This window comes from Pavona decussata, unplaced genomic scaffold (genome assembly GCF_977016875.1).
Source record: "Pavona decussata unplaced genomic scaffold, jaPavDecu1.1 SCAFFOLD_4, whole genome shotgun sequence".
NCBI classification, from domain to species: domain Eukaryota; kingdom Metazoa; phylum Cnidaria; class Anthozoa; order Scleractinia; family Agariciidae; genus Pavona; species Pavona decussata.
Window position 1 is genome coordinate 1 of NW_028145428.1, and position 117,405 is coordinate 117,405.

At 37.0% G+C, this 117,405-nt stretch overlaps 6 protein-coding genes across 8 annotated transcripts; 2 read left to right on the forward strand and 4 right to left on the reverse strand.

Annotated features, from left to right (window-relative positions):
- Positions 1–6: 6 nt before the first annotated feature.
- On the reverse strand, positions 7–15,586 carry LOC146489594 (oxysterol-binding protein 1-like; the record flags this gene model as incomplete). Its single annotated transcript, XM_085103335.1, has 7 exons — positions 14,898–15,586; positions 12,558–12,612; positions 5,685–5,760; positions 4,541–4,622; positions 3,803–3,851; positions 2,449–2,524; positions 7–48 (listed from the first exon to the last, which is right to left on the reverse strand). Coding segments are annotated over exons 1-7 (422 nt in total), but the record flags the coding sequence as incomplete, so codon positions are not given.
- A 366-nt stretch (positions 15,587–15,952) lies between these two features.
- Positions 15,953–17,111, forward strand: LOC146489595 (uncharacterized). The gene has a single exon (XM_085103346.1). It carries the CDS (start codon positions 16,058–16,060, stop codon positions 16,973–16,975), a length of 918 nt encoding a protein of 305 aa, XP_084959472.1. The 5' UTR covers positions 15,953–16,057; the 3' UTR covers positions 16,976–17,111.
- Positions 17,112–25,161: 8,050 nt separating this feature from the next.
- Positions 25,162–33,125, reverse strand: LOC146489596 (DBH-like monooxygenase protein 2). Its single transcript, XM_085103358.1, has 3 exons — positions 32,735–33,125; positions 27,152–27,301; positions 25,162–25,751 (listed from the first exon to the last, which is right to left on the reverse strand). Exons 1-3 carry the CDS (start codon positions 33,122–33,124, stop codon positions 25,512–25,514), a joined length of 780 nt encoding a protein of 259 aa, XP_084959484.1. The 5' UTR covers position 33,125; the 3' UTR covers positions 25,162–25,511.
- Positions 33,126–36,519: 3,394 nt separating this feature from the next.
- Positions 36,520–70,360, reverse strand: LOC146489597 (polyamine-transporting ATPase 13A3-like). Of its 2 annotated transcripts, none has more exons than XM_085103370.1 (37): positions 70,113–70,360; positions 68,660–68,692; positions 67,155–67,289; positions 66,079–66,137; positions 65,452–65,512; positions 63,528–63,563; positions 62,459–62,538; positions 62,024–62,101; positions 60,912–60,981; positions 59,362–59,496; positions 57,701–57,767; positions 57,470–57,601; positions 56,722–56,910; positions 55,688–55,798; positions 54,084–54,130; positions 52,957–53,102; positions 52,668–52,710; positions 51,382–51,443; positions 50,813–50,960; positions 50,268–50,378; positions 49,197–49,350; positions 48,412–48,532; positions 47,522–47,646; positions 46,908–46,972; positions 45,982–46,089; positions 45,552–45,647; positions 44,874–44,953; positions 44,080–44,122; positions 43,696–43,770; positions 43,326–43,360; positions 43,103–43,199; positions 42,887–42,959; positions 42,130–42,280; positions 40,634–40,785; positions 39,748–39,836; positions 37,521–37,604; positions 36,520–36,884 (listed from the first exon to the last, which is right to left on the reverse strand). In XM_085103370.1, exons 1-37 carry the CDS (start codon positions 70,152–70,154, stop codon positions 36,750–36,752), a joined length of 3,468 nt encoding a protein of 1,155 aa, XP_084959496.1. In that variant the 5' UTR covers positions 70,155–70,360; the 3' UTR covers positions 36,520–36,749. The 2 variants fall into 2 exon arrangements, with proteins under 2 accessions (XP_084959496.1, XP_084959503.1); XM_085103377.1 differs by having other exon boundaries at positions 70,014–70,131.
- A 13,218-nt stretch (positions 70,361–83,578) lies between these two features.
- LOC146489598 (transmembrane and coiled-coil domain-containing protein 4-like) lies at positions 83,579–103,483 on the reverse strand. 2 transcript variants are annotated; one of them, XM_085103389.1, is made up of 15 exons: positions 103,337–103,483; positions 102,115–102,173; positions 98,094–98,233; positions 96,814–96,841; positions 95,469–95,601; positions 95,142–95,239; positions 93,485–93,628; positions 92,567–92,686; positions 89,972–90,050; positions 89,146–89,243; positions 88,403–88,539; positions 87,673–87,754; positions 87,237–87,354; positions 86,859–86,976; positions 83,579–85,405 (listed from the first exon to the last, which is right to left on the reverse strand). In XM_085103389.1, the coding sequence occupies exons 1-15, from the start codon at positions 103,459–103,461 to the stop codon at positions 85,142–85,144; spliced, it is 1,743 nt and encodes a 580-aa protein (XP_084959515.1). In that variant the 5' UTR covers positions 103,462–103,483; the 3' UTR covers positions 83,579–85,141. The 2 variants fall into 2 exon arrangements, with proteins under 2 accessions (XP_084959515.1, XP_084959523.1); XM_085103397.1 differs by lacking the exon at positions 102,115–102,173 and having other exon boundaries at positions 103,337–103,478.
- A 5,528-nt stretch (positions 103,484–109,011) lies between these two features.
- Positions 109,012–113,744, forward strand: LOC146489599 (pyroglutamylated RF-amide peptide receptor-like). Its single transcript, XM_085103411.1, has 4 exons — positions 109,012–109,213; positions 109,828–109,930; positions 111,781–112,013; positions 112,879–113,744. The coding sequence occupies exons 2-4, from the start codon at positions 109,855–109,857 to the stop codon at positions 113,695–113,697; spliced, it is 1,128 nt and encodes a 375-aa protein (XP_084959537.1). The 5' UTR covers positions 109,012–109,213; positions 109,828–109,854; the 3' UTR covers positions 113,698–113,744.
- The last annotated feature ends 3,661 nt before the right edge of the window (positions 113,745–117,405 follow it).

Genomic DNA, 117,405 nt, shown 5'->3' on the forward strand with positions numbered 1-117,405 from the left:
ATAAACTCAAAGGTTTCACCTAAAAGTGGGTTGAAGGGTTTCCAGAACCTATAACACAATCAGAATGAATCAATTTGAATGTGCTCTGGTTTTATCAAAGTCAATCATAATAAAAAAAAATTATCAGAAGTGTAAACAGGGAATTGACCAGATTCACTAAAGTATGAAATTGCGCACTGATGGCTAGTTCCTATGGTGTAGGGCACAGCAAAGTCAAAGAAATGTTTCAGTTCTAAAATCTGATGTAAAAATATTATCCTTTAAAGGCTAGAGCATTTTGAGCAACTATTGTGATGTCCATTGTGTCACAAATTTTCACAACAAGTTTGATGACATTTTGGTTCTAGATGATGTTCCCCAAGGCTATTGAAATTAGAAGTTGCTGTCTTTGAAGCCGGGCCTTTATAGCTTGGAAAATATTCAGTAAGCTTAGAAATTGACAGGCCTGATATTTGTACACTTCTTTGGTGATTTTTTTCCTGGCAATTTAAAGATTTTTTAAAGGGGACGCTTTATGTCACATCCATTTGTTACAAAACGAGGTGAAATCACTTCAGAACAAATAAAAGCAAATATATGCACAGTTTTAGGCCTTTCAGGAAAACGTAAATTTACGATATGGTCAGTGGCCCGATTCCATCAAATCAGTTAATAGTGCTGCTTGTGCAAAAAGCAAAACAAAAATAAAAACATTGAAATAAAATAACAATAAAATGACGAACACTAGATCAAACAGTGACCAGACTCATACATAGTAAAATTATTAGCTTTGATGTGCGTGCATTTTTTGATGTTATATTTCTCAAACTCATAAATAATTCATGAAGAGAAAACAAAGCAAATCACTACTGTGAAGGGGGTTTGGAAATGTGATCTTAATAAAATTTTGTGAACTTTTGCTTCGAATTTCTCCAAGAATTATCTATAGTTTGAGAAGCTATATCAAACACTCGAAAGAGTGTTACGTCCTATTTCCAAACACCTCGAAGTTGGTTAAAAAAACTCGGCTGCGCCTCGTTTTTCCAACCTACTTCTCGGTGTTTGGAAATCGGAGGAAACACTCTTCCTCATGTTTGATCTGTTACATCAAACACAAGACACAGTGTTTCATCACATATCAAACACTGAGAAGAGAGTTGAAAATATGAGGTGTAGCGGAGTATTTTTGATGAACTTCGAGGCTTTTGATATTGTGATGAAACACTGTGACAAGTGTTTGATATAACTTCTCAAACAAACTGATTTTCAAGGGAAATCAAGGATGCAAAAACAAGGAGTTTTTCATCAGATATCCAAACATGTCACGCTGCATGATTTCCTTTGTCTGGCTTTTGAGTTATTAACGAGTTTGAGAAGTTTATGTCAAACACACAGACTCGGGTGTGCATTTTTAACAGGAGTGTGTTATATGCATTGTTTGGTTCACTTACTTTGATTTCTGACCTGGGGCCCGTTTCTCGAAAGTCCCGGTAACTTACCGAGCCCAATAAGTTTCTTTGATGGTAAATGTTTCTTAACAGAAGTCAATTTTTGTTAGCTTTGAACACTAAATTTTAAAATCTTATAATAATTATAAGAAAGCATTGGCCAAGCACCATGTCATTATAATTCTATGAAAGCATTGGCCAAGCACCATGTCTGTATTATCACTGTGTAATTGGCGAAAAACATTTAAAAATATTAAATACTTATCGGGCCCGATAAGTTACTGGGACTTTCGAGAAACAGGTCCCTGCATTGTACATGTGGCATGGCATGCACGCACTGCAGATTTTGTGTGTTAAATGTGGATCCACATCATATTGCTCAGACCTGATCACATTAAACTGCCACTACATTAAAGCATATTTATTTTATATATATATATATATATTTATTTTATATATATATATATATATATATATATATATATATATATATATATATATATATATATATATATATAATATTTGATTTATATTTATTTGATTAACTGCCTACCTTCGAATAAGCGCCCCACCCTGAAAGCCCAAAAACTAAATAAGCGCACACCCCACCCCCTGCCCCCCAAACAATTCTTTCTGTACTTGCCCAGCATTCTTTCTGTACTTGCCCAGCGTGACGTAAGAGGAGTAAGTTGTGTTTCAAAATTGGTTTTAGATACGGTAGTCAATGAACTTTTAATTATTAAATAATATTTTCATGGTTTGTTTATGTTAATTAGCTTTTGCACTTTGTTTTGTCTTGTTGAAGCAAAATAAACTTGAATTGCAGTTATTCCTTGTTTTGTTATTCTCTAAAAATGAGGGAAAACAATAAGCGCCCACCCTCATGGGCCCAAAAATAAGTGCCCAGGGCGGTTATAATTGAATAAACACAGTATTTATAATAAAAACAACAACAACAACAAACAAAAAGCAAAACCAGCTCAGTGTACATTAAAAGCCAGAGATTGTTAACTGGACGTACCTCCCCAGCACAGTTGAATACGTTGAACTAGCAAAGGCTGCCACATGAGCAAGTCGCACCAATGAGTTCTTACAGACTGCACATAGAAATAACAGGCAATAAAATGGTTATTATTAAAATTACATGACTTATAATTTACAAACATTGGGTTATTCCAGAAACAATCCACACACCCCCGACAGATGGGGTAGTTTTTTAACCCCCCTCTCACCTGGATTGCCTGATGTACAAGAACCCCCCTCCTGTCTGGATTTCCAAGAGAAAAGACCCCCCCCACCCCCCCTCCCCCCTGAATTTCCGGAAAAAATATATTAGGTTTAAATTTAATTTATTTTTAATAGAAAATACGCACAATCGCGTCTAGAAGATGTTCTTTTTTAATTTCTATATTGAAAGCTTGGGCACTCGAATTTGACGTTCCTCCTTTTAGGACTAAGAGGGGAATCTGGCTGAAGTTTTAAAAAGCCAACAAATAGGCAGACTAGGCTGATAATTGTAGACCTAGATGAAAAAAAAAAAACCTAAAAAATACAAAGTGCAAAGATGTGAAAGTAAATCAGTTGTTTTTCTTTTCTTTATTATTATCATTACCCCAAACAACCACGATTTCAACGGAGCTAATGTGAAATTACACAACAGTGGCATGCTGGGTCTGGGTACAATAGAAATGTGTCAGGCGTTTCAAACTCTTCCTTGCGACAACGTGGCAACGGCGTATCTTGTTGTTTGCGCTATAAAAGGACCTGGGAAGGAACTTAGATTATCATTTATGGCAGGTGAGAAATATGTGAACAAAATATTTGAAATATGTACTATTTTCAGGGTCTGAGAGCACTGAAGTGTCACTGAACTAAACGTTCGAATTGTGTGAACTATTGGTTGAAATGACCCCTGCAGAAGACTTTTTTAAGTTCAAGCCAAATCCCGCCTGGATTTCCAGAGTCTTTGACCCCCCTCCTGCGAGAATTTCCAGAATCCCATCAGTCGGAGGGGGTGGGGGGGGGGGTAGATTTTTTTGGAACAACCCATTCATGTAAAAAAGTTTTGAAAAAAACTACATATAACACTGGTATGGTATTTGCTTGGTATTATTTGGTATTTTCTACTGCAGTAAAGTGTGTATTTGCCAAGCTTAAATTATTTAAGCCCCTTTTCAGCTTGCTGGTAATTGGATCATTTATGACATCAGCTGAAAGGCTGCCCTCAAAATTTCACAGTTGACCTCAAAAGAAAGTGTAATTTGTCAGACAATCTTTCAGTCTCTGGGATTCAACCTTATGCTATGATATAACAGCTAGCGCTGCCTGAATTAGGGATTTATTTATTATAATAAGAATTTGGTAACTTCACTTACATGCAGCTCTGTTAAGAATATCAGCATACTCTAAATCCTCAGCTAGTCTCTGTATGAATTCAAAATACAGAAGTATTTATTCGTCTCAGTCCACATAAAAACGAAAAAAAAAAAAAAAAACGAGGCCAATATCCAGCCGTCTTGAAATAAATGTATTAACTAATTAAAAGTGACTTAATCCAGTGAGTAAATAATAAATCAAAATGAACGCATAGTGCCATACAGAGAAAGAGAAAAAATTCCATGATAAGGACAAGATTTTTTTCTTACAAAATGGATGAAAAATTTATTACAAACTCTAAAAAATTAATTTGAAGTCTACATTAGATTCATATGCAGTACAATGAAACTTAACTCGGTCTCCAAAAATATCCCAGTAATAAATTTGCCATACTGCTGGTAACAAAATGCCAAAAATTCAGAGCTGTTTTTTCACAAAATAATTATTAAATGCATCATCAGCGCTAGCAGTTCAGTTGTCACAGAGTTCTCTTTTTGACAATGTGTTTAAATTTAAGATGCAATAATTTGTACTACATGTATTAAAAAGACTGTACACATAATTTTGAAAATTTGGCATGTGCTGTACTGATGGTAAACATTGTTGCTATAATTATCTCAGGAATTCCATAGTTAGAGAAGTTAAGCAAGCCAAGCCCATTTTAACTATCAGGAGCTCAGCTGGGTATGAAAGTCCTTAATTAAGCTCCGATCCTTATTAAATACCTACAGAATTACCTGCAGAAAAGACACTGGCTCATTAAAATGAACTGGCATGGTCACCCTTGTTAAATCCTTTCCAACAACTGATTTCATAAAACTGTAAACATAGAATCAAGAATCAACTGATGAACAGATGAAGAAACAAACACTGGTAATAATTAAAATGAATTTCATGAAACTGAACCTGCAGCAATAAATATTAATCGTGGACAAACAATTAATCAAACCTACCATTCAATTATAAGTCTGCAAACTCAGTGGCTTACTTATTTCCTTGTATCCACATCATTATAAACTTAATAGTAAACGCTAAAATACATCTTCAGGACCAGAAGCCATTATGCATGTAAATGAATAAATATTTGTTTAAAAAAAGCTTTGAAATATTCAAAACTCATCAGCTGGCATGGATTGATAAGCTCAACTCCAAGCATAAACATATTACACGTGCCATATTGAAGGAGCTGCAGGCATTGACTATATTTTAGTCTAAAATAAGTTGTATACAGCATGAAATTTAAAATTGCTTATAACTACAAATTATATGGCTGCCCTTTCGATTCTAGAAAGATCTTAAATCCACCCTCATGTGCCTTATTATCACTGCTACTGTATAAATAAATAAATAAATAAATAAATAAATAAATAAATAAATAAATAAACTAATTAATTAGTTAATTAATTAATTAAATAAAAATATCACCAATTGACTGGTCCATGCCAAAATGCTACCAGGGCTTTGTCTTCTAACTTCGAGAAAGAATAATAATGGTTAAAGCTCAAGTCCATCCTTAATCATGCTTGATGTAATATTCAAATTATATGTTAATTACCACTAACTATAATACAGTATTATTATCATTGTCAAATAAATTATATAACTTAAATTTGGATCCAAATGCGCATATAATTTACAGAATAAAAGGACTTAGCCATGTTATTTTCTAGGTTCAGCCATATTGCCAACAACAACAGCTATGGCTTACCCAAGACATAGGCTCATGACAGGTGGTCCACATGAAAAAAATATAAATAAATAAATAAAAACAAATTTCGACGATTTTGGCTGAAATGATTTAATAAAGGCTAAAATATGTACTTAATATTTCTAGTAAGTACTTTTATTAAAAAAATTTAAGCAGTTATACCCTTCACTTACTTTATAAGGCTTCTTATTGAACTTCTTTCCCTAGTCACAGGAAGTTTCTGTCTTATTGACCTTTTCTTGGTAAACACTAAAAGGACATTGTAATTAGTGTCCTACAAAGTCAGTTACCTATAATGATGGTAAAATTAAACATTAAACGAAGGACCATTGTAGTTATGAAAATATGTACTATGCATAACTTAAAATTATAGTTACTAGCAAATTTAACAAAGACTGAATTTTTCAGGCTTTCTTTTTGCTTGCAACTGCTTAAAGGGACACAGTCACCTAGTTTGTGACCGTGCTGACCTGGACACTAGTTTAATGTCAATTTTGAAAAACGTCCACTTCAACCCGAAATCAAAGTATGCGTCGAATACATCTAGAAATCCGCTTCAATCTTCCCAGTGTTTTATTGGATTTTCAATCTTTTACTGGAAACCTGTTTCTGAGTTTGCTTTTGCTCATCCTATGGTATTATTTTATCATATAATTTTGGTTAAAAACCGTATGGATCGCATCTCCAACGGAACATGAAAAGAAGAGGTGGGAAATGTGAAGGCGCTGGGTGGAAGAAATCGCCTGAGTTGACCAATACGAGAGAAATCAATCAAAAACACTGGAGAACAAATCTCCATTATATATATTTGGAAAATCGCATTTTCTCAACCTGGCGAAAGCTTCGTCCGGAGGGAATCTTCGTAAACGATTCGAACTTCGCGTCATAGCTGCTTGGTTTGGAGCTCAGACGAAGGCAAGCTTCGGTATAATCGTGGACAAATTAAACGGTTAAGAAAACGTACCCTTCCAAGCGTTTTGACAAGTAAACAATCGAACGACCATATTTTCCCCGCCCCCCTCCCCCCAACTCAATGTTGTTTGGTGGGTCACGAACAGTTTCACGGCAATCAGCATTTCCCAAATCAACATTGTATAGGGGGAGGGGGGGAGGGAGAAGGAACTTATAGAAATTCGAGGGGAGGAATAGGAAATAATTGTTTTTGGTAGGCCGCGTTCAGATTTCTTAACAAGAATTGTCCACGATTGTAAAACAGACAAATTGTTTAAAAACAGAGATCTAACCCTGCACAGAAATCCGGTCGGGTGATATGTAATTGGACATTGGGTACTAATTAACGTCCAGGAATATTGCCGTTAATTGGTTCTAATTCGCGGAGATAATGGTTGTAATTAATTTGTAACGCAAAGAGATGCATTATCTCATCACCTCGCCAGTTATACAATGGTTTTTACGGGCGCCATTGACTCGCAAAGAAAGGCGTATATTGCATATTTGGCGCGGCAGAAGATATTACCAGCCGTAGAGATACTGAAACAATGCAACATTTCACTTGCATCGGTATACAGAATTCGAGACGAGTTCATATCTGTGAAACAGACCGGTCCCGTTTATACGCGCAGGAGGACCTCCGAGCAAGTTGTGCGCGCGTGACCAGAGAAAAATTATTCGCTGTTTGCGAGCGCTACGAAAAGAGGAAGGACATTTTTCTTCCAGTAGGATTAAGGAGCGGGCTGGTCTAAAGCCTAATGAAGTAAGCAGCAGGATCGTTTGGCGTTTTCTGCACAAGGAAGGCTACCACTACCTGCAGGCGCGTAAAAAAGGCTTGATGTCCGAGGATGACATGCCTCAACGTGTTCACTTTGCAAAGAACATAAAAAATAACCACTCTCGGGATATTTGGTGCAATACGGTTGCTTTCTATTTGGATGGTGTCAGTTTCTATTATAAAAGAAATCTGGCGGATCAAGCTAGAACGCCACAAGGGAGAGTATGGAGGAGAGCGTGCGAAGGGCTTATTCAGGGATGCACAGCTAAAGGATGCAAAGAGGGGAGTGGAGGTCGCGTTTTAAGATTAATGGTGGCCATTAGTTACGGCAAAGGAGTAATTGAGTGTCATGCATATGATAATCTGGACAGCCGTTCATTTGCCTCTTTTGTTAATGGAAAATTTGATTCTATGTTTGCAAGAGCAGACAAAAATGGTTCTCGCATGTTTGTACAACTCAACGCACCGAACCAGAATTCTGCTCTTGTTAGAAGAGTACTTAAAATAAAAAGGCAAAACAATTATGTATTCCGCCTCGCAGCCGTGACATAGATGCTATCGAGAATTTCTTTAATCTTGTTTAAAAAAAGCTGAGAAAACAGGCTGTAGAATTAAACATTACGCGTGAGACATTCAATGAATTTTCATCACGTGTAATTAGAACAATGTACAACTTTCCATCAGAGGTAATCGACAAGATTATAGACACTATGGGTGGCCGTATGGATGCCATTATTACTGGAAAAGGACAACGCACTAAGTATTAATACTTGTATTCAATATACATTTATTATTCTTGCAACTCAGGACACGAAAGCAGTCTTTTCTGACCAAGTAATAATCAGAAGATTACGTCACGCTAGTATTTTATTGTGTTACATAGTACAGCGTGCGTGACAGGCATGTCACAAACGTCAACAAATACATTCTACAAGAGAAAATGTGTCCATTTCTTGCCGTAACATCTACCTTTCTTCTGTTTGTTTACATATAACTCTTAATAACGCAAAATACTTTAATTGCATACGATTAACAAGAAGACATTTAGCACTTTCAACGATTAACAACGATTAACAGCAGTTTTGTATTAAAAGAAATGACTATCTATTCTTTTCAAGAGCATTCGGTGTTAACCGTTGAAAACCTGTGTTAATCGTTGTTTTATTTCACCATTGCCTTGAAACTGTCAAGTTAATCGTTACATGCCGAATTCTAGGTCTGGCTCGCCACAAATAAGCCGGCTTACAAAACATCGTGCACATGGCGGGATTTCTCTTTGCTGCTCCCGCGGGATTTGAAAATTGAAATAAAAAATTCTCCAACGCACATTCATCATTTCTGTTTCACGTTCATCTACTAAGCCATTTTAAATATACATGAGCGGACGCTTTCCTGTGCAGAAGATTGGAGTATCAGCAGTCAGGGAAATATCCTTTGCAACATGACTTTTTGGTGCGCGCTGAAATAGTTGTGATGCTTGTTGGAAAAGTGAACTGAAATCCCAAATTCCTTCAATAAAAATTCCTTCGCCGATAACCAGCGTTCATTACCATCCAGTTTCAGCGCGAGATGATAATGTCCACCACCGTTCTTATGTTTCTCCCGACAGCAACACCACTGAACAACTCTCCCTTTGCCTTGCAATTGACAAAATGCGTACACAACTGCTGAGGCGAAATTTTCCCGGGGTTGGAAATTTAGTAATATCTGCCTGGCTATATGTCACCAAATAAACACTGCGTAGGTCACTTCTAAGGAGAGAATCTTCGGATAACGATTTACCCGGCTCCTCTGAACTAGATTCATCACTTTCATAGCTTTTCAAAAGATCCATAGTGTTGGTGGTTACTAATTTCACTGAACAATGGCAAAACAAGTGGCCAGAACGACACGCGAGTTGTTTATATCACGACCGGCATGACCTATTTTTGGCTTGTTACATCTCTGCTAAATAAAACACTGACGTTAACGTACGCGTAACTTAGAGAACACCGACCGGGGTGTCTATCCACGGCTCCCGGGAAGTTCAAACTTTTTGAGTTCTGAGGAAATGGAAAAAAATTGGCTGACACAATCGTGGACAAAACGGTTAAGAAAACGTACCTTTCCAAGCGTTTTGACAAGTAAACAATCGAACGACCATATTTTCCCCGCCCCCCTCCCCCCAACTCAATGTTGTTTGGTGGGTCACGAACAGTTTCACAGCAATCAGCATTTCCCAAATCAACATTGTATAGGGGGAGGGAGAAGGAACTTATAGAAATTCGAGGGGAGGAATAGGAAATAATTGTTTTTGGTAGGCCGCGTTCAGATTTCTTAACGAGAATTGTCCACGATTGCTGTTTCTGAGTATGCTTTTGCTCATCCTATGGTATTATTTTATCATATAATTTTGGTTAAAAACCGTATGGATCGCATCTCCAACGGAACATGAAAAGAAGAGGTGGGAAATGTGAAGGCGCTGGGTGGAAGAAATCGCCTGAGTTGACCAATACAACGAGAGAAATCAATCAAAAACACTGGAGAACAAATCTCCATTGTATATATTTGGAAAATCGCATTTTCTCAACCTGGCGAAAGCTTCGTCCGGAGGGAATCTTCGTAAACGATTCGAACTTCACGTCATAGCTGCTTGGTTTGGAGCTCAGACGAAGACACTTGCTTCGGTACACAGTCGATTGTCTCCTCGACAAGGAAAACCTCTATTAGAACCTTGTTTTCTACGTGTTAATGAGCAAGCGTTCTTGTAATGACATGGGTTTAGTTCCTAATTTTAGTTAACGGAGAAGTTGTAGAAACGAAATTATAATAAACGCAAAATATATGATTGAAAGCAGAAATGAAGCTTACCGGTAATTTCGCTACAAAGTTGTTTCGCTACACTGCAGTTCAGGCGATTCGCTAATATTTGAACTCAATTTGCTTCTTATGCAAACACTGTGAAACGTAGAAACAGCTAAGATAATTTTTCACACGACCGGATACCGAAATAAACAATTAAATGATTCTTCGACTTCAGAGGTATTCGTTGATGTTTGGCTTTCCCTGGACAAGTCCATCAGTAAATTTTCCATGGTAGCGAGAAAATGAGTGTTCTAATATGACATTAGGTCTATAATCACTATAATAATTTTGACTGGCAAACACTTCGACTCGACAAGGTTTGTTTAGATTTTTCAAAGGATGCGCTTCTCAGCGCGAGCGAATGAAGTGTGATATGCAAATCAGCTAAGAAATGGTATCTAATGCGCATGTGCAACAGGTGACTGTGTCCCTTTAAAAAGCTGGCTGGCAATGGTTTCCAACACTTTCCAGAGCTTACATGTATACTTATACAACAAAATGGGTTACTACAGCAACAGTATAACCTGTTTTAAATACACTCTTAATTTTGGCTTTAAGTAGTTATCATTCAAATACGAGCTCAGTGACCCCCATTTTTTACCTCATGGATGATACAACCTATGAAGTTTTGTAGTGGGGTTCAATTTGCTTGGTTGGTCACTGGGCTGTTAACTTTGAGATCATCTACTGACCAAAGCATTGCAAGCTACACTGACTCCTTAATTTGAGCCAAACCAGATATTGTGGCTTTTTGGATTGATTTATTTTGTTCACAAGTCCTCAATCAAAGAAGAAGTTTGTAACTAAAGGAATGCTTGACTGCATAAACAGTGGAAATCTAAATTTATAAAGTTAATTTTCCGTTCAGAACTGTTTGAGCACTTCTGAGAATCCACCTCACAAAGAAATTACAGGACTGGTTTGATTGTGAATTTGTACTGTGCAATACTATTTCCAGTGACTGAATCTTTAATCTTTATTTCTGACAGTTTTCACAACTATTTTTGAAAAATGTGCTTAGTCTGGGTCTAAAAATTTGCTTCAATGTGTGTTGTTCGATCTCCTGGAAGTGAAAATTATATGCCTTTGTGTCTTAAGGCTTATCTGAATAAATTTTTCATTTTTTCGTTTTGTCTGTTTTTCTATGCATAATTTTCATTCAAGAAATGTTGCAACTATGAAATCTTATGCAAGCAAACCCAAATCCCTGGGAGTGGCTGACATTTGCCAATGTGACACTGGGATCAAATTTATGTGCAAGTTTTCAACATATTTTGTACTAACCAGAGTGCTCATCAAATTTCAATTATTATTAGAAATTCTACATATAATTTATGAAAAAAAAGGAGGTACCACCATATATATACCCCTGATGGAAGTCATTTTAAATTTTAGCACCCTAAGGGGTACCAAACCAAGATTTAGCAGTGTTTGTTGGTGGGTTTTATTCCACTTCATTTGTCGGATATGGAACAATTATATATTAATATTATTATTATAATTAGCGAACTCAGCACTTCATGCCTTAATTTGCGTATCTCTCATCTCATGTCCTACATGTACTTGTGAAATTATATTATTCAACACATTGTAACACTACCAAAATATGGTCACAGTGAACTGAAAATTCATATTCTGTAGTCATCAGATATCCTGCATTATAATCCATCAAATATTTTCGCTCGTGCGCGATTGGTCAAAACGCCTCACATGACCGAATATACCCCAGCTAAAACTGGGGAATATCCGATGATATTGCCCAAGTGATATTCCCCAATTTCAAAAACTTCAAGGCGCGACATGTTTACCATTAAAACTAAATTGTCAAGATGGGGGAACGGTTTGCTTTTGTGACAGAAGGAGAGATAAACCTGCTGGTCGAGTAAGCAGTATTACTGAAAACAACACATGGTCTAGACATTTTTGACGGTAAACTGTTCTTAAATGAAATGTTCAAATACTCAAGCTCGTTGCTACTTGTTGCGAAAAATATTTGAAGGATAATAACAAAAATACCCTCCATTTGGCTTTGAAAATATGCTCAGATATTTGTCCTTGGACATTATCTGCTCCTCAAAGCTCACAGTTTTCCTTGAGCTTTGCTCTCGGAAAACTGTTCGCTTCTCAGAACAGATAATGTCCGCAAACAAATATCTGAGCATATTTTCGTGCCAAATGGAGGCTATTGTTTATATATACCTAATTTTGTGTGTTGAGCAGAAAAATGGCAAAATAAAGATCATCTCTGCAGCTTTCCTGTGTTTTTTATTGATGTATTGAATAATAAAACAATCATCCTGCTCGACAAATAACTGGCGGAATGTCCCGATTTTAGCCAACTCGGGCTAAAGTCTTGTCAGCTAAGTTAATCGGGCAATACTCCACGCAATTTTGCAGGATAATAAAAACTACAATTTTATTGCAATCTGGATCAAAATAGTTGGATAAAAGCACTGTTTTAATCAACACCTACCAGAGCTTTCTTTCAAAAGACGAAATTCAACATCAAGATCATCTGCTAGGGGTGCCTTGCAAAAAAAAAAAAAGACACAAAACAAAATAAATTACATGTACAATTATTGGGACCCGGATACAAACAACAAACATTTTGCCTGTTTTCTGGAAAGATACGAATTTAAGACTGGCCAATTTAATCCTTTGACAATTTTAATTAAAGCAAATGGTAGAAGAACATAATCATTTTAAAAGACTGAGCTTTGTCATCACCTGTAAGCACCCAAACCGATGAGAAAATAAACTTTGATCATATGTTGATAAGATGATGTAGTATGAAGGAGATCGAAGTTTATCTTCTATGTTAGATTATTTATAATTTCAAAACTTCCACCCTAAGTCAAGAAAAACTGCTGCGAGCCTCCTTTAACCTGGGACTTTTCTTTTATTCAGTAAAAATATAATTATATTTATTGTCAAAAACCTGACCATTTTCCGTAAAACAGTGGAAACTGGTCTGAATCCGCAGCCCCTCCCCAATTCAGCCACCGTTTGAGCTAATACTCTATAATACCTAATGTACATCTTTTGGATATACTTATTAATTGCCTCCACCGGAATACCGAAACTGTAAGATTCCAAATATGACATAATTTAAAGAAATAGAACACATCTGCCATTGTGAGTCATTGTGTTGTGTTCTTGGGCAAGAGACTTTACTCTCACATGTATTAATTGCCTCTCTCCATCCAGGAGACAGTATAAATGGGCACCAGCAAACTGTCAAGAAAATTTGACATAATGCTCCCAGAAGGAGTAGCAAATATTACTCCTAGTCACTTAATTTATGCTACAGAAATTGGGAAAAGCTCTGGTAGTAGTTAGCCACTTAATAAGACTTGTGAAGGCTAACATTAACTTCCTACACAAAATTTGCTTAATGAATTTTTGTTCTCTATAGATTTTGGGGCTTTGCAGAATTCTGGAGACACAATAAATTTTTATTAATTTAAAAATAAAAAAGGGTGTTCCCAGAAACTACATGTATCCATAGCCTCCCCCATCCCCAATGAAAAGTCAAAAGAATTTATAGGGAGCAGGGGTTCTTAATTTCAAGAAAAGAAATTACGAAGGGAAGAGGGGGGAGTCAAGACCAACCTTGAAGATCCTGTGAGGTTTTTCACCAGGGTTGCATGGAAGGATTATGGATGTATTTTGGAACAATACAAAACAGGCAGAACTGTCAGTTGGTACAATTACAGTACGAATAACCAAAATTAATGTTTCCACAAACAAGGTATAAATATGGGAGAGGAAAAAACTCTCCTTAATACACCTGCAAGAATGGTCACCTCAACACCTGAAGGTCCTATGGGAATCATGTTCATTGTCTGTATATAAGTGCTATTGTAACTCACATTAAAACAAAGAACAGATTTAACGCACATAAAAGAAGAAACCCTTGTGGTTTTTGTTATTACTAATTGATAGCTATCAAACCGGCCAAGGAAACAACTCTTTTATATTTTAGGAAAACGATTTCACATAAACTAAGCATTATAATATATTTTTTCCTCTAGGAACGAAAGTGATTGATGATAAGCTTAAATAATTTTCCATTGTGTTGTTCATCTGACATTCTGTGTAGGCTCATTTAGAAAATACGTTTTACTGCATTTAATCGACAAATGTTGATGGAAAGGAAAAAAAAATACCAGACATGGTACAAGATTCAGATAGCTGAGTTGTAAGCTAATACATGTACGATACCCACTGTAATGTGTGATTTATAGAGCGACAGATTTTCTCATCAAAGACACTCAGCAATGAAAAGAAGACCTTTCTGAAGATCCTACAACAATATCTCACAATATTTCCTTTTTGGTTCAGAAGGAACAATAGGGACTAATTGACAGATAGCTCTTGAAAACACGAAAAATGAACTCCGATTTCCCATTTCACACCGATTTCAGAACCAGGGGAAAGAAACTCTAGTTACTGAAATCCCACGGAAGAAAATTTAACCTTAATTTTTGGGAAAGACCATTACGCAAAGTAATATTCAGTTTTTACTGATGGGCAAGTTTCGCGATATAATTTTTTTGATTAAGATTTATACGTACCAATAACAAATAATACAACTAAATGCCCATCACACCAGTCGTCGAGTAATCAAGCGCGAATACTGGTGTAAACAATCTTAATTCGTTCGATTCAAATCCTCAAATTGTCATGATCTCAAAAAATTGACAAAATACCTCATACCTCGCCTGCTTCATATACTTCCGTGGTTAATACAAACGTTTCGTTTATAAATAGAATAGTCCGGCAACGCAGTCGAATCACGATATAAGCTTACCTTTTCTAACCGTTCCATGGCGTCTATTTGCGTTCGTATCATGTTTGGTTATTGCTGTTCGTCAAATTTTCCTTGCACAGGCTTCATTCTGACAATATATCAACCACGAAAACACTCAACCATATTCGACTCATTTTTTTTCATCGTATTTTTCTTCGGGAAACCGAAACACGACCTCGCTGACTTCTGGGATCGGACAGGTGTTTCAACTCAACAGGATGCATGTATGCTCAACCACTGACATGGCACATGCGATTCTCTTCTCATCAACTCGGTAGTTTCGTTGTTAAGGCAATGCAATGTTAATCTTACCTAGTTGTCTTCCTGTAGAAATGAAAGAAAATAAGAGGATATTAAAGTGAGACGAGAAAAAGAGTCACTGGGCGAGCCCCCCTAACACACTTCCGGTTTGCTTTTTTCCACCAAAATCCTGGCCGAAGGGGAGGGCCAGGGGTTTCGCAAAGCACCAGCAGTAGTCTCCCTCGCAGCCGTTGTTGCGTGACGAGACACAGAACGGCTGCGAGGGAGACTACAGCATCAGCAACACATTAATTAACAAGTCACGCTTTATAGTCTTTATAAGGACGGTATCTGGACGACTTTCCCCCTAATCTCGCATTCAGGGTCCTCAGGCTCTTTGGCCAAGGTACTAAGGAAAATAACCCAGAAAGGTAGAATACGAAACAGGTGGAACGCCAGAATGCTGACAAAAAAAAAAAAAAAAAAAAAAAAAAAAAAAAAAAAAGAACAGTGTGACAAAGTAACGCCGGAATACTTTAGAATGCCAAAACGTAGAAAGGCTGCAGTACTAAAGTCCTGAAATACTAGTATTCTGACATTCCTGGATTTATTATTCCGGAGTCAAGGCTAGCAAGCAAGGGAGACAATTGTCTCCCTTGCTCTCAAGGCTATAAATTTACGCGTATTGACACGATACGGTTGGCGTTGAAATCGCCTTCATTCAAAAAATCCGTAGCTCACTGCAACAAATGTTAATAAATCGAGCCCATTTTCAGCCGCTTACTCAATTTTCTTGGCAAATTGGGCGAAATACGCCCGATTGATCAATTTAGGATGTGTAATTCCAGTTTGTTTAGTATTCTGGCGTTCCACCGTTCCAATTTTCAGATCTCGTTCCTAGTACCACGTGACAAAGACACATGATCAGTTTTGGCGCCACTTTTTGCCGGACGCGCGTCGCTTGTTCGCCCATCTGCTCGTCTGAAAACTTCAATTTCACGAGGAACCATCCAGCAAATATGGCACTAATTGAGGGAGAATGCGAATACGAGAAGCTGATACGCGAAAATATTGCAGAAAATCGGGCTCTGTTAGCTACTCTCTTCCCCGAAGATGAGAAGGATGCCCTGCGTAAAAGTGCGCTTGCGAAGTCCCCGAACACAAGCAAGCGTGTGAAGCGAAGGCGCTCACGCTCACCCTCTTCGACTGAGTCGCTACCAAGAAGAATCCTTCCGAAGCGAAAAGCGAAATCCTCTTCCAGCAAGTTCGAATCATTAAACGACCCCGAGGATGCTGGGGATGCAGAAGACGGCGAAGAAGTTGTTCGTTCACCGAACACTTTGATAGTGAAATTATGGGACTGGCAGTCTTCTAACAACAAACGAGCGAGAAACAGTTCATCATCTGACAGCGACGGTTCCAGCGACTCACCGAAACGCAAGCGGCGTGCACCAAACCGACAGCCCAAGCCAGCCATGGAAATCACCGAAGAAGACTTGATTCTGGTGGCAGACCGGGTCGCTGACAAGAAATATGATGCCGTGAATGGGACAACGTGTCACCAGTGCCGACAGAAAACCGACGATCTCAAAACGGTGTGCAGAAACCCAGATTGTTATGGAGTCAGAGGGCAGTTCTGTGGACCTTGCCTAAGAAATCGGTACGGTGAGGAGGCCAAGGAAGCTTTAATGGATCCCGCATGGCACTGCCCACCCTGCCGAGGGATCTGTAACTGCAGTTTTTGCATGAAGAAGAGAGGTCGCCGATGTACCGGCATTATGATTCATCTAGCCAAGGAGCGTGGATTCAATGATGTGAAGTCTCTCTTGGGTGATTGATTGACATTAATTTTATTGACTTCTTTGTTCACTGAGCCAAACAGGTTTTTCGACACCAGTTGTTTAAGGAGTCATTAGTTCAAAATTATTTCATAAAACTTTATCTGAAAAGATTTCTGCACAGCCCTATCATTAATTATACAATGTACATGCATGAACATGTCATGGTAAGCCCACATTTAGAAGATTTAGAATGAAATACAATTCCAACTAAATTAAAGTAGCCATATAATTATGACTTCAGAGAACCCTTCAAACAGCTTTATTTTTGATAGTTTTTCTCTAGAATACCATCTTATCAGAAAGTCACTGCTATATTTCACACAAGAAGGAGGGAAAAATGGGGAGGAAAAAGGGTTTGGGCTTCCCAAGATCTGCCAGCACTTGACTTTTGCCAATTTAACACACTGTTAGGCAGTGTTTCAGTTATCTTATTGTGGGACATGTTTGTAAGAAGCTTATTTTGCTGTTAAGCAGCAGTTATATTATTGTTGTTATTGTTTTTGTGAAATTAAAGAAATTTGAAGTTCTTAAATTTTTTGTAATAAAAGACACAATACTTTGAAATATAGCAAAACAAAGGTAGTATATTTGTTGATGAAGTGTGTAATTACCCTATCTTGATCAAAGTTTAATAGTGTCATGAAACATGGGAAAACCATTAAACCCTAAACAACATAAACAAAGTAGTGCAACTAGCAAAACTGTGCACTCTTAAAAATTATTCATGGCAAGTTGAATGTGCTGCAACCAGTCAGATGATGCAATATCGTAGTGCTAGGAATGGATAATGTACCAAATACCCCAAATAGCCAACTGGAATCTCAATAATTGCCGGCTTTCACTGTTACGCCATTGCCGTGTGCTTGAAAAAAAAAAATTGAAACCATTCCATGAATGAAGTCAAGAAATTGACATGTTATAGATGATAAGTAAGAAACCTGTCCAAGTCTCAGGTCTGTGCGGTATTCCATACTCGAGTTATTTGACAAAATGTTTCACACAAATTTATAGAGCTTAGTATGGAGACGCCATGTTGGTGTCCCTCTGAGGAACACCAACATGGCAGCTGGAAATAGGAAAAAACATCTGGAGTTCACTTTTGCCAGAAAAGAGGGTTGTTTTCCCTTTTGAATTTCCGAATGTTAAGATAAATATTTCTCCTCAAACTTAAATTGTTTAGAATGCTGAAAATCACTCGAAGAGGCATTTTTAAGATACCGAACAGCCCTGTCACGGCCGTCCTCTTAATGTCACACATGATGAAAACTCGGAAATTGAAACTCCTATTTTCAAAAGGAAGTACAACATCGAGCTAAGAAATCGTGAAGACATATTTTTAGGCAATCTTTCCTTGAATGAAGGTAAAAATTTTGTAGGCCTCCTGGTTTTGAATTCTAGAATTTGGTGATGTCACATGAAAACCAAGAATATGGTTTTATTGAACCACTTACAACAATCAAATCAGCAAATTTCACATGTACATGCAAATGCCTTGAAATTTGACTTAACAGTGCACAGGATGATTTAAGAAACCATAAAGTAACCATGGAAACATTTTATTTTGGATGCTTCGAATCTGTAAATAACTTTGACTCAGATACCATGTTTCGGCCACCTGTGGTGACAGTGGTTGGTATGCTGCATGGGGGTGATTGCGTGACACTTTGGGTCGTAATTTGACAATCTGTATACTGATCTGATTCACAAACTAGCTGTAGCAGACAACCACTTTGTCAGGCTTTGACAGCAGAATAACAGAGGATCATCGTGCTATTATTGGAGAAAATAAACTGATGTAATCCACCGGAATCACCTTAAAATTTAAACCGACTTCCCAAATGTCTTGCAAAATGTAAATTAAGAATTTCTCTTTTTAAATTTGGGTAAAATTGGACAATAATTAGCAGTAACCTATAAATAGGGAAGAAACGTTGACTTTACCACCATGTGCAGTAGAGTTGTACACTGCAAAACAGAGGTTAATGTCCCACCTCCTATGACCGTTAACTCAGCTAGCTATAGAGATCTCAACAGACAAACAATGATGATGTAATGTGATGGGGAAACACTGCTCAGTGATCAGTCGTGACGACTCCCATAAAGCCTCCCCAGCCCTATTCACTGTATTAAAGACCAGCCCTGGATCGGACAAGTTGTAGGTAGATCCAAAACTTAAACAATCTAATAGCCCAACTCTCCATGGCAATACAGGCTAAAACCCTCTGGTCAGGAAAGAGTGTTTTGGCATTTTTTCAATCAGCTCAAGTCTGCTGGCAAGTGTTTGATAAAGACAGATAACAAGCATCAAGGTTACAAAGAAAACTTCCAAAGGGTGGGAATTGCAAAATTAGAGATGCTAAAGATAGACCTTACAGTAAGCAATAGAGCAAGCGATACTCTGACTTTTACTAGACCTAAGCCAATAACTAAGCCAATGGCAAGTACAGTACCATTACATGAAAGAGATTCACATAGCACCTGTTGGGACATGAATAGAGGCATTAACCATACAAAACAAAGGATAAAAAATGTAGCATACATTTTGCATTACATAATGCAACAGTAGTTTTATTGACACAGTAACCTTAAATTGGTAGATAAAAAAACCATACAACTTAATTAAGAAACTTGCTTAAAAACTTAAAAGTAGAACTAGCAAGAGACTTCACGAAAGCTTGTGATTTGACCATTATGCGCAATATTTATTTCATCAATGATAAAATTATATTGACATGTAGCTACTATATATTAACAATTTCTAATACTAACCATATAATTATAATGCTTTGCATACTGTAAAACTACCATATTTAATTACTTCACACGAAGTTTTAAACTGTCTTATTGTTTTACATCATCACTCTGAAGCTCCGTCTACTACAAATCCACTAATTTACTTAGGTCTTTGGTTACAGAACCTTCTCACTGATAACCAGTCATTCACACAAGCTGTCCCTGGAAAGAACTACCAGAGTATTTTCTCTTAAATATACAGTATTTGCTTTGTTTGCTAGTGTTACATTTCAATATGACGTGACTGTAATCAAATTATTTGTTTTGAGTTTTGTGTGAGTGATAGCCATATTTGCTAGACTTATTTTCTCTTAAATATGACTCAATTGCAGTCAAATTAAAGGCCGAGGTTTACTGTGAAATTAATAGCTAATTTACTGGTACTTGATTACGGTCAAAATTGTTTGTTTGGGTAAGTGATAATCAATTTAATAACATTTTCTTTTAAATGTGACTTGATTGCAGTCAAGTAAAACGTTTGGTGTCCTGTGAATGACAACCAATGTACCAATATTTTCATTTAAATATTGCTTGATTACAGTCAAATTATTGGGATTCCTGTGAGTGATAGTTCACTCGGTAATTACTACACTTTTATTGATTAACTCCTCTAACACAACTCAGATTTGTGAAGAGTATCTTGGGAGTGCACATGTGGAATGTGGCGTGAAGCATAAAAAGAAATTGGCAATGAAAAGGAGCCTGTGCTTCTGGCAATATTCCACTTTCATCAACAGTCTGCTCAGCTGTGCAGTACAACAAAACTACTCGCTCTTGTAGTTGGTTTGTGACCTAGCAAACTAACAAAGGTTAGCAAATCCCGGAGATTGACTATTACTGGCAAACTTGCAATTTCCTTGGCCATGGAAGGCTACTAGTCTAAGTTTTGATATTGGGCACTTGGAGTGCATGAAGGAAAAAAATTAATGGCCAAACTCACATACCAACCTAACACGAACTTAGAAACCAATTTTATCAAATTTATTTGTTGAATAGATCTGTCACCATGTTATGCTAAAACAATAAGTACTCTTGGTTACTATTGACTGTTGGTTCATGGCTTCACCCCTTGCCACCCACCCACATGTATCAGTTGATACAAACCCTGAATTTGCCTCCTAACAGTTAAATAAAAACCTTCAGCTTTTATCTGCTATTAGTTAAAGTGATAACACTGAATATGTTAGCACTTACATGTATAAGACAACTATAGCAGTGGATAAGGGGGTTAGTTTCTAAGGAAACATTGGTGCTGTGTTGACAGAGAGTGGGAACAAATGTTTGGTTTTAAAGGCAATTTGTCCACAGTAAAGAGATTTGAGTGCTAATTAGAAACTTGTCCTGGGATAAATACAGTCTTTCAATCCCAAGTCAACAGAAAAAGGAGTGTAAGTAAGCTCCCACTCTCACCCTCCATGAAACTCTAATATGCTTACAGCAACTTGTGTAAGCGCAGGGGAAATTGACCCCCACAGTACACATGATTGTATATGTAAATGCTGACAAGTTAAATTAAGAAATAATTTCATGCGCGTGACAAAACGTAAGTGAAATTACACCCTAATTTCACGAGTATACCATTTGATTACCTTTTAATATCATGGGTGACAAATTACACTCACAATCGTGGTCGGTTCAGTCTTGTTTACACATGCAGGCAAAAAACTGCTCGTCAAGTACTTTATCCAACTGCTCAGGATGAACCATCTCAGGGTTTTTCTCAAGGCCATTTTCATCACACCAGTTCTCAAAAACCATCACCCAATGTGCTCTTTCCCACATTTAGGTTTTCGGCAGCATCTTTTGATGCCTTAAAGGGGAAGTATCACGAAAATTTGATTCCATATCAAAACCCAAAAATGTTTGTCTGACAACAGAAACAAAAAAAATAATTGTCTAGTTTTCTTATAAATAATTTATCACCCCAACGAATAAAACTGTCGATTAGTGCCTCTGACCAGAGACAGAGTAGGTCGGAATGGATTGAAACTTGAAAAATGTTAGGCTAACGTTTTTCAAGTTTTCGTATTTTTGTCTCCAAAATAGGCTAGAACATAGTACGAGTTGTTCCTTTCAAGAATTTAGTTGATCTCTCTCTTCTGGTTGTTCTAGGTTTATCTGTAGCAAAGTGAAGGTCTTATTTCACCATTTTTAACAAAAGAGGTCAAAAACGCCATGATACTTCCCCTTTAACTTCTTTCATCCGTAAACGTCTTTAAACCCGGACGCCATCTTGCCACTGATTTATATATATATATTTTTTGTAATTTGTGTATTTTTTTTATACCACAGACACGTTAAAATACTTAAAGAACTTGATTTACTAATTACAGTTTACAGCTTATCAACAACTTCCCAAGAGGAAACAAAAGAAAAGTTACAATTTGCAAAACACTACTCGGAATAAGTTACTAAAAAAACACGAAACAGTACTTACAAACAACTACTTACAATACACTGTTTTCAAACCTATGATAAACAATTAGTGGATAACACATGAAGAAGGAAAAAAAAAAGACCGAAAAAATATTATAAAATAAAAAGCAAAGGAGACCAACTAAATGTAGGATATGACAAGGTTAATTTTCTACTAGGTGTTTAAAGCAGCTACTAACTTTTCCCATTCTTTAAAATGAGTAGCGAGTTTATCCCTCTCCCTCGCAATATGGAGTTCAATATTATAAACACGTCTTATCCTGGCAATGAAGCCTCTCAACAAGGGTAAACTTCCAAGGCATTTCCTTACATAAAATATAATATTTACCTAAAAGCATAACATGATTGATTAGAAAGAAATCTTATGATTCTTCAAAAATCCCTAAAAACAAACCTATCTCATTGAAGGATTCTAAAACAATGTTATTTTCTTTGAGCCAGGACAAGACTTCTTTCCAAAATTCAGAGAGGCCGAAGCGAAATAATTTATCTTTTGTAAAGACAATGTTGTTTAAAATTTTGTATTGAAATTCTCTCAATTGGAGTCAAGTGTAGTACGGCCACTGAGATATAGGAAACGTTGCCATAGCAATTTTGTAATTTCCCACGTGAAATATAGGAGTAATTTGTCACCCATGATATTACTCAACTAAGCTATAACTTTCATAAAAAGATAATTAATTTAGCCTACCTGTAATAAATAATAACCTTCTTGACCCCCGCACATTCTCTTAGACTATGCTGAAATTGTCAATAATATTGTTCTGAATAATTTGTGTTGTCTGTTGCCTAATACTTATAGTCTTTTCTGAAGCATGAAGCAACTAGAATTATTGCTATTCCCCCAGATGGGATGCTAGTCCATGCCAGTACCTATGTATACACCTGGGTGAAGAGAGACAATACGGATCAAAGTCTCTTGTCTAAGGAATAATGCAGCAATACTGAGACCAACCTAGGCTCAAACCAACAACCCTCTGATCTTCGGGTGAAGGTTCCAATGTGCTTATCACTATACCATATTAAAGCTACATAAATTATTACATTATTATTATTATCATTATTATTATTATTATTATTATTATATTATTAATAACAACCCACCCTCATACAAAATAAAAACATAAAATTTTAGAAGTTCTACCAACAACAACAGCAATGAAAAAGGTTTCAGCCCAGCTTGAAAGCTTACTGACTTCAGAATAATAAAGGGCTCAAAAAAACCGACTTGTACCACATGCTGAAAGTCCAAGATTAATGTCTTCTATTCACCTGTTTCTGAACTTTTGTTTCTTGACAAAAAAAGTTGACAGATTATAAAAGTTCTGTTTTTTATCAACTAATACTACGTGACTGAAAAACCATAAGGTATAGGAAATGTGGAGCTCAGGAGCTACAATTTATTGTGTTGTCCTGTGTCTTTGATTTCTGAGTCTTCTTCTACATGTATACTGTTCCCCTAAAATTCTTGAGTGTTTGGAACGTTCACCCAGTAGCACCTATTTTGATTATTTACTCAGTCCCAGCTCTATACTGTCTGCTGTAATCGCCTAAGAAATGCAAGAAACAGTGGATCGACAATGACTGCTAGTAAGTTAAATGTAAAAACATGCAGTCGAGTCAGCTATAATGTACTAATCCTCCCTCATTTTGATTATGCCGACTGTATTTAGGCAGATAAAAACAATCATGAAGTTACTCCAGAGTAAAGTAGCAATGACCATCCTTGACAAACCAAGACATTCATTTACCCTCAAGCCCCAGAAACACTCAAATGAAACACTGATGAGAGGAGGCATACAAAAAATGGGTTTTATTATCAAATTATGCCTCAACAATATTATTGATTTTACCTCTGATTTGATAACGAACAGCAAAATTCACTCTCACAACACCCGCAAGGCTTACAAACTCCACTTAAGTGGCTTGAAGATGAACTGGGGTACAGGAAAAATTGGCTACTGGCTAGTAAGATATTCAACAAGTTGAACCATGATTTTTTTAGCACTTTAATTTGTCACTAAATTTTAAATGCTTGTATAGTCAAACACCACTTCCAAAATTTTACTTCCCAACAACATTCATACCACAGAGGAAACAGCTGTTGGAATACTTTATTTGTGGCATTTAGACATAAATTACTTGTCTAATGAATGTTATTTTTAATATTTTCTCAGCCATTCAAAACATGGTATTTTTCAAAAATCAGTCCTGGAGTCAATTTCCAAGTACTTAATAAGAAAAGCCACGTAGTTGAAGTGTTATTTCAAACTTGTGGATCGGTTCTTCTTTTCTTAAGGACAAATTCTTGACATTCAAAAGGCTTAACTTTGAAATGAATGGTCCATTCATTGAGAAGGAGAAAGATAAGCAAATTATAAAAATAAATCAAAGCTTAATCATAGCTTGGCACAAAAGTATAAAAGTTGACATTTGACAAAATAGCTCTTTTTATACATCTTCTGCAGTCTCCAAAATAATTTGGGCCCTTTGGGGGTACAGTTGGCTTAATTTCTCCATTTCTGGGCTCTACATTTTTGGCCATTTTCATGTCACCTTTCATGTGAAAAGTAACAGATTTTCACCATGGCAATGGACGGGCTTATCTGTTTGATAATTTATGGCACTACCCAGACTTTGTGCAACAAACTTTTTGTCTACTGGATAACTATTGGCTGGATAGCAGTTTTATCTGATGGACAGGCCTACCCACAGGATGATGCTATCCACTAGTGGAACAACTAGGGCCTGGTTTTGGCCTTAGCACATATCTAAAACATTATCAGCACCTGAAGGAAACCAACTACTTAACTTCTAAACTGAGGATAGAACTAGGACTGAAAAAATAACCAAAATGGAGGGGTTAGGGTGAGCTTTTCAAACATTAGGAATCAGAGGGAAACAGGGATATATACACAAAAAGATGTAGAAATCAAACACACAGGACAACCGAATGAAAAGTAAGATGATGTTTTATTGAAGTATTGATAGATCCCAGCTGTTTGCTTGAAACCACTTTCAGTCAGGTTGAGAACCCAAGCTCCATGTTTCCGGAAGATCAATGAAAAAACTGGAGACAAAGTCGGTTAGTCCTGGTTTTTCCTTCCTTTAAATCAAGAAAGATGGCTGCACCATGATCTTAGCTATAAGAATAGAATATTCATAAAATATTTGTAGCATGAAGTGAACTGAAGAAATTTTGAGGAAAACATTCTTATCACCATTGATACTGAATTGTTTAGTCAGTAAGTTGACAAACTCTTTGTTGACAAACCAGTTTAATTCTATGTTTACATAAACTAAACTAGTAAAAGAAAATCACTATAATAATAATTAACAGGAGGTTACCAATGATGGATGCAGTGATCATGGCAGCACCAGTAGTAGGTGACTGGCGAGTGTTATAAAACTCCACCTCAGGTCGAAGCTTTGGCTCCTCCAACAAAGCCATCTCTAGGAATCCACTTTCAGTATGCTTTTGCCAATTACTCTCAATGTCGTCAGAAGTGTTATGGTAAGCCCACACAATTCTTCTACGTCCAGGCTAGGGAAGAGAAAAGCAATGCTATTACAACAAACGCAAACCATGTTATCCTGCATAACAAGTCAAGGTATGTACAAATGAACATCCAATATTAGTTTTTAATTAATAATTTAAAATTAATGCTACTCAGCTCCACATGGTTAATATTCAAAACACATGGTTTGCGCATGCACTGGTATCAATAAAGTTACTACATGTATGGTGAAGATGAAAAACATCCGATATTAAGTTTGATGGGCTTCTTGCAACACAACTTCCTCTTAAATGTAGACCTTACATAATAATAATAATAATGACAATCTTTAATGAGGAAACTTTTTCACTAAAAAGTGGTTTACAAAAAGGACCTCGAAAATTAAAAATTAAAAATTTACAATGAATAAAAATGCTAAAAGATGCTACTAAAAACTAATGTATCTTATGTGTAATACAAAACTTAAAACTTAAATCAATGAATTAAAAATCTGACGCTTCAGAATATTTACATTATCAGAGGCTCGTATAGTTTTGTCCAGCGAGTTAAAATCACTTACAGCATGATAGCCAGTTCTTTGTTTACCCCAGTTTCTTTTAATGGATGGAATTTTGAGGTTTGCTTTATTTCTTGTGTTGTAACTATGCTGTTCTTGCTGAGTGACTAATGTTAATTCGTGATGCGTGAGACCACAGTTACTGAGTGATTTTAGGGAAGAAAACAAAAAAATACTGTCAGCAGTGCTATGTTTCAATGTTTATCCCAGTCCTCAAGCTGACACACATCAACAACCTTTGCCACAGGGTGCCTACAAAAAGCTCTTCAGCCACCTTAACACAACTTAAATTATCTGTCATGGGTTTATTTATCATTGTTACAGTGACCAAAACCCAATAATGTATTGTGAGCTGTGCAGTTTTGTTGCCAGCAATAATTATCTGATTCATGTTTCCAAGGAGTTGTACTTGACGTTTTTTTTTTTTTTCGGGAAATAATCTGATTAACAAATTGACGGCAGCTTTTTATGGTCTATACTCTTATAGACCATAAAATGACGTCAAAAAATGTTCAAAACTCAAGTGGAACAGTTTTGGACATTTTATGGCGTCATTTTATGATCTATAAGAGTATAGACCATAGAAAACTGCTGTCGATTTGTTTTTTACAATAACATGGAAAAAGTACGAGCGGAATTGGCTATTTTTTTTGTTGAGAAAGCGCGCGCATTACATCTGACGTCATTTTTATTGTCTGTACTCTTATAGACAATAGCTACGAGCCAATCAGCGCGCGGGAATTTGGACAGTTATTGTAAAAACAAAGATAATCTTGGTACATGTATATGACTTGACCTTGATTTGATGTATACCGATATAAACGGAATCACAATTTTCTGTTTTCTTTGTAAGCAGATATGAGCACTTACCCCAATTACATTGTCACCTTCTGTGTCAGTAGTATTCTGTTTCCGATTGAATTCCATTATAACCATACCATTGGCTTCAGTCAAATTAGTAACTTTCCAATCCTGCTTTGCATCAGGTGATGGTGGTTTGTACCCATCAGTCAAGCAATCCTAAATGAAGACACAGATGATAAATCCACAACCATAAGTCATGAACACTCTATGTATTAACTTGTGCTGTTCTTTTTTAAGCAGTTTTTCAAGTTGCTGAGTGAACAAATGAGAAACAAAAGCTAATCCCATCAAATACTGAAATTTTTTTTAAGAAGTCAAATTCAAATAACTTGACAACAAAGACAATGGAATTATTAACAACTTTAAGCAAGGTAAGTAACCAGTTAACTTTCTAGTTGCTAAAAAAAATTAAAATCAAACAATAAGAATTTGTTTTATCAGGCAAATATTTGGTCACTGAATGAAACTGGAAAATAATGAAACATGCACACATTGTAAACATTCATCTTTCAGCGAGGTTGCTTACTTATACTAGATTAACCACTCACTGGGGTTCAGATGTTTACTTTAAAACCTGGAAAATTCTAGTTAGAAATAAATTTCATTTGGCCAAATCTAGTGCCTGGTGACAACACTGAAAAAAGGGTTTGTGTAGCCTTCCATTCTCAGTTAATATTTTCTCTTTCTGATGAAGAAATGCTTTGTGAGAAAATTCCAGTTATTTAAATAAAATTAATATATGAACTGTGCTAGGTTTTTTCTCTCTACTCACTCCCTTCGTACTTTATACAATTCTATGATCCTTCCATATTTATATTATTGCAATTTAGCTTGGGCTGGTACCTATAAGTCAAACCTTCAAAGAATTATAACCTTACAGAAACGCGCATTAAGAATAGTAAGCAATTCTACATACATTGCCCATACTGGCCCTATTTTTAAGGAACTTAAACTCTTAAATTTCATGATATCCATTCATTTCAATTAGGTACTTTTATGTTTTCATTCAAGAACTCTACACTCCCTTCCAAATTCAATAACTTTTCTTTACTGAATAGTCAAATCCATAATAATTATGGATTTGACTAATTATTATAATACTAGGAATGCTCAGTCCTTCCGCTTGCCACTGTGCAGAACGAACACCAGGAAGTTTTCAATCTACTTTCAAGGTCCAAACTTTTATAATTCGCTAAATTCTGGCATAACTAGTTCTCCCTCCTCCGCTTCTTTTAAAAGAAAGCTTAAAGAATTTCTTCTCTCTAGGTATTAGCTTCTGTAAGGCTGTAATTTTTAACTAACTTATTTAATGTGTGTGTGGGTACTGTACGTGTGCGCGGTCAAAGTTAATTACCATAAGTCCATATTGTAATTCTAATATATGATTAGTTATTTTAAGTGAGGAAGCCTGACTTGTCATAAGCCTCGTGGTTTCTTTCAGGTTTTCTCGCCATTTATTTTCTTACATCAGTTTTCTTTATTTTTTTTCCATTCCCATCGTACTTATGTAAATGTTGTAAATGGCAAAATAAATATTGTATTGTATTATATTGTATTGTATTGTTGAGAGATTCTTCTATGTTGGTAACCATATTTCTGTGGATTTTTCACAAGCCTCCAATTTCAACTCCTTTGCATGCATTATTTACTCCTTGGTCTGATTTCAAAGAGTGTTCATTGCACCGATCATACACCATCCTCTGAAGGACGACCCCCACGAAAGGGAAGGGACTTGTTCTCAAATGTGCTAATTTCCCCCCTCTTCAACTACCTGGGATATAGAACAATCAAACTTGAGAAATTGCCCCTACTCATCAAAGAAAAAAAATATGAACTTAATACTGCCAGGCCATATGTTGTTGTTGTTTAACACATTGCAAGAAATGTGGTGCAACTGCAGCCTCACATACATCATATTGGACCATTAACATGGATTTGCATGACAATACCTGAGCTGATAGAATCCACCATTGTTGAGCTCTTCAGAGCATGCAGCACAAGATGAGCTCAGAGAACTTCATGTACAGTGGTCTGTTTGCTCTTCATTTACAACAACGCACTTCAACATGGCTTCTTGTTTTACAAGGCCCTTGGCTAGCTATTTTCCCCATAGGGTAAGGCGTGAGAAAACAAACCTCCCTCACTAACCTGCCCCCCCCCCACCCCAGCCTACTGGGCAAATAATTGCACAAATGCCCCAGGATCCCCATCAGAGGATAGTTGATGATAGGTGCACGACAGCATAAATGACCAATCATGCGCAGAATGCCACCAAATCATTTTCCAAAAATGGAATCCTTTCACGTATTCTACATACTGGTGATTCACAACAGATAATATCATTAGTCTTGACAGTACTAGTGGGGGCAGTTGTAGTGTAAACTATTTTTAATAAGAATTATTGGTGCATAATAATTCTGAAAGATGCATGGTTACCCCTTATTGTCTTTCTGGAAATCGATATCCCTTGCTTAAATCTGCTTTACCCTCATAGTGTCATAAACTGTGCAAAACTACCTCTGTATTAGGATGCACCATCCTTGAAGGCCTGTTATACTCTGTAACAGATCTGGTGAAACTGAATGTTTGGTTTTATAAATAGAGTTGATATATGGTAATTTAGCCACCTTATTTTCGAGATTTGAGTGCTGATGTTTCAAGTGTCAGCTGTTCATCAGAGCATATCGAGGAATTGTGGATGAATTTCAGTTCTAAACTCTCTGTGCAACTATGATGTACAGTACTGTGCAAAGTAATGAGAGTGAAATTCAACAAGTTTTGTTGCTTTCAGCACTTTTTGGCAAAATTTGGCGAATATTTGAACAAAATGTATGTTGTTTTGATGAAATGTTGTGACTACTATTATAATGTTCTTACCATTTATTTTTATTCTTATTTTTCAGACTGCGCTACAAAAAGTTGTTCTGCCTGTAGCAAATTTTCAAACTAAGTTTCTGGGAATGACTAGCAAATTATCATTTTAGCTTTGGTAAAGTTTGGACGATATTTTATTAATTGTTTTCCTTGATCAATTTCTCACACCAGAAACCTAAACCTAGAGTATATGAAATTATAAAAACACCACATCACTTACTAAAAGAAAAAAAAGAAGCCTTGGGAAGTATTCCAAAGCACTTTGTATCTTTTGACTGGACTTTGGAACAATATGTCATAGGCAGGGCTTCTGATAGGGTGCGAAAAACATTTAGAAATTTTGCGGCACTTTTAAGTCTCATTATGCGGCAAGAAAGGTCTATTATGCGGCAAATTATGTGATTTCATTTTAGCTTATTTAACCTTGTTTTATTACGTCTAAGAGGAGCGCAATCCATTTTTTGCTGTTCAAGAAGCAATTAGAGCACAGAGAAATGAAGAAACAGCTGAAATAAATCATTTGTTGCCGCATTTCAAATTATTGAAAATCAAATATTGCTAATTTGGTCAAGTCAGCGTTTGTTGCTTCCCACCCGCAGTTTTTGTCCGCGTTTCGCTTGTATGACTCAGCTTCAAGGTCACAATTTTTTTTCTCCTGCGCAATTTTTTTTCTCCTGAGAAGAAGCGCTCGGCGTTTTAACAACAAACTTATCCATAATGAGGATGTTTGTTTCAATTAAAACAAAATAACTACATATTGCAAGCAACCAAGGCAAGCGACTATCGAGCAGTTTTCACTCCAAGTTTGAAGGGATCAAAATGACATCTTCAAAACATATCAATGATTGTGATTGGTGTATTTACATAAAAGGATTGTTTATTCCGTGCCAATTATCACTCGCTTACTATTGAAAACCAGCATCAGGTCCCCAACATGTAAAAAAAGGCATAGAACGCCTGTTTGTTCGCTTTGTCCAATGAACGAATGCTTCAATGTGATTTTTGACACCTTTTGAAAGGAAAAAACTCCTTGAGATAATGTTTAAATTATCGGAGAACTTAACATTAAGCGAGATTTTTGCTCTTTTTTTTTCTTAAATTGTGCGATTTGTACAAATTCTGCGATTTTTCAAGAATTATGCGATTTGTTGCGATTTTAGGTCAATTATGCGAAATCGCAACATCGCATAATATCAGAAGCCCTGCATAGGCACATTATCGGGCATGAAATCTGTTTGTTATAAACATTAAAAACTGCCACATTAAGGCATAAGCTGAATAACAAATGAACTCTCCTCTTTCAAAATTCTGTGATACTTTGTTTCATTTTACATGCAGTTAATTTCAATTGAAATTTCTTTCCTTCTCTAATTTTCATTTAATTTTTCCTTGAGATTACACATCAGCTTGCTAAAAATTTTGAACGAAAATTCACGAGAACAAAGATACTAATGATAACTTCTATATTGAACATTTCAACCTTGAGAATTGCATCATTAGATAATTATTAGACCACTTGAAAATTCCAGAATTTCTCTAAATTTACTTTCCAAAAGAAACTGAAATCAAGACTTATGGAAATAATTTCCACAAGTCTTGATTTCAGTTTCGTTTGAAATTTCTCACAAAAACAATAGGCCTTATCACGGTTTTCGACGCCATTTTGACGAGTAGGCAACAGGCTTGAAATTACAATGTTTGTATGGAAATCCGATGTCAAATAATTTTCATAAAACATTGCTCCTGAAAAATTCATGAATTGGAAACTTTTGGCTCTAGGAAAAGGATTTTAGGGAAAAAAAATGGAGGGATGTAGCTGTGCCAGAAAGCGTCCAGCCATGTTTTGAACTTTCCATACATTTGTCTGTAAAGCGAACCAGCTGTGAACTGCTACTAAAAATAGTTCGCGGGAAAAAAATACAGGGAAATGTAAGGAAAGTTTAAAACACGACTGGACGCTTTCTGGCACAGCTACATCCCTCCAATTTTTTTCTTAAAATCCTTTTCCCAATGCCAAAATTTTCAATTCATGAATTTTTCAGAAGCGATGTTTAATGAAAATTATTTGATATCGGATTTCCAGACAAACACTGTGATTTCAAGCCTGTTTGCCTACTCGTCAAAATGACGTCGAAAACCATGATAAGGCCTGTGGCTATCTTGAGGTCACTCAATGTAATGAATTTAGGAAAGGTCTGAAATGGTCTGAAATCTTATTTACACAAGAAGGATGTTGCTGCAGATTACCGTCAAAGCCATGAGCTATTGGTTTTATCAGCATCTGATTTAAAATTTTAGTCTTGGTTAATCTTTTTTTTACCAACAGTATGTATATTTATGTGTATACATAATTTATATTTAAGGAATAAGGGCCTGTTTTAGGGTTTCCTCAATACACTTAACTTTTCCTTTGTTGTTTTGTAAACCATCACTGGTAAAGTAAAGTAATGTTCAGAATATTCTTTCTCCTCAAAAACCTGCGCCCAAATACCTCGGTATTAAACACGAAGTGCGACGTTTGAACCGAGCGTAATTAAAGCAATCGGCTTCCAAGCGTCTAACATAAAAGACCCCCACGAAAACTTTGCTATAATAAAACCGGGGAATTTCCTCATGGACAAGCAGCTTCAAGTATATCAACAGCCACCAGGGACCGCAACTTTTACCATGCGCATGCCATCCTAAGAGTACTAGTTGAAATCGTTGTAAACAAACCTTATAGTAAGATGACCTATTGTCATAAACTCCCCCGACAATAACATCGTAGTACTGCATTGAGTTAAAATTCCACTCCTGTTCTGGATCAGACGGGTACAACAGCCGCGATACTCCAAATGCGACCCAGCCACTGACGTTCATAACTTCAACCTTGAAGTAAAACATCTCTGTTTCATTGTCGAACTTCCAGTGGGCTTTATACTTTTCACCACGTAAAGACAACGAGTTGGGATATTCAATGCCATGGCACAGAGACACGAAAAGGCAAAGAATTACGAGGATTGAAAAAGACATCGCTTTCTCTTTAGCGATATGAAGGTGCGGCAAACTCAAGTCACGTACTGAAAATTGTGCTCCACGACCTCCCTGCTCAACAACCTTAGGCATGATCCCAAGCATGAGTTAGGCACGATCCCTTATGCTCTCATTCCCAGACCCCGCGCGCATATAAGGCCAGCGGAGGCCACACCCCATTAGGAATGTACTTGATATATAATAATTGTTATGTACCCAACTTTTATTTCGTAATTTCTGTTTGTCGTACATGTCAGAATCGACTGTTTTAAATTTACCATGAGATGAGAGGCAATGTTTGGTTCAAGCTAAACATGCCATAAAAAGTCATGACAATTTAAGACAAAAAGCATCAGTGTGTTTTTTTTCCTTAAAGGTCTTTTAGGCAACTTTCTGTGTAGGGGTGAACTGCAAAAACGTCAACTAGAAACCCTGGGAGACCCCCGTAAGAGTGTACGGAGTTTGACCCCGCAGACAAAAAATCCTAGGTATGGCCCTGAATTAAGGTTAGGCCTCCTTGGCAGAATTAGGAAATATCTCAGCGTAGATACTTGTAAACACCTACACGACACTATTGTGCAACCACTCTATGAATATTGTGATATTATATCGTCAACCGTCAGATAAGACATGCCTTGATAGACTACTGAGATTGCAGAAGAGTGGAACCAGGATAAAAGGCCTTATCACGGTTTTCGACGCCATTTTGACGAGTAGGCAAACAGGCTTGAAATAAAAGTGTTTGTATGGAAATCAGATGTCAAATTACTTTCATAAAACATCGCTTCTGAAAAATTCATGAATTGGAAACTTTTAGCACTAGGAAAAGGATTTTAGGAAAAAAAATTGGAGGGATGTAGCTGTGTCAGAAAGCGTCCAGTCGTGTTTTGAACTTTTCATACATTTGTCTGTAAAGCGAACCAGCCGTGAACTGCTACTAAAAATAGTTCGAGGGAAACAAATACAGGGAAATGTATGGAAAGTTCAAAACACGGCTGGACGCTTTCTGGCACAGCTGCATGTATAACGTAGTAGTTTCTAATATTATAACGTAGTAGTTTCTGATGTTATCCAGTTTATTGTAGAATATCTGCACAGCTTCTGCGTAAATAAATGTTAACTTTTTGAATTCTGTGTTTAATAAAGCATTATTATTATTATTATTATCATTGAAAATCGATTATTATAAACGGATAGGGGTGTAGAAAAAGGGTAGAGATAGATAGATAAGTTTATTAAGAGAGCAGTCATTCAGGGCTTGCTCGTCAATCAATCTGGTCACGCGTATAACTAACTTTTATTATTCCACTATTGTCATTTCACCAAATAAGGTCAAGAGAACGCGCAAAATATGAGACCGTAATACACTGTAGTGTCCCGGTTTGACCGGTTTACAACAGAGCGAATACGGACGGAAAAGGCAGAAAAAAGGAGCAACAATGTCCGGACTGGACGAAGAATAGTTTTTGAAACGATGCAGACTCGAAAACAAGTTTCACTTGTCATTTATCTTTTCATTTTATCTAATCAAATTAAAGACATTTAACTGGCTTTCTGTGTTGTTTACATCATTCGTACGCGCCATATACCAATGGACAGTTGATGCCGGGTGCATTTGAAAACTGTTACCAAAACAGAGAAGCCAAAATAACAAAATCTTTTTGTAGTGGAATAATAAATCTCTTATTCGATGGTTTTACATATAATACTCGCGGACATTTTGCTCATTGCTCGTATTTTTCCTCGCCCCTTCGGGGCTCGGAAAAATACTACGCAACTCGCAAAATATCCGCGCGTATTATATGTAAAACCATCGAATAAGATATATGTATGCGTAATACTGCGCGCGCACTTTGGGCACCCTTGGCAAAACTTCAGCGGTGGCTTTCTTATTTCCCAGAAACTTTAAGTCGTTGATTTTTTTCTGAATACGGTAGGTGAAATATTACCTACATTTATGGCGATAAAATTGATTTTGAAAATCCATCTTGGGCAATTTGTGAGCGTTTTTTGCTTTTTTTTTTTTTTTTGCCACAAATGTTGAGCATGCGCAGTTATGCTATGTGTCATATTCCTGACACGTGATTTTACCAGATGTTCTCTCCCGGACAGTGAGAAGATCTGGGTACGAGATTAAGTTTGTTCATGAATAGGCTATTTTCATGATGAGTCATTTGACTACAACTACCAGAATTCATTTCGTTTTCCTTTTCAAATTCAAATTTTGTAATCCCAGTGGAGAGCAAAGAACAATAGCTCTAATTAGCATGAGAAAACAAAAAAAATGAAGGATTCTGGTAGTTGTAGTCAAATGACGCCATAGTGAAAATGTCCTATTGAAACTTGTACTTTCTCTTGATTACATGTATACAACAGTCAACTTTTCTCGTCAGTTTTGTACGCTAAGAAACAATTAGATTGTTTGTTTGTTTTGCTTACGGGTGTTTTTACCCCAGGGCTGACTGTTTTACGAAGTGCCTCGTTGGTTTTAAGTAAATTTTGCCCTCTATGTTATAAACACGTAATCGCAATGAGTTCTCGTAGAATTAAGGATATTTTTCACTTGTATTTTCAAAGTTTTCCCAAATTGCCCTCGTCGCGGCGGCCTCGTGCGAATACACACTGTATACCAACGCTGACTGCAACATATCTTAATTTCAGAGCATGTTACACGACGCAACTTTTTTGTACAACATGTGTCGCAACGGACAAAGAAATTGCGAGACAAGTGGCCAGAAATATTGCCACGAGAAACAAAAGGTCAACTCTGGGAACAACACCCTGGTTCCTAGCCGTAGGCAGTTATGTTTGGGTCCTCACTCAACAGTCTTTCCTCAAACTTAAAAGCGTTTCGCTACGACGGGATGCGCTGTGCCAGATTATATGTTTGTTGGCTGAGTTAGGTCGGGCCGTAAGGGAAAATATTTGGCTCGAGGGTTAAGCAAAGCGAAGTTCGAGCGCCATGGCCGAGAGTGTTCATTAGTTCATGTCTTCCAGCACGACTCCATCTAGCAATACCTAGGGATAAATCTTGTCTTTGCCCAAGGCTCTATCCTCACTAGTACAGAAATACTTGAAAACGGAGTTGCGTGTCGAAACGTTGAGCATCAAGTTTTCCGTACACTATTGTGTCCATCTCGTTTTTGCCGTATGGTAATTTTTGAAAACGGAAGTTTCTTTTTTGTCAGGCTTACTATGCAGCACAAAGTAAAACAACGGCTATTTTGGTCACCAAACTAAAAAACGGATTCACAACAACAGATGAAGATCACAAGTGTTTTCGAAAACTTCTGCCGGTTTCCTCGTCTACAGTAGACCAGGAAAACGGCTGAAAGCATTTTTTAAAAGTTTCGTTTTAGGCGATCGTAAACGCCGTTTTGGGTTGGACGAAAAACCAAAAAAAGGAAAAAAAGTTTTGTTTTCAAAATTTCACAATGAGCGGGGCTGAAGAGGCCGGAGGATCAATATAAACACTAATATTTCCCATATGTAAGACAACTACGACTACCATTTTATGGACAAAATAAAAATATTCTGTAAATTTCTTTTTCCAAAATTACTGTTTTAGTTCGGGAAATTGACAAATAACGTGCCATCTTCCCTACTTCTCTAAAAATCCTTCTTTATGCACAACATACTCTGATGTGTTAAATAATACTTGAAAATCTAAACAGCCATTCTGACAATGCAATGTTACTAAAAGACTTGTTAATAACTGCTAGCTTGGCGAAGGAGGCCAGTTCGGCTCTTGTTCTAGTTGACGCTGTAATATTCTGAAGTAATTCTTGGGTTGGGACTTGCAGAACACTTTATTGAGTAGTTTCTTCAACCACCGTGAAGGGACTATGCAGATCTGAAAGAACAAGACCACGAATTTATGAATTTTTTTCCCGAAAGACCAGCGTGTTTTTCCATGCCACTCAACATGTGTTCAGTTTTGGTACAACATTGGTCACATGTAGTGAGTAGTGATACATTTCTATCAAACGAATACAAAGATTGCCTTGCTGGTTTACTGATCGAAATACCATGCAGAATACTTCAGTTTTCACTCAATACTTAATATGTAACTTCATCCATTTCTGTCACTTAGCAATCCAAACACCAAGCTATCACTGTAAAAATACCGTTCACGCAAGAAAACATTTCCAAGACTAAAAAGTTGCCCATGTACATTAACGTTTTACCATTACTCTAACAAGGACTTCTTTTGCGTTGGAACGAAAAAATTCAAAACGCAACCTGAGTTCAAACAACTGAAGTGTGATCAGTTATTTAACAAGCGAAAACGAAGCAATAAAGATTTCATCTCTTTTTTGTGTTGTCAGTTGCAACAGCCTTGACCTTAACAAGAAACTGAAATCCTAACAGCTTTAAAAATGACGGACAAGTAAAGAGCAGGACAGAATGCCTCAGGGCAACCTTTTCCGTTTATTGACTGAACATTTTGAATAGCTGAAAATCAGTTTTAATAGCTTTTAATACTAACCTCAATCAACAAGGAAAGGAGAAAATTACAAACAGCAATGCCAACAAGTGTTAGTCTGAAGATTACATCCGGCAATGTTGCTAACTGAAAAAGACACAAGAAACAAGTTAGTCGATGAGACTGTGAAGGGTTTATTACTGATGTGGTTTACGTGAAACGATGAAGGGTTGGTTACAAAAATGTATTTGTGTGTTATGTGTCAACACCCTTGCTTATGATTTGCCTCCCTTCCTTGCTAACATCTTGTCTCCGTTAAGAAGTTCCTCTGACTTAACGGTGACCAACTCAGCTCACTTTAACTTTGTATCCATCATCAGTAGTGAATGGATTCACGACCACAATAACAAAGTGTCGTTCGACATGGAGTCGCTGTTGACCAATGTCGCCATCGAAGGTGCTGTAGGAGCCGCGTTAAGGTGGATTTCCACTGTCGCGTAAATTTTGCGTGCGTACAGACGTGAATTTAGCTGGCTTTACGTACGTAAATAAAATGAGAAGCGATGTATGAGCCGCGTGCGTAAACGTAAAAAGTTGAGCGCTGTTCAACTTTTTACGTTTACGCACGCGGCTCATACATCGCTTCTTACGGTGGATTTCCACTGTCGTGTAAATTTTACGTGCGTACTTCTATTTACGTACGTAAAGCCAGCTAAATTCACGTCTGTACGCACGTAAAATTTACGCGACAATGGAAATCCACCTTTTAGAGAAGTTGAAGGGTGACCGCACCACGCTTACACCCGCTCAAATTGCGGACCTCCTAAATTTCGTATTGAGATCCACATACTTCCGATATAATGGCTCGATCTATGAACAAAAGGAAGGTGTAGCTATGGATAGCCCAGGTTATTGTATTTGAAGAACAGCCAATAGCAACCACACCTACAAGCCTAAGATCTGGAAGTGCTACGTAAATGACACTTTCACCATCCTGGACCAAGGCTGTGTTAACAACTTTTTGCAACATCTAAACAACCAGCAGCCATAAATCCGTATCACCATGGTAACCGAGACAGACAGCAAGATCTCCTTCCTGGACACGTCAGTTTAGCGAGAACCAAACGGCCGCCTCACCACCAGCGTCTACAGAAAACCTGCACACATTGATCAATACTTAGCGTACGATTCACATCACCCTCAATCAGTAAAACGTGGTATTGTCAAGTGCTTGTATGACCGGGCGAAACGTCTTGTGACTCGACCATCAGCTATCTCATTTGACATCTGTTCTTGTTTCAAACAGTTACCTTTTCTCTACCAACGATTAAGAAACACAACAGGAGATCAGAGCAACTGCGGACCGCTGAGAAGACAGTTTCTTCCCGAAGCAGCAAGGATTGAATCCTCCAATCACAGCCGACCTTCGTGAAACAAATACTGAAGCGTGATCAGCCGGCCTCATGGCCTGATGAAGACTAGCAGTAAGCAGTTGAAAAGTCGCGATCTACAGCTTAACCCTCTCACTCCCAAGAGTGCCATATGGCACAAAAAGTCATTACGTGCCCAATATTGGGTCAATTTGTATCAAATTTGGACACCAAACAGATCTTGGAGAGATCTGCACAATGGAAGCATAAAATCTTACCCCCCTCCTACATAAGACATAATTAACCACCCATCTTTGTTTTTTAACTTTTTCCTCTTACACTTTTAAGACCAAGTGACCATTTGACAAGAAACTATATGGTGAGATCTGCAAATTAAGCTATAGTTTAGGGGTATACCCAGTGTATACGAGAAGTGAGATGTATTTTAAGGTTTATATTTTCTCGTTTTAAACACTTTTCATTCACTTCTGTTACTTCCTTTGTCTTAGCTGGTATGATTTATACAATGCCCCAGATAAAACCTTTTAATTGGTGTATTACAGTTGGTGTAGGGGTTCACAGTTGCCGTTTTACAAAAATACGACATTTCCCATGGGAGTGAAAGGGTTAAGTGACTACATCGTGAGACACAAGAGTATTTTATTTGTTATCACGGTGTTCACGTACGCAAAGATAAGAAAAGATAAGAAACTTTATTAACGTGTCAATGCCTTATAGCCTGGGAAAATCCCATACTAATTTGGGGACACAAAATAAATAGATACTAAAAAAAAAAAGACAAATTGAAAATAAGAAAGGAAAAAAGGATCTAAAGAATTATTATCCGCTAAATGTAGCAAAAATTAACAGAGGTAAACGATTTACGAGAACAGAGAGGAATATTTCATTTGCACCCTTACCTCAAAGAATTTTTGCAGCGTTTGTCCTGGAAGAACCACTAAGAATCCAGTAAATACGGTCAAAAATACTACAACAAGAAGAAAATACACTGCAAAGAAAAGGAAAAGCATCTTAAGCCAGTAACTACCAGTGAAAATTACAGTCAACAACATATTTTTGGTTATATCTACATCACATACAGGTATACATAAAAACAGTAAAATCAGTCAGGATATCATACCAACTGTACGGATGTAAGATTAAAAAAGTACGTAAATAAAAGTATACTATTTAGTTCCCTGCTCCGATTGGGGTCACCACCTTATCGTGGTGGGGCAGTATGCGTGTCTCAGTGACCCCTAGAGCTATGTCGGCGGGAATCTTGCACTCCTGGTAGGGTTACCCATGCCGAGCAGGTCAAAGGGTAGAGACCTGACAGAGAGTGACCCGTGGTCCTCCAGGTTGGGGGTTGGACGTAGGGCTAACAACCCCGCTCCATAAAAAAACTTAATGTTACAGAAACCGGAAGCATTGACAATGATACAACACAATCTGGGGGTGTTGCAGCTGGGGCTGCAATGACGCTCTTGGGCCAAAACCAGTGGGAAGCCCAACAGCCGAAAGGCCCCATAGTAGCCCCCAGCAGCAAACGACCATCGGTTGCTCAAACGTGAGGACTATGGCGGAGGTAACACGGACAGCGCAAGTGGCCAAGGAGATGGCGGAATATGGAACTGAAGTGCTAGGGATAAGTGAAACCAGATGGAAAGGGATGGGATCAACAATACTGATGATTTAGATCTAGCATTTAGAAAAAAAATTGTCGAGTAGGGACTAAAATATCAAATTATTATGAAAAATTCATCAAATTATTCATGAATTTCATGATATGGATCACGTACATACCACTTTTATAAAATGGTTTTCGATAAGGTGCCCCACCAGAGAACACGACAGACAGCTGAATGTACTGAAAGCAAGACAGTGCAAAGAGTACTGCATTTTGATGACATTTGACGTACGTTCCATTCTTATCTGTCACATGGACTGCTTTAAACCTGAAAAAAGATACATCATCAGTTAAAAAAATACTACATCTAACACTAACACAAGAATTATTGAATGCACTTTGCAGCGAACTTATTATATTGTGTTTCAGTTATGACCAAAACAAAGTTCGAAAAAACAAAGTTTTTTGTATGTAGCATCCGTGTTGACAAGCTATCCGTCAAAGCCATTTAAAACATTTTTGGTCCAACAAATTCTTTGAAGGTATGCAGTGCGTCTTGTTACTTGACCTTACTTGATGTGTTCCATACACATTCAATACTACATTTGTGGCCGACGATCATTTTTGATGCATGTAAACTACTGTATGGGCGTCTCTTGATTGGAAATGTTACGCTACATGACCTTTTAGCTTTCAAAGGATGGAGAAAACCTACAACTTAGTTTCCACTTGTAAATTAGGCCAAAGAGGATCACAAACGAGACAATAAGAAGCACTTGCATTTCTCAGGATCACTGTGGTTTCGAACAGCATGAAAGTCTGGCCCCAGTTGTTCAAAGGGCGGATAATTCTATCCACTGGATAGTTCGCTATCCGGCAGATAAAATGTGTGCAAGATTTTCCCGATAGTCCTATAATTTGTGAATAGAGTAGAAGCATATGTCAAATTTAAGAATGGGATTGTGTGGAAAACTTGCCAGAAGCATTGGCTGGAGTCCATTTGCTACTCTGGATAGCGACTTATCCAGTGGATAAAGTTATCCGCTCTTTGAACAACTGGGGCCTGGACATTAAAAAGAGCATATGGGTCACAAACTGAGATATTATCCTGGGCCCAGTTGTTCAAAGCCCGATTTAGCTAATCCTGGGTTAACGTGAACTTTGATTCGAGTTTAATTGTTAAGGAATAACGTTTTGCCAAAAGATTTTTGTTCCTCAGTTTTGACGAAAACTTTTTTTATCATTAGCTTACAATTAGCTTTTGAGAACCTTCTTAGCGAGCGTGCTAAAAACCTCGATTAACTTTTAGTCGTGGATTAGCGTTAATCGGCTTTCGAACAACTGGGCCCTGAGCTCAATTGGGCCGATTAACCCATTCTAGGATTAACAAACACGGTTTTCATTTCTTAAACCCCTAGTTATTTTTACCAAGAATTTAATGATTTTTTAAAGGTCAAAAAAATATTTATAGGAGTCTACAGTGCAAAGGTGTTCAACTGACAGAAATCCCCGATTTGCTTAATGGAGCTGTGGGCAGGGGCTAAAAATACAAAAGCCACACAAAACATTCTGCAACAAACGATGTGTGGTAAACAGAAAAAGAAACAGAAAACAGAAAAGCTAATGAATTGAGGCCTAATTGACAAATTTTATATACCATTCCTCCGCTTACCAGGTCTGTGACTGAACATAATAAAATCCGGCAACTTGTACCATGGTTTGGACAATAATTTGTGAAATGAGACAGAAAAGAACAACTGGAGACATGAGACTTCCGCCCGGTCTTTTAGCCACTAGTAACGGATAAGCCTCTGTTTGACCCACTGAAAAATAACAAACATATTTTAAAAACTCATATAAGCTTGTTCAAAGTCACAAATGTCATCACGTAACCAACCCAAAAACGACCGCATTTACACATAAAAATATTTTGGATTTGATGTTTTCACGTGAAATTCCATAAGGTTACTACGGTTGGCGATTTTATTTTAGGAAATTTCTGCGACTTTAATCTTGCGCTTTTCTGAAACCTACCAGAGAAAGACCGAGCTTAGCCAGCATTTCTAATGGGTAGAACTGAACGTAAAATAACTGTCTTCCTGGGAGGTGTTAAAAATGACACTGAAAGGTTCCTCTTCTTACGGGACACTATTGCCGGGTAATACAACTGCAATCGCGGCACCGTCCACTCCTTTCTCGATAGTTAGGCGGCCGTCACAAGTCGTTGTATAGTTTAGGAGCTGTTTTAACCACTGGGTATGAGGAGTTTTTAACGCTTCCAGACATCGATCCGCTTCCATAAAATCAGGCTGAGCTGAAAATTAACGGCTACTAAAATGGGGGATCACTAAACCGCAATTTTTGACGAAACTTAGTTCTCGCTAAAAATGATCACGTTCTACCCGAAAAGCGTAAATACCGAAACTTACTGACGAGCGCCAGGCTTGTAATAATGACAAGATCTATGTACAAATACTGCCAGTCACTTAGATTAGAAGATATCTGTAAAAAAAGAACAACGAAAAGTTAAGGATAAAAAAAAAACTGCCACTAAACATTCAGTATTTTAACACATCACCAATCTTCATTTGTTTGCTGTCGCTAGAAGAATCAAGACATAAAGCACAAGGTGTACACAGACTTACAGAGTAAAGTAGCAGCACTGAAACAAACTGTACAATGCTGTAAAGCGCCATGTACTTGAATGTTGCAAAAGAAGTTGCCAGTGCTGCTCTGCCTTCCCTGAAGGTTAAAAAACAGTTAGTGAACTACATTAACCGGTTGGTAAAGGTTAACTATTGGTGCCAGTCAAATAATAAATGACATACAGATTATAATGAAAATTAAAATGACGTGATAAAATCTCACCTTATTACAGTAGGCACACATTCAATGTTGGGAATCTACAAAAGAAAAAAAAACCCAAATGATTCGATTATTATACAATTTTTAGAGGCACATACAAGGTAACCTAGTGATGAAAAGACCACTGTTCTTCTAAATTGGCACCTTCCATAATAGACAGCCCTAGCCTCACAGAGAGGACAACATGCATCCAGCATGTCAAGCTTTGCGGTCGCTTACATGAGGTGGTTACTTTAAAAATAACGTGGAGTTGATACATCAGAGTTGTGTGTTTTGATAATAATGCAACATATCAACTTAAACTATAAAAAAGAACAAACAACTTTTCGCACATAAATGCAAAAATAAATATAATTTAATATATCATTTTAACCTTAGAAGTAAATGGAGATGCAACAGAAGCTTCAGCTTCTGATAACGAGATTCCTGCGTGTGCAATCTTGAGCGCCTGAAAAGGAAAAAAAAAAAAAAAAAACTTTGTCACTGACGACTGATGTTCGATGGTTCATTTAGAAAAGTAACCATTCACTCATTACACTTTGAAAGAAGCAAATGTCTGAGAAGAAGCGTAAAACTTCTCATTAGCAAGGCACGCTGGAATGTTGTTATTAGTAACTGTATGCAAAGGCTTTCTCCCTTTGATAACTGGGTTTCTTTGTAACAGACGGCAAGGCCATTTAGTTAACATTTCATTTTGAAGGAAAAATGAAAGGATAGCATCGATATAAAACAACAAAAACAAAATCGGTTTCCTTACTCCGCAGTCATTGGCTCCATCTCCACACATCCCTACACAGTAACTGGTGTGAGAGAGAAGAAAATATAGGTAAAAGGGGTTATTATGTTCCAATTACACACAGCTTCTCGAATGTCGAAAGTGGTTCAAAATTCACAGGGAGGCAAATATTTAACAATACCGTTTTACCGTGTTTTCACCAGATACAGAGGGCAGCAGCTTAGAGTGATTACAATTCACCTGTAGATTAGGTTACTTAGTAATGCAAATAATTTCATTTGTTTTCCTCTGCCAACCAGTTTGGATATCACACCCACTAGTAACAGCTCGTTCATAAGTGAAGGAAAATTAATTGTGAAGAGCATTATTTCATTTGCACGTTATCTGGTAAAGGGAAAGTCAGAAAGAACCACAGGCGGACCTGTGGTGAGAGTTTGTGTGTCAGCACTTGACAACAGGCGTTTTTATTAAAATACCAGATTAAATCGAAAACCTCCTTCTGTACAGATCTGACTTAAACTCGAGGAAATATAAACTTTTGGCGAGCGAGCAAACGGAAGCCACGTGCCATGCAGTTTCTTGTAAAATTCCTGAATTCCAAACTTCTATATTTCCAAGAGTTTCAAACAGATTTCTAAGAAAATAAACTAAAACATTGTTACGGCGAAACTTGGTGAGCTCGATTTCTCATTTAATTCAGCCTTTAGAAATGTCACTCTGGCCACGAATTGTCTATTCAAAATGTCTTGGACCTATTTTGACATGACGCTGTTACGTAAAATTATCCATTATATGTTTTGATCGCATGGACTTACTTTAAATTCTGCAGTCCTTCTATAAGATGGGTTTTTTGCTCGGGTGACATTCGTGCAAATATTGTTCCAGATATGAGTAACTAAAAAACACAAAACAATATGACAGGTATACAACAACAACAACAACAACTCAAGAATGCAAGTAAACATGCTGCAGAAGGGTGACAAGATACGTTAAAAAAATTGCATTCAACTTTTGTGTTTCTTAAGAATTTAGTAAATTCTCATTTTTTCTCATTTTATACGAAAACAATCAGACTATAACAAGCACTACAAGAGCCACCTTAAAAATGGTCAGCCAAGGAAGAAGTGTATTAAGCAGCTCATACATAGCAAACTAAAAGGGTGAATCGTGTCCGTTTACGAACGTGGAATTTTGGAGACTTCCAAGCAACAACTCAAGAACACACTCCTAATACAGATTAGACTCGAGATTGTATGGGACAACGTTGATTGAATGAATGGATCTTGAGACGCGTATCTGGCATCCCCCACAGATTTTGCAGGCGCTGATGACATGGCAAAGGAGAGAGAGCCTGGGATCAAGATCATCGAACGCACTCCCTAATCTTTGATTATTACTAGATACCTTTTCCTGTTTAATCCCACAGTTGTTGAATAACAAGAGAAGATACGTTCTGAGCCTAATAAGGCACTGGAAGCTCGGAGAAGTCATACCTTCTTAAATAGTTCTGGGTTGTAACTCCGGATTAAAGCAAATGTTTTCCCCGCCAAAGCAAAATGATAACAGCCTCCTCTAGATCTTCTTTCACCCTGAAAGGCATTATACACAAAGCAAAGGCTGACATTATAAGTTGATCATTGCACTATAATAGAAGTAAATGATATAAAATTCGTATATTTAAACTGCGGATGAAATAATAAATGAGAAACAATCGCAGTTATGTATGTACTTGAGAAGCTGCGAAAAGAAAGCCTGAAAAAAAAAAAGCTTGACGGGATTCGAACCCATGACCTCTGAGATGCCGGTGCAGTGCTCTACCAACTGAGCTATCAAGTTCGTAATATACCCATATTAGCATATTAGTTAAGAGATTTAAGCGAAATAAATAAAATTCCAATCCCACTCCGATCACGGTGTGTATACTTCACATGCAGTATCCTTTGTTCCATTGATTCCTCCAACAACATTCCATGTAATCTGCAGACGAAACTGAGCCTGATTCTCACTGGGTTTGGCAGTTACTTCAATAACCTAGAGAAAAATGAAGATACTTTTTGGTTAAGCACCCTTACGCCGGCGACACACCTAGCATTTTTCTACGCCGATTGCGGCGAATTTGATCGCCAGCGAAAATCGCTTCGCCCCCCGATTAATGCGGACACACTTGGCGATTTTTTTCGCCGATCGCGGCGATGTGGCAGTTTCGAAAAGTCGTGATAAAATTGCCCAACCTGATGGGTTGACTTTACTGGAGATTCGCAGTGACGAGCGTAGAAAATCGCAGGAACGGACAAACTTGGCGAATGCCGGTGAATTTAATTGTCGATATCTGACATGCCAGATATCGGCGATTTTAAACGTCAATCGCAGCGATCGGCATATAAAATCGCCAAGTGTGTCACTGGCTTAAAATGTGCTAGAAATCTTCCCCTCTTCATTTACCATCTGTGAGGGGGCTGAGTAGCTAGACTACTAGCTCCTTCATTCTACAGAAACTGGGACAGGATGATGCTCCGGTTGTGTGGACCATTTATGGATCGAGTGCGACCCTTTTAACTAATTGTATACAGCTGTTTCGACAAAGGTTGTCCAAAAAAAGGGTAAAAGCGTACGCGACAATGCCGAAAGGTAGTCTGGGAGACTCAATAAATTTGAATAAAAGCTCCGAATCCATATTGCCCACCATCTCAAGTCTTCGCTGTACGGTCGAGGCATTATGGATTCTGAGCTTTTATTGAAATTTATTGAGTATTTCCCAGACTACCTTTCGGCATTGTCGCGTACGCTTTTCACTTTTCTTGGACAACCTTTGTCGAAATAGCTGTAAATGATAAGATCAGATGACCTACCGTATGAGAAGGTCCCACCATACCACAGTCTCTAGCAACACTCACCGCCGTCAACATGTTATCACCTAACAATAAACAATTTGTGTTCATATTAATAAATCGTATTGGCTTATCTCCTTAACACAAACTCAGTACAGTCGTAAGCCACTAAAAGAAAGCACAACTATATCTTCTGTTGCCCATCGTAGCGACCACGCGATTGAGTACTACCCAACGAAAAAAAAGCGTTTTTCGCGAACAAGCAATAAGAGCTATTTTTTTTTACAAAAAAGAAAGCTGTTGTTCCAAATGATCTCATTTAGGACCTCTTGAGATGAACTTGGCTTTTTCACGTTTAAATCCGTATTTATGTTCTTTTGGGAGTAGGTATTCTGTTTTCGGAATAGTAACAGAAATAGCATGTAGTATATTTATATAATAACAGAATAGCATTTCATCCATTCTATCGCTGAAAGCAGAATGAACAGAATACAGTTTACTCAGAATAAGAGGGATTGCTTTCTTTTTGCAACTGATATTCTGTGCTTTCTGTTATTCCTTAACGGGAATGAGAATGGTCATTATTGTCCAAAAAGAACGCTTTCCAAGCTATGCCCTCCAGTATGAGTACTCACCAGTCACCATAACAGTCCTGATAGCAGCATTGTGAAGCTCCCGTATGACATGCGCACTCTGTGGTTTAAGAGCATTTTGAAGAATCAACAGTCCAAGAAATGTCAGACCTGTCTCCACATGATCCCTATCAAACAGTCAAATGCTTCCCATGAAAATTTAGGAATAAAAAATCCTAAGCAGTATGCTATTGCAAGGATGCTTGTCTCATGGACCTAGTTTAATTTCCTAGCTCCCACAAGTCTCCTGTAGCTCAGTGGTAGAGCATCTGAACTAGTAATCGGAAGGTCTTAGGTTCGACTCCTGTTGAGAGAACTCGGATTCTCTTTGTCCAAGTACGCCTGTGTCACTCACTGAAAAAAATGCATTTATCAAAATCTACAAGGTAGAAACTAGGGGCAAATACAGTGAGATGAATTTCAAACGGTGGACTGAGACAATTGACGGAAAGAATGTTGTGTTACTTGTGGCTAAAAACCTACTCAAGCAAAAAGAAATGAAGAGAAGTCTTCAGAGCATTGCTATGCTGTAAATTAACCATAACCACATAAATGTGTTTTGACACAAAATTATAAACAAAGAAATCAAGTTTGTTACGTTCTCAGAAACTAGTCGTTGGCAATAAATTTGATTAATTTTTACTTTTTAAAGTAAAATATCCATGCCAAAAACATCGCTTTCATTAATCAATACACCCTTTCAATTACTGACTCCTTCAGACAAAAATATTTAATCTTATAATTCACCAAATCATCTTCAGTGCTTGCAAATTCATCGCGTGATGCATTATTCCGAGGAAATATTTGGTGGCACTCCCAGTTTTGTAAGTGGCACCCCAGCCTCAACATTCTATAGTGTGATATAGAAGTGGGTGCAACGAATGGCACATTACCGAGTAACTCTTTGTAGCTGATGCCATGACAACTTTGGGTCTAAAGGTTTCCAAGCCAAACCCAAAACCCTATAGCCATGCATGGTATAATGCTGAAGAACATCATGAAAATCTGTAGGAACTAAAAATACCAAAAATCAATCAATTAATAATGTACGCATCGCTGGCTCACATTTGGATTTACATTTTGCTTTCAATGTGTGATAAAAAAGTCAAGACTACGAATATAACGTAATGCTTTAAGCTGATCAAAAGGCTCCTCTCATGCATGAGCTAACTCAAGAATGAAAAGGGTTATTAAAGCACAAGTTTAGTTTAATCAATACAGAAAAATGCATACGACAATGAGTCTTTGAAATCCATATTCCCGCATTACACCCAAATATTGAAATAGACAACTCTAGTTAGATAAATAAGGTAATTATCACGGGAGGAAATACGATAATCTATGTAAGGAAATTTGTATTGGTGCACATTTCATCGCGAGGAGTTTTAATTCAAATTGTTCTCGCTAGATTTCAAATTTTAAACAAAACAGCTATGAAACTATAAGTTTTTATACTGGAAATAGTAGAAATTGTTTCAAACTCGACTTCTTACAACCTTTATTCAGAAAGTTAGCAAAGTGTCATTTGAAACAAAAATACCTTTACTACAACAAAAATTACATGTGCCATTGATTTTCCCAAACCCACTCCAAAAACTTGAGAATTCGTTCACGATTTACATGGAGGATATTCAACCGTACATTTTTATGCCAACTGAAACAAGTACCAAATGTTAACCTGTTTGTGGTTGACAAAGATTTGCGATGGTCTCTGGGGCTCCCTTTGCATACACATCCATATTAGGAGCTCCCAAGGTACGGGTCACAACACACATGCGCTGTATATCAGATGAAAATGGAAACTGACGGATAATGGCTATCTCATATGGAGTCTAGAAAAACAAAAAAACAAAGCAAAAACATCAATACAAGCCCATGGTGTGTGCACCTCTGACGTGCTGATTTCCAGGTTTGAAAGTGTCCCTCAATCGCATAAGAAAGTTTACACCGCAGCAAGGCTGAAGTGTGTGTACGTAAAATTGTGTGACCAGTGTGACATCTAAATATTCAGGATTCGTGATTGTACCTTGCTGATTTCTCATTATTTTCACGAGGACGACATAAGTTTAAACTGAAAATGGTGTTACAATGAAATTTTGCTGTCCTCCTTTCTAATCCGTACTGTTGTATAAGTTCGTTATCAACTGATTGTATTAGGTACAGTGTATGATGGGCTATAATCCAACCACGGTGAGTCGACTGTACAAAGGTACAAAGCTCTCAGCAAAACAAAATAGACTGAGTGCAGTCAAGACACAGCTTATGAAAGGATACTGAGAACAACACCACAAACTAAAAGACCTTGTATGAGATGAAGAAATTACAAAAAGGTGAGGCTTATAAAACCAGAGAGCTGATGGAAGGGGATCCAATACACAAGTCGGCATGACTTACTAGAACCTCAGAATCCATTTTTGTACAAAACTGAAAATTTTGAGATGTTTTTAAACAAGACGAGAACAGCTTTGTTCAGTCTCGTTGCTTTTGCTTTCATGTTTTTCGATTCTTGTGGGCGTCATAGCCATTGGGCAGACACTACTTGGAAAATGTTAAGGAAAAAGTACATTTTTAAGCAAGAAACTGTTGGTAATTCTGGCTCGATTTATCCGATCGTGCACGTTATGCAAGATTTGCGAGATCTTGTTCCACTGTATCTTTAATACTCATGACGTCAAAAATGGTACAAGAAGCCTGATAGTTTATGGGTATATAGGAGTGGGCAGCACGGAGTGAATGGGTTAATGCTTACATTTCCCTCCAAAGCAGACTCCACAATAAATTGCTCAGCAGTTTTGGGCTTAACAACAGTAGGAGCTATGTTGTCAAATTTTGTGCTATCTTCTCCAGGTTCTTCAAGAATCTAGAAACACCAACAGGTAAAGTTATAAAAAGTATATGATATGTAGCTAAAAATAACAATCATCAGATCACGATTAACACACTGATTCAAAATAATCCTTTACCAATTGTTTTGTCTGGCCAGATTCAATGAAAATATATCTGCAGCCTATCCATTCTATTCAATATACTTTAAAGCAGGCCACACACACTTTCTACTATAGCATACAATGAATTTTAAAAATCCGTCTCAACCAGTCGAAAGAGTGTTTCGTCCGGTTTCCAAACGCATCAAAGTTGGTTAGAAAAAAAAAAGACAAATAAAAAATTTCGGCTGCAACTTCTCAGAATTTGGGAATCGGATGAAGCACTCTTCCTCGTGTATAATAATTATATTACTTTAAACATGTTCAGACAGGAAACATGACTTGGTCAATGTTTTGGACAAAACGTTACCCAGTCAGTAGCCTCAAACATCTTGAGGTCCAAGGGATCACCAGTCAGTTCACCATCAATGACTGTCAGTGAATGACAAGTAGCCATTGTAACTAACGTTGGGCTGTGAGCGGGTATGCTGCTAGCATCAGATACCAACGAACTAAACCTGAGAAGTCCACAAGATTGTAGATATTTACAAATTAGAATATAGAAACATTCTCGACTGTAACAACGCTCAAATTTTTAACGCATGAAATTAATGACCTCACCTACGTTGAATTCCGAGTTCGAAGCTGACACCCTGTCTTTGTATAAATTATTATTTTGAATAAAAATAGGTTTTTTGCATTTGAATGGATTAACATCCTAGGCTTAATTGTTAAAGTAAATTCAGTCCCCAAAATACTTTCAAAACGGAGGAAGGGAAAATCTTCCTTAGCATTTAAACCTGAATCAGAGTTCATCAGTTTTCTTACTTTTTTGAAAGCCGCACTGATCCTTCGAGTTGTGAACAAAAAGGAAAGGCAAGCCACCTTTATCTATAACGAATCTGGCAAACAAATATAACCAGAAATAGTAAACCATACCGTGCTGATTCCACAGGTACAACACCAAGAAGGTCCAGTCCATCTTCTGTTAAGGTTCCAGTCTACAATAATAATTATAAGAAAATGTCACATTGTACTTCAGGTATGTTGTGCTTGGCTTCCAGGTAAAAGTGTTAAGGTCATACAATAGGCAAGTTATATTTAACACTTAGTTCAAGGTTCAAGGCTCTATATTAGCTTTGCCAAGAATAACTGTAAGAGAAAAAAAAGCTAGTGTAATCATCGTATCCAAGTTCTGTGGGGGAGGGGACAGACAGAGTGTTGATGGTGCCTTTTCTGGGGAGAGGGGTCAAAACTATTGCATTTTTTTATAATTTTGATTTACTCTATAACTTGAGATAGAGGGTCGAGCCATTATTTTGGAAATTTATCAATTTCTCGAGCAGTTTGAGCAGCTTTGTCTGAGCTATCAAGCCAACTGGGAGCTGGTCATTATGTGAGTTTCTAGAGGCAAAGAGATGTAAGCCATATATATATAAAATTTACAAATTCACAATATGACCAGTTCCCAGCTGGCTTGAAAGCTCAGTTGCTAGAGCACTGCACCAGTATCAAAGAGGTCATGGGTTCAAATCCCATTCAAGCCTGTGAATTTTTTCCAGGCATTCTTCTCACAGCTGCTTAAGTTCCGTAAATAAATGCAACAGTCTGTCATTTATTAATTTTTTCCTCCACAGTTCAAATATATGAATTTCAAATATTGTCCTTCTAAGATTATGACAGGTAGGTTTTTTCAAATTTTGATTTTTAATTGTTTTTCTTTAATTTATAAAAATTAAGCTTATTGTATTAATTTTTTACATTTTTATGCCATTTAAGTGATTCTTTGTTGCTTCAAGTTTGATTCTGAGTTCATTCTGGATGGTTTTCAAAGGATTTAGAGAAATGGAGAAATCAAGGATAGTGGATCCAGCATGGGACTATTCAGAACTAATGATGTTATTCACACAAAATAATTTATAATGTCATTGTTCCATTTTTAGACCTCAAATTTAAAGGGCATTTTTAAACATAATTTAATAGCTTTAATGCTGTCGAAGTTACAAGGGGAGCAGATTCTGCCCCCATCCCATCCCCAGGAACTCATATAATAACTTAGGAGCACAGGGAAACATACCAAGGGTTCAGAGACTTTGCAAGTTAGATTATCTTCATTACTCAAGAATGTGCCAAGAACTAGCAGCATGATTTTATGTTTGTTGTTTCTGCTTACAAAGTGCAAATTAGAGTCTTATTCATAACATGGTACAATATATGTTAACAACCTTGTCAAAGCAGAACAGCTTGAGTTTTCCACAAACATTGATTCTAAATTAAAACATGTACAAAGACCAGGTTAGTATCATTATGAATATATGGGTAGCAGTTTTATCACAAATGACACAAAATAGTTCCTATAACTGGTACATTTAACTGACAAAAATTAATGTATTAATAATTAATACATTATTATTATTAATAATTATTATTATAAATAATAAACTTAGTTTTAAGATTCAAAGACAGACAAACTGTAGTCACATTACAAGTTACAAAAAATTTGACTTTGTGTACCTCGATGGATTTATACAGTAAATCTGTTGTTTTTTTAGCCTCTGAAGAGCGTAGACAGTACCCACTGACATTGCAGCAGGGAGAGCAGGAGGAACTGCTACAGTGATAATATCTAAGGCTTTCAACATGATATGACCAACAGACATCTAAGATAAAGGACACCAACTACTATTAATAAGACAGATATTTCAGTGCCACACATTATTATTATCGGGCAATTTTGCACAGATCTAAATTGTGATGGAGTGAGAAGTATCAGACTTGTCCACCGACTTAGCAACTTCAAGTAACACACTGCAGGTCTAGTTTATTATTTGTCTTGGTCTTGCCATACAAACTATCATGCAGTGCTTCCAAAATGACAAAAATGGCCACTATAATGGTATTAAAACCCTCAAGCTCACAAGCCACATTGCAAACATGTAAGTCGGAAAATCAGAAAATGAATCAGCTACTAACTAGAGGCTATAGTTTTTGAAAAGGAGAAGAAAGAAATGCATGTATTTTAGAGCCAGCTTTTTACAAATAACTCTTCTGTAAAACTTTATTTATTGCATTGCACCTAGTACATGTTAACATGCAAGTAAATGCGTAGGGAGTGCAGTGTATTTAACAGATTGGAAAGGTTTCAAAGACGTTTGCTTCGGTGCAAAATATCACATTATGATACTACTCTTTCAAACCCAGTAAAAAGTGACCCAAAAGGTTAACAATTCTAATGCTCCGGAAGCTGTAGATCATGTCTCTTAATTGATTTTGTTTGCTATGACCAAATGTGACAAACAGATTTTTCCCTAGCAACAGCTTCAAAAGATTGGTAAATGGACCTTAACAGGGTATCAAATCCAAGCCGTTTTACCATGCCTGAGAAACAGCGACCATTAAACTGTCTTCTAATAATCATTGTTCTAGCAAAGCGAAATCAGCAAAATCTAGCAACATGCTTGTTGGATATGAGATGATTATAGATTACAGGCTTTCTATCATCTTATATCCAATGCACACTCATGTCCAGAATGATTGTTAAATAGACCACAGAATTACTGCCGTCAATTTGTTGAATACATTTCTAGACAGACACATGTTAAATTCCATTTAATGTATCACTTTAAAGAAAAGCATCTTACCCCTTGCTTAACAAACGTGTACACACTATATGAAAACCCAGCCAATGCTGAAAAAAATGAATTATAATATTATTAAGTACAAAATATGAAGAAAAAATAAGTGCTGTTTTTGATACTCTGACTTTAATTTTCATTGTTTTCATATTATCTACAACTATTAAACATTATCACATGCCATTACTTGTATCTTTTAAAAAGGCTCTACTTAGCAAGCTACTAAGCAGAGAGCTCATGTTAGCATATATACATGCATGCCATTATAACAGCAAAAATTAATGAATGGATATAAAACACATCTGCTAGATTATGAAGGATTCACAGTGACTTAATTAAGCATTGAAAAGAGTTAAGAATGCACACATTTGTACACAATATTCTCTAAGAATCATAAATGGCCTATAATAGCAAAATAAATGTTTTAATCTGTTACATGTACAGTCACACCTGTATATAACGGCCCTGTATTAAGCGGCCACCCTCTATTAAGCGGCCAGTGTTTAAAGTCCCGATTTTTCACGCATACAAACGCTGTATTTGGTACCTGTATTAGGCAGCCACCTCTATTAAGCGGCCGCGGCCACCCTGTAGCAGTCCCATGTTTGTCTTTCTTTGTTATTTTTTCCTGTATTAAGCGGCCACCCTTGAATGGAAAAGCCATATGCACAGTACCATGGATAACAGGAATTGTCGCTGGGAGTGCCGACAGTCAACGACTTGCTCTACAAACAAAAGTTTCGAATCCCAAGGTGCCAAACGCACGTGTCCCACTTGTTTAAGTCGCTGTAATTCTTACCCTATTCCTATTTTAATTGGAAGAATTTTGGTTATATACTGTGTTACTTTTAACTAGCAACATTACCGTTATAACTCCACTTCGATCGTAACAACTATGAAATGGCGGAATGAGATATTTTGATGTGAACTGCAAGTCACATAAGTAAGTGAGTTAGAAATACAGTACTGTACACCGTACAAGAGTAGAGGAAAATTTATTGCACAGTGCTTTTACACAGTGTTACGTATATTATACCATTAAGTTACAAGTTGGCACTGAACTTTGTTTAAAGTATTGATCTCTTGAAAGAGTGTTGATTGTCCTGTTGTTTCCTTGCATGAAATGTTTTTGTATGATACACCATTAAAATTGACATTAGACAACGCCCAGTGAGTATTTTTAGTGATCCTGTATTAAGCGGCCAGTTCCTCAAGTCCCGAGGGTGGCCGTTATATACAGGTTCGACTGTACTTCATTAAAATATATATTTACAAAATTCAACAATTTTGAGACTCCACACAAAAGTTATTGGAAATGCAAAATGCTGCTAACGTTCACGTTTAACACATAACAAAGAAAGTACAAAGTCTGATTGATGCTTGTTTCAAGGGTTGCCTTCGTTATCTCAACACTACCTTATTAAGTCACATTTCCTACAACATCATCTTATAAGTATTAAACAATTTTAATTTTCACTTGACTGTGACACTAGTGACACTGGCAAAACATTCATTTGGTATTTAAACTAAACAATAAGATTGCCTAAGCGGAGTGAGAGAAACATTTTCTATTAACACGTACATTTACAGATGTATTAGGAATATCTTACCAATTATTGACATGAAGCCAATAAAACGCATGGAGTCTCTGAAGAACTTAAAGCCCACAGGTTTAGGATTCAAAATAGAGCGAATTAAGCCACCTTTGGTTGTAGAAAACCCTACAGAAACAACATTCAAAGAGATATGAAGGAAAATAATAAAGATTGAGAACTCCCTCCAGATTATTATTATTATTATAAATTATAAATTATTATCATTATTATTATCATCATCATTTTATGCTTTTAATCGCTTTTAAAAAACTTTCCCATGTTTCAAAATTTTACCTAATATATGTTAATTTTCTATTGCATTCTTAGAACTTGAAAATGACCTCAGAGGGGTTGAAATGTCGTTCCTTTTTATCGCTAGTTTTTATCATTAAATGCTTCTGATCATTATAATTCTTACAAGTAAACTGGCCAACAGCAATATACAGTATATATTTTAATTTTCATAACATCAATGTACTGGTTGCTAATAATTAAATAAATTTAAAAAAACCCAATATTACCATGGGCAATAGGAAACGTGGGTTTCGACTAAATAAATATTACATTTATCTCAAATATAGTTGAATTACTCACAATAAAGTAGTCTTCAGGCTTTTCTGGTCGTTTCTCCCCATTTATTTCTTGTAGAACAGACCTAACATTCTTTATCGCCAGCAAAAGCTTTCGTTAAGTCTTGGTAACCGTGCCGTGTTTATTGAAACCCTAGGCGCGGCCGCTAAGCGCGTGAGCGTTAACACTAAAAAGTGACTGGGGGGGGATTATGAGTTAACGCTCGCGAGCTCAGTGGCCGCGCCTGGGATTTCAATAGGACGAACGGTTACCAAGACCGAACGAATGCTGAATTTGTTTTGAGTCAAACGGTGCGTTGTTACTTGCTAATCAGGGCTATTTTACAAGAAATAAATTGGGAGAAACGACCAGAAAAGACTAAAGACTACTTTATTGTGAGTAATTCAACTATATTTGAGATAAATGTAACATTTATTTAGTCGAAACCCATGTTTCCTATTGCCCATGATATTACTTACCAGTCCTAACAACCACTGCAAGGACTCTAGCATTGCCATAATAACGGGTTTGAATGACTTTTGTACCGCTAAACAGAGTGTGTTTCTTGTGTCTTTCAGGGTTATACGGTTTTTCTCTTTCTTCTGCAGGACAACTTGATGACCTCTTGGAATGTGGTAAAGGAGTCTTGGTTATTGGGACACTTTCACCTGCAATATCGTATTAGTTCCTGCCTTATTAGGGTGCATATATGAAGCAGTGAGACACTTGTACTAACGTCTTGTACGTCATCTCCATCAAATACAGCTGATTCGTCTTCCAGCATAAATTGATGTTCTAATATTATATATTTATTGTATTTCTCAGAACAAATCAAATTTCATGTCATTCATGGCTAGGTTATTGATTATCATTATTACACTGTCAACTGCGTTGCCATCAGTGAGTAACGGGCAAATTAATTGGATGTCCTGACATAGCCCTGACTCAGTCTAATGTTTATTAGGATATGGGAGGAAAGAGTTAAAACTTTAATTTATAATATAACTTTGACGACGTAACTTGAGGTCAAAAGACCAATAAAACCACTCACTGAATAACCATCCAGAGTGTCATCATGCCCTATTCACTGAGGCACTGGAAGAATATAGTTTGGTTTGTGGATATATGTTAGCAAGGAAAATGTTGAAGTCATGACGTCACTAGAAACATGACATGAATATTTCACAGGACAGGACATGTATGTAAACTTCATACTATAACACCGACCTGTTAACATACTCTCATTGACAATACAGTTGCCACTAATAAGTACAGCATCACATTGAATCATGGCTCCTTTAGGAGGAATGACCAGCACATCTCCAGGAACAAGATCTTCAGATGATATATCCACTTGAACTGCAATATATTATTATTATTATTAAGAGAAATTAATTTTATTAAGTGAAAACCCACTAATTAAAAGCATAGGTAACATGGTAGACAGGATCAACTCACCTGCATTATGCCACAGTACAGTTACTCTTTCTGACACTGCCACCATGTTCCTTAACGTCAAAAGGTGCTGTCAAGGAAAATACAATAAAAATCCACATTATGATCATAACACATCTATATGATTGTGAAAGTACCCTTAAAGACTATTTTTACACTTGTCATGCACCAAAGAACAAAATGTTGTCAGTAATAATTAAATACAATGAAAAGGAAAAAGAAAATGACAATGTGTAACTTACACTAGAAAAAAAGCTTGTCTCTGTGAAAGGGTCATGAAGGTCACACATCCCAAGTAAGAATCAAATTAGGGAGGAACTTAAAGGGGAAGTATCACGCAAATTTGCTGTCATTTCAAAACCCCAAAATGTTTGTCTGTCAGCAGATACAACAATGAAAATAATTGTCAAGTTTGTTATAAATTATCACCCCAGTGCAATAAAACTGTCAATTAGTGCCTCTGGCCAGAGACAGAGTAGGCCAGTATGGATTGAAACTTGAAAAATGTTAGGCTAATGTTTTTCAAGTTGTCACATTTTTGTTTCCAAAATACGCTAGAACACTCTATCACAAGTTGTTCCTTTCAAGAATTCAGTTGATTTCTATCCTCTCGTCATTCTAAAATTATTTGGTAGCTGATTGAAGGTCTTATTTCAGCATTTTTAACAAAAGATATCAAAAACCCCCATGATACTTCCCTTTTAAAATATAAGCATGCCAGCCACTCAGGTAATTAGTCCCAGGGGGGGGGGGGGGGGGGGGTAACTCGGGTATAAACGTGACGGGGGGGTCTGACGGAGCCTAATACTTTGCACCCAAAAAAATACATGGACGTTATATTGTGCACCCAAAAACATACAAGACTGGAAATTTTAGAAATTTTACAATTTTAGACCCAAAAAAATACGTCGGACCCTCCCCTCCCCCCCCCCCCCGTCACGTTTATACCCGAGTATCCCCCCTGGGTAATTAGTCCCATGCAGCTAATAATAAAGTGATCTTTTCTATTTAAAATGTAGCGACAACCAGTCAGACTGTACAAGGTACTTGCAATTTAAGATTAAGCATTTCTTTTTTCAAGCATTTGGAGTAGGTCTTAAATACTTGTAACAAAAGTTAATACAAGAGACAAGAGTCTTAATATTATTGTCTCTACTTAGTAAATGGGACGACATTGGCAAAAAGCATGATTGTGCAACAGAGTTCTAACTGATTGCAGTAAGCTGAAATTGCAATTCATACTAAAAGCAATCCATCTCCTCTTAATCATTGCTGTTTCAAACAGTAAAGAACAATCAATTTTGTCTTGCCAAAGATAACATTTCACAAGTACAGTGTATGTAAAATTTCATATGATAGCAGCTGGAGTCCACTCAAAATTATAAAGTCAACCATATTTGTCACTGGTTAGGATTTTCAGCTTCTTGAACGAGAACAGAAAGATGCACACACTTAAAATTAATTTAGTCTGTGATGAAAATGTTGTGGTCCAATTTTATCCTAATCCTTGTTGTGTGTGTGTTTACATTTTATTTTCCATTGTTTCAAACTCATTATCATTCATTACCATGATACCCATGAACAGTTCACAAATGTAAAATTTAAAGCAAAGATAAACTTGAATGAACAACAGCAAATACTTTCATTTTGACATGTATACTCACCATTCTTGTTTGATATACAGTGATGATGATAGAAACCAAAGAGACGATTAAAATGGCCACGGCATAATAATAATACTCATCAAATGACCACAAGATGATGCTACAAAACTGGAACACATAAAATGGATCTGCCACCTGGAAAGGAAAAAGCAATTGAATACAGATTATTATTGAATCATGCAGTCTTTTGTACACCTCACTGACTCAGGTATGTTTAAAGGGTCATGGTAACTACCTTCTTTGAATTTCCACTAAATTTTGTTGTTCAGTGTGACAGTGCCTGGAAAGTGGTTGCTGCTCACATCGATCATTGCTATGTATATCATTCGCGTTCAGCTGGTTGACATGCACATAGGACCCACCTGACCCTCATGCACTCTCCCCCTACACTCATCAAGATACTTGGCCCTGAATGACTTCTTTTGATTACTGTAGTGCTAACGAGGTCTTTTGTTACATTTGACACAGAAAGAACACCCTCCTAATAATAATAGACCCTTGTTACTCCGCAGCTCAGCCATGTTGAGTTTCAAGTGAATAAAATGTTTCATTTTTGCACGGCAAGTCTCGCACTGAATTCGCATCTGCATGGGCAAGGCTTGCCGTGCAAAAACAAAGCATTAATTTTGTTTACCTGAGACTCAATATAAACATGGCACCTTGTGACAAAGGTCTATTGTGTGTGGAGTCCAGATTGTATGGGAAAATGAATGGATCTTGGGATGCCTATCTGGCATTTCTCGCATATTTCGCAGGGGCAGGTGACATCATCACCAACTTGGCAAAGGAGAGAGAGCCTAGGATTGACATCATCCAATGCACTCCCTGATCTTTGATTATTGCTAGTTGATTGTGACTAACATGAGGGAACGTTACATTGTCTTGTATGATGGAGTGAAACACAGCTTGACATAAAAGAACTGCAGCAATAGGCCATTTTACAGTTGTGTGCTTAGTGACCTTGCCTTGGATTGGAAGAGAGGCTGGGGCAACCTTGTTTTGATACAAACCTCACTGCTTTACATATGTAAATGAAAACTAGTTAACATAACAAGAGCATGATCTACATATGAAAAGCAGTGCTCAAGGTGTGTATCAAGACAAGGTCACCCCAGCCTCGCTAACAATCCAAGGCCAGGTCACTTAGCACACAACTGTAAAACGGGCTGTTATTATAAGTGATTAATGATTATTAGCACTATGATGGTATTTTTAATATGTAGATTGATCAAATTTGAAGTCACAGGTAAACATTTTATAATAAAATAAGTGATTCACCATAAAACTCTCTGGTTGGCCATATATTTATAAATAATAAAATAACATTGATTAAAATAATATTGAACAAAATCTATATTTATTAAATATGTTACTGTCCCATAGGTACATAATATATGCTGCTGTTCTACTACTGGACTACTACTATATTGAAATGATCACCAGTGTAGCAGTATAATTAAACTACCTCCTTTTCTTGCAAGACCTTGTAGCTTAACCCTCTACTGCACTGCACAGTATTCTATTAAGTTACTAGTATGTAATTTTGTTACCTCTTCAAGGAAAAGTCTCCCGTATGACTTGACGTCAACATCAATAACATTTGGACCATACTGCTTCTGTCTTTAAACAAGAAACATTGTTTTGGTTCAACTGCTGATCAGTTAAGAAAGTGGCAGAAAGTTTCTTTAATCAATGATGGAATACAATAAAGCAAAACCCTAGAGTAAATGGAAAATTACATTGATTTGACACTCAACCGAAAACAGCTCTACACCATAATTTTAGTTTTCACACATACAGCAAAACATAACACAGGTCTTGTCAAAAAATTAAAAGTCAAAATTTTAGAAGCAATATATGAAGCTAAACTGGAAATTCCTGGGGGGAGGGAGGGTGCAAAACAAAACACCTTCCGTGGGGGGAGTATGGAGATTTTCTGGAACTGCATGTAATTAAAGGAGCACTGTCCCAGCGATTTTGCTGTATAATTTTAATCAAAGCTACTCAAATATTTAACATCATAGAACCTTTTCTCTAACATGAAATTGTTCAAAGAGCACCGGGTGGAAAATATAAACTGACTTCTCCAATGAAGACCAAGCTATAAACAAGTTTTTAACAATTTCTCCAAAATACACAGGAAGAACTTGAAAAAATTGATGTAATCCATTTCCATCCAAGCGATCCGCAGCAAAAGATAATAAAATACTGCTTAGTATGTATACTTGTAGGCTCGTTGTTGACATAACTGAATCATTATTTTAACATTTCCATTGATACAAATGTTTTTCGCTGTTCAAAGGCACGCTAAAGATCAGTGACACTGCCTCTTTAACAGTTTACAATGAACTCATAAAACTTTCAAGGACCACATTTCCACATGCATTTAATTAGTGATTACTTACACTAAATAATTAAATTAACATAAGAACAATATACCATATTAATTAGAGTTGATGTTCTTGGACATAAAAAATGTTTTTGGTCCGACTCAGGCTCATTTTACTGCGAGGGCTAAAATGAGTTCTGAGAAGGGCCAAAAACATATTTACGTCCAAGAACATCAACTCTATTACTACAATTACTATTTTAAAGGGCATTCAGAAAAGGAGTGCTAAAAATACTTTAGAATTAGTGCCAGCACTACTTCAGACATAAATACCTGTTTTGTACGTCCTCCAACTGCAAACCAGATGAGCCATGATAAAAACTCATGGGAAACATACCAACATCAAGGCCCCTAATCACAAAAACACAAAGCTACATGCTTCAAAGGAAACTACAGCTACTCTCTATTTAGTTTCAAAGTTACTAAATTAAATTCTAATAAGCAGGTTTAAGTTTGGGGGCAAAAAAGCTTGCTTCATTTTAATCACTTCTAACATACTCTGAAAACTTTTATACAAAAACATCAAATTGCAGAATTTATACTGAGAAACACCCAAGAAGGGGATGTCATGGGGTAGGCATTATCCTACACTTTTATTGTGAGGACAATTTTGACTTTCATTAATAGTAATTAATATCACATGCTTAATTTAGATAACCAAGACTTTTCAAACATTTATTAAGTTTTCAATTTGAAAGAGATACGAACCTCATTAATTCAAATTTCTGTTGCTCTTCATTCCACACATATCTAAGGTGTCTGTGGCAAAAGTATTTACATTGTGAAACCTGTGTGGGACAAGTGACATAAAAATAAAAATCATGATACTAAAATGTTAAAGATAGAGTTTGGTTGAAGCACCAAGCCTCCATTGTACTGTTTTGAATAGTATTTTGAAGACTGATTTCCTCAATAATGCAATTATTATTATTTCAACCACAACTAACAGCATCTAATATTCACATGTTAATTACTTTCACTAAAAAATGACAATGCGTGATCATGAAAGCAAACATCTAATCGCAACATATTTCAGTCAACCACAGCCACACCACCATGCTAAATTTTCTTGGCTGCTTTCAAAAATATAACTGAGTGAAGAGATGTTTCTGTGAAACTTCAAAACAGAGCAGAAATACATTTCAATTCATTATTTCATGCTTATTTATATATTATACTAAAGTAAATAATATTTTAATAATAACAGAGGGTAGAAAGAAAGGAGTCTAAAAAAGAATACGATACATACACTGTAATATTTATGTAATTATGTATTTCAATTCATCTTTCTCACCATCCCCTTTGTAATAATTAATCTGACCAATTATTGTTCTGGTTGCCATTTCTGCACCCCCATTCAAAAATAAAGCTAATATCTTGATAAGAAAACAATGGCTGTAGTCACATAAGAGAGTGACCAGTGACATTTATGCACTTCAAATTCTTACATTGCTAGGGTTTGAAATCTACCCTGCAAGCAGAGCATTTTTTACCAAGTTTTTTGGCATGTACAAAGTTGATCGGGTCTCTGGTTTTTAGCGTAATTGGCTTGTTAAGCATCCGTTTCTCTCGAGGACACAAAACAAGCCAACTACGCAAAATACCAGAGATACAAACAATTTCATACATGCTGAAAAAACTTACAAGAAAGAAATACTCTGCTAGCAGGGTATACTGCATTACCAACAAAACAGTAGAATGTGAGGTAAACACCAATGTTGACTCTCAAATATATGACCACACCCTGTATTCTTCCAAAATAATACTGACCACTTACCCTACAAGTATGTGTATTGGCCACATTGATAAGTCTCTAAAAAATTCAATTCAATATTAATTATTAATCAAATTAAGACAGATCAGAAGCACGATTGTCATCACAATTTATCAATCAACACCAAGGGTTCTCCCTACATGGCTAAGGCCCTAGTTATCCACACTAATATGTTTTCAAAAGTGTCCGTTTTCAACTTGGTTTCATCGTTGTGAACATTTAGTGTGGATAGGTGAAAACAACCTTGGATTGTGCATGTGTTAACAACACGAGACCATCCACCATGGCCGGATAGATTTGGACTGGAACTGATGGCATGTGCCGCTATTTATGTCACCATTTTCGAAAGTCTTTGTTTTCACCTGTTCACGATAAAAACAAAGCGATTACAAAAGTCTCCATTTTTATTCTTGGTGTTTTCAGGCATTTTAGTGTGGACTATATGCAAAAACGCATCAAAAAGTATGCGTTTTCAAACAAAAACGCATTAGTGTGGATGGGGCCTCAAAGTTGATGCATTCATGTGATAAATGTCAGTCAATGTTACTTAACCTTGAAAGTACTTAATAAATAAACCAGCAGCTTTTATCAGTCTAAGAAAATCAAAATAATGTGGGATAGTGCAGTGAACAGGTCTACTGGAATTAGGCCTTTAGCAGTATTCTTATTCCTCTTGTCTGGTGAAAACTCACAAACATAAAAATAATAAGGAAAGAAACTGATGGTAAATTTTTAATTTCAAGCTCAGTAACAAAATGACAAACACATATAAATATTATGTCATCATGTTATAAGAGAAAAAGATGATAACAAGGACTTCAACTTTGTGACACATTTGTCACAATATAAAATACTCTGTTACATTTCATTCAGGTACCACTAATTTTCCATTTATAATAACCTCACAGGACACTTGCTGATCTAGCAGTACACAGGGCAAGTGTTACTAACATGAAACTTGTAAATGGCCTTTGGAATTCTCCAGAAGTCTCCAAGTATCTCAGTGCTGGATTAGAACACCCAGTCAGTGTACAATTAACTTACAATAGAATGAATGTTAAATGGAGGGTTAATTTAATTGGTATCAATTTCAGTCATGTCATTTTTGTCACATTTTTTAAGTGCAACTTTTGTCATGATCAAGTTGTAGTATCAAATCACTTGTATGCTAGAGGCAATTTCAGCATCATATATATATTTGTTGCCAAAACATTGCAGGGGTTGCAAACCTACTCGAAACTTGACGCAAATATCCAGGGTTTCTCAGAAAATGCACAGGGATGTTGCGCTAAAATTGCAGCTGGTTAATGCATGCAATTTGAAGTCATATCCTTGCACGAGGAAAAAATTCAGTTGGGTGTGACAATAGTTGCATCAAAAATTGCATGTGTAAACAGGTAATCATTTTTGCTCAGTTGTTAAATAAACAAAAACTGCAAGATGAATGAAGTGAAGTGAAGTGTGACATCACAAATAATTTGAATAAAACTCATTAAATCATTTGATTAATGATTCTGCTGAGAATGCTGAAAGACTTGATGATTCCTTTGTCGAAATTCAAATGTTTCATTGTTTCAAAGAGCTTTCAAGAACATTTAACTTGTACTCTTAGTACAAACGGAGATTGATAGGTTTAAACACTTCATGCAGTATAAAGCGCATCAGTTGTTGTTAGTAACATTCATTTGGTTATTGCTGTTGCAAGATTAATATTTTACTGTATAATTTGAGTAGAAAACACAAAATAATCATTGATATCATTTGCTATTAATAGTAACTGTTTTCACATCAACATTTGCAAATACATGTAGGCATAACTCCTTTAAAGTAACAAATATTTACGGTAAGTATTTTTGTGAATGCCTAAGTTGCTTAATTAGCTGTGCAAAAATTGGTAACAAATGGGTAACTATGGTAACACACCAACCTCAGTCTCTCCAGTATATTCAGGAGCCTCCTCATCCAAGTCAACAAATACTGATGATCCACTGAGACAAACAAACAAAACACTTTTTTATAGAAGCAGACATCAAAATATTACAGTATTCTCTTGGTGTATTAATATTCAATAATATAAATTAGTGCTACAGTGTAGTTACTGACAGATATTATTACCGGGCAAATAATTATAATGTCAACTCTACAATATTACACTGTACAGGCTGACATCTTGAGAAAGTTCTAAGCTCAGTATAGGGTTGCAAGGCTTGTAACTTGGTCTGAGGGAGGCGGCATGGGCTAATGGTTAGGGCAGCTGACTTGTAATACAGAGGGCCTGGGTTCAAGTCCCACCCTGATCACTTGGATTTGTTTCACGCTAGCGCTGTTTTCAAATTAATCCTAGACCACGCTTTGTAAATATCCAACAGGTTTGCCTCCCACTAGTTGGGATGTTTAACAAATTAATGTTCTGTTCAGTTTGTATTATTATTAAATTTGTAGTTTGGGGTTTTCCTTGTGGATTGACAGCCTTGAATCATTGGTTAAAGAACAATCCAGAAATAATTGGACCATATACAGTGTAATCTTTGTTGTACAGTTCACAGTTATGTACCTTAATTTATCCAAACTAATATGTTCCACCTTTTCTACAGACCAATCCCCATATGAACTCTGCAAATCAAAAATGAAAGACAAACTTTCATTGTATCTTTTTTTTTCGAACAAATACAAATTTACTGTATGGAGAGAGGTCTGAAAAAGACAACCATGAAACTAAAAATGTCCTACAAACCAAGATTACATTAACCTAAATCCTCAGACTAAGAACATTTCAAGGGTTTTATACAACTTTATCACAACTGACTATTTTTGGTATGAAATCTGAATTTTGTTGTTTGATATGGTTTGACCATTCTTTTTCTCCAAAACTTGTCAGTGTCTCATGAATTCTACCCATTCTCTACCGGAAATAGAGAGATTCCATTTTTTCTTCAATTTGGAAGGAAAATGAACAGATGCTAACACAAAAAAATACTACATTAACTGTACCAATAACAAAGTGAAGAATCTGGACTCAATTTGTTGTCAGATGAGTATTAATAATTAGATTTTATGGACAGATCAGTAAAATATTGTTAATGGAACATGACTCGCGTGCATTACTCGTTCTCAGTGAGCCATTCATGGCAGGTTGTTTTCAATAGAGCTACCGTGTAGTCTTGCTTCCAAGGTCAGCAAAATCAATAGTTTCGTTGAGGCTTAGCCCACAACATTATGGCTTTGTTGTCCTTAGCTTATAAGTAATTGTAACATTTCTTTGCATTGGCCGAAAGTATTAAGGCCTCATTCATAACTTGTTAAGTGCATGTGTAAAGCCAAGCTGCTGTATATATAGTACAGCTTAAACTACTGGCTAAGTAAGCAGACACTGTCTAGCTATAAAAGCCCAAGCAAACTGCTCAAGGTTCAATTTGCAGTTCTGTTGCGCAGTGTAATCAGTATTTGCGGTCAATTTGTCAAACGTTTTTTCAAACAGTCTGTGGACAACAACAAGATGTGTTTGACAAAGGGGACAGATGAGTCAAAGATTTTCATGTTTAAATCAACTTCTTCTCTATCCAGACAACTGACGTAGGTTTTGGTGAACCCTGACACTCTGTTTATTTTTTAAGCCTTGTAAATACTCACCTTCAAGAGTATACAGGTAGCCTTATTCAAAGAACAAGGAGAACACTTCATCTTAAGAGCCCAGTCTGGACGCCAGTAAGAGACAAGAAGGAGAAATCCCCCAGTGCAACATGCCAACATGTAATACACAACAGACTGAAACAGATTGAAACATCTAACAATGACATGCCTGATTAACAACTAGATTCCATGTTGCTGTGTGTCTGTAAGTGGCTGTGCCCTCTTCCTTAGTAATTTTTCTTTCTTGAATTTATGTAACACTGTATAATTTCTGGGCACGAATTAAGATTGTTGTTGTTGTTGTGTCTGTTCAGATAGATCACAGATGACGTCAAAATGTGATAAGAACAAAAAAGTGGCACACGAGGTGCACCCGAGTGTGTCACTGATGTTCTTTAACCACATTTTGACATCTGTTACTGAACAAACGCCAGCACCATAGAATCTATTTGTATTATAATAAAGATTGAAGCAAAAGTTATTAATGGTGACGTGATCTATGTGTCTGTCCTCCAATAGATCATAAGAACCAATCAAAATGCATGCAGAATTCAGCTTATTATTTAACTAACTAGTGAATGCATGCTTAATTTTAGAGATTTTTTAACTTTCATCCTATCAGCAACATCCTTACAACAAAACCTGATTTTCTTGTTTGTTTGTTTTTGGGTTTTTTTTTTTTTGTTTTCATTACAGTGGTGTAAATTACAGGGAACTGAATAATTATTCAGCCTAGTGGGCAATTTTTCAGTGATCTGTCGTGAAAGGGACACACTTAAATATTAACATACACTCCCTGGACTACTAACGATCCAGCAATCATAATGATGTTCAAAATTCTAACTCAAAGTTGAGTTTCTTGTAGACTACATCAAGTAATCTTTTAGCTTTCTCAAGGACATTAAATGTATGTACATCAAGCAAAATGTGAACACTCATAAAAATTACTTCACATGATAAGATCCAATGCACAGGGGGCAAGGGATAATAAGAGACTAGAGACAAAAGCCAGGGTATTTCATTTAAATATGCATCACTTTCACAATGCAAAATTCCAATTGACTCTTTCATGGAGCACGTTTGATAATCTGTAAACAACATGCTAGGGCTCTACAGTGTGCTACTTTGCACAACACCAAAGAAGCAAATAAGTTTTCCTTCTTTTCAGTGTTTACATTAATTTAAAACCCAAGTAGGGAAAATTTATAATCACTGACTCTAAGAAGGTAAACATAATACTTTATATTTCTTTAGGTGGGCAAAATTTTAAAATGCTTGTTAAGTATCAGACTACTCATAGCCAATGTCTCCTGATATCACAATGTAATTTTGATCTCTATGACCAAGGAGTTTGCAAATACATAATACATGGACCAGTTGTTTTACTGGCTACATATATCAAATCTACTTTATGAAAAGTTAGAATGGTTCAGCCATGATAGGATTAGAATGACAGTCTTTGTCACGCTACTTACTGTAGATTATATTTCTTAGTCTGGACTTACCTTCCAGAAGTTACAATGATATCCAAAGCAAACCTAAATATCAAAGAAATTAAAAATACAAGAAAGACTGACTGAACATAATAAATAAATTATACAGTCATGTATCTAAAATAATTTGGCATATGTAAAAAACAGACTACAAACTGAAGCTAACCTAGGGATAATATTATCTCAAATAATGTAGTGATACGCTAGTCAGAGCTAGTATGCCTGACATCTTAGGATTACTAGGTACTTTCTGGTATTCAGCATTCTGGTTGTTATATAGAGCTTTGGACCAACATTCACTCAGAAGCCCTTCAGAGCAACCAAAACCATGCTGAGTATATTCTGACACTGGGGTTAGTCACAGCCAAGTTAAATACCTCTCCTGGGTTTCTTCACATCAGCAACAAGATAACCATTCATATGTGGTCATCCAAGCAATTTGAAGATTGAACCATTTTCACATGTCAAAGATTTTAAGGCCCTCGGGTGTTGGTCCAGAAGGGACGTGAACATCTATAGTCATTCCGGCATCCTATCAACTGAGCCTATCAAGTTGCACTAATATTAAGGGTAAGAACTTGGATAATTTCAGATGCCATACATTGATATCAATTTATAAATTGATGAGTATTGAATTCAACTGGTCGGGAATCGACAACAACCAAACACAACTGTTTCTCTTTATCGATTGATAAATATTGATTTATTAATATCGGTTTATCAAAATAATGTTCATGTCTGGAAAGTATTCACAAAGGAGCTGTCCTATTGGTTAACTTCAGTTAAATGATCAGTGAATCAAAGGGAAATCAAATTCACTTTAAAATTTAACATTTATTTTATTAAGCATAAATTAACTTGCATTACCAACACTAATTATTTTTAGTATACAGTACATTTAAATTTGCACGTATACCTTTAAATGAACTCACTGACTCGTTCTGTCTAAATATTATGTGGCCAAATAAAATACTACCACTACTGCTTAAATCATTCTGTTCCCCACGACACACTATCACATCAACTACACCCAATTGGAATTTCAGGATCCAAGATTGGCTGACGAGTTACCTAACTGATAGATGCCAGTTTAATGAGGTAAATAACTGCAAGGGACACACACTGAGTATGTACGCTGTGGTGTCCCCCAAGGCTCAATTCTTGGCCTTTGGCTATATAACATTATTGTGAATGATCTTCTCTTGACCAAATTATTTCACAAGAAATCTACTCATACAGTACGCAGACGATACCACAGTCTACTGAAATGGGCCAAACATCGATCTAGTAAAAAAAAAGCATGAATTTCTCATGTGAAGCTGAATCGCCTTACAATTTATTCACTTTGTTGGACCCATATGCATACCTTCATTGTATTTTGGACTGGCTACATCAACCTTGTCAATTCTACAACCTGCCTAGGTGTTAAAAATAGACAGTAGGCTCTCCTGCGTAATAAGCATACCAGAGTTTCGCCATCCTCATCCACTATCAAGCATCTTTCCATGTTTGATGATGGAACTGTAAACCTTACACATTCCTTCGAATAAAGATGAAGCTGACGAGAAAAGACTGCAGTCTTGTGTTCAAGTACATCTTCATAATGTTTTCACAGAGATACTTCCCCTGGCTAGTAGAGGTAGACTAGTCACATACATAATATTCTGTGCCGACCGACGAAGCAGAATTTTTGTTAACTTTAAGTCTCCAAGTCGTTTCTGGGTTAGCATTCCATGTATGACCCCCTAACAGTAACCACTTCGTAGCGCCTAGTACCCAGGGCCCACGTCAAAATCTCCGCAAATGATCTCCAAAAAAAGTTGTTTTCATTTGTCGTGATTTGTTTCAACTATCTTTAATAAGATGTAAGCTCTAACATAATAAAGAGCTCAGGTTGCCTATTAGCTCTAAAACTGAACGCCTGCGGGTCATTGTGAGCAACGCAGTCATAAAGGTTTTACTTTTAATGCAACCGGTGCGCGTAATAGGGAATTATAAGGATTTGCATGGGAAAAAAACGTTTCCTACTTGAAGGTAAAATACGAACGATTCATTTTTTCAATAACAATTGTTTACCTGAACTCCTTTGCATGCTGTTTGTGTTATTTGTGGTTCTTAGAAAATTCTTACTTCCATACCGCGTTACTATTATTATTAATATTAACATCACTGTTTCTATTACCAGCAACAACTTCAACAATCTGGAGGCACGATGAGTAGTCTCCTACGCAACCGTTTTTAGGCTCGTCACGCAACGCTCGCAAAACCACCGGTCCAGAACAAAGTAGATGCATAAATAGAGAGTGACTTAGTTGGGATCGCGAAAATTACGTTTTCCCAAAAGTGACTAAAGGCTGGTTTCCATATGATCGCGGATCGCGGATACCGGATCGCAGATCGCAGATCGCGGATCGCAATAGGGTCTGCGATCGTCTGCGATCATATGGAAACCAGCCTTTAGATAGAACATGGTTCTATCTTCTGCGTTCGTCTGCGATCGCGATCGCAGGATCGCAGACGATCGCAGAAGTAGTTTCCATATGATCGCAGACGATCGCAGACCTTTTTTTTTTTTTTTTTAATGTTTTTTTTCCTTCATTGAAGTACCACACATTATTTACAACACTAACACTGCTTACAATACTAACATTACTTACAAAACTAAATTTCTAACAATGCGTAACACTATTTACAATATAGTAACATTACTACAATACTAAAATACTAACTATAAATACAACACTTATGTTAGTTATGCTAGTTATTTTTATAATACATATCATTTTTATTTATTAACCTAGTTTTCTACAGTTTATCACTAAGGGAGAAAAAACGAGAGCACTATACCGTTATAAAGTCTCTAAATCGTACAGTCTATATGTGACTGGACTCGTTCTTATTTGACCTCGTTATTTGCCATTCTAATCGATAAACGTAGTTGATCTTATTGGTGAATATTCTAAAAGAAGGATGGGTACCTTTTTGGCGACAATCATAGATATATTGCTTAGCTAAAATTACAGGATGATTTAATAAAAGAAAATCGTCCTTTCTCTGCCAGATTCCCAAAAGAATATCAGTATTAGAAAGTTCCTCTAAGTCTATATTTATTTTTTTGCACCAACAAATAAAGTCCAGCCAGAAACTCGTAGCATAGGAGCACGTAATGAATAAATGTTCGAGGGATTCGTTCTCACGTTCACGAAATGTACATAAAGGCGAAGTTATTAGACCTATTTTACAGAGGAATGAATTCGTTACTAAGTATCTATTTAAAATTTTATATTGGAATTCCCGCGATTTTGTATCCATGAGGACTTTAAATGGCAGTTTGTTTAGTCGATTTAAAAGTTCTTACAACATAGCCAGTCTTATATTAATGTCTTATTAATGCTGACAGTTTCGATGACTGTCAGCCATCTTTATCAAAACTTGAAAAGCATGAAAAGTGTCAGAAGCCTTAAATAGGCTTTTGAAGGTGTTGATTATTGCGATAAATGCGCAAAGTCACTCTGTAGACGCCCGCTCCCCCCTGGTTTGGGGGTGGAGATCACTTGTGTCCATATGGACATATACTATGAACAGGGACGAGGGAGCCTATCAGCTTTCTCCCATATGGACACAAGTGATCTCCACCCCCAAACCAGGGGGGAGCGGGCGTCTACAGAGTGACTTTGCGCATTTATCGCAATAATCAACACCTTCAAAAGCCTATTTAAGGCTTCTGACACTTTTCATGCTTTTCAAGTTTTGATAAAGATGGCTGACAGTCATCGAAACTGTCAGCATTAATAAGACATTAATATAAGACTGGCTATGTTGTAAGAACTTTTAAATCGACTGTTCACTTATCTAGCCTAATGAATTTCTTCAAGGCAGTTTGTTTATTTCGCGCCACTCTAAACATTTACCTGAGTACAGCTCCGTAAATTTCTTTTGCGCAGTTGGGGTGCTTTCATACTTTGCTCGTATTTCCTTATAAACATTTTTCGAAACAGCTTTATCGATTGCAACACACATGTTCTTTAAACGTAGTTGGATATGGTCACTTAAAACAAAAGATTTCCCACTTTTTGGCCCACAAGACAACAAGGAGTTTCGCCGCACCATCGGAAGGGCATCAAGAATCTGCATCAAGTAAAACACTTTCATGGGTGAGAAAATTGATTCATTAAGATTCTGTTTAATAATTACATCATTCTTGTCACTTATAAGATCTTCGAGTGAGACTATTCCTTTATTAAATAGGCTATAATGAAAAATCGATGTTCCACTAATTAAAATATCCTTATTATTCCATATTATTGTATTCGCTCTTGTGTTATTGTTCAAAATTTGACTGCACTCTCCCGTAGCTGCAGAATGCTCAGCGAAGATTTGTAGACATTCTTCGTAAAAACGAGGTAGATTAACAGGAAGTTTTTTAAGGTCAAATCTACAAGCCAACACGAATTTTCCGCCAACTTGCTTTAAATAATGCGAAAGAATCATTTTCCAACTACTTTGTTGCGCTTCGGCAAATTTTTTGCAGCACATGATTCGTTGCGTCCTTATAATCGATTCTAGATGCGGTGCTCTCAAGCCGCCATTTTCCTCATCACTTATCAGGACTGAGCGTTTCACTTTATCCTTTCCTTTCCAAATAAAGTTAAATAAGATTTTGTTTACCTCTTTGATTATGTCCTTGTGTATACACACTAAGCCAGCCCTATACATGATAACCGGGACCGCAAATGTTTTTATGATTTGTATGCGTCCAAGAACCGTTAGGTTTCTCCAATTCCAAAAGTGCAACTTTTCTTTAATAGATTTTAAAATTTCTTCAAAATTAAGCTTTTTCCAAAGAACCTGATCGTACGTAAAATGAACTCCTAAGATTTTTATGGCCTTTTTAACACTAATACTTATATTTGCAGGGGTTGTTAAAGTCGCCGATATTGGATTATTGTTTCCCAAAAACATTATCTCCGTCTTTTCATAGTTGATTTTTAGACCAGAGCACAAAGTGAAGCTGTTAACAGTGTCTAATAATACGTTGAGCGAGGTGTGATTTCTCAAAAAAACTGTCAAGTCGTCAGCAATAGCTCTAACTTTATCTCTTCATTATCAACTTGTATTCCTTTAATTTCTTTGTTAACACGTATGTTAATAGCCAAAATTTCCAAACAAATAATAAATAAATATGGGGATAGTGGATCACCTTGTCTAACACCCTTACCAACTTCAAAGGGGGCTGTTGTGAAACCATTGTTCATCACCGTACTGGAAATGTTTTTGTAAAAAGTTTGTATCCAGCGAATCAAAGACGGACCAAAGTTAAAGATGGAAAGCACCTTAAACATGAAGCCACGATTAACCGAGTCAAAGACTTTCTGGAAGTCTATAGCTACTAACAATCCGTTGATGTTGTACCTTTCTGTATAATCTAGGATGTCATCTATAGTTCTAACGGCATCGAGGATCGTTCTTCCTTTAACATAAGCATTTTGATTGAAATGTATTATTTTAGGCAAAACCTTCTGCAGTCTTGTGGCAATTGCCTTAGAGCCAATCTTGGTATCAAAGTTAATCAACGAAATTGGTCTCCGGTTACTTATGTGTCGTTTGTCTTTCCCTTTCTTCTCTATTAACTTAATGACTGCCTGCTTTTGAGTACTTGAGAGTTCACGATAGTCATATGAGCAATTAAGACAATCAACCAGTAGGTTTCCTTAGGAGTTCCAAAACGCCGTTTTGTAAAATTCAACAGTAAGACCATCATTACCAGGCGACTTGTTATTTTCGAACGACTGAAGGCAATCAAAACATTCCTTAACCGATAATTTCCCTTCACAAATATTCTTCATTTTGGAGGTAAGTTTAGGGATTTCTGGTCTCAACAAAAACGGGTGACTCTCGTCTACTTCTTCGTCGTTTCCGGCGTATAGATCCGAGTAAAATTTAAGCATTTCCATCGAAATTTTCTTTGGATTTGTGGTAAGCACGCCATCACTGGTAAACACCTCTCGAATATAGCTTTTGGTTCCTCTGTTTGATTCAAGCCCTAAAAAAAACTTGTTGCTTTTTTCACCTTGTTCGTACCAATTTGCTCTTGAACGAATTATTGCACCTTTTGCCATATAATCAAAATGTGAATCATATTCCATTTTTAATTTTTCTAGACTTTCAAGGTTTGATGTAGAAGAGGTCATTCTCAGAGCTTCCTCGGCTTCTTCAATCGAAGTCTCGATTTCTACCAGATTTTGCTTTCTTTTCTTTGCTTTATCTTTACTATATTTTATAGTGAACTGCCTTACACGATATTTAATTAGATCCCACAGGACCCTTTTGTCAGTAACTTCATTAAATTCTGCTAGCCATTCCGGAATTTTTTCATTTATTGCGGAAACGTAGTCTTCATCCTCCATTAAACTGGAATTGATTTTCCAGAAAGAAGGGCCACGCATCTGCTCGTCTAAACTATTGAGAGATATAATTATTGCCGAATGATCAGTTCTAACAGCCGTCTTAATGCCTGTCTCCTCTATCTCATCTTGACACACATCACTGATAAGCCAAAAATCTAGTCTCCTCTGAACAAGGGGCTTCTTTTGTCTCCAGGTAAAAAGCTTACTATCCCGGTTCCTGATTCTCCATATATCAATTAAATCATAATTTAAGCAGATGTTTTCTAGAATTTTAGCTGACTCTTTTTCTTTAGGCGAACCTCCAGAGCTGTCAAGATCCAGATCCCTAACAACATTAAAATCTCCACCAATTATAATTCTTTGATTTTGACCAGTTACAAGATAGTCTAATTTTTGCTGTAGCTTATTAAAGAAGGAGCATTGTTCTTGTATCTTATTAGGCGCGTACACATTCCCCATAATGTAATTGGAACCTTGTACGGTGACATCTAGCAAAATGTAACGTCCATTTTCATCAGCTTCTGTGGATTTCAATTCAAATTCTAAGCTGTTTTTAACCAGAACCAGAACACCACAGCTTCGATTAGAACCATGTGCAAAAATCATTGGCCCTGTCCACTGAGATTTCCAAATGTTTTCCACATCTTTTGTGCTATAAGTTTCTTGCAAAAAAATAATATCTGCGTTTTGTTTTCCAAGCCAGATCAATAAAGCCTTTCTTTTCTCTAGAGCTCGAATACCTCGAACATTTAAGGAAAGCATTTTGAAGTTTAGGTTAGCGTTCTCGAATTTTTAGAGTCATTTCGATATGAACCAAACTTTCTCCCACTGTAAAATACCTAATAGAAAGAGAGGTGACTAGTTCGTAAAATGTAAATATAGCAGCTAACACTAGCACACATAACAAAGACTCAAAAATTATGACATTGCACATTGCTAACCTACCTAAAAAAACAAAAAAAAAAAACCAATGGAAAACACATTGAATTTTAAACAACAGGTCGCTAGAAATATTCCTGAACGCGACCAACTTCACACAATATGACACTTACAACGACATTAATTGGTTCTAAAAAAGGTCTTAAGATTGGAATCTTAGTAACGACCCTTGGGACTTCGGACTTGTATACCTGTTGAAAAAAGGATTCTTGGAAAACACAATGGCGAGTTACGGCATTTATCAGCTTCTAAAGTTGTTAACGAATATATTTAATTTTGTAGCAGTTGTTTATCCTTTTATGCTAATTTTTCGAGAAAAAAAAATTAAAAAAGAACATTTTTAACTAATAAAACGAAAGCATAAGAAAAAAGAAAAACTCTTACTCTAATAAAACGACTCAAAAATAGGCTTATTACATCAGTAAATGTTGTTAGGAGAGCATGTATGGTTCCTAAACATCGTCCTTCTTACTTGGTAAAAGGTACTCAGGCAAAGTGTTGCTGCGTATCTGTTGCCGTTAACTATTAGATTTTTACCTTTAATGAAAGCTCTTTCGATGTTAAGTTCCTTAGCTTTCTTGTAGGCAGCACGTAGTTTAACGAGTTCTTTAGCTGATTCTGCGGATAAATCTTTGTCGATGAAGACTGTACGAAAGCATCGACTTTTCAGGAGTTCCTTTCTTTTTGTCCATACCAAATCGGCGTCCATACGTGAAACAAATCGCACAAGAATTGCTCGTGGACGAGTTGCAGAACGAGCCCCTTCTTCAGATGATTCATTTGAAGCTGGTTTTGGTCTTCCTGTACGGTGTATCGCGTGAAATTTTATATCAGGGGGCACACCGAGTTCAGATAGTATATCCTTGACCTTCTTTACACATTCTTTATTATCCTCTTCCGCTTTTTCGGGAACGTTGATAATTCTCAAGTTCTCTCTTCTCGAGTAATCTTCTTGTTTAACCGCCCGATCTTTAAGGATCTCGACCTCCTTCTTTAGTTGGCAATTTTCTTTAAGAGCGCCTTCCACTTGGTCTTCTAAATGCTTGTTCTTCGCTTTTAGCGACTCACCCTCCTCCCACGCGGCACTCAATGATTTTATTGCTTCCTTTAATTCCTCTCTCATGGCTTCTATGTCCTCTCTCACTTGACATCTGAGGGTTTCCATTTCGCTGTTTATTTTTGTAAAGCCATTTTCTATCCTGTCTTGTATGCTCGTTAGCTTCTCGAGTATTCGTCTTCTCCAAGCGACGAGCTGGAGCCACGAGGCCGTTTTTTATCTTTGCCTTTACTATTTGACATACTTTTCGTTAGAAATGACATCTATCGGACTCCATCAATACTTCAAAAACATTCAACATAACCAGACAACCGCATAACGATTATAAACTCGCCATTTTTGAGAGCCTCACCGAAGGCGTCTGACCGCCATCTTACCCACGACGATCGCAGACCTTATTGCGATCTGCGATCTGCGATCCGCGATCATATGGAAACCAGCCTTAAGATGGGGTCTATAACTGGCCACAAAAAAGACTATAATGGGGCAGGGGCTCGGAGAGGCCAGCAGCACAAACCCAGCAAAACTGAACCCAAGTACCTCCCCCCCCCCCCCCGGGTTTTAACCGAACTTTCGGAACAATTCACACGAAACTACATCTGGGACCCGAGTGGCGTATTTTCTCTTTTCCTCACCAGTGAGATTACTGATGACGTTATTCTCGGTTGTCTATGCAAACAGTCGGTGATAATAAGTGAGCAATAAGATTTGTCTCTATAATAAAAAGAAAATTACATGGTGGCTTTAAGATATGAATTTTATTTTCTTGTGTTAAATCAAAAAACAACATTTTACTGGTTGTTTTTACCACTCGAAAATAATATTCATATCTTCGCAGCGCCGTGTAATATCTTCTATGGGGTCTTCTATTTAACCATTCATGGACAAATGGTCTGTTTACAAGGAGAGGAAAAAACTCTAGAAGAAAATATGTGATATTTGTCAACGAGCTAAGTTACAAAAGGTAGAAGAGACTAAACAACATCTCAACGACAGATTTGGTGAACACAGACGTGCAATCAAAGAAGCCATTAAACAACGTCAGATTGGTCAATCCATCGCCGATTTCAGATCATTTTACTCTTCCGAGCCATTCAATCAACAACATACGGTAGAACTCACTCTGCTGGGGCTCATCAACTTCGAAAGAGACGGCATTGGGAAAGCTGGGGAAGCATTTTTAATTTCCAAGACTGTTGAACCCAAGGGGATGAACAGACGCGATGAAACTTAATCTGTCTGTATCTTTAATTCCCGGGCTCTAATTTTGTCATAGCTTCTGCACACGTTTCTGCTTTCTATGTTTATCAACCAATCATCTCAACTATTCATAAGTTTCATTTTAAACATTGTAACCGTTTATTTCTAATTTTTACTTAGCTTTTTGCGGCCTCTGAAGAATGTTAGTTTTGTCTGACCAAAACATTGGGAAAAATAACTGTTTGTAGCCGTTTGTCAGATCAGGCTTGCACTTAGTTTTACAGGCCAAAGAGGCGCACGGGCGCTGGGGACGAGATTGGTCAGACCAGAAGGCTCGGTTGCGTGGCTGAAAAAAGCGGGAACTATTTGGAGCCAAACAACACTAAAAGGTGTAGTTTCCAGGCCCCCACTAAGAGTATTTATTTTGTATTTGACACATTTTGAGCTTTGCAAATTTGTTTCTGACTCAAAATTATCTCTATTGTATTTATTGCACCAGAAAAAATATCCAAGACGTTGCCGTTTCCCTTAAGTTAATTTAAGGCCTTCTTTCTCTCAGGAAAACTGTAGTAAACCACCTGAAACACCACCACAGGAAGTCAGGAAAGAAATATTCTCTGCAACCTCCATTTATAAATGATTACACTGGTGGACTACATTGCTTTCTTTCTGCTCATAATCAATAAATAAACGAAATATATTAAAATGAATAAGATGAAGATGTATCTTCTAGTTTCAAGTCAGACGGGAGTTAGGAAACTCGTGGTCAATTGGAAGGAGCCTGAAAGACAAAGACACTCTCTCGGGATGCCTATTCACAGAAAAGGACACCCATACAGCCTTGTGCAAAGGTTTTTGGTTTATATCTAGCCCCATGAGAGCTATAAGGCCAAGTGGACGAGTGGCAATTTCAGTTGGAAATTCACTAGTATCTTGGCGCCTTGTCGTCCAATTTCTAGTCCATGTATGAACCCGTGAAAAGTTTCGAACGCAAATAATCGGCAGAGAAGTACCTATAGGGCGGTTGCTTTGAAAAGGAACTCCAGGATATTTTGAATTGAAAACTTTTCAGATACAGATATGGATATAGATTGGTTTATTTACTCTCTTTTGTAGTAGAATGACACAATTCAATTAAACGTCTTTTTGAAAAAGTAGTACTTTTTCAAAAAGACGTTATGTCAGTGCGTTTGAAGGTAAAATGCAAGAAAAAAACAAATCATACTAAAATCTTGATGTCGGAAATGTATTAATAAATTTCTATTGTTCTCCAAACTACTGGTACCTCGTTGATTGATCAGAAGCTTTCATAACTGAAAGTCATGCACATATCTTGAACAACAACAACAACAAAAGATGGAGGGTATTTTTAGATCTTTGGGTCGTTGAAATTGCAACTGACAACATGGCAGCGCTGTTAGCTGTTATTGGAACATTTTTGGACGCTTTCCTTTCTTTTTGTCAGCGGAGCGTTTATGCAAAGAAAGTAAAGAAAGCAACTTCGTTCCAAGGTTCGTTGGTGGTGGTGGTGGTGGTGGTGTCGGTGGTGGTGTTGGTGTTAATGGTGGTGGTGGTGGAGGAGCAGGGAAAGTACAAATGAAAATAGGCTAGAAAATAAACTCATTAACGGATAAGTATTAACAATCTATTGCATCTTTACATAACCATGTCCATGAAGGTAACATTTTTTAGGGCAAAAATACAAGCATAAGTGTCATCATAACATTCAACTATCCTTGCCGCTATTTAGACATCGTGGTAAATACGTTTATTTAAAACGATACCACAGTCCACATTAAGTTTCCGTGATGGAACCAATATTCCCTTAAAAAGCAACAATTAAAGTAGACATCACCCTCTCTGAGGTATAGGAACCGATGACTATTATAAACATATGAAAGTAAACTCGGCGATTTAGAAATAGAACTGAGTTACTTTCATTCGTTCAAATCTCCAGTATTTAAATAGTTTTCTGTATTCGCTGGTCAAAGACAATAAGTTATTCAGTCAGGTCTCTCAAGAAATGTGCCTTGTTTAATAGCAAGCATTTAGTAGTCGCGTGTCGTAATTGATTATTTCTATGAACTTAAGCTGTCTATTGTTTATGATTAGTTAATTGGCTTTTTCCGTAGAGTTTTTATGCAAATTTAGGTTTTGTTTTCGCAGTTACTGCTACTTGCATAATTAGTGGCTAACGGACCGTGAAGAGAGGTTACACAAGAGCTTAAGTCTCTGATCTGAAAGCCAAAAGCGCGTTGACCCTTGTTATAAGTAAAGGTGGACAGTCATTAACATCAAACATAATCGACTGAAATCTCTATGTGTGTGTTTTAACACGTACAATTTAGGAGCAAGGAATCTATGAACCGAATCATTCTTATTCCGAGCACTGTAATAAACAAAGACAACAAAAGACTGTTTTAACTCTTTAATCCTCAACAAAGCTCAACCTGAAATGAATCGTTTTTTAGTTATTAGGCGGGAAAGGCGCTTAGTTAATTTAGGCGAGAAACACACACGACAAATATTTTTAATTTTTCCCGAGTTTTTGGGAAAAGTCAGGTTATATAGAGTGTCAGAAAAGGCCAAACACAGGCCAGAAAGGCCATAACCAGGCCCGAAAGATCAAAACCACGCCAAAAGGGACAAAAGGAAACAAACGGGCTATTTGTAGTTATGTGTCTTTATTTTTCTCAGACACATGCGTGGGTGTCACGCGTATTTGTTTTTTTTTTGGTTGTTTTGTTTTTTCTAGAAAGACTTCCAAAGGCAGATTCTTTAGCTTAGAAATTGTAGATCCTGGAACTTGCGCCTGGCTAAAGGGCTTTCGCCTTCCGTGGAGCAAAAGTCGACAATAATTTATCGAAACATTTCAGAGACACGGAAAGTCTTAGCGTTTTGAAAAAGAGACTTTCTTAAGAATCTTTTCAGTTCATATATTTTTTATTATCGTAGTTTTTTTTCTCTATTTTGTCAACTAAATGTAAATAGTTTTCATCATTATTATTTTTATTTTCACGTACGGCGGAAAGGCCTCCAAAGAGGAGCTATACAAGAAAGTATTTATGTATGTACTATATGATGTCATGTATCCAAAAATAACCTCAAAAACCTGTCAAACCGGTGAAACCGCCAATGACTGCCATAGGTTAAAAATAGAGCATGACATAATTGATAAACCTGTCAAACCAGTTCATAACCTGTTGGTAGGGCTAAAATAAAATATGATGTCATCCTATAATGAGTGATCACGACAATAGAGTGTTTTCACATGACGTCACGGCGGCCATGTTGGTGTCCCAAAACAAAGAAATGGCGGCCATGTTGGTGTCCCAGACTAAACCTCTGGGAATTGAACTCTATTTTTATGCAAATACTTTCTTTTGTTTCAGTAAACCAATATGGCCAGTAGTCACGTGAATGAAAACACTCTATAGGCGGTGAAGTCATCGTCGTTAATGTATGCCACCGCATATTAATGAGAAACCACCGCAAAAATCCGACCTAACTGGTGCCCCCCTCACTACTAACAACTACAGAAAGCTCATTGCACGATACAAGCAATGATTAATTCCTGTCCTAACGTTACACAAATCTCAATAAGAAAGGCAGTTAAAACCATCACGCAAGTAAACGAGCCAAACCAAACCGGGCTGAAATGCTCTATGTGGCATAAAAACAGCGTCGTTGTGGAACATACGTACAGAATAAGAGGTCATATTTAAAATGAAGAGAATTCAAAAGAGGAAAATCAAAACTCATTAGGCACAAATGACCTGTTATGTTGAACATAGGATAGGTAAATTCAAGGCTCTATCAAAGCCTCCAAACCCGCTACAAATACTTGGGAGTAGCACAAGCTTTAAAAACCAATATGAAAAAAACATACTCGTGTAAGCTAGATTAAAAAAGGCTAAACCCCGCTCCAGGGAGTGGCTTAGGCTTGTCACTCTTTATTTACACACCAAATTCTAAGCCACAGACAGTCCAAATTACAAAATCATTATTTTCATAAGAAAAGTCGTACTGACTTTTGCCTCGAAAGATTTTCCCAAACAATTATGTGGAATTCACATTGAAGAAATGTTTTTTTTTTTTCAGTCAATAAGTCGATTTCCTTGTGATTTCGGACTAATATAGCTGCAAGAAATGTCTCAGCAAATTCAAACACTATGTCAGAAAAAAAAAATAGTTTTCCTGGCGGGGGCAGCTGACCCCTCTGCCCCGCCGCTATGTACGGCCCTGTTAACCTTAAAGTTTGATAGTGTTGCACAAAGAATATACATGTAGTTCAAAATGGTTACAAAGAAAATGTAAATAATCTAGTATTATTTCACTTGTACATAATTCGATTAAAATTAAACAGTGCATGAAACTTTTGGAACATTATATAGTACACTAATTGTGCTTTGTTTTTTGTTTGTTTTTTTTTTACTGAAATGTGTACCCTATTGAGCAGAATTCTTGAAGAGAAACTTCTTCACCGTTTGAGTATTTTTACTCACTTGTTTGACTTATAGTCAATTTACTCAAGATGAAGTGTTCTTTTATGCACTATTTTGCGTTAAAATATTTACTCGTTGTTTTGTTATAAAGTAGCAATTTAATAGTAAATTGTTTCTATTTACAAATTATTCTTCTTTGTGATGAAAACCACAGCAGTAATGTCTAAGGTTAGTCAATGCAGAAAGATATGAATACGCGAAACTGGAGACCGTATTGGGTTATTCAGAAACCTTGCCATGAAAACAATAGTGCTGCAATTTATTTTGGAAGGGCCGCGACCCTGCACAATCCTTTGTTTTAACGTTCACACCACAGTTGAATATCTTAACAAAAACGTTTCGATTGGTCAGTTGCTCCGACACATCCCAAATTCTATTGTGGTTTGTGCAGGGTCAAGGCCAAAAAGGCAAACAAAAACATAAAACAAAGAAGTTTGTCAGATTTCATAACCGTTGCCTTCAATTAACTATGATGCAACAAAATCACCTGCGCCTAACTATGATGCAACAAAATCACCTGCGCCTGTGCGAAACTGGAAAAAATCCCGCGCTTTACAGGTAAGTGACGTCACGATGGCCCGTATCATCCCCACGAGTTGACCTCTCCCTCCTGTTACAATGCACTCTATTATGCGCATTATGGAACCGCGGCCCAGATGGTACTGAGAAGTTGAGAGGCAGCCGGGGATGGCTACTATAAAAAGCACCAAGGAATGAACTTCGTGGTCTCAGTTTTTCATTCACATATTCTCTCACCCTTTCTCAGCAAAAATAGATAAATAGACAAATAAATTACAAAACACAGTCACACTTCTCTGGCATCTCAAGGACTTGGCATCCACTTTATTTTTCAAATGTTCTGGCGACGTCATATATTCAGGGTTAAGTCTCCCTTTCTTCATTATCTATATAAAGTCAAATTAAAGTGAATTGCACAAAACCCCGACATATTAACTTACACTTTGATTGATAGTAAGTAAGATTTAAAGGGACTGATAACATGTTAATTTCTTTGAATGGGTTATGATTAAGAAAGAAATAATAGAGAGGAAATTTTTATATACACCATTAAACAGCACTGGTAAAACTTGCAAAAAAAAGTACCTTCGAGGTATGTATATTGGTACCTTGTCAAACGCCCACCATACAAATTAAGTGCAGATACTCGTGAATTCTCTCAGTAACCATAGCCCGCTACGTAGTCGTCCCCCACTTTTTTCTCACTCACTTTTTTCTTCACCCCAAACGCCTGACACTAGTTTTACATTTTATAAGCATCGTAGAATTATTATAAATTTATTAAGATATATTTGTAACTACCACTTGTTAATTCAGTCCTTTTGCAAGAGAGTGGAATAAACGATATTTATTTATTTATTTATTTATTTATTTATTTATTTATTTATTTATTTATTTATTTATTTATTTATTTATTCACTTTAAATGTCATCGATTATTTTACGCTGGTGTTAAGTCTACCAGGAACTCAATCTCTCCCCCCCCCCCCCCCCCAATTGAACTATTAAAAAACTGTGTTGGAACACCTTGAACTAGAAAACTTACTTATGTAGGCAGCTATTTACATCCTCAGAGTACAAACTCACAATTAATTATTTCTTTCCCTTTTTTGTAAGAGCCCCAGTTAGAATATTATTTTCCTTCTACCTATTGACATATAGAACACAAAAATATCTTGGTAGTTGTCGCGGAATCTTTCACGGACTCCGCACTTGCCGGTTCAGAAACTGAAGAGACTGTATCTTTCCTTTTCTGAAGATTCCAAACAATCTGAACAATCTCCGATCCAATCTACAATTTACTATCTTCTATTCGCGATTCACAATTCGTTCTTATCCGATCTGACCTTACATTACAATTGCACTACTGATTTACTAGGTTCTATTTGCGCAACAAGTATTTTCGCTGCAATCACGAGCACAGTAAAATCGCAAGCCTACACTGTTGTAATCAGGCTACTAAATTTAATTCCTATTACACAATTACACGCGTTTCTCTTCTTTATTTAGCTTAATGGATGCGTGTAGTTACATCGTTGTCATGCAGTGCATTAACTTCGGACTTTGCCGGAGTACAATTGTGCAATCTGCTTTGTTCTCCTTCGTTCACTAATTTAATATTGCTCGCGTTACTTGCGATATATTTCGTGACATTATTCATTTAATTAATTTCCTAGTTTGATATTCTATCGTGCAATATTTTTTACGTCACGCACATCAGTGCTTCTTTCAAACAATCAAAAGGAGGCTTGTTACAAAATGTCGGCAAACAGAGTTCAGTCAGGGAGGAAAATACGATAAAAATGCATAAGTTACCCAATGCATTTTCCTCCCTATACCTACAAACTCCAAGTAACACTACATCGTTGTCAACTACATAACGCCTGTTCTCGGTCACTGTGTTCCGTTTCAGCAGTTTGATGAATGAGTGATGAAACTTCTATGGCAACACTGATTCTCTCTTCTAAGATCTCCAAAGCAACCAATGTGGCCTCGTCATTGGTTGATATCGTTTGATTGACAGTGCAGCTGGGCTCGGTTTCAGCCCCCTTGCGAGGTTTAGTGTTTATACCAAGTATTTCAAGTACAGTTTTAATTTTGTCTGGATCTGAATAGTCCAAGTGTCCGTTAATCTAAAACAACAAAAGGTAAAAGATTATTTTACAAATAAACTCCCAGAAATACTTAGATTTAATTAACAAGCCTGCTACTGGAACAATGTAGGTCCCAAGGTAACTGAGTGCGCAGCCAGTTGTGACTGTTTTCAACTTTACTGTACTTTACCTACTTCTACAGTCAAACCTCCCTCAGCGACCACACAAAATGCCAAGCCTAGGTGGTCGTTTATAGGAGGTGGTCGCTTACGAGAGGTCACACCACAAGGGGTCAGTCTAAATTTTTGAACTCATCAGCTTAAGGTAACTCCAGAGATTTCACTTATTTGGTAGCCACGAAAAACGTAGTTTTTCAACAGACTAAACATTGAATATAATTTGTGTATAGCGATAAAATACTATTAAATGAGCTGCAAAATATTCTTTTTAAAAAGTAATTTCTGTTGTTGGTCCAAAGACGTTCCATCATGGTCATTTTTCTTCAAAAGTGCATAAACTACCATATTTAACTCTTCATTCTCAAGAACGAGTACGGCAACCCTTGTTTTTCTATATCAGAGGAAATGTCCTTAAGCATCAACAAGGCTCATCTGCTAATTTTTGTTTCACGCTATGTTAACTTTCAGTCATGAGCTAAGTAGCAAAAGTCTTGACTGTAACTAGTTGATTGTAAAAAAGCAACACTGCTTTGCATTTCGCGGATTCAATATTGCACTCTCTTGGTCTATTAAAGTTCATTACGTCAAACAAGAGTACGGAATATGGAAGTTAAAAGAGATACAGCTAGTGCTTGGGAATACAGGTCCACTGTATTTAAGTACATTGGAAGCCAATCCAGGCATGAGCAAACCTCAAGCGTAACACTGACAAATTTACAGGTTCAGGCATAAAAATGTCCACCTTAAGCACGTTTAGAATTTCCTCTTTTGAGCGTTTCCGCTTACTGCGCGGAAAGGAAAGCTCCTCTTTTAGCGTTTGTGGTGTTATATGCTGATGTAAAACCACAAAAAAGGTTACCATTCGTGATGTCAAGGGTCTCGTTACTTAGGTGCCTAATGGCCACTCCATTACAACAGACCACGGAGTGGCTAACCTGTCTATTAGTTGCATAAAGAAAAAAATACCTATGGTGACAATCTGTTAAATTTCAAACCTTTAAGGGGCTTATATTCGTGAAAGCCTTGTTACTGGAGGAAATTGTCTGGGTTTGACAATACAAAGTTTAAAACAGTAAGCAGTAACAGCTTAAGAGAGAGAACCTTTGTTGCCCATTGCTTTTGATACTTTGTTTGCTTGTTGTTTCCTATATAGTTATTTACAGACATGTGCCAATGATGATATAGAAAAAAAAGGTTATCAATAAAAAACATCAAGATAATTGATCCGTTTTGTCCTAAGACAAAAGTGCACCATAGTTCACTAAATACTTCAAAAGAACTGACTGTTGGCAGCCATTCCAGCATACACTTACCAGCTCTGACAAATCAGCATTGACCATTCTTCGATTTTTCCACTTGATTGCCTGTATTCCAGCTACACTGATCTGCGCTGAGGCAGTGCGATAAACATATCTCAAAAACCAATCCTTGCTGCGGGCAAAATAAAATACAAACACCTGTTATCTAGAGCTGGGCTGAGATGACCACGTAGAAATTGTGAATCCGTTTCCAATTTGGGCAGATAAAAGAAACGCTGAGTAAGCAACTATCACTGGCTGTGACCACGTGTGTTTGGCTTGGCATGATTAATCTGAAAGGCTTTTGAGTAACTGAGCTAACAGCTCTGTGCTACAACTAGAAGACCATGGAAATTGCCGAGTGTTGGGAGAAAAAAAACAAATTAAACTCACCTGCAGTATCCATTGATTAGTTTCCCTGCAACAATTTGACCAGCACATCTCCAGCGATTGACATCAGCGCTAACAGGAGCTCCTAACAGAATAGCATCTTCAATGATACCCGTCCCTCCTAAAATACAAACGTGACTCATACAAACACTTCTTACAGGATGAACCTGATCACTCAAAGAAAAGTTACTATTCGCTGGAGGTGGCTACACCCAAGCAAAGTCTGTGTGTTACAGTAAAACATAAAACTGTAAACTGATCGTTATAAGGCAGAATGTAAGAAAAAAGTACATGAAACACCATCACCTTTAGGTGCTATAAAGGGCGGCAAAAAGAAGTCAGCTGCGAATAAGACTTGGTGGAAGTCAATGGTACAGGACTAAGAATGTCATTTTAGACGGAGACCCAAAGGTACACCCAGCAATAAATTGTTGCTTACCTTTTTTGGCTAAAGCTTCAAGACAAAAGAAAATAACTCTTGCACCCAAACTAAATCCAATAAGTGTAACAGGTCTTTTACCCTGATTTGAAACATACAAAAAGCAACAAATCAACTTTTGTGATTACAATATAATAGCTTAGCCCTGACATCCAATCCCTCCATGAAAAAGACACATTGTACATTGAGATAGCGGGTGATCAACAGTAGCCGAGCAAATAGGTTTCCTCTAATTTTCTAAATTGCTGTGCTTCGAAGAAAACCCTAGCAAGGATAAGGAGCTTGCAAGATTCCTAACAAACAACTACAACATCTGTTTTGTATGAATGTATGAATTCTAAACCTGCTGATAACACGTTTTATATGTAAGTTTATGTGTTTTTCAGTGTTGTCTCTTAAGCCGCTTTCCTTTTGTCATAACTGGCCGGTCAGACCAGTCAGTTCGTAAATGGAATGTACCAATTTGAAAGATAAGGTTCATGCTCGTCCTTCAAATTTCTTCAAAATAGCACGTACTAGTTTCAGAGTGATTATTTTTCAAGATTTTGCAGCACCATCCCTTCAAATTGACGCATTTGATTTACAGAATGGCCGGTCTGGCCAGCCAGTTTTGGCAAATGGCAAGCACCATTGATTAGTTAGCAGTGCACGTGTCATGACAGTTAACAGAAATGCTAAACACCAAGATAATTAAAATCACCAGTAATTCACCATCAATTGTAAAACAAACCTGTTCTCTGGAGAGAAGGACATCAGCAAGATGTTTTCCAACTTCAGCAGCTCTTCTGGAGCAAACATGCCATGGGTTATCGATGGCATATCCCAGCTGAAGAATGAACAAGGGCCATGATATGGCAGTGACAAGACCTTAGAAAGCAAACAAGCAAAACATCAAAGGCTCAGTACAGTTGCAGTTACTGCTGCTGCTTCATCTTGTTAATAGTGCAGGTATAATAATATTTTTTTTGTATTTGTATTTTTTGTATTTGTTTGTCTTAAATATTCAACAGTCCAATAGAAAGTACTGAAAAGACCATTGTTGGTCAACTCGGTAGGAACCACCATACTTACAGTCAAATGAATATTGTATTGAGCCTCTGGTTATATTTTTTGACCGATCAGTGGATAGTTAGCTCACAATGTTCACATAGTTGTTAATTGAACATTTATCAGTTTCAATCCATTAATTGTTATTTCTGATTTACACTGTTCAAAGCCAAGTTTGTCCAGCATGTCTGTAAGTAATGCATTAGACAGCCACTTTCAAGAGTCTAAAACTCAGGGCCGAGCACGATTAGCACTAACCCTAGATTAACTGAGAACAATTTTTTTAACCTGTGAGTTATAGTGGTAATAGTTAACCTGGATTTCGCGTTAATCATCCTTCAAACAATTCGGCCCAGAACTCTACCAAAATTCAATATATTAATTTCAATGCAAAGCATGAAAATGTGATCAGAACTCAGTACAAACCACTAAGGATTGTGTATTTGAGGGCCTCCTGTGTGATGATGCCAAGGGAATTGCTGGCAAAGAAAGAATACAGCGCACTGCCCATTTCAGCCAAGTATCTGTAGACAGATGAAACATTTGATAATAAAATGCAAGATTTGTAACATAGTGTAAATGGTTTGGAACAACTAAGGTATCTGAACACAGTTGCCGCACGCACTTTACAGGTTCAGTTAATGATATGGATGCTATTAAGGGCGCGCTAGGCTTGTGATAAGTAAATACGACATCAATTAAGGGATCCCTCGATTTTATATCAAAGGGATCACAAAGTTGAGTTTGTTCTTAAAATAACTCAGTTTCTTGTTTGCCAATCCTTTTTTTATCTTTGAGCAAAGAAAGTGAGTTCATGAAGAGCTAAGTCTTTTTGTACGCTTTTCATCTTTGCTGTGAAAACCCAATGAAAAGCCATGCGTGCGCATTTGACCAATAAAATGTGACTGGTTGTTTTATTGGAAGTGAACTGTTTTCTAAGGAACCACTTGTTAGAATTTTGTGAAATTTGACATAACAGTAGTTCTCTAAAAGCATAACTTGCCTACAAACAAAAAACCAAATATTGGAAGTTGCCACATGAATAATTATTATGTTTGGTCTAACACACCAAAAAATATCATAAAATGAAGCATGGTGCTACCTGAATATGCATTTAGTTAATAGTCCTTATGGGTTTGGCATAATACTTCCAGAACTTACTTAACTTGAAAGGATAAAATAAATGACTGAGTAAATTTGGGTTCAACAAAGGAATTATGATCATTATTTTAGAATATAGAAATTTACCGACCTTGACTCCCATATCAAACTGTACTGTTCCTGTGAGATGTTCAAATCTTTCCATGGATTTTTAAATGCATTCTTTACATCTAACAACAGAAATATAGCATTAAATCTGGGAATTAGGAATTTTTTAGGTGTGGAAAATAATTGTGAGATGTGTGAAGGCATATGGAAAGGTTTCTTGAAAGAGTTTGCACAAAGTTTTGCTACAGTCAAACCTGTGTAAATTTAAGCGGACCCCATATTAAGCAGACACCCTCTATTAAGCAGACAGCAGCACAAGTCCCATTTTTTTCTCCCTCACATTTACTGTAAAAATAACCTGTATTAAACGGACACCTCTATTAAGCGGACATGGACACCTTAAACGTAACTTTTATGGTGATTTCTATTGTTAAAACCCTGTATTAAACAGACACTGCAAAAAGGATGCATGCTTTCTTTTTCCATGTTTTAACAGATCAGCAATCTAACTTTGCCGAAGGACCAAAGAGCTGTCACATCTTGGTAGATACCGGTTACGCTTTACATCTTCTTACTAATAAAGCAAATGATCACATATACTTGCCATTGCTAATGGAAATACAGCATTCCACAGTTATCATATACGTTCACGGGAATGGTATTTGACCCTTTCAAGGCCTTTTAATACTGAGGAATCTGAGGAATATTAATATAACCCTTTTAAGACGAATTCTAAGGAAACCTGTTTTCAGCAGATAACCTGTATTGAGTGGTCCTGAGGGTGTCCACTTAAGGTCTTTCCCCTAAAATAGAACCTACACTCAGATTTTTTCCAAACTTTGCCCATGTGTCGTTCACTATATGTAAACTGCAAAAATGAAAAAAAAAAAAGAGGGGGTCCCCATGCTTGTTCTTCAGCAACGAAGCATTGAAATATGGTAATTTCTGCATGTTTGGACAAAAAGGACTATAATAGAGCATTTGCCAAAAACAGGAATTATTTTATGAAGGGAACAGTTAACGGCTCATTTCATAGATTTCTTTCCCTGTTCATAAATCATTTTCAATGTGAAATCTGTTTGAAAACTATCCCTAACCAGTACTACTGAGATATTCAACAAAATAATCTAATTCGTTACCTCTGAAGGTAGGCCAAAATGTCCATTGGCTAGATATTAGGCGCAAAATTTGATATTTCTAACACTAGGATTGTCCTTAAATTTTCACGGTAGTTGGCAAACGATATTGTGGTTAGAAATCTGACAAGAGAAAATAGGTTCACCAGGTTGGTTTTACAGATATTTCACAAAGCAGTGGTAAATCGAGCTTCAAAACTGTTTTCTCCGCGAAGGGACTGGGGCGAGTCTTATGAAAACACCTTTATTTCCGCGCAAAATGCAAATTAAGAATTTTGTTGTTAGATGCAAGTCAGATTGAGTGATACTCAGTAGATAGCTAGAAATGAGCGTAAATTTTTTATTTTGCCATTGTGCGCAGTAGAGTTGCGCACTGCAAAACAGGGGAATGACCTTAATACAGGTTTGACTGTAGTTGCAATACAAAGTGGTTTATTTGCTGTGTGACCAAAATCATCATTATATTACAATGCTGGTCAAAAGAGGAGATACAGTTGTAATTATACCCTCCCTCGCTATGCCTGATGTGGAGGTTAACAAGACACAGACAGTACTGTCAGTATTGTGCCACTTAACTGGCTCTAAAAATAGATGAATAGAATGTATGACCATTGCCTTTTCTCCTTCAGAGAAAACTAGGCAAGCTAAATGAATCAAAGGTTGCCTGTAAACATCAGTGGGATTTCATTCAGTCTTGTTTCCTCAGTTACCCTGTGTACTTAAGAGCCACATTTCGGATTATTTACACATGAAATGTGCAGATGCAAGGGTCCAGGTGCATTAGATTTGCTGGTTCAATAGTTATTTTCATAGCTTATGATATCATTCAAAATTTCTTTTCAACAGTTCTTTTTGGTTATATGCATTTTTGTGCCGTCAGACAGAGTTAAATTTAGATCAATTGCATATAGGCCAAAGTACTGTCCCTCCATCAACTCTATATAATTAGACACATCCCACCAAGGGCTGATCCCCCCCCCCCCCCCCCCCAGGCTGCATCATTTTGGAGCTTCTGCAGCTTTTCAGAAAGACCGGTGCCACGGTTACCCCAAATAACATTACAGCATTTAAAATATCAGCTTGAGGGTTGAACTAAGCTGTTCCTACCATAGGTACGTGGAAGGGTTACCTTTTTCTGCCAAGAATGGTATGTACATGTTTTAAAGCCAGTAAGGGTTTGAACCTGGACCTCAGGGTAGAGCCCTTCTTTATCAAACTTTGTTCATTGCCCCCTCCCCCCCCCCCAATCCCCCAGCAGACACCAGCACTGGTTCAACATGACACTCACAAATAATTGCACCCTTAAACTGGCTCTCCTTTGAAAAACTAATAAATTTAGTAAAAACAAAAAATAGCCTCCTCCCATATGCACCTGACATCAAATGTGAATGACTACCTCCACTTGTCAAAGGATTCACATTCGCCATAAGAGGTCATTGCTTACCGAGTAGCAAGCTGTGAGTACCTAGCTATTCTCCAAAATTCAAAAAAAGCATACAAACCTTCTGCATCATCAGGCAACCAGCCAGACACTGCTACAGCAAGGTGCAACTGTTCACCATTACCAAGTGATTCAAATTTAAACTCCTCAATTTCTCCAATCCTCCTGCTCAATCGGTACCCTAAAAATTGCACAACAACCACAGACTATTTAATTGTCATCATTTTTCAAGAAGAGACCTACTGCTTTAATCGTTAGTTTTAACACACGACTAGCTACTGGCAGCTTTCAACTTATATATTGTCAATCTTAATGCGTGCATTTGTTGTGGTTTTAAATTTTGGGCGGTTAAAATTCTTCAAATCAGTTTCAATAAATTTTATTGATTTTATTTTCCCTTGCCTTCTTAAAATAAAGTAATCAGTAAATAAATGGAATTATCTGAGAGAAAGGAAAAGGAAGATGGAGTTTAGAAAGCCAGTATCAATTAGATAGTCTCCATGTTGACAATTATGCTTTAAAACTTGGTTGATCAATTGTTAGAACTCCAACGGCCGACACTATCAAACTAGTGGCTCAAAAGAGATTCTTTAATATACTTCATCATGAATCAGAGGAATAAAAGTCTTGATGGTAATGTATCACCTGCAAGTTGACAATGGTAATTACACTTCTCCTAAAATTATTGGGTAACCATTATTATTATAAGCCTCCCAGCCCCCAGCCGGGGAGGCTTGATGGTCCCTGCTAATGACTTCATTTAACCACTGAAATTTTTTAAAACACTAGCTTGACGCCCATCTACGTCAGAAAAGAAAACTAGTGTCAGCTATGCCAGAGCTACTTAAAAGGCTGTAAAACAGAACAAGTCATTACCAGTAAAACTAATGTTCTCATGGTCAGGCTTGTTTAAATGGAAGAATAATTTCTCAGATATGTGCAGAGGGACCTTAGAGTTGGTAGTATGAATATATCTGACCTGTTAATCCAGCCCCAGCAGCTCCAAATAAGGATGCAATTAATGCCAGGCCTCCTGCGGTACTAAGAACAGCAGCACTGCTGGCCCCAAGTACTGCGCCAGCACCTGCAGCTATCAGAGGTGCTGCAAGGCCTCCAGTCACACCTAGAACAATAGTTTTAAAATGTTAGGCAAATAACAAATCTAGCCTGTAATACAAGGGTACCAGTAAATACCAAAAGTTTTCTGTTTAATTTACACATACCGTATTTATTCGATTAACCGCCCTGGGCGCTTATTTAATTTTGGGCCTAATTAAGGGGTGGGTGCTTATTTGAGGTGGACACTTATTTGAGGGTGGACGCTTATTATTTTCCCAACATTTTCAGCAAGCGAGGTCATTTTATGAGAACAACAAAACAAGGGAAAACAAGTTTATTTTGCTTCAACAAGACAAAACAAAGTGCAAAATATCTAACATAAACAATGTAAAAGTTCATTGACTACCGTATCTAAAACCACGTTGGGCTAGTACAGAAATGTTTTTTGTTGGGAGGAGGGTGGGATGGTTGCTTATTTGAGGGTGGGCGCTTATTAACTTTTTAGGCTTTCACGGTCGGTGTTTATTTGAGGTGGGTGCTTATTTGAAGTTAGGCAGCAGACTGGTACCCAGTCACTATTTACGTGTTTTGTGCAGGGGTGAAAAGATTGGATACGATGATGGATTGAGGCGTGCGGGGTGTCATGGGAAGAGGCGAAGGAAAAATAGCGACTGGCAGATTTCGATCTAATATGGCGTTCGTCCGAAGAGTGATTTCTTTTTTGTTGGCTTGTAATTCGTGCTTCCGCAAAGGCTTCTTCGCGGGAATATTCGCTGGAAGACGAAATATGACTGTGATACTAACCTTTGATCCACTTGTAATTCACTGAAAGAACTATCCAAATCACCCACATAGTCTTCCGGCGGATGTTCCCACGAAGAAGCCATTACGGCAGCACGACATTACAAGCCAACAAAAAAGAAATCACTCACCGGATGAACGCTTTAGCTCGTTAAATACCAAACTAGACCCGCAGTGAATTTTGACTGCAAGAAATGTCTAATTACTCCGTTTTCTTGAAAAAGAACACTGCACGGCTCCACGCACGATTGCACGGATCTGGCAACCGAAATCTGCCAGTCACTATTTTTCCTTTGCCTCTTCCCATGACACCCCGCGCGCCTCAATCCATCCTTGTACATCCAATCTTCTCACCCCACAAAATGCGTAAATAGTGACTGGGTACGAGTCTGGTTAGGCAGTTAATCAAATAAATAGGGTAACCACAACAAGTCCTTGTAGAATTATAAGTATTGCTTTTGCATTTAAGAGCTTCTTTCCCATTCATTACATGCAAATTTCTCATGGAAGATCAAACTTGAAATGAATGTCGTCCAGCTGTGGGTTTTGGAAGAGTAAATTCTTATAACAATATTATTATGGATACTGCAGTTACTAATTTTTAAGGATCCAACTTCCTATAAATTTTGTCCAGGATTTTTGCTTTCACTTCCCCTCAAAGAAGCTTAGTTTCTAACAAATGTTCTGTTCAGTAATTAATGGTGTCTGCCAGTTTAAGATCAACTATAAATTGTAATAAATCTGAATAATTTATTCTCAGTATCTTGCATGCATACCAATCAAAGCTCCACCTCCCAGAGCTCCCAAAGCAATAATAAGAGCTTTTTTCCGTCGCTTTGTAACTTCCTTTCCCTTTTTGTCATCAGCATCTTCACTAAAAAAGAAAACTACTGGTGAGCAAAGTTACAAATTTAAAGCAGAGTTAGCAGCAACTTATCCAGCAAATAGATATCAACAAACAGTAGTAAAACACTGCTGTGAAATAGCTACCTTAAGCCCACAATGCTGGCTTAAATCACACAATCAAAATAAAATTGTTATACATGCTCCATGTTCAAAATTCAAGTCCTAAGATTTCCTAATAATTCAAAATCTTTCCTTACCTTGTTTCACAATCTTTCAGTTGGTTTAATCTTTTAACAAGTATGTTTTCATATTCTTCCAGCACTGAATTCTGTACAATGAGCTGCTCTCCCAAACTGAATATCAGAACTCTCAATCTGGCATCATATCCACCTGTTAAACAGCAGGGATCCAGATTCAGAAAATATCTATACCTCCCTAGTGGAAGGTCATTGGAAATTCTAAGGTGGGAGGGGGGGGGAACATTTCAAAAGCCCATGAATGAAAGTTCATTGAAGGCAAATATGAAGCTAAATAATAAATTTATTGGAATTAATCCAGCGGGATGAGGGATCCAAACCTGTCCAGAAAACCTCCTATTTCAGGTGTAAGCAGATATTTTCTAGAGCAATACAATTGCAATATCAATTAAACAGTACATGTGATTGAACAAGTCTCAGGTTCTTCTAATTAATTCAGCTTTTTTAGTACAAAAAAATAAATTACAACAATAACACAAAGCACTAACATTGCAAATCATACTGTACATCAATAACACAAGTTTACATGAAACTCAAAATTCTAAAGCCTGGTTCTTATGCCATGAATCAGTACCTCAACACCCCCCACGCCACCCCACACTGGATGAATTGCTAGCCCCAAACTTTATGTTACCCATAACCTTAATTAGCCAAACTTAATCACTCTCATCTGTACGTTTACTCATAAATTTTGGTACTTATTAAACTTTCTTTGCTGTTCTGGAGAACAAAAAAGATGTCAAAAATATTATTTTACAAATTTAGGTTTAAAGTAGAATGCAGATACAAAGAGCAATTGTCTAAATTTTAACTTGGATGTCATTCCTATGATTTCAGCTTTTACCACAGTATCTACTTGAAGGAGTTAAAAATATAGTGAAGTAGTTTAAAGAAGCATGTGAATTTATATTTTAATTAATTTTTTAGGTGACATTTTGCTTGCTATTCAGTATTGTTGTTGTGGTTGCTTATTGATAAATTCCCTATTCACTACAACTTTTCTAATCATACAGAAAACATTATTTTCTTAAATCGCTCACAGAGTCCTTCATTGTTCATTGCCAAAAATATTGTTGTTTTATTGTCAATGAGTCAATAAATTATGACACATTATTAATAATAATATTTACAATATAAATACAATTATAATGACACTATATAATCCAATAAATAATTATAATCATCACAGTGACTGAAAAAATAATAAAATGCCTTTCATTATGTTTTTAAGGTTTTTTGCAATAATTTTTTAATACAAGTTATACATGTACACTAAAATTAATATTAATAATTAGTTTTCAATTCTATAATGTGAACCCAAAACAATATTTTTTAAATAGCTTACCTAATCCTTGAATAAGATTCAGCATATCCTACAATGTATTAGAAAATGTATTAGACAACATTGTGCTAACTTGATTGAAAAAAAAAATATGATTGCAAAAAAGCAACAACATGCAACGAACAACCACAACTACAAATGCATTTATTAATAATAATTGTTTTGGGCATTGTGGTGTCTTTTGTGGGCTTACCATGTAAATGGAGAATTCAATGGGCTAAAAATTATTATATTTTAGCCCACTGCTCTGAGCCAATAAAGAAAGAAGAAAATAACATAACCAGCCAAAGAAACCATTTGGACTGTTTGCACCATTTTCTTGCTTGTTTGACTGGACAAAATTCTGTTATTCAATTGCTTCTAAACTTAGAAGCGAAAGATTCTGTCAGTGGACAAATTTTGCTGGTATTCTGCCAAAGTTTTGACAATAAAAGTTTTTGTACAATAAAATACATGCCAACGTGATACCGTCAGGGTTCACGTCATATTTACTGACTGTACTGTCTTTGATTCCTTTTCTGAGTACCTTCTGAAATAATAGTAATAGAGTTGATGTTCTTTGGCGTAAATATGTTTTCGGCCCTTCTAAGAACTCATTTTAGCCCTTGCAGTAAAATGAGCCTGACTCAGGATCATATTTCAAAATTAAAATGTTATGGTGACACTATTAAAACCTGTATGGTATATACTGTTACAGAACTGCTTAGTACTTTAAAATGTTTATTTTTATTTTTTTAAGAAGTGGAAAATGTAAGGTTAACAAATTGTAGACTACAATAATTATTATTAATATTAGTTTTACAGTACCAAAAATATGAATGTTAAGTAGGAAAATTAAAACTGACAGGAAACATTAGGCTGTACATTCAATATATCCCATAAAATGAGGTGATTTTATGTACCGTAATAAATACTCCATCTTTAATTTCAAGACAAGCGTTCAGTCCATTGCTTGAAAAAAATATTTAATTTTGCTCTTGAACAGCATTGACAGAAATTACACAGCATCGCTGTCCTATGGCACTGGTTTTCAGGCAGCTCAAATTGTTTCATTGTAACACCCTTTGCAGTGCTTTTGATAGGCATAAACTACAGGCCGCTGCTGACACTGACTGTTTTTCTATGCACCTGCTGTCGTCAGATATTTTTGTACAATAATATTGTCCACAAATTTAATAGGACATAATTATTTATTAAAATTAATCTCAAAATTATATGTTTAACAACCTGTGGATTTTTTTAGCTTAGAACAAGTATCCTTGCATGTAAATTCAAATGCTAACCTTGGGAAATCCTGCAAGGCTACCATTGAACTGTGACTCACTCTTCAGAGCAGCTATAAGAGGAGCAGTCTGCAAGTCAATTCTCTCTGCATAATCTTCACAGTTTCCCGTTTTGACAAATTGCAAGAGTGTAGAAAGCACTAAATAAAAAATAAAAGATTTAATTTCATCAATCTCAAGCACCTCTCTAGTGGACGTATACAAAACATGGACCCAGACCTGTTCATGGACAACCTCTTGGACCCGGCCCATGGTCCACCCCTGTGGACTGGGTCCATGGACCACCTCACCTTGTGGACCCAGTCCATGGATCACCACTAATAAATTTTCGAAGGCCTATTTTACCCTTTCAATATAATAAAGGATGGACTGCGGACAAATTATAATATACAGATTAAATATGGCTATAGGGTTTTTCATAAACAAGTTGGTTAAGCAGAGTTGGCCCTCCACCCGATGTCTCGAAATGTAAACACTGCTCTTCGCGAGCACCTTTTACAACAGATCAAAAACGAAACCAACCTTTTATCTTGTTTCTACTTCATGTGGTGGCACGTGTTTTTTTGTACTCCACTAGGCTTCGTTTTATCCATATTTCTTGACTGCACATGTAAAGTTTAGTTTAGTTTTGACAACGTATGACTCCGAAAGAATAGCAATGGTCTTCTGAATTCTGCATCCCGTAATAAAAATACTTGGGACTTGGCCCAGTCTTTCTTGTTCTGCTAGCGCCCGGATGATTTGTTTAAAAAAGTATGATGAAGGACGAAATCTGCCTCGTCAGTACTCACCAGAAATCAGATTCTACGATTGCAAAGAAAACTAAATATGGATTGCGTATAAAACTCAATGGTGGTAAAAGCATTAAATCTCAATTTCATAGAAAGTAGAAGGTGAATTACACATTGAACACCATATTTAATCTGTATTTTATACTCAGTCTGCAGTCCATCCTTTATTATATTGACAAGTAAAATATACCTTCAAAAATCTATTAGTGGTGATCCATGGACCGGGTCCACAAGGTGGGGTGGTCCATGGACCCAGTCCACAGGGGTGGTCCATGGACCCGGTCAACAAGGTGGTCCATGGACCGGGTCCACATGGGTGGTCCATGGACCTGGGTCCATGTTTTGTATAAGTCCCCTCTCTAGTAGGCAAGGAAGTGTACAATAACCTAATCACCAAAACATCACTACCTTAGGCAGTAATTCACTATAAATAACCTGCAGCAATGAAGAACTGACGCACAACTGACAAGTGACCATCAAGTCAATAAGTAGTATTAGCCAAGCTCTAGTTGTTCACCATTTGCAAGCCAGGGAAAACCTTTGAGCTGGGAGTTTATTGCCAGGATTTTCAAAGTTTGTGTTAACAGATTATGTTTCCTTTTCAGGGTTATGGCCCAATTTTCAGCATTTCCAAAAGCTGATGGAACAGAGCAACAGTGTAAAGTGTCTACATAAATAGACCTTTATGCTACCCCTCTGATTCGTTTAAACTTTGTAATACAAAAAGCAAGTGCTGACAAGTCTTGTTGTTAAGTGTCAGCTCAGTTTGATGGGTCCAATAGAACACTACACAGCCTTTGGCTATGTGGAAGCACATAGCTGCTTTAATATTCAAAACATTCACTGAAAAACTAATGTCACAATAATAAACTGTTACCGCACGGATCATCAAACTTTACAAGCCCCTCTCTCAGATAAGACGTGGAAATATTCTAAGTGTCCTTAATGAGATACAATTTACAGACCGTATACGGACTGAAAAGTGCCTTTACGATCTCTACAGACCGTACGGATCGTCAAACTTTACAAGCCCCTCTCTCAGATAAGACGTGGAAATATTCTAAGTGTCCTTAATGAGATGCAATTTACAGACCGTATACGGACCGAAAAGTGCCTTTACGATCTCTACAGACCGTACAGATCGTCAAACTTTACAAGCCCCTCTCTCAGATAAGACGTGGAAATATTCTAAGTGTCCTTAATGAGATGCAATTTACAGACCGTACATACGGACCGAAAAGTGCCCTTACGATCCGTACAGATCGTACGGATCGCCAAACTTTACAAGCCCCTCTCTCAGATAAGACGTGGAAATATTCTAAGTGTCCTTAAAAAGATGCAATTTACGGACCAAAAAGTGCCTTTATGATCTGTACAGACCGTACGGATCGTCAAACTTATCAAGCCCCTCTCTCAGATAAGACGTGGAAATATTCTAAGTGTCCTTAATGAGATACAATTTACAGACCGTATACGGACTGAAAAGTGCCTTTACGATCTCTACAGACCGTACGGATCGTCAAACTTTACAAGCCCCTCTCTCAGATAAGACGTGGAAATATTCTAAGTGTCCTTAATGAGATGCAATTTACAGACCGTATACGGACCGAAAAGTGCCTTTACGATCTCTACAGACCGTACAGATCGTCAAACTTTACAAGCCCCTCTCTCAGATAAGACGTGGAAATATTCTAAGTGTCCTTAATGAGATGCAATTTACAGACCGTACATACGGACCGAAAAGTGCCCTTACGATCCGTACAGATCGTACGGATCGCCAAACTTTACAAGCCCCTCTCTCAGATAAGACGTGGAAATATTCTAAGTGTCCTTAAAAAGATGCAATTTACGGACCAAAAAGTGCCTTTATGATCTGTACAGACCGTACGGATCGTCAAACTTATCAAGCCCCTCTCTCAGATAAGACGTGGAAATATTCTAAGTGTCCTTAATGAGATGCAATTTACAGACCGTATACGGACCGAAAAGTGCCTTTACGATCTCTAGAGACCGTACAGATCGTCAAACTTTACAAGCCCCTCTCTCAGATAAGACGTGGAAATATTCTAAGTGTCCTTAATGAGATGCAATTTACAGACCGTATACGGACCGAAAAGTGCCTTTACGATCCGTACAGATCGTACGGATCGCCAAACTTTACAAGCCCCTCTCTCAGATAAGACGTGGAAATATTCTAAGTGTCCTTAATGAGATGCAATTTACGGACCGTATACGGACTGAAAAGTGCCTTTACGATCTGTACAGACCGTACGGATCATCAAACTTTACAAGCCCCTCTCTCAGATAAGACGTGGAAATATTCTAAGTGTCCTTAATGAGATGCAATTTACAGACCATATACGGCCGAAAAGTGCCTTTACGATCTGTACAGACCATACGGAGTCATACTTTACAAGCCCCTCTCTCAGATAAGACGTGGAAATATTCTAAGCGTCCTTAATGAGACGCAATTTACGGACCGTATACGGACTGAAAAGTGCCTTACGATCTGTACAGACCGTACGGATCGTCAAACTTTACAAGCCCCTCTCTCAGATAAGACGTGGAAATATTCTAAGTGTCCTTAATGAGATGCAATTTACAGACCGAAAAGTGCCTTTACGATCTGTACAGACCGTACGGATCGTCAAACTTTACAAGCCCCTCTCTGAGGTAAGAAGCGAAAATATTCTAAGTGCCCTTAATGAGATGCAATTTACGGACCGAAAAGTGCCTTTATGGTCTGTACAAACCGTACGGATCGTAAGGCCGTTTTTTCAGACCGTATCAGTTTGTCTATATTGGACAACCCTCTAATTATTACTATTATTAATGTTTATTTAGAAGGGTTTGCATGAAGTTTTAAAAATTTTGTTTAGGGTTGTTACAGCCATAAAATCTGTTAGATCTATGTTTCAAGTAACTAATCTTAAGATAAGTACCTTTTGGAAAACATATTCAAGGTCAAAATTTGACAAATACAATCAGAGTTACAGAGGTCCAAGGTCAGCTAAATTTATCTCCCAATTATTTACAGCATTACTCAATATTATACATTTTAGGCATGTTTACTTACAACCAAGATTGTATTAGAAACCACGAAAAGGTCTTCGGGCTAATGCTACATGTAGTATTGTAAGAGAAGTTCTGATTACTGGTAGTTATTTGTACTATCAAGCAAAATCATGTATTAAACATTATTTTATAGACTTAGCTAATGAATAATTTACCTTGTTGTGGAAGATCTAGATGCTTTACAAGTTGTTTGATAACTTCCTCATTCCATTTCCTAAAATAGTACCCAACAGAATATTAAAGTTTTTCAAGATCTCAAAAGTAAAAATATTCAACTCTCTCTAAGATGTAAAGTCTTGAGGGATGCCATTGATCATAATTTTTCAGCTGATTTTCCTTTCGTTTCTAAGATATTGGCATTACTTTTTTTTAAAAATTCTCACGATCATATTAAGCTTTTTCTGTATTTCGTGGCTGTTTTATGATTTGGGGGACTTGTGTTATGAGATCTGCAGCTTTCACCTGGTCCAGTTTAAATTGTTATCGCTTATTTTGAATTTGAACTATTGTAGTGTCTGTTTATCGACTGTGGATTTTTATACCATTTAGGGCATTTTGGTTAGGTTTAACTTGGCTCGTTTTTAGTGTGATAGCTTTTACAACTTCCCCTGTTCAGGTCTATGTAATAAATCATAGTTTGAACTGTGTACTACTACAAATTATTTGTTTTCTTATAGTGTGTGTAATGTTGTGGACATGATGATTGTTCAGTTACTGAGGCACTGCTGTAATACGTTTATTTCAGGATCTCAAATTAGCATTTTAAATAAATATGCACCCCTTTTCAAGAAATGGTGATACCACTTCTTTAATATTTTCTCTTTTCACCAAAATAAAGGGATGTACACTGTATGTATATTTTGCTTCTTTGTTTGAGACATTGCCACTCTTTAAATTTTCAAGTTCCCACACCCCACCCCCCCCCCCCCACAAGTTCTGACAAAAATATGAAGTCTCCTATCACCATCCCCCGCCCTCCTCCTATTCTCCTCCGATAAATGATGAACAGTCCATTAGCCCACTGGCTATCTTAGAAAACTGTTTGGAATTTGTTTTATTGAATTAGAATTTCCCATCTTTTGTAAATAGACTCAATATTATGAAACTCAATAGACTTCAGAATTCAGATGAGTTTAGTTTTCGTCATTAACAAAATAATCAATCATGGAGCTTGTTTTTAAATTGTAAAATTCTCAGCTGACGTAAAACAAAGGAAACAAAAACGACAAAACAACTCAGGAAAGGAAAATAATAACCTACAACACAAGGAAAAACCTGTCAGTCCCCTGTCAGGTTCTTTACACACCGAGGTTAACCCTAAATTTCCTCCACAAAAAGAGCAGCTATATCATAATGATCAAGGATCGAGGGACCTACCTGTCCGTTGGTGTATCAAACAAGTTTGAGAGGATAATGCTGCAAAGACTCGCATAAGAATATTTGCCCACATCAGAAAGACTTTTCACTGTATTTGCTGCTGCTTCATCATAATCAGCTGCCATTTTGTTTTTCTTTTCACTAGTTCCCAGTACTCCCCGAATTTTTTTCGGACGCAGTTGATGAACTAACTAATGAATTAATAAACAACGCCTGTTCTGCGGCCTGCGTTATTTATTTATTTATTTATTCATTTATTTATTTATTTATTTATTTATTTATTTATTTATTTATTTATTTATTTTTGTTACAGCCTTTTTTCGGACCTGGCATACCACACCAATAGGAGCCACTCTGCGAGGCTGAACTGCATCAACTGATTTTCGTATCTGAAGGGGTAAATTGTACTTTAATACGTGGAGTATATTTTACAATTATTCCACGAGCGCGCATTAGATATGAGATGATAGATAGATCTTACTGATTCTGCTTTTGAAGGACAACCAGAAAACAATTTAATGGCCACTATTTCTCGGACATGGTACAACTGGCTGGCTTTTAAGCAAATCAAAACTCCGGATTGTATTATTCAATGTTCACGTTTTATAATAATTAATTTTTATTAAAAACAGAAAAAAAAATAAAAACATAATAATAATAATAATAATAATAATAATAATAATAATAATAATAAATTCGGGGTGGGGTGGGGGAGGGGTTAACCGCGTCTTAGAGTAAATGGTAGTTGATTATATTCTACCCTTCTTATATATAAAGCTGTCTCAGACTCTCTTGTATCCAAAGACCGAAAACAGAAACCAAAATCCCCCCCCCTCCCCCCTCCTTCCCACTTTTCCATAATTTCTCTTCTGTGTCGTCGTTTCGACTGCCTTGTACAGGGCTATTTTCTGCCCTGTCTGACTGGGCCTATAACAACTACATTCTAAATGGGCTTAATTAGACACCAAAATAGTACTGTATTTTACTCACCGAAACGGCGCCATTTTGGGGGCTAAAAGCGATTTATTTACAGTGTGCACTTATAGAGTACCCTGGTTTATTAGGCCGCATCTGGAATATGGTACTGTTGCGTGTGCACCTCGTACGGCAAGGAATATCAAGAGTTGAAAAGAATTCAGCGAAGGGCCACATAATTCTATTCCTCGAAGTTAAGTCAGAGGATGATTATTATAATCGCAAGGAAAGGTTCAATTTGTTATCCTTAGAAAGTATAGAAGGTAGATGTGCCATATTTGTTCGCAATGTACTTGTTAACACAGATGTATTTTATACATTATTTTTTATTCAGATCAGCTGATCGATACCCCCTAAGAAGTTACGACAGATACACTTTGTGAAAGAACTTTCCCTGAACTAATGCTTAGAGTTTTCTGCATTCTTTGTTTTATAATTTGTTGCTGATTAGATGCTTCACTATATATGGTTATTGGTTTTTATTGAAATAGAACGAAAGTTAAACCGAATAAGTGCATTTAGACTAATATTTAGGCAATAAATGCAAGGAAACGGTGGTTTGTTTCAGTAATATTTCGATATAATTCTATATCATCGTCAGACTAGGTGACAATGCGGTAGCTAAAGTTTAAATACTAAAAGGGTGGTAAATTAGCATCAATAGGCACGTGAGAATGAAATAAGTACAAAACTTTAGCTACCGCATTGTCACCTAGTCTGACGATGATATAGAATTATATCGAAATATTACTGAAACAAACCACCGTTTCCTTGCATTTATTGCCTAAATATTAGTCTAAATGCACTTACTCGGTTTAACTTTCGTTCTATTTCTCCTGAAATTATCAGCCGGTAATGGTTTCTGGTTTTTATTGACATACCTTATTTGGTAGGATATTAACGCTTGTGGGTACTGTATTCGAAATTAAAGGTGAAAATTACTTTCCAATAATGGAAGTTAATGCGAAAAAGGTGCTAAAAAATCGAAATGAAGGAAATTAACCCGATTCAGGCCCGATTTAGACGCCGTACTTCAAATGAGCCGAATCGAATTCAATGAATTAAGTTCATGTGAAGTACGGCGTCTGAATCAATTCAAAACGGTCGATTTAATCCGGATCAGCTCAGCAATTTTTCCCGCCTGGCTTTGATTCGGACGCCGTACTTCACACGAGCCGAATCAAATACATAAATTATAACAAATCCGCAATTTTCTTCAGTCATAATATGCTTCAGTGTTAAAATTTCGCGAATTTTTAAAATTCGCGGTAATTTCCGCGTCAATCAAGTAATGTTAATTGCGTTACATTGACGCTTTTTTGTACCTTCTTTCGTGGCCGCTGTAAGCCACAACCGGCAAACACCAACCACTTATTTGTGAATGGATCTCGTTAATTGCAACTTCAGGTGTTTAACATTAACTAATTCATTGAAAGCCAACGTAAAGGGACTGAGATCATTAAATATGAAGTCATTCAGAACGTTTTTCAACAATGTTTAAAACCTCAACACTATTTCAGCTCCTTTCATACCCCGGATCAGGAACACCGTAAAGATGGTTACAGCTCTCACATCTTTATTCAACAATAGAATTCACACTGACTATCACCATCCACTAGCACCACTGATTTCCAAGCCGGAAAGAAAAACATGTCTTGTCGTTCTCTGTAGGCGTCCCCACCTTAAGCCAATAAGCTGGATCTTAAAATTCTCTGTTTTTCTTTTCTTGCATTCTACTTCGATTACATTAAATCAGTAGAATCTCTATTTATCGATTATTTAATTTCCAGCTGCGATAAGTGTTTAGCCCTAATGATATTTGATTTAAACCGTTTTCTTCTTTTTATTGAAAAACAGCCAAGTAACAGCGTTTTTAGACCATTTCATGCTATATGATATAACCATTCTTCCCGTCAGGATCTTTGGCCACTTGTCAGGACCAGCAGCATAACAAACCCTTTGTAAAAGAACTCGGCGGTCAAGGTAAGTACCGAGTTAATTATTTATTACATTCAAAGTCCATGTTTTTGCTGGGCACTAAACCATTGACGTTCATCTATTTAATGCCAATAAAATTTGATAGATTGATTCCCATACACATTAGGATTGGAAAAGACTGCAAGCAATCTCTCTTTCGCTTGAAAATCCGAGGGGAAGAACGCAAAAAACTGAGCGAGCACGATATTCGAGCGGCGAAACTGTGAGTGCACGCACTGCGCGGGCGCCGGAAGGCCTGTCCTCCCTACAGATTTTCGAGCAAAAGAGAGACTGTTCGCAGTCTAACATAGGATTAATGCCATCATTCAGAGAACCAAGTGAAACTAATTATTTTTGTCTTCTCCATGCTTAACATACTATATGATCGTAAGCATTTGGGGGTTATCTGACAACCAGCGGATATTCTTCACAATCCGAAAAAGTTACTTTTATTGAATAATTGTTATAAGACAGTCCTAAAAACCTCAAATAACGGCTGTGTCAGGTGTTTTAACAGGACATGTAAGGAGATTCTTTAAGTTTACCGGCATCACCTTCACTAGGATTTCCTTTGTTGGTTATTATGATCTATTGTTGAATTACTTCCGAAAATCTGTACCAAGCAGCCACGCTTGAGTTAGAAAGTGTATATTAGAAAGGCAACAAACAAAGAGTCATTAGATGTATTAAGTGACCTCTATTCAGAGTTTGTTTTTGCGGAGCAATATCCGTCAACATACAAGGCACCTTGTTGGCTTCGTGTACATCTGAAGACGCTACAAACAATTCGCTTAAAAACATTAAAGCAGTTGTGCTTTCATTGCGCTGTTCTCTTTTCTTAAATTTTTTTTTCCATCGTTTGAAGCCCGGCTAATGAAACAATCGGACTAGTTGCTAATGTATAAAATAAAAAGCCTTTTTCCTGGTTGTAATCCTTTAAGCTAGGCCTGAAAGTGCTGAAGGTAATTGTTTTCTACTGGAAGATTACGTCCAATTACTGCTACCTTTTTAACCGCGTTTTCAAGCTATATTGTATGCTATTAACATCTGCCAGGACCTATGGAAACTTGTCACCAGCTAAGTCTAAAGTGACAAACTGACCTTGGTGAAGAGGACTCAAGGTAGGTACAACTGTATTCAATGTGTTTCCTTTCCTTCTTTTTTTTTATCCTGGCAACAAAATGTGAGGCAGCATTTAGGGGCCAATATTCATAGTGTTAATGTAAATCGTGGACTCATTCTACACAAACAGATAAAAGGTTTTTTTTTCTTGGTCACTCGCTAGGTCCGCTCTCAACCATATGACGATAGCTGGCATTTTACTCCGTAGATTGCACACATTTTGCAAGTTTTTCAAGATCTGGAAAGGAAAAAAATAAAATCTCACTCTTGTGATTATTTAACACTTTCTGATCAATCCGCAAATTTAAACTACCGTAAACTCCTTTTTACGACTTGAAAAGGAAATCGACGACGTTAGTTTTAAAAGGAAACTATCAGAGACACTTCTAGTGACAACAATATCAAATAAAAAATTATTCCCTATGTTATAAGCTTTGCCTTGGGGTCGTTTATCAGCCCTCGAAAGTAAGAATCTTTCATGCAGTTTTAGGTTCTTAAATAGCCTTAAGAAATCACCGTCCAAATTCGGTGTTCCTTGAATAGCATCCTTTCCACTGTTTCTTGCATACTCCCCAAATTTTAAATTTGCGATTAACGGCAAAAATGACGGCAAAACTCAGACGAGTTGCTATGTTGACTTGCGCATACCAAAATTTCAAAAAATTGCTATATGACTAATATTTAACACATTATTCACTGAGGTGGACTGACTGGACATAGGTAGATATTTCGGGTAAATATCTACCAAAACGATCCACCAACAATGACTACCGGTGTATTACAGTTTTGGTACAAGCTAAACAAGATGATAACCGGCCCCAATGAGTCACGGCCAGGAGTGAACGGTGAACTTGAGCTCGAAGAGGAGCGGAGGTAGTGATAACAAACGACTTTCAAAAGTGCGAACCTACCTATTTAATATTCCAAAGCCCGTTCTTTGAGGTTTACTGGCTAAAAATCATACAACTTCGTAATAAATGAAACGATCGTCCATCTCACAATGTAGTCACTTTAGTTAAAATTATTTTATTTTTTACTTATATTGTACCACAGCGACCAATCATCCCTTTCACGATATCCGTAACAACTTCGTGGAATTTATTTTAGCGTTAAGATTAGCGGGTTTTTGATATAATGGCGAACTAAGTACTCTCGTGCAAGTTAATGTCATCATTAATTCCAAAATAAAACGTGAAAATTTGCTGCCGTAAGAGAATCGTTCTTCCGTTATAATCCGGTCGTATGCTGCCAATTATAGGTTTTGGTTAATTTGATTTCTTTTCTTTAGTGTAAGTGTCGATAAATCTTGGACTTATGTTTCTGTAGGCCAAAAAGGTATGTTTTTATTGAATTTGATTGTTATATTATATTGCCCGAAGGATATTAGTCCGTATTTTGAATGTCATCTTTTGTGCTGAATGATTCTCGCAAAAGAGGCTCTATTGTTCCCACTTATATTATTTGCAAACACTGCTTTGTATTTAATGGATTTTTCCTGAGATAAACATATTGACTCTCCTCAAAAATATTCCATTAACATGGAAATTTGCTTGATAAAATTAATGGCTTTTGCGTACAGTAATTAACTCCTCAGCTATCAGTTCAGCCACCACGGTTCGGTGTGTTTTATCAGCCGCAGTGAGCCAATTTGCATACAGTCTACGTAATCAGAGTTTTGTTCCGCTACGCCGTCAGTGAGACCCATTCATCCATAAAGACCAACAAGCTTCACAACAACATTGCCAAAAAGATAGCTTCAACAAATAGCCAGATCCTACCAATTTGCCGCTAATTTATACCAAGGTAAAGTAATGTTATGAATTTTTTCGTTAAAAACTATCGAAGTGAATTTACATGTCGGACTAAACTATAAAGTAAATTTGACTAAACTTTGAGAAAAATTTTACATATTTATAATTGTGCGGTTCACTAGATTCGTGCTAAAACTTAACGTGTTTGTTGAATAACAGGCTCTTTAATAATTCAGCGTAAATTGGGTTCTTTAAAGAAACTTCCCCGTATGTCTACCTTGCACCAAACGTTACTATTCAGAGACCTTTATCCTGAAGTTAAGGCTGATTTGAATACTCCTCAAGTTCTAATTCTACGACTTAAAACTTTCTAATTCAAGACTAGCACATTTGAACTTTTCGGTTTAAACTGACTCAATTTATTAACGATAATGGCTGTACGCACCAATCTACAAGATCATCGGATTATCACATGCAATGGTGATAATTCGATGCGCGGAAAAGAGAAGACGTCAGAGATGGGAGTAATGTGGCGTGAAGTAGAACAACTTACTCACGCTTCTTGTACCACGCACGCAATATTGAAGGTGCAAATATATAACTGCCTGTCTATGATCTTAGCAGTAGCCTTTTTAATGCAAGATTTGTTCATTTTCACAAATCCAGTATATTTAACTTTGGACTTCAAGTGACATGGCTAACACCACCAACAGTTACAATCTCTGGTCGACTGGCGGTAGTGAATTCATCGCGGCGGTAGTGTTGTTAGGTAAGTAGCGAGTTTGCTGAAAAATGAATTCGTATTTCTGTAGATTCAATCGAAATTTAATTTGCTCATAAAAGTAAATATCTTCAGTTTTTGTTTGCTCGCTTTTTATCTGTCAAATTTATCATAGCACTTTTAAGGAACTGGCTGATTTTCGTGATCCGAGTAAAAATCTTTGAATAGCACGCCATTGACGTATTCGTTTAAAGTGATCATTTAATAAACTGAAACCAACAGACGAAAAAAATAAAAAGAAATAATAATTAATTACAACTCATATATTCAATATTTCTATCTAACTGAAAAGCTCCAGCTGATAGCGTTGCAAGTGATGAACAAACTTGTCGCTGTAGGAGTACCAAAACCGGCCACCAGTTTTGCAAAATTTAAAAAGGCCTCATATAAATAACATCGACAAACCTATTTAACTCCCATTTTTTCCTTTTCGCAATTTCCGGTTTTAACGGCTTGGAAATTGCTGGTCGTTGCTGAACGTTATTACTAAGGTGCGACATATCCCACGGATTTGACCTCGATTGTGATTGTAAACAAAAAACTAATAGCATAAATTTAAGAGCAGTTAAAGGTCAGTGGTGAAAAATGCCGTCCACTAGAGATTCGAAATACAACTCATATGACTCAGTGGTGGACTGATTCATATTTCGTAACTTAATATGGCTGCGTCAACGCGAGGAAACATGCTCTGAGATATTCAATGCAACTGTACGCAGAGTTTTGAATTGACTGCTTTGAAACAAAATTATATTTTAGGAATTTTTGAATAAAAGGAATTTATTTGTAACCATAGTTACCTTGTTGTAATCAGCACACCACAAGCTGAGTATATCTTACTAAGGCCTTGACTCCTTCACAAAATATCTCATTGGTGCAAGTTATAACATCTTTTAGGTAAAAATGATATCGTTTTTTTCTCTGGATGATACACATTTTTCGAATAAGGTGGTAATCTCATTCCGTGTTGCTTTTTGGCGGTCAAACAGTGAAACATTGTGAAATAAAAGCCAGAAAAATATGATGGCAGGTGTACATACAAACATACATATATGAAAACGCGATTCGTAAAAATACTTCACACAACTGTTTTTATTTCTGAGACAACTTAGCTTTGTAAACTCCATCGACTTGCTACAGGTCGAAACGTGAGCGACGGGCGACAGAGCTGAATCGTGTGAGTCTTGTAAGACTGAAATCGTGACTATGAGACACATCAGAGCACACCGAGGAACTGGTCACGATAGGAAATGTTTCTACTTCAGTGCATGGATAAGCTCCAAAGACTTTGACAGACTTAATTGAACATAAAAAGATTACTGCTCGATAACAAATGTAATCAGAAAATTAATGAATTTTCTTGAATTCTAAATTTATCACAAATTAACTGTGTTGAGGAAAGTTTTCTACTGACGGATTCCCACATCAAAAGATTATATTTTGAGCAGTGGCCCCTTTGAAATTAATCCTTCTCTTGAAAGAAATATGATGGTAGATGTACGTTTTTAGTTAGAGACAAAGGCAAATGCGAGTTCCCCAAACGGACACCTTTACACTAGCTTATCAGCGTTGCTTGTTCTGTGTCACGTGGCTAAATGCCACAAATGGCCTTCCGATCACCAATTGAGAAGCTCTACCACTGAAGTTTAATAGTTTATTTCATTTTGCCTCGCCTTCAGGCACAGGAAAAAAGAAAATTAATCACTGGCGTGCAGACAGGGTTGCTTAGCTCCTGCGAGTTTCCTGTAGTTCAGTGGTAGAGCATCCCAGCCGGAAGGAAACCGAATTTTCTTTTTCTCTCTCTCACTAACTAATCACGTTCTCATATTTGTCATGTTCAGGAGTTGTGGCACTGGTTGGTTTATTTGGGAATGCCTTTGTTGTATCAATAATCGTGTCAGCTCGTCGCCGTGGTCAGCGGTCCGGTGTGCAGCTGTTCCTCCTTCATTTGGCGATATCAGATCTGATGGTATGCATAGTATGTATACCGCTAACATTGTGGGTCAATTTCTATTATCCTGAAGAAGACAAGACTGGAGCCAGTGCTGTGTGTAAGGTTACACGATTTGTCCAGGTTAGAGGTTGATTTCCTTTTTGCAGTTTAGTCAATAAAAACGGTTCATTAGTTATGCCGGAATCTTCCTACATGTTGTCACTTTCATAAATTTGTTGTTTAAAAATAAAAAAGAAGATGAACAGCATCATAATCAGTCTCTTATTTTTGAAACTCAGTTTCTTGTACAAGATTGATTAGCCAGTCTTTTTCACTCTCTGACGCGATTTAAGTTGTGCGGAAAACTTTTGGCAAAATTTTCAAATGCTTTCTTTCAATCGCCATCATACTAATGTACTGTTGTTGCCCTAGCCTGAAGCCCCATTCACACCAACAAAACATGTTAAATTAAACCAGGTTTAACAAAATCAAAACTGGTAACAGAAAGCTGAATCATTGGCTTTGACATAGGATTCAAGTAACCTGTAACTTATGCTTTCATTTGTGCTAAATCTGCAGTCGACAAAAATCCGAAGGCAGCTTTTTATGAAGCAAACAATTTTAAACTGTGTTTAACTAAACAGCCTGGGCTTTTAAACGTATTTAAGCCTTGGTGTAAACGGGGCACGTCTGTTTACTCAGGCTAGTCTTGCTCTGTTCGTGTCACTGCCTCTGTTAGCTTTCCTGCCTTCTGTGCAGTTGGTATAAAAAACATCGTCACTGTTGTCATACACTATTTGTTGATTCCAGGTAAATTATTGCTTTCACTTTCTACTTTTCCCTTATTCGGGTTGCTCTTTACCAAGAGAATGGAACAGTAGAAAAACACAGCCTTATCAATGTCTAAAATTTCCTTATTTATCTTCCGCCAACGGTTCCTCAAATGGCTTGCATGGTATATAAGCGATGTAATTAACCATAAGCTTTTAACTTTGTTTCTTTTCAGTTTTTGGCTCCATCAAGCTCCATATGTGTGCTGACAGTGATTAGTATTGACAGATATTACTCGTTGGTTCGCCCTTTGCAAGCAATGAAGTCTTGGCTTCGTCCAAAGGTTCTCATTTCAGCTGCGTGGATTTACGGAGGCGCCATTTTCCTTCCCACGTTCTACTTTGCTGAAACAGAGAATGTTTCCTCCGCAGGCGGAAATCAAACCTTTTGGTATTGTCGTACCATTCCAAATAACACGCTACCTGGCTTTGTGTACCTGTTGTTCCTGTTCATCTTTGGATTCGGAATTCAGTTGATTACCATAATAGTGCTGTACAGCCGCGTGGGCAAGGCAGTCTGGAGCCGAGAAAGGAAAATTTCTCGCCAAGGAACGATGTCCAGGGCTAATGTACAATCACTGGACAGAACAAGAAAGCGAGTCACTCAAATGTTGCTAACTGTGGTTATATTCTTTCTCCTTTGTTGGGCGCCGTTTGTAATATACACTGGTTTTATTGAGCGATATGTAGCGCCATTCCCTAACCCTGCCGACCTTGTGAGAGTCATCACATACGGTTTCGGCCTTTTTAATTCAGTTTGCAACCCGTTCATTTACTTTCTTAATAGTCCTAGTTTTAGGAGGGATTCTCTGCGGAAGGTTTGTTTGGAAGTCGTTGGAGCTCCTAGCGGGGGTCTTCAGCGACAGCCCTCTGATAACAACACTAAGAGCTTTGCGATAAGTCGAACAAACACTGCTCCAAGACATCAAAACGGCTTCAATGACGGAAGAAAAACCGTGGCTTTCGAGAACGAGGCATACGACACCAGACTGTGAAAAATCGAATAACTTCAAACCTTACATGAGGGGGGTGAATAGGGGTATGTAAATCCGCCGATCCGCTAAAGTTAATGGCTGAATCCGTCGATCCGCTCAAAAAATCAACTAAATCCGAATCCGCAAATTGTTTGCCGCGTTAGATGATACACGAGATAAAAGGCGACTTCAGTTGTTGGAGTTGCCTTGCGTGATATTGTGTTTTAACGTTGAGGATGACTATCAACGAAATATTTATTTAACCAACGTCTGTATCGAAACAAAATCTTGCAGATACGAGAAAAAAGAGCAAACTTGAACTTTCTAACAACCAAAATCTAAAATCCGGGCCCTAAAACTGGATAAAACCGCGATCCGCTGTGATCATAGGATCCTCAGATCCGTTAACATTTCGTTCTGAATCCAGAATCCGGGCTAAAATATTTACCAAATCCACCGATCCGTAGACCTATTCACCCCCCTCTTTCATGTAAATTATATTCGAGTTATTTGCAGTTATTATCGAAATTTGACAAAAGCCATGCTTGCAATTCAAAGCTCGCAAAATTGTTCCCGTACCGTTTACGTTTCATAACCCATGCAGTTTATTCAAAACTGGATCATGAGGATAGCGCGATTGTAGAGCTTCGATTGGCTTGGCGGCCACGAAATATGAGCCATTATACCATGCCTGAAAAGCAGACGCCATTAACCCTTTAAGCCCCGAAGGAAATGCCAAATTTTTCTTAATTGGTAACTATGAACCAAGAGATCACATGTGATATATACCTTTTGAAAGGTATTTTCTGGGGTATGTTATAAATCACACCAAAAGAATAGGAGGAGGTCACAGATTGAATTGACAAGTGCCCAAAATGAAAAAATAAAAACGTTTAAACTTTTCCTGTTTCTTGTACAGATTGGGTATGTCCCTAAACTATAGCTTAATTTGCAGCTCACAGTGTTTTGGTTGTTGTCAGATATTAACTTGGCCTAAAAAAGTACAAAGATAAAAAGTTCCAAAAGTTGCAGGGGTGGTAAATCAAGTCTTGTATAGGAGGGGGGCATGATATTATGCCTTCCATGCGCAGATCTTTCCAAGATATTTTAGTTGTGCAAATTTCATAAAAATTGACTGAATATTGAGCATGTAATTGCATCTTGTGCCATATGGCACTATCGGGGCTTAAAGGGTTAAATGGTCTTCTGGTCTTTTTCACGGGATCTAGCAATATTTCTTGGTTGTTTTTAGTAAAACAATTATTCCACTCGCGCTTGTTGGGTCAGAGATGACTACAGCCATCTATCATCTCATCTCCACAAGCACTAGCAAAATTATTGTTAAATATTACCAGGAACCACCCTCATTGTTCAGATTGTTCAGATTAAGATAAAATCAAGTACTGGAAAATGGCGCGCAGTTCTCAAAATCCTTAATCATATAATGTGGATAAATGCCAATGTATCGCCCAATTCCATATACTACACGTGTAAATGTGATTTACAATTCTAATTGAGGATAACATTGGACACTAGTATATATATATATATATATATATATATATATATATATATATATATATATATATATATATATATATATATATATATATATATCGGATTTTCCTCTATATTTTAATTGCCTTTACATGTAAAAGGAGTCTACCTGAAGACTTGACTTACATGTACGTTCGAAGACGCAAAACGGAACGCTAAATTTAAATTTCGTTGACAAAATATTTGCTTATATTCAATGATTGTATCGACACAAAATAGTATGTATATGACACTAATTGTCGATAGTTATTGTAATCAATACATTAAGTAGCTCTGTACGACCAAACACGAATTAAACGAGGAAACACAAAGTACATCTCCTCTTGCTTCTGGACATATTATTTGGCAAATAAAAGGAATGCACCGGTTCTCGTCTTAAAACTCCCTCTCATCTTGTTTCGTGATTTATCCGACCGAAACAAACCCTTGTCTTCTCTTCTCCGGACATGTTCACATATTTTTAACTCGTGAATGCGCGTAGCGCAATGAACGAGTTATAGCGATAGTTGACTGTGGACTTGGTTGGTTAGTTGGTCGGTCGGTCGGTCGGTCGGTCGGTTTGTCGTTAACTTTCGGGCGTGCGCAGTGAATGAGTTTTAAATTCAATTAGTGGAAAAAAACACGCGAACATTTGTTGTTCACGGCGCATCGGGAAATTCTTATTCAATATGTAGAGAATAATTTGACGATCATTTAGTGCAAGAATGGAGATTTTTCGTTCAATCTGAGCAAAGTTACAAGTTTTTTCAGTTTTTCAGAAAGTCCGGGGTCGTAAACTCAATTAGTGAAAAAAAAAAGGTGAAAATTTTTTTCACGACGCGTCAGAATTCTCTCATTCATTCTGTAGAGAATAATTTGACAATCATTTTAGTGTAAGAATGGAGATTTTTCGTTGAATCTGAGCAAAGTTATAAGTTTTTTTCGTTTTTTCTACAGAGTGCGGTTTCTTTTAAGAATTAAAAATAATTTAATTTAGAAATAATTTAATTAAAAAATAATTTAATTTGTCAGTTTTCACGCGAAAGCGGAACGTGCCATGTCACGCATCATTGACGTCGTAAACAAAATTATGCAAATTTCTGGTGAAATGAACACTTTAAGATCTTGTCAGCTTTCATGGCGGTTTCAAAGGGAAAAATGTTTCATTTTCGAAATTTACAACTGGTAATTTATGGGGAAGCAAAAGGACGCGGTCGATAAATAATTCTTATTTAGCAAGAGCTTGTCATAGTTCATTATTTTTACTTGAGGATTACGTGGACTGAACTCCAAAGGAAAAATTTCACGCATTTATGTCGGGCATGAAATGTAATGCGATACTTTGTTGAACAGATTTCCCTTTGTGAGATCGGCTTGCCCTACAGTAATTTTGTAATTTTAATTCCCAAAAAAACGTCACTTGCCCATCGGGCAAGTGATGGTTAGAATCCACTAGCCCGATCGCAAAATCCAGTAGCCCCGGACTATCGGGGACACGAATTTGCATGACGTAGCTGCACATGGCGTGCTTCTATGAACTTTGAATAAAAAAACACGTGATTTTTTTTTAATCGGCGCATCAGAATACAAGAGTACAAGAATGGTTATTTTTCGTTACATAATCGGGCAAAGATATAGTTTCTTTTAGCTTTCAAGGAAGTTTCCGTAGCCGTCTAAATTTCAATTGCTATGTGTCATCTGCATTCACGAGTTGGCTCACAGGAGCCTTTGATTTATCAAAGCCACGCGTAGAAGAAGAGAAGGCCACAATGAGATGAAACGTGGAGTCCCAAATAAGCAACTGCGCCAGGATTTAAAATGTCATCAGTGGTACAACCAGGACTATTCAACTTCATTTTGTTAGGGAAACGGTTCTCCTCTACCACAGCAATTTTGAATTTTGAGGTAAGCACTGCTGAAAAGAGCATCCTAAACTTAGCCAAATGGCAAAGTTTGAGAGTCTTGTTTTTCAAAAAAGCAAACATATAGTTCCGTTAAATCTCAGAATTTGACAGGCGAATGGATACGGGCTAAACTCAGTAAACTTACCCGTCTTCAATTACTCGCCGAACGTTTGTAAAATTTCATGACATGAAAAAATCGGATATGAATTAATAAGAGAAATACTCTCAAATATGGAGCTTTGCCAACCCGGTTCCTAGTCATTCTTGGTGGAAATAATAATTGTGATGT

Bases quoted from the DNA above. Each gene is read 5' to 3' on its own strand.
- LOC146489595 (XM_085103346.1), top strand. From the start codon at position 16,058: ATGATCAGTTTTGGCGCCACTTTTTGCCGGACGCGCGTCGCTTGTTCG.
- LOC146489599 (XM_085103411.1), top strand. From the start codon at position 109,855: ATGGCTAACACCACCAACAGTTACAATCTCTGGTCGACTGGCGGTAGT. The intron at 109,931-111,780 runs GTAAGTAGCGAG...TGTCATGTTCAG, and splicing joins CGCGGCGGTAGTGTTGTTAG to GAGTTGTGGCACTGGTTGGT. The intron at 112,014-112,878 runs GTTAGAGGTTGA...GTTTCTTTTCAG, and splicing joins AGGTTACACGATTTGTCCAG to TTTTTGGCTCCATCAAGCTC.
- LOC146489598 (XM_085103389.1), bottom strand. From the start codon at position 103,461: ATGGCAGCTGATTATGATGAAGCAGCAGCAAATACAGTGAAAAGTCTT. The intron at 93,629-95,141 runs GTATGCATGCAA...CTATTGTTCTAG, and splicing joins GGGAGGTGGAGCTTTGATTG to GTGTGACTGGAGGCCTTGCA. The intron at 85,406-86,858 runs GTAAGTGTATGC...TTGTTGTTTTAG, and splicing joins ATGCTGATTTGTCAGAGCTG to ATTAACGGACACTTGGACTA.
- LOC146489596 (XM_085103358.1), bottom strand. From the start codon at position 33,124: ATGCCTAAGGTTGTTGAGCAGGGAGGTCGTGGAGCACAATTTTCAGTA. The intron at 27,302-32,734 runs GTTTGTTTACAA...GTCTTCATTTAG, and splicing joins ATAGGTCATCTTACTATAAG to GATTGCTTGACTGATGGGTA. The intron at 25,752-27,151 runs GTAAGTGCTCAT...TCTCTTCCCTAG, and splicing joins AAGGTGACAATGTAATTGGG to CCTGGACGTAGAAGAATTGT.
- LOC146489597 (XM_085103370.1), bottom strand. From the start codon at position 70,154: ATGGAAAGATGCTTGATAGTGGATGAGGATGGCGAAACTCTG. The intron at 49,351-50,267 runs GTAAGCATTAAC...TTGTTTTTCTAG, and splicing joins AGTCTGCTTTGGAGGGAAAT to ACTCCATATGAGATAGCCAT. The intron at 44,123-44,873 runs GTAAGTCCATGC...CTCTCACACCAG, and splicing joins GAAGGACTGCAGAATTTAAA to TTACTGTGTAGGGATGTGTG.